This window comes from Lonchura striata, chromosome 14 (assembly GCF_050655825.1).
Source record: "Lonchura striata isolate lonStrDom1 chromosome 14, ASM5065582v1, whole genome shotgun sequence".
NCBI classification, from domain to species: domain Eukaryota; kingdom Metazoa; phylum Chordata; class Aves; order Passeriformes; family Estrildidae; genus Lonchura; species Lonchura striata.
In genome coordinates this window covers 11021096-11165274 of record NC_140716.1, presented here as the reverse complement: position 1 = coordinate 11165274, position 144179 = coordinate 11021096, and the positions used below count along the sequence as shown (strand labels likewise).

At 42.7% G+C, this 144179-nt stretch overlaps 1 protein-coding gene and 1 long non-coding RNA gene across 3 annotated transcripts; one reads left to right on the top strand and one right to left on the bottom strand.

The window, feature by feature from the left end:
* The first annotated feature begins 26630 nt into the window (after window positions 1–26630).
* Window positions 26631–110815, top strand: LOC146766085 (uncharacterized). The gene is made up of 3 exons (XM_085591739.1): window positions 26631–75038; window positions 87707–87813; window positions 102080–110815. The coding sequence occupies exon 1, from the start codon at window positions 38276–38278 to the stop codon at window positions 39392–39394; it is 1119 nt and encodes a 372-aa protein (XP_085447865.1). The 5' UTR covers window positions 26631–38275; the 3' UTR covers window positions 39395–75038; window positions 87707–87813; window positions 102080–110815.
* A 1584-nt stretch (window positions 110816–112399) lies between these two features.
* LOC146766084 (uncharacterized) lies at window positions 112400–138626 on the bottom strand. Of its 2 annotated transcripts, XR_014958418.1 has the most exons (3): window positions 133792–138543; window positions 131778–131974; window positions 112400–121195 (listed from the first exon to the last, which is right to left on the bottom strand). It is a non-coding gene; the product is annotated as an uncharacterized LOC146766084 (long non-coding RNA). The 2 variants fall into 2 exon arrangements; XR_014958417.1 differs by having other exon boundaries at window positions 131778–138626.
* Window positions 138627–144179: the final 5553 nt, after the last annotated feature.

Sequence of the window (144179 nt, the reverse complement as noted above, 5' to 3'; positions counted from 1 at the left end):
TAATTTCACAATACCAGCTTTCCTGGTTGTGGAGAAAACAGGAATTGAGTGCAGCTGGGGCAGTATCTGCCTCTCATGAAAGGAAGGTCCCTGTCACATATCTGCCACCAAATTGCACAGTGGGGAGCAGGAGGGGGAACTGATGCTGTTCTAGCTGGAAGAGAGGTCAGTGCCTGGCCTCTCTGCTGGTTCAAATTGAGAAGAGAGGCTCTACTAGATGTTTTTTTCCTCTCTGAGCCAGTCTAAGGTCCCACTTTCCTGAAAGCAAATTAGATACTTGTATTATCTAGGAAAAAAGCAGTGTGTTGGATGAGACCTGCTGACTGCACAGATAATCCAAAGGATCATCTTTACCTGAGACCAGTGGGTTCCTTCTCCAGTTCCTATCTGGCACCAGTGGGGAGAGCAGTGCCTGTTGCAGGGTTGAGAACCCTGGGGAGAGCAGGGGCAGGAGCCCAGAGCAAGCCTTGACTCCCTGGAACCAGCACTAAAGGGTGTCTGAACTGGGCCAGAAGGCAAGTGAGGATGTAGTGACCTGCCAACTGAATGAGCTTATCAACTTCTGGTTCTAGAATCAATGTGTGGCACTTGGCAAAATACAAGTACAAAGCAAAGCTGAAGTGAGACAGGTGATCCTGAGTCAGGATCTTGTTTTGGTTTAAAACTTTCTTTAATGCTGCTTTTACTTCTCCCTGTTTCAGATTTAGAAAAGGCAATGCCAGGGGTTGGGAAAACATGTTGATTCTTGAATTAATTTGATGCTGTTTAACAGGTTTGCCTAAGGAATAGGGAAATATTCTGTATTCACAGAACCCGAGTGAGAAGGAACCATGCAAAATGATGTAAAATCTTGTTCTGTTAGAGTCACAAACTTAGCCTGTTCATTTCAGCTGTGAATGTCTCCATTCAGTTTCTAAAATGACTCTGTTGTGTCATTATCATCTCTGCAGCATATAAATCATTTATCATGGATTTCTCTGTGGTCTGAATTTCTGTTGGACGCTGCACCTTGTACCCTACTTTTTCAATGCTGCTTAGAGGTATTTGTGCTAATTTGGACTTTTATCTTCCTCCTGCCACATTTATTCTTTCAGAACTTGTTTTGAACAGCTTTCCAGAAGGAGCCCTGCAGAGATGTGATCCTTTTGATATGTCTGTCTAATACTGACCATCTCTCCCCATATTCCACCTCCTATTGATGCCTCAGCTAAACCAAGAATGGATAATGGACACATAATTCATCAGAACTAAAGGATTGTAGGAAATAATGGGAAATAATAGTTTGCATTTGAAGTTCAAGAGAACTGCTCATTAGTTGAGTTATTCTTTGCAGGTCTTCTATTTTATTACAAATGGAATTGATTTTAACGTGTGGACATCTGGCTTAGGGACTGAGGTCTGCAGGCAGGAGTAACACCATCCATCAAGGTATGATGGGTGGTTGTTGTAATGTCCCTGCTCTTTCACTTAGCTTCAGGCATCAGGTTTGCACTAGAACAACTTTAACAAGGAGTTACCCAGCTGTTTTCATGGTTTATCCCCAAAATCACACCTCCACTCACACTGGCCAGTCTCACAGTGCTGCAGGATTTCTTCTGTGAAGCCTCTCACTGGGAAGTAGCTGAGTCCCAACCTCCAGGTCTGGGCCATACTGCAATGGTTGGAAAGTTCTGTAAAGGGAAATGACTGCTCCAGGCAAATAATGATTAAATGACAAAAATCTGGTCAGCTCAGCTCGTAGAAACTCTCTGCCCAGAAACTGCACGTTCCACTGAAAGATGAAATATTCATTGCTTTTGTGCTAGTGCCTTCCTCATACTCAGCTGCTCAGTAAAGTTTCTATTTTGGAATTTTTGCTCATACAATTGTGGGATTTTGGTTTTTGTAATAATGTCCAAAATTCTTTTAAGGACCTTGTGTTTCAGCTATGTCTAAGCAGAATAGGTCAGTCTAAGAGTCTGTCCCTTTAATTCCAGAAGACTTAGCTCAACAGATCCAAGTCTGACCAAAGCCTCTTGGAAAAGCAGAAGGCAATTTAAATGGGTCCTTTTCCTTGTGGCAGCACACCTCTTCCTCAGCATTGCCCACAGCTTCCATTCCTTAAAGACTTTCAACATGGCATCACACATTGCCTCCTGCTAAATTACTGCACAAGGCCCCCTTGCCTGCCTTCAGATCACCACCTTCAGTTTCTTTGCTGCACAGAGGTTTTTGCAGTCACAATTAGGGTAAGATATTATTGAGCAAACTATTTCTCATGGGCTTCCAGAATTCCTTTGAAATTATTTAGTTTGACCTGGCAGGTGTTTCAGGATTTGTAGGACTGCAAATTTACCAGCATGATTGCTTCTTGTTTGGGAATCTGGTAGTGGTGCTGCTGGCTGTTGTCACATAAATTTTTATCAGGTTAGTCAGTATTAAGTGGTAGCCATGCAGTCATCACTTCCTAGTGTTGTTGAGTCCTCTTAAAATCAGAATGAAGCCAAACCTTTTTTTTTTTTTTAATGTCTTTCCTGCCTTTATTTTTACTGCACAATCACAGCATGCATGAGGCCTAGGGGAGAAATGCAGAATTCCCTTTAGGCAGGGCTCAGTGAAGTGCCTGTCTGGTTTTGCAGTGCTGGGGGTGAAGTTCAGGTGATGTCTGATGCATTATGCCTCTCCAGCAGTAGGACTGCTCTCACGGGGGGATGAGGGTGGGAAAGCAGGGAATTATTTACTGCAATGATGATGCATTTCGATTTGGAGCCATTGCCATGCTATTATCTGGATGTCTTTGGGTAAATTTCAGGATTTGACATCCATCAAGCTGCCTGACAACACTAAGCCTGCGTTTGTGAAATGTCTCATAGGATAGAGGCATAAATCTGAGTTATCTACATAACAGGGATATTGAGTTATGCTGCACAGGAAAAGCCATAAGCATAGCTGCTCTGGAAAGCATTTCTGAGAAGAGAGACCTGAAATTCAGCTCATTAATAAAAACTGTGTTACTGTAATACATAGTTTTAGCAGAAGGAAAAGAATGATTTTAGGATTATCCCTCCAGGACACACATTTCTCCTAGGGACGTACAGTTCCTTGTGTAGAAGATAAACAAAACTTTAGCAGATCTCATCTGCTACTGAAATTCAAAGAGCTATAAGCATAAGTAAGCTTAGCTGAAACTGATCATTCTTGCCTTAGCTTGTTACCTGTGATAATTAGAAACAACCCAAAATGTCAAGTTTATTAGACCTGATTGTTTGTCATGTTACTACAGCAATTCTTCTGTATATCACTTCTATACAGTGATGCCATCTGGAAACTGATGGCATCTCACCAGCATAAAATGGATCTGACAAGAGGGAATCAAGACTATCACTGTGTCTTTTTTTGAGTTCTGTTGCTGTTGTGACTTGAATAAAACATTTGTTGGCATTTGATGCAAAATACCCAAGATTCTGTACTGGAACATAAAGCTCACATTTTCAGTAATTATACTGAGATGTTCTTTCCATTCATCAGAGAAAGCATGTATAACTCTGGAGAAAACTGGTTCCAGTAGATAAAAGTACACTTGAGGCACTCATCAGGGTGATTCAAGCCATTCTGTCTTTAGGACTTTCTAGCTTTTTGTTAAAAATCTTGGAGTGGACCGAAGTAAATCATGATATGAAAGGGTACTGGGTTGCAGCCTGTTCTATTAAAAAACCTGACCAAGTTTAAAACATTGGTGTTCTGGATGTGTAATTGATTTATTTTTATTTAAAACTTGTGATGTGTTACTTTGCTTTTCACATAACATGAGAATGATTTAATGGAGCGGAAAATGCTGTGATCATACATTGATGAGGCTGCTGGCCAGTGTTGTTAGAGCACTCATAGATTGTTACCTCTTTGAAAACAAAGCACAATTGGCAGCTCAGCCCCTACTGATCCCTGCTGTATCACCTAGTCTGACTGTAGAATGTTATTTGGCTCCCAAATTCTAAGTACATTAACATCTAGAGCTGTTAACCCTCTGGTTTTCTGGGGAGGATTAGAGATAGGCACTGCAGTGTGCCCTGGACACACGTTTAACTGCACGTGGATCAAAGATCAAGTGAGGGGATTAAGAACGGGGTACCATGGGGTGCCCACAGCAATAATCATTTTTTTTTTCTAAAGAAACCTATGGATAGCTGAGATAAAGGGCTAATCCATTTACTGGTTATGCTAAACAAGCAGGAAACAGTGTGAAAACCAGTTAGTTTAATACATTGGAAAATGGGAAAAAAGCCAAGGCTTTGTAAATGGAAAGAGAAAAGCCTTGTCAGTGAATAATGCTTTCTTTTCTTGCTAAAAGAACAAATGCAACTTTGCCAGGGTTTTTGCTCACAGGTATCCAGGAACTCAACAATTTTTAAGAATATTATCCTAAAAATAACACTAATTACTGCAGAAGATATAGAATATTTTCTAGAGGCATTGCTTCTTAATTCATCATAGCTAATCATTACCTGGTAGTTCAGACCAAGATTTTATACTCTGACTGGATGGTAGCTGCTCATCAGAGGGGGAAAATACTGTTTAAATTGGGCATGTTCAACAACACCATTGAGCTTTTGGAGGCTTGGCCTAAACTGGGCCCAGAATGAGGAAGGGGCAAACAGAGTTAAAATCCTGTGCTCATAACCATGCTCTGATGAGCAGAGGGATCCCTGCAAGCAGGGGAGCACTGTGGCCTCTGAGGCCACCCAGAACAGACAGGCACACCTGGTGCCCTGTGTCACCTGGCTTTATGCTCACTGACAAACCCAATCCTGACTAATCACCCAACAGAGCTGAGCCCGAGCAGTCTTTCTGCAGGGGCTGTGGGAGTAGCCACAGCAAAATTCCTTTCCATTTCTTAAAGAAACTCAGTATAATAATTCTTTCTATTCTCTCCTAATTTCTCCTCTGTTTTCTCTTTCACTTAGAGCTTTCCTTACTGAGACAGTCTGTGATCGAAGACAAGGGGGTGAGAGAAACTTGCAGGCCTAGAAAACATCTAAAATCACTCATGATCAGTAGCTGTGATGTACTGCATGGAGTTTCAGGAATTATAGGTTCTAGATAATATGCTGGGAACTTCTTTTTGCTATTTCAATAATAAAATGATTGTGACTTAAAGGCATCACTTTCTTCATGCACAAAGAAATGTTGACATGTAGCCAGGTCAGCATGAAATGTGTGTTTAGTGCCTTGATGGCAATAAATAACTTTATTTCCAAGCAGGAAAGGGTTGTTGTATTTGTGTTGTTTTGGGGAATTTTGAAATTTGTTTGGATTGTTTGTATGTTTTGTTGATTGATTTAGGGTTTTTTTAATAGGAAGTTTAGGTTGATTGCTCTATGAAGCAATTTTAATTGAAAGTTAAATAAACCAACTATATGTAATTAGGGGTACTAAGGGGAGCGGCATTTGAATACTTTTGTTAAGTACATTGAATATGAAATAGTGCCTCAAGTTTTGCCTTTATATCCTTCATTTCACACATAAAGAGTCGTGGAACTTGCAGAAAAGTAGATACTTTTGTGGATTGACAAGATACTTTTATGAGAATAAGAACAGGGGAGAACCACTCACAAAAACAATCAAACATGCAAATCCAGTAAAGCTGTCCCAGCAGAAATGCCCATGTATCACTTAAAGTGCTGTAAGAGACTGTGTAAAAAAAAGAAACTGTGAGTTTAATATATGCAAACCTCAAGTTTTAACCTTCTTTCATTAAGTTACGATTTGTGGATGGACTGCAGCTGCTTTGCTGGAGAGGACAGTTGTCACTGGTATGAACACACAGCTCAGATTAGCTCATCTCCCAGAGGTGCAAAATGGCTGAAATTATGCACAAAAATAACACAGCAAACGCAGCTTTAAACAAGGGTGTCAGTGTTTACAACCAATGCATGAGCAAGTTGGATTGTAAAAAAACCCCTTAATTAAAGCCATCTTTGATGTTTGTGTTTATAGGTCATTAGTTTGCTGTATGTTGTGCAGATGTACTCAGCTGTTTGGCAAAAAGATCTCACTTGCATAATATGAGCTATGATTTTTCCTTGCAACTGCTTTAACTTGTAAGTTTTGGCTTCTGAAGCTGGTTGCTGGTTTTTCAACTTAAGGCTATTTTCCAGGCTTAACTTCCATTTTTTATGAAGTCAGCCTCTCTAAGTAGAACTACTTAAGGCAAGTTGAGAAAACTACTTCCATCATCTCTGTTTTTTGGCTGAACTCCAGATAAGTAGCCTTTCAACATGAGTGAAGGCTGGATGGAAGCATAAAATCATTCATAAAGAGAATACTTGTCACTGTCAGGAGAAGGACAAGAATGAGTTGTGCTTGCTAATGAGAAGGAAAAAGTGAAATTTTAAAAATACATTTATTGAAATTTAAATCTTTGGTACTGCCCATGGGATAGACTTGTGTGCCTGGCATGGCATCATTTTTGTGTTTCAGATCAGGCAGAAGAAAACCCATGCCTTAACATAATGACAGGCTGTGAGGACAGTAGGGATTGTGTAGGGATGAGAGGAGTTCAAAGGGAAGAACTAAATGTTCTTTTGCTTTGAGCTTGACCTGGCACCATTACTTTTGCTTCCTAATGGAGGAAAATCAAGCAGCTTATCAAAAATCAATCAACATTTGAAAGGCAGAATGGGAAAAGGAGCCTGGACTCTGGCTATGAATTCCTTATAACAACTTGGCACCATCAGAACCAGAGGCTGCAGGATGACACTGAGATTAGCAGAGCTGATAATCAGTGCTCCTGCCAATGCTGTTGAGTCCTGCATTGTTTTTTTCAAATATAGAACGTATAAAACAGCCATTGGTGTCCACAGGATTTAACAATAAAAGTGAAGAACACAGCTATGAGAATAAAAAGCAGAAACTTGTATTAGAGTGGAAGAGTCTGATGCTGTGGGAAATAAATATTTCTGGTTAAAGGGGTGAATGCAATGAGTGATACTTAACAGGAAGATCCATAAGGAAGCAATATTTAAATGTCAGCATGATAATAACTGTGTAAAATCATGATACATGACAATTGATGTAATGTTTTAAATAAGATAAAAGAAAAAAATGCTTTGACGTGTAGCTATTATTTGAAGTACTTTTAAAGTGATCATATTATGATCCATCAAAGGAAGATCAGTCAAAAGGAGCATGGTAAAAGTTATATTTGAAATATACTTCTGGATTATTCAGCACAGTGATTCATGCTGTATTATGCTGTGCTTGAAGCATGGCTGGGGAATCTGTGACTAATATACCAAATGGACTCAGTCTGGGGAGATAAATAACTCTAGGGATGAAGTGAGTGTTCAGGTAGTGAACTTGCCATGGCTCTGGGAGAGATCTTGGAGCTGTGTGCTGTCAGCTGAGCTCAGGGCAGTGCTGGTGCATGGCTCAACTACCCTTTGGATCCTGTTTGCCCATTAAAATACATCTGTGTGTTGAGCCATGGAGAAATGGCCAGTCTGGGGATGGGGGATGTTTCTCTCTGTGTTCAGGAGTGTATTTGGCCAGAAAGCAGGGTGGCATATGCAATATACTGTTGAAAACAGTATGGAAGCAGTTAAGACTTTTTTAGTGGTGGAATCCTGTGATTTTAGTGGGATTCTGTAATTACAGCAGAGATGGAATTGTTTCAGGCTGTTTGGATGCTACTTTATATGCCAATGAACTGTAAAAATGTGAACTGGGGAAGAGGTAGTTTAGTTTGTGCTTATGTGTGCTTTAGTCTGTGTTCTGCATGCTCAAAAAGCAGGGATTTGAGTTACTGAGCCTCTCATCTTTTATCCTGTGGGTATACAAGGAAAAGTTGAGTCTATTTTCCTGGTTTTGCAGGCATTTGTGAGAGAAGAGGAAAGTGGCTGTTCAGTTCATCAACGACCTCCTCAAATTAACAGGAATTGATAGGCACATACTGCATATGACTCTGAAATTCTCTCAAATGATGTTTGTTTGTGCACACAGGGGATTTCCAGCTTTATAAGCAGATACCAACCTTGTATGTGTAACATATCTCTTTAATGGAAAAAATATGTAAATGTGCTTTTTTCTAAATCCTTGTTGTTAGTTTCTAATATGAGCAGGGCTTCTCTGGGGAAAACTGAACAACTGCAATCCTTATAAGAACTTTGCTGATTTGGCTTTAAGCCGGGGCTCAGTGCACTTAAGGAGTGCTGGGAACTGTTGCCTGGCAAAGATACTATTGCAGGCTTAGTGGTGTTACCTGGTCTCAGGTGAGTGTGGAGCATTTCTTGGCTAAGGCCATGCAAATCTTCAACGTGCTTCTGGTACATTTTGGCAATATCTGTGTCTTAGCTCTCTAGAAATCTTTATTTTAAGCTTCCCAATGTAAAGGTTAAGAAAATCTCACTGTTTCCTCAAAACCTCACAGAGATCCAGACCAAGAAGTCAGTTATGTCTGTAGTCCATAGTGATTAGGGGGTCCTTTAGCCTTTACCCCAGTTTGACTGTCAGATTTGCCTGAATTCCAGAGGGATTTGGATGAGGCTGTAAAAAGAGGACTATCTGTGTACTAGAACTTTTGGGGTTACAAACCTGATAAGGACCAAAAATGACCACAGCAGGTGCCTGGTGGAGCTCCCTTCAGCCTTGTCTGCAGAGGCACTAAGGGCAGAGGGTCCAGTGCAAGGCACACAAAGCTGTTCCAAAGTGGAGCAGCAAAATACAATTCTGTGGGTTTGGCACTCTGCGCCAGCTGCCCTACTTTTGCTAATCCAATAGCAAAACCCAAAATCTGGATTCTCATGTCAAATTGTGATATCCTTCTGCTGTGCTGTGTCCAGAAAAAGAAAGCCAACCAGCTGGGGAGCAGCTCTGTGCCTTTCTCTGGGGTGGGGCTGCTCTTTCTGGGACTGAACTGAGGGGTGGCACCTCCATGGCTCTGCCTTCCCCTGGCCTGTGGCTTCCAGATGTGCCCAGCAAAGCTGGTGGGACAGAAGGGGCTCTGTCAGTGCCTCTGCTGCCCCCAAAATCTGCTGTGTGGGACTGAATAGGAGGTGCTGGGAAATGGGAGTGTCTGACTCTGCTGACTGGACAGAATCCAAAATTTTGCATTTCATGGTCAAATAGGAGAACAGAGAGATTCCCACTTCTAAGAGTGGTCTGAGCTCTAAATATTGTACCTGTAGTGGGTTTTAGACATTTCAATGCTAATGCAAATTAGCACTGGGTCTTGCTTTTCATTACTATTGCATCCTAGTAGGGCTGGGCAAAACCTGTGCTCTGGTATCATCCAGCACTGGGTTTTGAAGCTGGGTTATGTAACTGTGGCACACTTTCTCTTTTTCCAGTCTTTCTGATAATAAAACACAAGTAGGAACCAAAATCACCTGCTGTGGTGGAGAAAGCAGACCGCACAAGTCTGCAGAAAAGGGGGGAAGAGTTATTGAGTGGGAGAAAAGCTCAACAACATCTCTGTCCTTTGTGAGAGCTTGGAGAGCTCCCTTGTCAGTTTAAATCTCTCTCTGCTGGTGAGGATCAGTTACATTCCTGATGGACAGTCCCCGGGATATTCCAAGGGTTTGCAATTCCAGCTTTGGGACCAGGGGCCATCTTTGTTCTGTCTGTCCTCATCGACTGTGGAGCATCTTGTTTGCCAGCTGTTCCTATAACCTCATCAGTGGCTGCAGTCTTGGGCCCTGCTTAATTGGCTTCTATTTAGAGAAAAATCTGCATAACTCAGAAAGTTCCATTAAAGCAAGAGAGCCTCAGCACATATTGCTGTGCTGAAAAGTGATAGACACTGGAACAGTGTCAGCTGCTTTGCTGAGCTACAACTTTAACACAACCATTTCTGCATTTCTCCATTTCTGTATTCCACCCTTACTGGCAGGGTTAAAGTGAGAGGTGGAAGGAGAGAGGAGAAACAGCTCAGCTCTCAAATGTTACCAGCTCTTTTCCTAAACTACTCTTATTCATTAAAAGCTAATGATGTTCCACTAATAAAATCTGATCCTTGCTTACATAAATTTATTCTGACACAACCTTTAATAAACTGGAAGGAGAAAGTGCCAAAAAAACCTCAGTTGTGCACATCTCTTGTGTACAATACTGATACACTTTGACACCTGCACATTTTAGTTTCCATCAAAGATCACTTTAAACTGGGAGGGAAAAGGGGTTTAGCATAAAGTCAGCAAATTCACTTTAGGTTTGGGTGTGGGTTTTGGGGTTATTTTTGCAGCAGAAGTTCCACTTAATTTAAGAAACCTTTAAAGAAAAGCAAGCCAAAACACCAAAAAGTTATGTCATGTGCTTCAGACTCATGTGCCTGACAAAGTAAAAGCAGCAGACAATTGAGGAAAGACTTTTCTGCAGAGAAAAAGCATGAGGGCTTTGCCATATTCCCACCTGACCCCAGAATTGTCACAGTGGTTTGTCCTTAGTTGGGAACTGCTGGTATTCTGTAAGGTGTTGTTGATCTTAATTGATAAAGCTTTGTGAGATAATTCTGAAAAATGTATTAGGGCAGTTTATCTTAACTTGTCTCTCTGAGGGAAGAAATTAATTTTGGAAAGAAATTGAGACAATAGGAGACTCCATATACGTGAAATACTATCTAATCATAATTTTTAAAAACTGCAAAGCTCTGATTCATAATTTTAACAGGATTACAGCCTTTAAGAGGTCAAGAAAAAGTCCTGATCCTGGGAGAGTTTCTAGAAGTCTTGGCATCACAAAGCACTGTACTGATCAGCAGGAAGAACAGCTAAGACTACCCCTCTCAAGACCAGGCCAAGTTCTATATCCATACTCACTTTAAGCCTTCAGAGCTTTTTTTGTTTTTTCCCCTCAGTGCTGCTGGTTAATCAGAAGTGAAACACCTAATTGATAAACAAGATTTTTCTTAAGCAAAATAAATGTCATGTTCAGGAAAGAAGTTGGATTTAATTTTCCTCTCAGGTTACCCAGGAAGATATCAAGGGCGAATTTATTTTGTCAGCTCTCTGTGTACTTACCTCTGAAAGAGATGAGAGAAATCTCTTGTGGGATGAACTATTTTACTGTTGCTTCTCAGATTGTATCTCTAATCCCAAAGTATTTAACTCCACATCTTGTAGTCTCTGTTACACATTTAAAGCAGGAACTTATGATAAAAAGAAGAGTTACTGGGGTCAAAGACAGGCCTATAGATTTTTTTCCACTTCCAGCAACTGGAGAGAGCAAACAGAAATTTCTTTTTCTGAACACAATCTACTTTGAGCTTCTCCTCCAGCATTGCCATCTCGTCTGATGTCTGTGTCCTGGAGCCTCCTTGCTGCCCCAGGAGGAGCTGCGAATTTCCAATTTCCCTCCTCAGGCCTCCCTAGGGCACTTTGGAGAATTCTGCTTCTCTCTGTGCCATAAATCTCTGCAGCTCCCAAAGCAATAGGATTGGGCAGTAGCTGCTGGCCTGGCATTGCCTTTCCCTGCAGGCCTGTGACAGAATATTGTTTTTCGGGGGTGGAAGTGGCAGTGGAAATGTCCCGGTGTCCTGTTGGGGTGACAGCCCTGTGGGTCACAGCCTTGCTGAGGGCACCTTGGGGAGCAGCTCTGCCCATCCTGCCCCAGCACCACCTCTGCTGCCTGAAATCAGCTTCAATCACACTTAAAATACAGCAACCCCCAGCTCTGGGTGTGTTTTCACCTTTGATATATCACAATTCATGATGCTCCAAATCCTGCCTTGGTTTGCGCAGCGCAGCTCCACAGAGACTCCAAATGCTGCCTTGTCAAACTAACTGGGGCTTGTGAAGGAGAGGCACTCTGAATTTAGAGTGCTGCTTCTCTCTGATAGAGTCTGAGAGGTGGAGACTGCTCCATGCTTCCCTGCCCCATGACCTGATGGAGTCAGCAACTCCCTGTACATCCTGATGAAAAGCTTTTGAGATGGGTGTTCAGTCCTGCTCCTGACACTCACCCTGGTTTCTTCAGCAAACCATTAAGTTGACGACCTCAGCCATCTCTCTGTTTTTAATGGGCTGTTAGGTTCAGCAGGTTTGAAGTCTATAAGAAGAGTGATTTACCATTTTTACCTTATCATTTAGAAAGTTTGTCTTTTCAGCATGGTCTGGATTGGGTTTACTATTAGTTTCTCAGCCTGAACTCCTGCTTTATTTCTCCCCAGTAAAAAAAAAAAAAAAAAAAAAAAGTGAGTTTGAGGGAGTGGGAATCTTGACTTCTTAATATTTGATTTTCTGCATTGATGAAAAATTCCTAGTGCTCTTTTGGGAATAGGAGGCTTGCAAAAGTGGAACGCAAACCTAGTGATGCTTCAGAGCTTCCATGTATGCACCCAGCTTCTAAAGTGCTGGACCTAATTTGGGGGAATGGAATTCTCTAGCTAATATTGCAACTTGATCTTTCCGTCACTTTTGTTTCATGTCTCATTTTACATATTACAACCCTGCATATTGAAGGAGGTGGATTGCTCTTTCCTTTGTCAGTTTAGCTATGAGATCAATATTGGTGCCTTTCATGTTTAAACACTTAATGATTTCCTGTTTCTCTCTGGCTGCTTCAAGAAAAGACCATACAATTTTTAGTAAAGTATGCTTTTTGAATAAAACTAATACATCACATAGCTGCTTTATTTTTTGCTAACATAAGTAAGAACACATTCTAGTTTTCTTCAGCATCTAAGAAATATTGCAATTAACTTATCCTAAGATGTTGAACAGTGCTTTTTTGGAGTATGACCTGGGGATCACACTGTATAGCTGAGAATTTAGCATACAGAGCCATTCAGATATGCTTTGAAAGCCTCTCCGTGACAGAAGAACCTGACCCTGAGGATTGGCTTATGGTCAGCCTTTGTGGCCTATCACTGCACACAGACCCAGCAATAACTGCAAATGCAAATGTAAAAACTGCTCAGTTGCCTTACACAGAACTGGAGAAATGTGGCAGCTCTGATGTTTTTTCTGTAAGTCCCTTCAAACACACATCAATGCTGATCTGTGCAGGCTGTTTGATTTCCTCCTAGTGCACAGCAGTGGCATCAGTGGCTGCACACTGTGGTTGATCTTGCAAACATGACAGACAGCAAAAAAATTTTGCTCTTTGTCCTGTTATGAAACAAACAGCAGCAACCCAACCCTGTGACCCTCTGGGATCACCAGCCCATTGCTCAGTGGGTATGACCTTGTGTTTGCATTACATGGGTCCTTCTTGATACCTTCTAACTGGCTGTTTGCAGTGAAGATGCAAAAATAGACAACACAATTGTGCCCATTTACCCTGGCTTCACACACAGCCTAGAAAGTGGTTGCTGATTGATTAACCTCTCAAGGTTATTCATCTGCATCTGAAGTATCTTACAGGTGTTTGAGAAAGAAATATAAGCTTTCCCCAAAAATAGATATAGATAGATATATCCCCATATATGTAATATATTTTTTTTTCAGCAGAAAACATATATGATACACACTTGAAACTACTGCAGAAGGATGAAACTAAAATGAATGGTATTGTTTAAAAGTCTCACTAAAATACATGCTGCTCTTAATTTTCTGAAAGAATAAGATTTAAAGCAAGTTAGTGGAAGGCCTCACTTTTGAAAAGTTTATATGATTTGTGATCTGTGTTTATGCACATGCTCTTTCTGTTGTTTATGGACTACTTTCATTTCACATGGAGCAGGCTAAAATGCTTGCAGGGCCTGTGGCATCATCTCAATTGGTTCTCTGCTTCAGCAAATTGAATTCTTACCTCGTCTCTGACACTTTGAGATAAATATATCTGCAGAGCTTCATCAAGTGGTTTCATCCTTCATAAGCAGCAAAAGTCTAGCTAATTTCAGCCTTGCCACCACTTGCTGCTTGAATCCAGTGCAAGGCAACTGGAACTCAACTCTTGTTGCATTCTGGGAGAAAATGAGATGTAAAAAGAACTATGAACATGACAAATCTTCTGGTAGAATGGAGGATGTGAGCTTGCTACTTAAAGTATGTCATAATCCTATCTTGAGGAACTCTTATCAAGATCCTATGAGGGGGGAATTGATCAGAAAGCCAATAATCTGAGTATTATATTACATTAGAGTAACAGTGAAGCCATTGCTCTGTGATAACTGCTCCATTAGTGCCATGGCAGTAGCAAATAAGCTGCTGAAGTCATGACTGCAGCTGGATTTTGAAGAATTACTGACATGCTTTGTAAGCCATATCTAAGTAATGGAGTGCAATTGTCTCATTGAAGCATGACTTTTTAACAGCCCAGCCACCCTGAGCTTGGCACGTCGAGTGTGTGCTAAAGATAAGTTGGTAAATAATCACAGAGTAATACATGGCACAAGCAAATGTATTTAGAAATGGCAAAGAATAGAGAGTAGAAAGGATAATGTCTGGTATTTGTACAGACAGGCATTTCAAAGCCCCTTTATCACTCAGGAAAAAATTTTGCTGCTGATAGACTTGCTTACAAGTCAATAAAGTAATACTGAATACCAGCAGTAAAACAGGTGCAAGTAAATCCTCTTCAGGAGAGTAGAGTTTGAATTCTACATGTCCTCAGGAGCCTGTGAACCTCTGATTCCCACCAGTCTTCAATGGAGCAAAGACTGCCCTGCACACTCACAAAGACCTTCCCTTTGCTCAGCTGTGGCATCCCTCAGGAGCCCAGAACCTCTCACATTTATCCCTTGGCAGGGTTAATCTGCCTTTCATAGGTGGTCAAAGAGGAAGTACATTTTAAAAATTATTTTCTTCCTAATTTGATATAACTTGTTGACTTAGAAATGAACCTCTCTTTTCCAGGTCTGCTACAAGTATGAGAAGGGAAGAAAAAAATTATTCAACTTTCAATTTTTAAATTATCAAAGACTTTTCTAGTTTTAAGAAACCTGAGACTATACTCTTGAGCACATGCCTCATGAATCCTCCCTGTCTATCCAGAGCCCTTCTCAAAGCTATTTGTTAGCAGGAACCTGTTGCTATTGGACACTAAATGAGTACACAGAAGCTAGGTAAGTTCAAAAGAGAAAATGACACTGTTTTATTCAAACATCTGGTATTTATAGAATTCCAAATTTTATATTTTGTATGGATTAGAGGATGGAATTACCACCTCTCCAACCACACTGGTGCAAAGATCAATCAATCATCTCTCTCCACCTACATAGAAATATGTAAACTATTGTATTTATACATGAAATTGTGTGGGACCTCTGGCTCTCAAATATGTAGACATTATCAGAAGACTAAAGTTTTATGAGAACTTTAAAACTTTCAAAAGAACTATAAAAGTAAACTTAACACTTTAAAAAATCAGGGCAACAGGAACCTCATTCATCCTTCTATTTGAAGCACAATATTCCTTTTCACTTGGTTAAATGAGGATTTTAAAGAGCTGCTGAGGGAAATACAGCTTGATTTAATCTGATGCTTAATGAGGGACACAATACTAAAATTAACAGCATCTCTGCCACAGGACTTTTGACTCCATTCTTGCTGCCATCAGTCCAAGTCCTTCTTCTATTAATAATAGAGTGAAAAGCAGCAATGATGGCAGGAGTCAAGGTGCTGTTTAATAAGTCATCTGGCTGCAGAGCCGAAATTCAGGCTTCAGTGTCCTCTGAGTTTATGAAGCACAGAAAGTCTGAGTGAATAGAGCCCTAAGTCTTTACATGTTAAACACATTAAATGTTTCCAGTTAATTTCATCTGACATCAATCAAAGCTTCACTAAAATTACTCTTGGGGAAGGTGGTGGGGAGGGAGAGGAAGTGCAATACTTCTTAGTTGGCTTTCAGTCCTTTACATGAAGTAAAAAGACTGAGCACTGTTGGGAAGAAGGAAGGACCTGTGTCAAGAGCAATTCCCTCTGAAGGCTCTTACCTATTCTGCTTTCATTGGAAACGAGTAGGAGAGGAGGAAATAGTGAGGGTTTGACTAGACTGCAATAAAGGAATTTTAAAGACTACACACAGTTCCTTTTCCACAGATGCCATGGTTTCAGCCCAATCCCAGGCAGCCCCTCAATCACTCCCTCACTAGTGGGACCAGGGAGAGAATGGGAAGGGAAAAAGATGGAGAACTCCTGGGTTGGGATAAAGGCAGTTTCATAGGGAACAAAAAAGCCATGTGGAAAAGCAAAGTAAAACAAGGAATTACCAGTTCCCATCAGCAGGCTGGTTTTCAGCACCTCAGGAGAGCAGGGCCCCATAGCTGGAACAATTACTTGGGAAGGAAGACAAAATCCATCACTCCAAACATCCCTCACTTCCTCCTTCTTCCCTCCACTTTCCATACTGAGCACAGTGCCATGTGGTCTGGAATATCCCTTGGGTCAGTCTGGGGTCCCCTGTCCCAGCTGAGTCCCCTCCCAGCCTCCCAGGCACCCCCAGTCTCCTCACCAGCGTGCCCATACAAAAAGCAGAAGAGGCTTTGGCTCTGTGTGAGCCCTACTCAGTAACAATGAAAACATCCCTCTATTACCAACCCTGTGTTCAGCACAATTCCAAAACCTGGACCAGCCACTGGGAACAAAATTAACTCTATCCCAGCTGAAACCAACACAATGCTAACAAGTTCACTCACCTGGAAAATAATTGGAGCAAAGTACTCTGAGTTGCCAGGAGCTGCCCAGTTATGAATTAGGCAGTGCTTGCAGAAATTCTTATTTGGTGACTTATCCACACTCAAGAGGAAAAAATGAAAGGAGAAGAAAGAATACTTTAGTGCTTATAAGGAGGAAGAAAGCTGTAAATTACTGTTTGATAGTCTGTTCTGTGGAGCAATGAAACAGCCATACATTCAGGTGATATTAAAATCTATTTGAACTATACCATAAAATGGGATGGTAGGTGTGTAAAAGGCTTTTGTTATGAAGCTAACACTAAAGGGAGTGATGGAAGTCAGCTGCTTAATGAAACTGAGGAAGCTTTCATGAGTTACACCAGCATCCCTGTCTGATCACCTACACCCCACAGAGAATTTACCCATGATTTCCACTTAGTCTGTGGAGACACAAGGCTCTTCTCTGGTCACAGCTTTGAGTATTCTAATGAATTTCTCAATTCTCTGACACTACTGGCTGAAAGGTTCCTTGGCATGGGAAAGCCTGCAGTGGTGTCAGCAGAGCCAGCCACCTTGTGGCTCATGGCACGGTTCCCTCTCCATTCTTTTCCCACACAGAGGCAGTCAGTCTGTCCCTGTGCTGTTCCATCTGCCTTAGCTCCCTCCACTTTCAAATCTTTGTCCCTTAAGAGGAGGGGCTTGCCCAAGGCTGGGATAGAATGCCTGGAGAAGAAAGTTCATGCACGTGGCACCAGAGGCAGAAAAGGAGAGGAGGACCTGCTCTTTGCCTCATCAGGTGCCTCTTGTTCTCTTCCACAGCCTCCACAGCCACATCTCTGCACTGCATTCTTCTCTGCAGGTGCTCCTTCCCACCTGACTGTGCCTAAATTTGCTGTTTGCTGCCCTCACTGTGGCTGGCAGCCATTGTGTCTTGGTGTTGCCCATAGATAATTTTAAAGTGTTAACTGAGGCATATAATTCCATTATGACTATTCCTGCATTCCCTCTGTTTTTTTACTCCTCAAATTAAAATTGCTTAACAACTTTAATCAAACTCAACCAAGCTCTTGACTGAAGCAGGAAATGCTGAGAACATCTCATTGCATTTCGATTTAGGACATTTTAATGGGAAGTAGGAGGTACAGATGCTATTGAAGGGCACGAATAAGCCCTGAGAGACTTGGCAGAACACTAACATGAGAAGGAAAGAGTTGAATGCACAATTCTATAATCCACATCTTGCCAAAAGCAATGGCTGCATGCCACGGACCTTCATATGCAGCCAAACTCTATCAGCTGCACTAACTGCTGTGACTAATCCTATTTACTGTCATAACTGACCCTAAAAAAAACCTAAAAAAGGTGGAGCTTCAAATTACATCTAAATCTTGACCTGTATCTTGCCTTTCAAATGTAGCTGTGTAGCTGAGTGATGAAGTTTTTGCAAGATGTACTGGATAATTGTTTTGAGAGGGAATTCTAGAGAAAACATCAGCTCACTTATCAGTGCTGAGAAAAGTGCATTCCTCTGCAGAAACAGGTAACATATAAGCAGAAACAACTAAAATCTGCTAAGGATCTGTGAAGACTAAGCAAAACTAACCACTTTGTGACAAAATTGCTGATACTTGTAAACCAAAGTCACCTGAGTCAGCTCATAAATATTTCAGAAGCAGGAAACTCAGGCAGTTAAACTGGGGATATAATGGTAGGCATATTTAAATCAAGGAAACAAATCCAATCAGATTACTCAGCTCTAAGCCCCAAAGTATCCATGTTTTCTATAGGAATTAAACAGTCTTGAGCAGCAATTAATGGCCATAGGGATGATTATGTGGTGTTGTTGGTTTTTTTTTTAATCTTATAAATCCTTAGGAAGGGAGAATATCTGGTCTTGCATTGTCCAGGTGGTGGTTGAAAGCTATGAGGAGATTTAGGCTGCCTATAAAAAAGTTTGATGTGCCTTTAGAATATAGAGCTTGTCATGGTTTTGTTTGAGATAGAGTTACTTTTTCTCCCTAGCAGACAGTAGAGTGCTGTGTGATGCTAAGGCTTCTAGAAACTCTCAAAGGATCAGGACTCTGAGTTGTTAAATCTTGTGCTCCTGTTAAAATTTGGAAGTTTTATCTTCTTTTTTTGTTGTTGTTTTAAATTATCATTTGATATCATTTCATATATATGCAGTTTCATATTATTGTCTACATTCAGTTCTGGAATGGAATTTGAAGATCCTCAAAGTCAGGAGAAAGCATCTGATGGAGGAAGCACCTTGGTGGTGTTGATGTTGGGACAGTCAGAGAGTCCATCAGCAGAATTAAAAGCCAAACAGCAGAATTAAAGCCAAAGGGCTGGAGGAAAGGTAAAACCCCCTGGCTGTGGCTGACACAGATGAGCTGCAGCAGCTCTGCAGGACTGGAGCTCCCCCTGATCACCCTCTTGTCCGTGCCTTGGTTCAAGCTGTTCTCAAAGTGGGCACAGGAATCCAAGGCACTGGGTTGCTTTGATTTACAACAGAAGTTTTTTTATTTACAAGAGAAAAGAAGTCTTTAAATTGTGGGCAGATATCACAGATTGGGTAATGCCTTAAAATGCCAGAAGTTAAATCTTGTCTCTTCACAGCAGAAACAAAACAGCAATCCTTTGTTTGAGCCCTTATCTCCAGATCACATTTACAGCACAGTGTTCTGGTTTGAAAGCAAAAGCAGTGAGATACTCCAAGTCAGAAATAAAATTTATTGGGAAAAGGGAAAAAAGACAAAAATAAATGCAATGATACAAAGGAAGAACCCTGACAAAGTCAGAATACAAGCTGACACCCCTCTGGCCAGCGTGCTGCTAGCAGTCCCAATTGGAGCGGCTGCAGTCCTCTTGGGATGGCAGATGTGGGTGCTGTGTCTGCTCAGAAACCTGTGGGAAGGCTGCCTTTGTCTAGAAATCCCCGGATTTATCCAGGTGGGAATGCCTGGCTCCTCCCCCTGGGCGGAGCATCTCACAATGGGCTGATGTTATCCTGAGTCAGAGGTGTGTTCTCAGTCACCCGTTGAACAGAACTGGCTCTGGAGAGTTTATCTCTGAGCCATGGGGGAGACATTGATGGGCCATTAACAGGAGATAAGGAAAACTGCCAGAGGCAGCTGCTACTGGGATGGTGATAGGAAACATCTTGGGCTTCAATCTTGGACACACAGGAAGCTCAGGTGGCAAGAAAGGGAGAATTTGCTCTTGTTTCAATAAGGATTGTGAATTTTCAGGGGTGCAGAGGTGCACCAGCCTGACCATCCTGATGGCTCTTTAATGTCCTGCCAGCTTTCAGTCTCCCCTCCCCAGTACATGTCTTGATAAATGAATGTATTCTCATTGCTCAGATTCATAATGTGTTTGTTTTGTATACTGGGCCATAGTCCTTGTGTGCTGGTCTGCTGTTCTGGCTCATCTCATTTAAATTGCATTCCCGCTCAGCTTATTCAAAGGGAAAATGAACTCTGACAACTGGCATATCTTCTTCATTATTTTGATTGGCATAAATCTAAAATTTATGGTCTGAATGTTAGCAAAACTATTTGACTTGGAAACTATCTTACCTTATTATCCTTTTAACAGCAAATAAGCATTCTAAGTGAAAATTTTAATAATTGCCTTTATTTCCTCTTTAGTACTAGCCTTTTTCTCTGTTCAAAATTGAGCTAAATAATGTTTGCGCAGCCTGTGAGTGAAATTTATAAGACATTTTTGTGTTTACCAATTTCTCTCTAAATAGAATTCAGAAAACATGCAAACAGACAGGGTTTCTGATTAATAAACGGGGTATGCATTTGAAAATGAAATCATAGGGGGAAAAGATTGGTAATGTAGGACTAGAAAAAGAGATGAAGAGAGCTGCTTTTGAGGAAGTGGGAGTTTTTTTAAGTATTCTAGAAAGTTGGGTGGAAGAAGGGAAGGCATTTTTATCACCTTCCTTTGTATTTGTTCCTTAGATTTGTGTTTGGCCCTGGTGGTTTTGAAGAAGCACCAGGAACTGAGTCCATTTGCTGTACAACTGTGTGCACTAAAACTTTAAATCAGAGTTAAAGCTGTGATGCCTTTGTTCTGTACCAAAATTTCTCCTCATAACAGCTAAAGACATCTAGTTGCACAAAACAAGAACAGCTTCCACTAAGAATATTTTGCTTTTGTTTTAAAGATGTTTCTTAAAGAAACTGGAAACTTAATGAGATAGAAAAATTATTCATGTATTATTTAAAATCACTGCCATCATAACAGTTCACAATACCCATCTGTTCTGCAGTATGCAAGTTTTACTCTGAATGCAAGTAATACAAGCTGCTCTGGCACATTCATTAACCAGTACAGCAAAGAAAATTAAGACATTTTCCAGAAATTACCCCTAAAAAAGCAAGAAGAAAACAAAACTTACATCAGGAAAATAATAAAAAAATAATCCTATCAATATCCAAGCATTATACTGGCACCATTTTTTATTAATTTATACATCTAAAAGATCATTCATACATGGAAAAAGCTACACATTTTCATTCTTATTTTCCAACAGACCAATGAAATGACATTATAAATTACTGGTTTTCTCTCAAGGAGAAATGATTAATAATCCTGTGGTAGTGGTGGAAGTATACAGGGAAGATCAGGGTCTTTAATTGGTAGCAACCTGTTATTAAATATGTAGATAATTTTAATTGGTGCACTATAAAATTTACATTTAGAAAGGAATAATTTATAGCCTGTCTATGCTTTACATATTGATATTCCTTGAAGTTTGTAATGGGATTATTTGAAGGAACCACTACAAGGACACATTTCGTTCCTTAATTTGGTAGTTCACTGGCTTTTGCACATTCATAAAGCAATGCAGCTGCTGATGAATCCTGACTTAAGATGTTTCATACAGATTTAGAGCTCTATATAGACTAGAATAAACACATTTTAAGATTCCTGCAGCACAAAACCATCTATTTTAAACAGATCTTGAGGTTGTGCAGAGGGTCTTCTTGCTTCTCCACTGCATGTTCAGTCTCAGGTAGATGTGGCATCCAGCTGTTTCTGTGGTGAAGAAAATAATCAGCCTTACATAACAAACTCTCTAAATTCACAGTCTCTTCTTACTGAGAAAGAAATGAGGAGCTAAAGTTTGTTCAGAAGATAAAAGCTTCTGCAGACATTTGTTTACAGGCCTTTTGGCTGGATCTGAATCTTTTATTGGAGACTGCATCATCATATTCCTGCCATCCCTCAAGCCTCCTGAGACTGAGCACCAAGTCAGGGAAGGGAGAGACAGAGGCAGGAGCAATTTACTGCCTGCAGTGCCAGGAGAGCTTGGAAATACTTGGTGTGGTGGCAAAGGGAGAGCAGGAAGAGACCAAAAACTTCCCTGACTTTGCATTTAAACGGGACACAGTTACCAAGGGATGGGGAATGGGTTTCTGAGCAGCTGCAGAACCCTTCTGGGGTTTCTGACATCTGGATGCAATTGTAGCTTTGTGCATCTGGACAGAGAGAAATAAGAAGTGTTTGTTCAGGGCAGAGCTGGAGGTGCCTGGACAAACCAGGCTGCAGGTGCACACTAAGGTGATTTCTTTTTGTGATTCTGCTGGGTGACAACTGAACACTGAGTTAGATAAATAGCAAATAAAGCTTGTTTCTAGTTCCTATGCCCTCTATGTCTCATAGTTAAAATATTATTCACATTAATCTGAGAAGTTTCCCTACAGAAATATGAGATGACTAATTCCTGCTTAAATTTGCATTCCTGGGAATTTTGAATAAAATCCATGAAATTTCACAAATTTGTTGAAAGTCAGTGCAGTCAAATTTTAAATTGAGATTGTGTTCTGCAATTCTGTGATTCTACCCTCTGTCCAAAGGGAAGGGCAGGGACTGAGCTTTCCAGGCTAAATAATTGTAATGGAGGGTTTAGAAGTGGACAGCAGCTTCCCTGGGATTTGTACATAGAAACCCACCATTGAACCACACTAGCTTCAGGCATAGGCTGTACAGTAGCCAGACTAGAGGATTCAAGGGTCCTGAACTCAAGGGGTTAATTCATATCTAGAAATTTTGGTGTCCTGCCTGGTGAGTCACTGCTGAGGTAAAGCCTTAGGCAGGGCATTCACTTTTGTTTAAAAGTAGCTCCTGAAAAAGCCTCTACTGTGCTACTGGACCCTGCCGATAGAAAAAAGAGCTGGTTGTTTTCTTTCTTAAATTACTTTTGTTTTTATTTTTGTGTTTGTAACAGTGGTATCAGCCAAGCATTAAATTATAACCAGTGAACCTTGGTAAAAATTCAAGGGACCATGTTCTGCTAAAATTTTTAGGTTTATTAAAGAAATATCTCTTCCTTTATACATAGATTTTAAAAAACCTTTAGGGCACTGAAGTTGCAATAAAATGATACATATAATTTTCTTTCAAAATTGTCATTGGGTATTTCTAGCTGGGCACCTTGCTGAAAATCTCCCACTGTGTTGTATGGACCCTGCCCTTGGCTCAGAGATTGTTTCACATCTGGGCATGGTGGCAGCAGATGTGAATTCAAAGACTGATGGAATATGAATGAATGTGTGAAGAACCCTTGAAAGTATCTGGTATTGATGAATTACAGCAGCAGAAGCAATATGGTTCTGGTTTTGATGCACGAGGTTATGCAGATCTTGCTTTTTAATTTATACCAAACACACTGAGAGCAGGACAGGTGTACTCCCAGGGGAAAATTTATCTGCACATGCTGTATTTGTGAATCAAAAATATTGTATTTGGGGAGGTGGACAGACGAGGGGTTTGCAGTCTGGTTTAACTGTGCCAGGGAGCAATGGGAGGGAAGGAGATTTCTCTGCTCCTTCCTCAATGAGCATGGTTCCCCCACTGCAGTGCCACAAATTCCCATGATGGCAGTGTTCCAGATGATCTTTAATGGTGTGAAGGGATGGCAAAGGGGCAGTGGTACCAGCCTGGCTTCCACCCTGTCTGGTAGCTCAGAGCACAACTTCCACCAATATTATAAATTGTTGCCTCCCACAGGAATAACTTCCCTCATCCCCATGTCTCAGTGTCTCTTTTTGCTGCCACCCAGCACAGAGATGCCATGGGGAAAGGGAGGTGTGGGGCCAGCTGCCTGGTGCTGTGTCTGGCTGCAGTGAGAAAACCTGCTCAGCTCAGACAGCTTGCAGCAAATTAGGATCAAAGTGTTTTAGTGACTTAGTGGCACATAATTAACAGGCAATAAGTGAACAAATTATTCAGTATTAGTAGTACAAGAGGTGACATTTTGTCTGTGGTTTAATAAATGTGAATTTGTCAACACCTTACTGTAAGTAAGCCTGCAGAGCTCCAGCTCCCCTTGCATGGTGCCTGCACAGCAGACATGGGGTTCACAAGCACCCCCTCTCCTGCAGACATGGTAATGCCTTAGGATTTACCTTTTATATTTTTCAAAGCCTGTACTGCTTTAGGGTATAACTCTAAACTCCATATAGAATGTTGGTTACTGTCTTCACATTTTGGTAAGAGAAAACCATTCCTCTCTAGGCCTGAAAGTCAAGGACACCTCACTGTTTTAGGCCCCAAAAAGGTGAAACAAATTGAACTGGGGAGGAGAAGGAAACTGGAAGGATTTACTTCATTACCTGAAGCTGCAATTGGAGGATTAACCCCTGATATGTAAATGGACCAAATCTATATCTGTCTGGAAAACTCATGACCCTTGTCCATCTTGGGTGTAGCCCCTCTCAGAGGCTTCTGACTGCCCAAGGTGTATCTGTTGAAGGCCTTTAACAAATACCCCTTTTTATTCTCTTAATCTTGGCTAGCCTCTGTTCTAGGCAGCCACTCCAAGGCATCAATGTCCTGTGGAAGCTGCAGAGGCTGTGCTGCTCCCTCCATTTGATCACAGTGAGAAGGCACGCCACAAGTTCACATGCTAAGCCCTAAGATGAGGATCCCTAACACCAACACAATTCATTGATTCAGCATCCAATTTAAGCAGTGAGCCTTAATTCTTTCAGCACATGCTGTGTGACACAAATTGTCATTTGCTAACAAAGCACATTTTCCTATGTCTTAATTTGCTAGGATTAATATAGCAAAGTTCAGCTTTGTGCAAGGCCTTAGCAAGACAAATTTTTCATTAATTTTAGCCAACCATAAAATTATACTGAGTAATTTCATATGCAGCAATGATTTAAATTAAGGAGATAACCTATTCACTGATGCAGACGGAACTGATCTCAGAATTAAAAGGTCAAAGCCTCAACTGGTATAAATTAGTGTAGTTCTTTAGGAAACCACGTAGTAGAAGTCAACAGGGCTGTGCTGTGTGCCAGACAAGCCCATGGCATGAGGATTTCTCTTCCCCCTGTCTGGGGAACCAGGCTCAGCTGGTGGTTGGTGTCAGGGGTTCCTGCCAGGGACAGGCTGGAATGACAGCAGGAACCCTGGAGGGATGGGTGGAAGGATCCAGGTCACAACATAGTGAACATGAGCCTACCAATACCATATTGGTCTGATAAAAGCTGGCAAACAGCCACTGCCCCTCCTTCAAGTGTTCTGGGTGTTTCCTGGAGAGAGGTGATGTTGGTCCTTATCCTACTTCAAATCACCAGAGGAGATTTGCTGTGTGCCTCAGTGGGCCAGACCCTGTCACATCCCTGTTGGGATGGCAGCTGGTCCCACAAACAGCTGTATTAAACACTTTAACAATACTCAGGGGTTCAAACAAGCAAATAAGGGTCAGCCTAACCAAGCTGACACCTGCTCATCCCATGGGTCAGGCATCACTTGATGTCCTACAGGTGGGTGTCAGTTGTAGCTCTGCACCCACAGAAGGACAGATCTTGATCCCAACACCCAGCTTTTGAGCCACGTTTGGGTGAATATTAATTAGACATTTAAATATAGAACCCATCTTTTCAGGAGTTTGTACAACAGAGGAAAATTCCCTCCCCCACAGATTTTTGCCTGTTTTCTGTGAAACAATTAAAAAAAAGAGCCTTGTTGCCTTGAGAGTGCAAAAGCCCTTCTCCTGTCCCAGGGTCAGCCAAGCTCTGCTGGGCTGGCTGCTCCTGGCCTTGGCACTGTAAGCAAGGCCAGGAGCTCTGGGAGCCTCTGAGCCTGGGGAAAGTTGATTTTTTCATTGCTTTGGGGGAATTTGGATTAGGCCTACATCCTGTCACTGAAAATTGATTCAATAACCTGTTTATTTGTGGGACTTTATTCTCCTTTGCTATTTTACAGGATTGGCAAGGATATTTTATCAGAGAAGAGCTTGAATTTGAGCCCATCTCTCCAATTGGATTGTTGGGACAGAGTGGTTCCATTAAGTGCACAGAGAGCAAAGAGCAGGGTGCACTGGGACTGTCAGGGCAGCACAAGTTTGAGGGGGGAGCAGGTTGGGTCTGGGACACATCCTTCACTGTTCAGATTTTTTGAGTTGGCTATCCGCTCAGGGCCACAAGCCCCTGGACAGGAACACTGGCCCTTTTCCCTGTGAAACAAAAGTCACCACCCCAGGTGATGTCGCAGTCCAGAGCATCCCTCTAGCTGTCCTGGATGACTCGAGACACTGGCAGAGAACCCAGGAACCTTGGCAGCAAGTCAGAAACACCTGTGGCTTCGATTTTAGCCCATGGGAGAGGCTGCCAACCTTATATGAGGAATTACAAGACAAAAGGGTTTGAGTAGTGTAATAGAGGAATTGACACAGGGTGGAAAAGTAGAATTTTGAGATTTTTTTTGAATGTAATTCAGGGGACAAGATGGAGGGATTTGGGCTTGTCCTAACCTTCTTCTTGTTCTCCTTGTCCTCCATGCCTCGGTGTGATGGTGACACATTTCTATTGGTCTAGGATAGGGACACACTGTCCAGTGTAGATTTTAGGTATTGGTATGGGAACTGTAAACATGGTACATGTAATTTTAGGTATATAATGTGAGAGATGCCCAGGGCTGGAAGGAGACTGCCATGGCTTTGGCAGGTCAGAGAGAAACTATTATAGATAAGAAAAAATAAACAACCTTGAAAACTTGGCTTCATGCGTTACAGACTTTTTTTCAGCAGCCAGGCTAGGGAAAAAAGGACTTTCACACTGTTGGGGTCTTGCCAGGTGACCCCAACAAGGTTCCTGATGTCAGTTTGTGGGGCTCCCTTGGGACAGTCAGGGCAGCACAAGTTTGTGGTGGTGGCAGGTTGGGTCTGGGACACAACCCTCGCCGTTTGAATTTTTCACAGTCAGCTGCTCACTGTGGGCCACAGGGCCCTGGCCACGAATGGCAGCCCTTTTCCTTGTGAAACAAAACTTGCCACACCAAGTTCCTGATGTCAGTATGCTTGGGACTGTCAGGGCAGCACACGTTTGAGGTGGGGGCAGCTGGAGTCTGGGACACATCCTTTGCTGTTTGGATTTTTTGCAGTTAGCTATCCACTCAGGGGCACAGAGCCCTGAGCACAAACACCGGCCCTTTTCCCTGGGAAAGAAAAATCACCACCCCGGGTTCCTGATGTCAGTTTGCAGGGTGGGCTTGGGACTGTCAGGGCAGCACAGGTTTGAGGTGGTGGCAGGTTGGATCTGGGACACATGCGTTGCTGTTTGGAATTTCAGGAGGCAGATTCCCACTCAGGGCCACAGGCCCCTGAGCACAAACACCGGCTCTTTTCCCTCTAAACCAAACCTGCCACGCCAGGTTCCTGATGGCAGTTTGCAGGCTGTGCTTGTGAACCTTTCTGAAATTACTGCTGAGACATTAATGTTTCTGTAATTACACCAGAATATCTTGTAAACCCAAATATTAATTAAGAGTACTGAACCATTTTGGTACAGTCTTCAGTAGCATTGAGGAGAAATCCTGTAAAGATGAAACAATGTATAAGCACTGGAAAAATAATCAGCATTAGTCATAGTACATGAAGTAATTATTAAAGGGTATTGATTTTTGGCTCAGTATTTATGTCATGGCTATGAAAGCTTTGCTAGGTGAGATCATGTAATATAACAATAATAAGTTTATTTTATGTCAGGTATTTAGCAGTGTCAGAAATACATGCTATGTGTTAAGGTATATTTCTATGTTCTGTGACTCTGCTTCTTTGGGCTGTTCCATGCAGGCACTGAGGCTGAGAGGACAGCTAGTCTGTTAATTCCATAAAATTCAAGTATTTATACTTATAAAATAGCAACAATGGTGTCTTTTCTAAGTACTAGAGGTATTTTTTCTCCTTTTATATTTTGTCCCCCCTTTTTTTTTTTTTTTTTTTTTCTTATGCTGGAGGGAACTAGGGAAACTATAGCTGCTGGGTTAGATCTCTAAACATTCCTGCTGGATAACACTCCAAAGGCCTCTTGTGCCCTCTTGACAGGATAAGTCACCAGGAAAGCCACAGGAATGTTCACCTCCTGTCTCAGGGGAGTTGAGATGGGAGCACTCCTTCAGCTGACACTATTGATTGGCTTTTGCCTTTGTGCAGCAGGATTTGTGTGTGCTCCCCTGTGCACAGCGTTTGTGGAGTGAAGCTCCAGGAGCTGATGCCAGGAAGGGCAGCTCCAGCTGCTCCAGGACCACTCCAGGAGGACTCAAACCCCTCTTTGTTCTAACACTAGGATTGGAACAGGCGTTATCCCTTTTCTTAAGTATTTCTTAAGTGACTTAGTGAGTGAGAATAATTAGCAATCCTTCCATCTGCATTTTATTACATATGTCCTTACTATGGAACTAAAGTAAGAGAAAGAGCGAGTTCACCATATTACATTGGCAAGGTTTAAAATAATGTTCTCATATGAAACACTTTTTCTTTTTTGCATGTTTTCAACATCCTCTAAATTTTCTAAATTTATATTTTGTATTTAGAGATTTGTACCTTCATGCTGTATCTTCCCTCATTTGCAACAAACCCACAAATTTAAAGGGAGAAAATCCAGTGTAAATACTAAAAATGTTCCAGCATGGCTGAAACAAATGAAATCACAGCTTGCCCTGAAAATTATCAGCAGGAGAAATAACCAGTGAAATATATATTCTTTTACTGGTACTAAAGTTTTTGTTAAGACAGAGAAATAAGCAGACTATAACATTTTGTGTGTATTTTAAAAGCATAATCATACTTCAAAATGAGAATAACTATGTCTGAATTCACATCAAATAGGTAATTAACCTTATGCCACAAACTATTTCAAATCTCCCTGTCCTTGAGAATTTACTGATGGCATATAAACTATTCACATCTTTTCTGAATAATTTATCCTGTCCTTCCATTATGTCAAATGAACTTATAATCTTGGATAATGAAGCATTCCTGAGTGAAAGTTAATACAGAGCAGCACCTCCTACTGAGTACAAGTCTGTGAAAACACTTTTTTCCCCCTACAGAACTTTATAAATTCTTTAAATGTACTTATCCCAGCAATTCTAGGATCAGAGAGCCTGGGTTTGTGCAGGATTTGCTGAAATAAAACAAGGTAATTCCATTTATTTCAAAACAGCAAATCCTGTTTTTTCACCAGTGTTAAGTCAGAGAATTGAGTCCAGAATATTTAACTCTGCCAGAGACATGAGGACCCTAGCTTTATTTAGCTGCATATTCTATCCCAATATTACCCTTCATGTCATGACATTTAATTAAGAAAGGTCATTTTTGTCTTCTTCAGAGGACTTGTAAATATTAGACTATGTTTCCCTTATGTGTAGGTTCTTCTGCACAAAGGGATTAACATCAGTCCAGTTAAGGTCACTTTAGCTAATTTTGTGTTGAAGAAAAATGATCAGAGCAAGCTGCCTAAAATTAAATTGTCACTTGCAAGTTTGACTTTGTGCCTGTGCTTGATGACCTGTGAGTGTTTAAACATTTATGTTGTTCTAGGACACAAAAATATGTGGTCAATAACTTCCATGTGATTATAAGCCACAAGATAAGCAGCCCACTTCTGTTATTTGCCTGTTACTGTTTGTAGCAGTTCAATAAAGTTATAGGAACGAAAATGCTACTGACTGTACATTAGATCTTTTAAGATTAGAACAGGAGGTAGGCACAGGTATTTTCTGTTAATTGTGCCAGTAGGAATGAATTCTTCCTGGGGCTGCTGACAGGCTCTCTATGCCCTGAAAGCAGATCTCTTCCTTCTTCTGTCTCTCATGAATAGAAGTGCCCTTCAGCATTTTGTTTGTTTGCTTGACTGCAGCAGTTTACCCTTTATGTTCTATTTGTCTTCACCCTTAATCTCATTAGGTGTTCAGTGTTCTCATCTTTCAAATAATGAAGGTGTTTGGTCCTTTTTTGCATTTGTCACTTGCAGTGTGGCCTCAGGTTTGCTGTGCTGGAGCACATCCTGTGGGTGAGGCACAGAGATGCTGATGGGAGCTTGGTCTGTGTCTTTATCCCTGAGGGAATAGCAGGAAATGTATGATGCTGTGACAGGCAGGAAGTTTGCCAGTGCCTTTCACTATCCCTTTCTGGAGCCTTTGAGTTTTGCATCAGTGTCTCTGTAAAAAGGCAATTTTTGAGAGGAGAAATGTAATGAGATACTGCAAAGGGAGCAGGGATTTGGTGTCTGGCTCCGAGAGGCACCTCCCTCAGTGGGAAATGGTGTCAAAGTTGTAAATCTTTCCCAGGAAGACAGAAAAGGAAAAAATTTGAAACACTATTGGCTAAATAATGTTATATTTAAAGTCTACATTTTAGGAGAAAGTTGCCAGCAATGGGAAAGTTGCTATCCATTCCCAGGTTTTCCCCACCTTGCATAATAGGATTGAATTGGCTCTACTGACTGAACACACACAACAGCACACACCAAAGGCTGTTCTTTGCTTTTCCCTCAGCAGTACCCACGTTTTGACTCTCCTGAGACAAGAAAAGGGTTCAGGTACAATCCTCATGGCACAATAAAGAACCACAGACTTTTTTAGACACCCCTTCCCTGTTTCTTTTAATTTCTCTTTAAGAACTAAGGACCAACTAACAGGTTTATAAGTGCACCTTCTGAAGCTCCAGGTCTCTAATTCTGCAATCTTTTCACTTTTCCCCTGCCCATCCTGGAATCCCTGACACACTACACTAATTGCAAAATTGCAAAAATAATAGAAATTTTTAACATGACTGAAAAATAATAAGGACAACTAGAAAACTCCATTCCTAAAAGCTGAAAGAAAGGCTTGCAAGTCAGGAAAGGGAAAGGACTGATGTCCTACAAGAATGTGTCTCTTAAGTGACCAACACTCCAGTACCCTGGTTACAGCTTCCATTGTGAAGGCTGCTGGGATGAAGGTCCCAGGATGTGATTTAGAAACAAATGTTGGGCCAAATAAAATCTTCTTAATAAAGGTCACATTTGGATTTCTGGATAACTTAACGAGATTATTTTCTTTTCCCCTCTCCTGAAGTTATCTTCAATGATGACTCTAAATGGAAGGAAATTGCTGGCTGTTTCATGATTCTCAAGCACATTGGTATTATGATGACATTTTAGGAATGCAAACTGCTTGATGGATGGATGAAAAGATGAAAAAAGTAAGAGCCTTTCTTCAAGAAAAGAGTCTCTAGCAAGTTTACATTTTGGTAACGTTTGTGGCTAGAAGTGCTTTGAATGTATCATTAGGACTTCTCATATGTTTCCAAACCGCTCCATTTATTTCACATAAAAATGGACCCGTGACTTTTTTTCTTCTGGGCAAGTCTTAGTCCTCCACCAAAAGGGTTTTGCTGTAAGCTGAAGATACCCTAGGCCATGAGTGTGCTCTGCTATTTTCCATGAAATTTAAGATTGCAGTCAGCTGTCAGACTTCTGTTTCCTATTTTACCAGAAGACATAATTTCATCCTGGGAGCTGACTTAAAAGTGGAATTTCAGCAAGACTAGACAACTTGAATTTGAGGACATATGCTTTCCCTTTTGAAAAGGTCACTCTGTGCCTAGAACACAATCTCTCATTTCTGCTCTTGCTCCTTTGCAGCTTTGGAAAGTGAAATATTCCACAAAAATTTTGGAAATATCTAGAGCAAGGAGATATCTGTGACTAAGTTTTGATAATTTTACCCTTACTGTGGTCTTCCTGGAGAAGTTTCCTACTTATTTATCCATTTGCTTCTTAAAATTTCAGAGCAGAGGACCCTTTCATTTACTATTTACACACATCATGACAAAGCCCAGGTTCTTAAAGTGCCTTAAAATCAGCAAGCCAAGTAGACCAAGCCTGACTCAGAGGTTCAGTCATTTTACTCTGGAGAAAACAAGTCAGCTATTTTCATTATCTATTGATATGCTGCTGTAATATTTTTTTTTTCTAAATGGTGAGAAACAATAAAAATTTTAAGTGAACCTCTGGATCTGTGGATCATAAATGAAGGTGATAGAATGAATGATCAGATTTTAGCTTTACTCCTGTTTTCCTTCATTCCTAGAGTATGTACCCATAGATGAAACTGATGGGGATATTTCTTTTTCTTAGATTTGAAGAATTAAAGGATTTCTGAAAAGATACCTTGCAGCCTGTTAGAGCTCCCTGCTGTGGGAAGATCCCTGCCTTTCCCCAACTCTTCTCAGAGACCCCAAGGATGGCCAAATTATAGAGCTCTGTCTTACAGAGCTGGCCTCAGGCACAGCCCCAAAATGCCTCCAGAGGGGAAGGTTCAGGGCATTTAGTGCTACCAGGGTCACTGTTTTGCCCTTAGAGAAAAACACCAATAAATAAAACTTGTCATTCTTCCATGATCAAAGTGGCCAGGCTGGTGATATGCAATAAAAATAACTGAAGAAATCAAAGGCAGTATTTCAAAGTAATTTTTTATGAAGGCAAGAGATCAAGTGATCCAATTTTCTAGCCACTTCAATAAATATAGGGTGGTGATTAGCAAATAAAACTGGGTAATTGTAGTTTTCTGCTCAACTCAGTGTAATTTGCTAAAATATCTATGTCAATCAAAATTATATTTAGATTGACACTGTAGGATATGTAAAACCCATTTATTCTGAATAAATATTTAAAGAGATTATATAAGCAGCAATGTCCGAAGCTGAGGGATTTTCCCTGAAAAGATGAAGATTAGTTATTGATAATAGCCTAACATAAAGCTACTTATCTGGTTTTCTAGAATAATCCAAGGATTAGTAATTATAGCCCTAGATTTTTGAAATGGGAAAATTTCTCCCTCCCATCCCAAATATTCAGTTCTGGATTTTGTTGTCTTCACATGTCCAGTGGCATTAGAAATATTCACTCAGACAGTGGGATAAACATGGATTTCTGGGATGATAGCTGGAAGGTGTGCAGGACAGGCTGTGCATCTTCAGTAATGGGCTCTTGAACTCAGTGCTAACAGCTCAGGATTCTCAATACTAACAGAATCCTGTCATTCACAAAGTGAATAACTGTAGGCAATGGGATAAAAATGGTTTTAATCTGGCTGGGCTTTCTCTAGGAGTTTACACAAAACCAGGATTTGAACAAAACCTGCAGATTTCAAAAGCAATTCATTGGCAAAGCAAGTGATTTTGTTTTGAAATGTTATTTTCTATTTATATACCAACCTTGTTTCTCAAAAGGGTAAATGGAAAGACACTACTGCTATCAATGCAAATCCAAAATTTTAAACTTGGAAAGAAAGTTAATGCAACAAAAAATCTTCCATCATTCCATTTGCCCAAAACACTTGAGAATTATCAGTACTGGAATTTTGTTATTTTAATATTGCAACTAAAGCAAAAAAACCTGAATCCAGATTACTTCTTACTTGCTCTAAAATATTGTCTCTTTCAAAGCCAAGGATGATATCCTCTAGGAGCCTTCTGTCAAAAGCAGAAGTTTCCTGCTCTCAATCATTTCCTAGCCTTGCAGCTTGTAATGCTTGAAGTGAATTTGTCTAGAGTTATTAATTTTCTCCAAGTCTTTTAGAAGGAGAACCTTCAAAAATATATGCATGTAAATGTATCATTTAACTAAGAAGCATCATGCACGCAAAATTTGGTCTTGAGTAAATGATATCAGATAAGTCACTTTAATCACTGACTTGGATGCTTTTTAGTTCCTGTCAAGTCTTTCTGTCAAAATTTCAAGACTTAGTAACAAGCAAAGAAAATGTATATTCCATCACAAAATTGGTGATGGCCTGATCTCTCCAGTTTGCTCTTTCTCATGCAGGGCACTGTTATTCCTCAATGTTCCACATCCACATGCTGTACTACTCATGGGCACACTATTTTTTGGTGCCATTTGTATAGAAATAACAACTGAAGGCTTTTTAGTGTTCTGGCGAGACTGTATACCGAATTTCCAAGAATTTTGAATTGCTGCAAATTCTGACTGCTCAATTCCTTTTAAAATTGATGTCCTGTGTTCCTTGTCTGTGTTTGCATTCAGAACCTGCACCTGAAGCTATTTCACAACTGTTCGTAGAAGTTCATATAATTTCTCCTGCCTTTTCTAGCACCAATGGAGCCTGCTCTAACAGTAGTGGTCAGATTTCAGTTCTTCAAGCTGAAATTTCTCTCCCCTAGAAGCTCAAAATTCTATCAAAGTTCTCAAAATTCCCATTCTCCTTCAAGAAGTTCCTTAGGGTATAATTTTTTTTTTAACTTTCTGAGTAGAAGACACATCAGTAAAAACATTTTAACTGCTTTTTAAGCAATATGTTAATTGACCCAGCTCCCTTTGATGGTTTACACTTGTCTTAACAAGCACAGAAAAACATCTGGTGAGAAAAAAAAAACAAATTAACTAACTCAAACAGTATTGGTGTAATACTTTTCATTTGCAACCAGATGAAACATAACCTTTTATACTTAAACATTATATTTCTTTTACCACCTTTCATTTCATAGCATTTTTGCATATGGAGAGGAATATGCCTGGTTTTATTTGTTTTTACAACTGTGTTGTATGGGCTTTTCCGGTGTTTTGTGGATCACAGATGGGGAAACATTGGACTAGAAACTGTGCAACTATCCCACTAACCCTCACCTACATGCAATTGTATATAAAATCTTAAAACTCCTTCACATTTTATGGGCTCTTGGAATTCTATTTTTCCACTGAAAGTTGAAAATCCATACAATTTTTAGTGCCATTCCGTTTTGTTATTCCCAAAAGACTTTAGCTTAAAATCAAACAGATGCTTTGATTTCTTTTTTCTCTTTTTGCACTAGATGACAACTTATTAGCACAATAAACTTCCTCTTTATGTGACTGTTCTGAGCTTTCTTTTGTTACCCCAAATGGACTCATTGCATTTAGATAATACACTTATTTACAACCCCACTCAAACCATCTGCTCCTTTTAATGCACTTTTTTTCTAAAACTTTGAGATGAACTGTTGCTGTTGAATGAAAAGGTTGATGGTTGTAAAAATTAAGAGGACTGGGAGAGAAGGCTCCTCTGGGGTGGATCACTCCCACCCCATCTTCTCAGCCTTAGATGAAGACATCAGGCAATGTTATCCCTGAGGAACTTGGCTCCTGGAGAGGAAAACATTCACTATTAACAAACAGCCACTATTGCTTGAGACCAGTGGTCCAACAGGTTTTCAGCCTGCCTGTAGTCTGGCCAGCCAGCCTGCTTGTCCCTGTTTGAGTACTGGGGGGCTTTGGGACACCTTGTGTGTAGCCTTGCTAAGGAGAAAGAAAATCACATGCACTGATCTCTTCAGAGTGGGCTGCTTCACAACAGTTGGCCATGGTTAACAAGAACAGTTTCCTCTTGGTAAATCCATGCTGTTCTTCCTCATTGTCTCGTCCTTCATATATTTGGCTTCTGTGAGGATGTGCTGCACAGTTTTGTCAAGGAAGTGAGGTTAAACTGCCCCACCAGTAGTTCCCTCTGCCTTTTATTGAAGATGGCTCGCCACAGCTTTTCAAATGTGAACGTTACCTGAATCAAAGATATCTGTGGTCTTACATGCTGCCTGTCCAGTCCCAGGGATCATCCATGTCCTGTAAACCCCTAGCCCTTGATCCTTGCCAACCATGGGCAGTGCTCTCTGCCCCAGACCTAGCCCGTGATCGAGCAGGGCTCCATGTTCATGTGTCATTCTCTAAGTGCTACTGATGAATGCCACGGTTGCAAAGAAGTGCTGGGATTGAACAGCTGGGAGGACACAGATGGAGTAAGAAATAGTAAATGGCTGACAGCCATATCAACAGACAAAGGATATGTGTTATTTATTTTGGGTTGTTGATGTTGAAGACAAAGCAAATTTAAGTATTTGGGAATGAAGCAGATGGGATGGACGTGGCTTCCAGAAGCATGGGAAGAGGACAACATTTCACCAAATGCATATGTCAAGTCATATGCCAGCAGAGATAACAAAAATAGATATTTACATTTGCAGTGATTGTGTAGCAGCTTTCTGCGAGGCGGAAAACAAAGCTTTTCTGTCAGCCATTGGTGAATGAACGTGCTCTTCCTGGAACAAGCTGTGCTTTGAAAGTGCATATCTGGTGCTGGAAGTAAACTAATGGAGCTAATGAGAGCAATTACAAGCTTCACACTATTGTAATTCATGTCTTTCTGGAATCCATAGGCTGCAGATGTGAAAGACATGAAGCTGTAGGCAGCAGAGGCTGAACTGCAGAGATTTCCAGGCTTTGGAGCAGGTGTGCTCCAGCCCCTCCACAGCATCTCACAGCCCCTCACTTCCACCTTCCCTTCCTCTCACCAACTCTTTCCATGCACACCATGAGATCTTCCTCACAATTCAATAAACCATGGGATGTGTGCCTTGGCTAAGCTGCCAGGGTCTGTGACTGCAATAAAAACATGCAAATTGCCCCTGAAATTGAGCAGGTTTCAATAAGAATAAGCACTCTACATTTCTCTAGATCACCTGTACCAGCTTCTCCCCACTTGGAGATTACACATCACATGAAGATCTCACAGCATTCAATGTCAGCAATTCATCTGGTGAGAGGGAAAAAGAAGCCTGTTCCTTTTAAATTAAATTATCAGTGAATATTTGCTCTAAGATTTAGTGATTTGAGTTATATATGAAAGCTTTAATAGCCCGAGGTGAAAAATAGAAAGAAATTAGCTGGTTTACTGAATATGATGATAGGAGAGAAGCATATAATTAGATTGAATAGACATAAAACCACCTCTTTAAAACCTGCTCATTATTGTTTTAATACTTGGAATGTGCATTTGACATGGTGGTTGTGTGCAGCTACTGCTAAATTATTGCTACAGCGAGGCTGTCGTTCAGGTCCTTGGCTTTTGTACTTTCCCCTTTTCCTGAGGAATTCTCTTTTTATCTTTAAATACCTTTTTCCTTAACAAAAAAAAAAAACAAACAAACAAAAAAAAACCAAACCAAAACAAAAAAAAAAAAAAAAACCAGAAGCAAAGGGAAATTGAATAAATATTGTGTGTTAGTCATACAGGAATATCATATAATTCACCAAATTGCCTTTTCTCCTATAATTGTATGATTTTTTTATGGAAAGGCAAAAGCATGTTGAGGGATTGCTACAGGCTAATAAGAGGAGGATGTAGAAGAATTTTTTGAAATGCTGTAAAACTTTTCAGTTGTGACCAGCAGAAATTTAGAAGGTTATTAATGAGACTTCATACTGAGCTGCACATTTTCTACTTAAGCTAAATGTAGAACTTGTCAGAGAAATTAATTTTCCTGTCTATTTGTATTCATCACAATTATATATACCATGTTTTAAGTTTTTGCTATACAAAGTGGTGTATTTTCCTCTAGCTATATTATCTATGACTACAGTACAAGAAAAAGAATGGATTTTCTCTCTAATATTTTTATGAAGTACAGTCAAACAGATGCTGTTGGATTTGTAATCAAATATATTGTGCTGCAGTGCCAGAGTGGCAGTCAGAAAAGTACTTTTGAGTAAGTTATGAAAAATTAAGTAATTTCTCTAATATTTCAGGAATAAGAATGTGTTTTTTTCCTCAAAAGTTGTCGAAACTTCAAAATCCTTTTTTCTCTTTCTTTCTTTCTTTCTTTCTTTCTTTCTTTCTTTCTTTCTTTCTTTCTTTCTTTCTTTCTTTCTTTCTTTCTTTCTTTCTTTCTTTCTTTCTTTCTTTCTTTCTTTCTTTCTTTCTTTCTTTCTTTCTTTCTTTCTTTCCTTCTTTTCTTTCTTTCTTTCTTTCTTTCTTTCTTTCTTTCTTTCTTTCTTTCTTTCTTTCTTTCTCTTTCTTTCTTTCTTTCTTTCTTTCTTCCTTTCTTTCTTTCTTTCTTCCTTTCTTTCTTCCTTCCTTTCTTCCTTTCTTCCTTTCTTCCTTTCTTCCTTTCTTCCTTTCTTTCTTTTTTTTGGTTTTTTGTTTTGTTTTTCCATTTCAGGCAGGCTAATGGGTGTTTTTCCAATTTTGTAAACAGTCACTTTGAATTTGTTAACATGATAGTCTTCAAGTAATTTAAATTACTTCACTGAAAACAGATCCTAATGTTTTGAGATCCAATTGCACAGCAGTCTGCAGTTAATAAAGCACAGCAGTCTGCAGCGTGAACCTCCTAGGATCACATCCATCTTTTCCTTTCTCTGTAAGGAGTCACAGCTATACCTCATTTGGGAAGAACACTGGGGTCCATCTTTCCAAGACAAACATGTCAGTCTAAAAGGGATGCATGGAAAGCTCGTGTGCTATTCAAACCAGCACATCTCTAAAGACAATAAAGTGTCTAAAACTCCTGCATTATTACTGACGTACCAAAAAGCCTTCTCTTTCCAGGCGGGGCGCTCAATCATTTAAACTTTTACTCCGAAATTATCAGCAGCACTGGAATGGTGCAGCTGGCTCTAAATGGAGGCAGGTTGCCCGTGGCAATGTCAGGGGGATGGCATCAGGCTGAGGGTGCTGGCAGTAATCCGTGCTGACAGCTTTCCCCATTGCTGCCTCTGCCCGGCGCTCCCGGCGGGCTGGGAACCGAGCGGGTCCGCCAGGAGCGGAGTGGAGCAGAGCAGAGCGCGGGTCAGGCTGGGCACAGCCCTGCCCTGGCACCTCTGCCCTGCCCTGGCACCTCTGCCCTGCCCTGGCACCTCTGCCCTGCCCTGGTACCACAGCCCTGCCCTGGCCCCACAGCCCTGTCCCGGTACCACAGCCCTGCCCTGGTACCACAGCCCTGTCCGGGTACCACAGCCCTGCCCTGGTACCACAGCCCTGTCCTGGCCCCACAGCCCTGTCCTGTCCTGGTACCACAGCCCTGCCCTGGTACCACAGCCCTGTCCTGGCACCACAGCCCTGTCCTGTCCTGGTACCACAGCCCTGCCCTGTGACCTCTGCCCTGCCCTGGTACCACAGCCCTGTCCCGGTACCACAGCCCTGTCCTGGTACCACAGCCCTGTCCTGGCACCACAGCCCTGTCCTGGTACCACAGCCCTGTCCTGTCCTGGTACCACAGCCCTGCCCTGGTACCACAGCGCTGTGCTTGCACCACAGCCCTGTCCTGGTACCACAGCCCTGCCCTGGCACCACAGCCCTGCCCTGGCACCACAGCCCTGTCCTGGTACCACAGCCCTGCCCTGTGACCTCTGCCCTGCCCTGGTACCACAGCGCTGTGCTTGCACCACAGCCCTGTCCTGTCCTGGTACCACAGCCCTGCCCTGGCACCACAGCCCTGCCCTGGCACCTCTGCCCTGTCCCGGTACCACAACCCTGTCCCAGTACCACAGCCCTGTCCTGGTACCACAGCCCTGCCCTGGCACCTCTGCCCTTCCCTATCACCTCTGCCCTTCCCTGGCACCTCTGCCCTGCCCTGGCACCTCTGCCCTGTCCTGGCAGCACAGCCCTGCCCACATCCCAGAAACAAGGCCTCCCAAAAGAGCATGTTCTTGCTCATGGGATGGAAGTAACCAAGAGAGGCTGCTGTACAGATATTCTCAGTTCAGCCAGAGAGAAAAGGAGAGATTTCTGCCAGGCTAAGCCTGGGAGAAAGAGAGGAATGTAAACAATTATTATCTCTCTTCCTGTTCATATTGTTTGTAGATAATGTTCTGCCACCGTGTTCTATTCATAGGGCACCAATGGTGTGAAAGGTTTTCACTTTAAGACCAATCATATTTCACCTTAGCAATCCTGGTTATAAAAGAGGAACGCTGCTTGTTAATAAAGTTTCGTTCTTTGCCTTCTGAACCTGGAGTCATTTTCATTCCCATCCCTGCCTCAACAGTGACGCTGTTGTTTGTAGCCCAGGAATGTGCTGAATTCTGACGATCCAAGCGCTTTCCCTCTAAGCCGCTTTCACAACTTGGTGAATCGTTAGAAGGATGAACAGCAGAAGTAGCAAAATTTATCAGGTACCTTTAGAAACATGGGATAATCTATAACAATTCTCCTTTTCAATGAGTCACTGTGCTTTGGGTGGGCACCATTCCCATCCGTGGTTCTCAAAAGATGCAGCACTGATTTAAGTGTATTGACTAAAGATAAACCACTGGTCTACATCTCACTCAAATGTGATTTTCTCCCTGATTACTGAGGTTTTTTATCTTTTTCCATGTAAATCTCAAATACTTTATTGCCAGTGTTTATCTGCTTTGATATCCTGAATGTTAAAGTAATGGATTTCTAGGCTTCATCACATTAATCGATAGCAAAATGGCACATTTGACTTCCTCATATTCAATTTCCACTTGGTATTAACAACTGTAGTAAATGTAGTGGTAAATATTAGATTCTGCATAAATATTTTGAGAATGGGGTGCTTGTGGCAATTTGAAGAGAAGATTGTAGAATGAAATAATAAAGCAATAATATTTAAATAAGGCATAGCAAAATTGGCTCTTTCTTGTTTACATCTTACCAGTCAAATGAAGCAAAACCATCTGACTTATGTTTTGGGGGCTTGTTTGTTTTTAAATAAAAAAGTAGTAAAAATGGTAGACTAAGTACTAATTTAGACTAAGTGCTAAAGAAAGCTTTAAAATTTGAAAGAAATATCTCTTTCTTAAAGGAACTTATAGTGCAATTTATCAGGTTTGAGAAACTGTCCTCCGGCTTTTCAGATGATAGGCCTATTACTGTTATTGTAAACACTGTTGCAAAGTCACAAGAGTTCTAACAATAAAAGGAGAGCCTAGATCAGTAGAGAGAAACTTTCATGGAATGCTGTCATCATGTCTTCATGCTGGACATTAACAATCAAATCTGGACAGATGCCATGAAATGAAGAAGTATTTTAGTGCCCTGTGAGATGGGATGGCACAGAGGAGATGGTGTCCCTTTGTTGCACAGAACAGAATCTCACAAGGAATCTGTACTCTTTGTGTCATATTTTCAGAAGTGCATTTCTGTGCCCTTTTCAGCTGGAATTGAGGCACAATCAAATTTCGGGTTTATAATTAGAAATTGATTTTTTGGATTTGTGTTACTTAGAGCTCTGGTTGGTGCATGCCTTATGATTGGCAGCCTTAGCCAAGGAGACAGGATTGAAAAGGTCACCAAGTTATCCATCCTTTAACTCATGGGGATAAATCCCAGCATTGAAGGAGAGAAGTAGATGGGCTGGAGAAGCTTATCTCAGAGTTTGCTGTGCTGTGCTTCCTGTCTAGGGATGCTGATAAGTTATAAATCACATGCTGCAGAGTGGCTCTTCAGGTGACGTGAAGGTTATCTGTCCCAGCGCTGGGGCATGTCTGCCAGAGCTTCCAAAAAGTCCCAGAATGTGGAGGTGATCTTTGTACTGCAAACTGAGGCAGTGATGTCCAGCACAGCTCACTGAAATCTCCTTGACAGCCTTTTGTCCTGGGGTAACAAGCTCTTCCCAGGGGTTGGAGATCACCCTCATGTGCTGCTGGTGAGGCTCTGACACAAACCTCTGGCTGAGCACTTGCTCAGCATGAGAAACAATTGTGAAACAGGAACACAGAGCAGGTGTATGGTCACATCTGTGCACCCAGCACAGTGCTGGAGGTGGTCAGCAGCCATGGGACTTCTTGTATCCACCAGAAGCCCTTCTTGTATCCACCAGAAGTCCTGCTACTCCCATCACGTCAGGACTTTGCCCTTCACCACCTTCTGGGACACTCAGAGAACTTTTTGTTTGTTCTTGGGCTCTCTCTTGGCTTGGACAGTAGACTCCACTTCCAGGTCCAGGAATTCTGGTTCTCTGCTGCTGCAGCAGCGTTTTCTCTGCTCCCAAAAAAGTGGAATTGGAGCTGTGGTGGTTTATGTAGTCTGGATGAATGCTTATCTCTGTGAGATATATTCTGGAGGAACAGTGAAACAGCATGTATGTTTTTGAATGGTATTGAATAAAATTAATTACAGCTAAGAATGTTCTGCCAGTTATGAGAAGGGATGGTCTTGGATCCCTAGGACAGACGTAAGAGCATTTATTTGGCAAGTACAAGCAGCTGTATAAAAAAAGGAGAAGGGTCAGAAGGGGAAGAAACGCTGCTGTAAAAGATGAATATTTTATTTGTTTTACCTAAATTGTACTTAGCCAAAAGCCCAGACAACACAGTATAAAAGAGAGAAGCACATCTCAAAATAAAAGGCTTCCAGTTCACTAGAACTTCATTTATTATGGGCTTGAGAAGCAACTGAAATAGGAAAGTGCTGAATGGGCCTGCTAGGAAGCATAAAGGAAAGTCTTCTTTTGCTTACTGAATCCATTTTGGTTGCCATCCTCCTCCATCACGTTTATCCTCTTGAGAGCCTAGGCCAGGAGACTCCTTCCCTAGCACAGTGCTCTCCAGGCATAGCTGCAACACAGATAAGACCCAAATCCAGCTGTTTCTTCTCAGAGGAGTGAATGCTCCTGGAGGAAAACAGCAGAGAGGGGGAGCTGAGGCCAGGCATGGCTGAGGCTCACAGGGACAGGGGGCTCTGGTAATAGCCAGTGGCTTCAGACTTTGCTCACTGACTTTAAAGATGGCTTTTCTTCTGGTGTTTCCTGAGCTATCTGAGCCTCCTTCCACAATAATAATTTACAGATAATGTAAACATTAACAGATGGAGTGAACAGTGCTTGTTCATCCAAGCATTTTTTCATGTCTTCTCCTGTCAAGCCATCTTTTCCTAATTCTCACGGTATCAGCTTGTATTTTATGGTGTTAATATCAGAGAGAAATGTAGGATTATGAGCACTGAAGTATAGTTAAGTAATAATAGTTATAAGTTGAAAAGAGAAAATCTGAAACTGCATCCATTGGTCTCATCGAAGTCATAGCTTTTTATTGGAAACTAAACAACAGTTAAAATACAGATCAACAGAAAGGTAAAGGTTAAAAATATTTCTGATTTCCATTTTAATGTCTCTTTCCAGTTCACTAATATGCCTTTGCAGGAGGAAAATGCCTGCAATGTTTATTTATTTACATGTGTATAGCTAAAAGGCATTTGCAATGTGTTGAGTCATGGCCAGGCAGAGCAGCACCTACACTTGTGTCCTGAACCTAGCCCTGCCTTTGAGATAAAAGACTTTCACCCTTCTGATTCTCAGGAGGAAAAGAAATCCCAGGTATATAAAGCAAAGCAGGTGGTGATGTTTTACTCTCCTGATCTGACTTGAAAGAGATGTTATTCAACTGAGCTGTGGCCAGAAGGTCTGTTCTGCTGACCCCAGCTGGTTTTGGACCAGGCCCACTCAGCAGGTTGATAATACACCCATGGCTGAAAAATATAATGATTTACAGGTCTGTAAGTGTTCAAGTGATTTCAGGATCAGAGCAGTTAGTGCTTACCACGCAGTGAGTGACTAAATGTGTCATAAAGCTGGCTGGCTGGTTGCATGGGGATCTGTGGAATCCCACAGCTCCTCCTTGGGGTGCAGGGCAGTGCTGGTGGCCCCAACAGCTCTTCAGGGAGCCTTGGGAAGGACCAGCATTTCTGGAGAACTTGGCTGAATGTCTGCTTGGAAACACAATGCTCCAACCATTTTACTAAGAGCCAGAATTCAAAATAAAATTCTTTTAATAGATCTTGTTGGAGGATACATTTACATTCAGCAATGTTTCGTGTAGATCCATAAATAGTCCACATGCAGAAACAACACAGGAATGTATTTACAGTTCTCTCTTTACTCAGCTTTCCCATCCTCCCTCTTCCTGACCTTTCTTTTCAGAGGATTTGGCAGATTAACCTCATCAAGTAAACTCAATGTGCATTGAGGCTTTGTGGGCTCAGAATGGCTGTTCCTTTTCCAGCTTCATCTGCCCATCCAGTATGATGTCATTGCCTCTCCCATTGCCATTATAAATTCTATGTCACTTTATATTGTGTTCTCCTTCATGCAATCATCTCTTCCTACATCCTCCTTTCTCGAATTAGCTAGGTACAATGGTGTGTGTGTATGTAATATGAAAAATAATTGATTTAAACTATTTATAATAAATGTTATGGACCATTAGTCAGCAATTAAACATGTGGAACATAAAGATTCAGTTTTTTCATGAAGTCAGAATTATCAGGTGACAAGAGGAGCTACCCAGGGTCAGACAGGTGCTGTGGTGGGGGAGATCTACAAGGAGTCAATGTCAGCCTCAGCAGGGACAGCACTGGAAGAAAGGGAGCAGGGCTTGTAGGAGGTCAGAGACAGATGAGGTGGCAAGGACCTGGATGAGAGCCAGCTGGAAATGTGGAAAACTGGAGTCTGAGTTTGACATTGGTGTGAGAATTACCAGGGAAGGGAAGGGGTGATGAGTCTGAAAATGCAGATCATCCATGGAATAGAGAGGCAGTTCTGGCAGGGAGGATGACAAAAGGCTAATGAGGACAAGCTACAAAAGTGAATTAAAAATTTTGTTCAGGTAAAGTTCAAAGTTGTCAAACCTGCTCCTGTATATACTGACTCTTTCCCAGGAAAATGTGGGAACAGAGGATGGCACGTTGCAAGAGATGTGATGTGGCACTGGCACGGGCTGCTGGTGCAGGAGTGAGCTGGGATAATGCAAACCTTCCCGGCATTTATGGGAAGTTCTAAATAATAACTGTGGAAATACAGAGCAAAAACTCTTCTTGCACCTTGCCAAAAAACAGCACAGGGTGGTTATGAGCAGAGTCTGCAGAGGTGGCTGTGCCTCTGTGTGGCTTGAGAAACCAGAGGAATCTGTTTTTTATCCACTCCTACCCAGACGTGAAGTGGAAGCTGCAGCAAGGTTTGTCTAAGGGCTATAACCTCTCAGCATCTCTGCTCACCTCTTCTGATGGTGAGAAACACTTGAATTTGAACCAAATCAGTTTTTTGACAGAGGATGGGAGAAACCATTTGAATAAAGAAAATATTCTTGTGGCAGCCCTTCCCTTGAAGTAGCACCAAACATTAGCTCTCTGGACTTCTTCTGCTTCTGCCATCCCTCACCCTTTCCACAGGTTTGAAACTAAATTTTTCTCCCAGATATAATCCATATAATCCTACTATGTGAGCTCAAATAAGAATTAAATTAGCAGCAGAGTATTGTAAGTGGAAAATTGGCTTGTAGAATTCTACACAGAGACTGAGAACTGCTCACTTTGGGGTCAGTAGCAGGTTTATTACATGACAGCACAGCAGGGTCAGGGATATTAATTGCAAGGAGCTTTCAGCTTCCTCAATGAGTCTGCTTTTTCACGTTGTCTTAAATTGAGAAAATCATGGAACACTACTCAGTATTTACCTTTCAGCTTCATTGAATAAAAATTGGAATGCTTGAAATAAAAACTTTCATATTATAAGTAAGGGTCTGTATATTCTTTCTTTCAAAAGCACAAAAAAGTCTTAAAAGAACTCTGTAATAATACAATAGTACTACAGCTAGGAATTGAAAGATGCAAGCTTCCAATCAGCTCATCTGCTCCCTTATGGCAAACAGCATAAATAGTTTGGAGATCTCAAATGTACTTTTATCACTTGCAGGGTAGGAAATAATTCTGCAAAAGTTATCAAAGGAAATTATACTTCTGTAAATGGAGCTCTTGTATCACTCTAAGCATGCTGTGTCTAATGTGCTTGGATGTCTTTGCCATAAGCATGTACACAATTCCTGGTCTATTTAGGAACTTGATTTTTTTTAGGCTGCTGTTTCTATAGCTGAAGATAACATTCAACTTCACATCTGAGATCCGTGGTACGTGATACTACAAGAAATGCTGATTTAAGGGAAATAGTATTATTAGAAGTAAATAACTATTTAAAAACAATAATTATAATTCTATTATAAAGTAGCATGAATCAGCTCTTCATTGTGATGATTTTTCTCCTTGAGGGGTAGCTGAGACTGGCTGTTTGTGCAGGTTGTACCAGTTACAATAACCAGTTTGTAGTGCAAGCGTAGGTGGCAAAGCAATTTCTACTGAGAGCACAGAAACACCAACCCCTTAAACTGGCACTTTGCATTAAGGGCAGCTCTGTGTGAGGGGTGAGGCAGCAGGAACCTGTTCTGTACAAACAATAGCACAGCCAAAGGTCTGCAGAGCAGTGATAAAACCCTGTCCTGTCAATGCAAGGACTCAGCACAGGGCTGTGGTACAGCACACAGAGGAGAGGATGAAAGATTACAGCTGTGGCTGCGACCCTCGATGGCGCAGCATTAAACTAAAGTGGAGTATTAACTCTGGGCTCTGAGGTCCCTTAGGCTTCACAGGGCTTAGGGAACCTCTGGCCTCCCTGCCCAGCTGTATCCCATCCGCTGAAAAACAATAGATTCAAAATAATCTATCATTGTCTAGAAGATTTAATTTCCAAAAGTTAAGGAACAGAGATGCTCCTGAAAGTTCATTCTGCGTGCATCTTAAATTCATGGATTTTCAGAGTCAGGCTGAGAGGTTCCTGTGACATTTAAAGTGGCTATAATTCAAAATGTTTGTAGTGCCAACCCTCAGGAGTCAAAACATTCAGCATGTCTAACTCACACCTGCAGAGAACATTTTCAAGTGCCTACCTCTGATCGCTTACCATTCCCACTGGCTTGTTAGATTTGATGTTACTCTTTGTTGTCATATCAGTTTTGCTCCCTCATCTCCCTGCCTTTGTGGAGCTCAGATGTGCACGTGGCAGAAACGGCCTCTGCTTTGATTCCAAACTGAATCTATGGCAATACAGCACATTTCAGTCAGGAGCAGGAGAGTGGAAAGAGAAAAGAGAAAAAGAGAAAGCTGAGATTGTTAGGAGGAAGTGGGCGACCTGGATTAGAGCTGGTTATAAAAAGCAGCTCTGTGTGGGCTGGATGTGACTCTGCAGCAGATTAATACACTGCAGGTTCCTCTGCAGGTGGCTGGAGGAGTTTGTGTGGCTGATGGGGCCTCCCAGCTCCCACCTTGCTGGGTTTTCCAGGTGCTATTGTCCCTGTCAGATGGACTGGATTTAAATCCAGAGCGATCTCTCTGACACAAGTGCCTTCCATCAACACCTGGCCCTTGGGGAGCTGGCACCCCACACTGCACCCACACTTCCCTCTTGCAGGTCTCTAGTCAGGCTGACCTCGATTGCTTTTGCAGCATTACTTCTTTTCTTAAGTAAGTTTTTCTGCTGAATGGAATGTCAGCAGATAACATCAGTGCTATTCCATAATTTAATAGTTCCAAATATGGGTTGGAGCCTGACTCAACATCCTCTTTCAGTAGACAGCTTGATATTTTGATAATATTTATCAAAATATAACCCCCTACACTGGGGACTAGCAAGTACAAGAAACTTGACTCCAGATACATAAATATCTTACAGCCCTTCCCACCTTGTTTTTGGCAGGTGTCAGAGGTAACTCTGTTGTATTCCTTTCTTTGGCCCAAAGGAAGGGGGGCTGTGCTCCTCACCCCTCTCTGCAGCCCCTCTTTTTCTCTCTCAGGGAGCCCCTGCTTGTCCACAGCTGCTGATTTACTACATCCATTCAGCCACCTGAATTTCAAGTGCTTTTCCTTGATGCTGGTATTATCTTAGCTTCTGGAGGGATAATGGCAGTGGGTGAGGCAACTTGTCTTCTTCAGACAATTTTTTTTTTATATATCCTTCTGAAAGGAGCCACACAGCAGAAAGATAAGCAAAGAAGATCTTCTAATATTCCTGGATTATGGGTAGTCAAGAAAGAAAACTTAGAGAATACACCCAGGAAGAAGGATGTCTTCCAAAATCCCTGTTTTTCAGACCAGGCTGTTTTGAGGATGAAATTAAAAGCAAGAGATGCAATTTTTCAGAGCCGTGAGAAAACTTTAAAAGAACCAGTTTCTCCAAAGCCACAGTGATCCCTTTTCACTGGAATTTGTCCCTTCAGCAGTATAAATGGGTAGTCTTGGTTGGATATGTTGTCAGCCCTAGAGAATAGGTACAATGAGAATAGGTACTTTGAGAAAAAAAAGGTAATAAAAAATTAAAGGCTGGTTTTAAATAATGTTTTACCTGTGGGTCTCACACACATGCACCTAAAGAAGGAAGATTTTCCCAGCCTTTGTATTTGGCCTCCACATTTCAGCCCAGGGACAGCCTGGCTGAAGACCTCACACTCTTCGCTATAACTCTGAATGTCACATGGATTATTAGATCACCTGCCAAAAGTAACAATAATGCTGTCAATAATGGTCAGAGGATTCTTATAAAAATTCCTGCCAATGCCTTGAGAAATCCAGTAGTAAACACACTGCACTGAAACCTAACAGGACCTAAACATTTTTCAGTCATAAGAACACACTTAGTGACAAAACACAGGTTCCAGTGGAAGCTTTTGCCCGTGAAGCTCCTGGTTTCCATGGAGCCTGAGCACTGGGTGTGGGACACAGAGGGAGCAGGACCTCAGGTTGTGCTCACAGGCTTCACTCAGCAAAGGGACCTGGTGCCTGTGGGTGCCTTTGGGGCTGCCCCTGTCCCAGGGCACTCTTCTCCCCTGCACCCTGTGTGATACAGGAAAAGCTTTGCCTGAGGAAGCTGTGGTTCCATGAAAAGTGGGAATGTTATTCGTATTTTCTACATCAACAAGGAACTAAATGGAGTTTGCTACACACCAGCCACACAGATTTATGGTGAGCAAGTGCTGACACAGAACATGTACCTCTAAGAAAGTGAATTGTAAGCTGCTAATCCCTCCCTGTCTCTTCTTTTGCATGAGACAGACTACATTTCTTACAAGATGCAGTTTAACCTGAAACTTGACCTGTCTTCCTAAGAAATTAGTTCAATCAATAATTGCTCTCTGCTTAGGGACCAAGGGAAAACAGTGGAACTTGCAAAGCTGCTTTGAAATTCATTTCCAGTGAGGTGAAAGCTCATCTTAAAAATTGAAATTTCTCTCTGATTACTGCCGCAGGTAGATTAAAAATCTCTCCTGGTAAGATTGTAACAACTTGTCACAGCAAAGAGCTTAATGATATTATTTTTTCCTAGCAATACTAGTGATTATGATAAAACTCCAGCACTTTAATCATTAAGATATGCACTATAAGAGTTAATTGAGATTAGAATTATGTCTATGTTCAGAGCAGCTCCCTCTGAAATGACCTTGGCCCTTGTCCCTGGTGCACGACAATACAAATTTGTTCTCATTTCAATCTTTAAATAGACACAAGGCTAATGTAATTTGAGGATTTGTTCTGATACAGGCCTTCAATTTGTGGCAGAAATGGTAAGATAAGCAGGTTTTGCAGAAGTGAGTGGTTGACCACAGCTTGTGTGGCCGTGCAGGTCTGCAGGAAGCAGTGTTGGTGCCCTGCTGGAGCTGGTGGGCTGAGCTGCAGTGTCCCCTTGGGGTAGGAAAGGTGCAGGCATGGAATTTGTCTCAGTGACAAATAAGTGATTAAGATCCTTTGCTGTCATTCAAATCCTCAAAGTAGCATTAAAATGAATATTCTTACCATGGATTAACCACATGAAATCCACTTTAGGCAATAGCAGGATGCTGTGCTGCCAAGATGATTCCTGTCACTTAACTTGTGTTTCCTCTCTCCTTCAAAGTCCCTCTTTGTGTTGTTAATGCAGCCTAAAAGGTGTCTGCATATCCATGTAAGTGAAGTTGCTCATACAGGGCATAAATGTCAAGAAATCTGTGCTCCCAGTAAATTATCTCAGCCATTACAGGATTTGCTTCGATGACAGACTTCATGTGAATGGAAGATGATATATTTATGTTTCAATATATCTGAGCACTTCTTAAAGAGGAAGTTGTGAAGCATGCCAGATTATTTGCCAAGGGACTACAAATGTCACAGGCTGCAATTATGTGAGCTCAGAGAAGGAAAAATGCACCAGTGCTGTCAGCTTAGCCAAACCCCATGTTCCCAGCTCTGTGCCACACACTTCACTTGGAAACTGGAAACACTTGTACCAACAAAAAAATATCCAAATGATCAAACAAGCTGATAAACAGGAGGTGTCCTCAATGCCTTCTCCAAGACATGGACTAACAATTTCCCTGGTGAACACTGGATCAAATACTCATTTTGATTTTGCTCTAGAGCCACATTGTGAACCAGATCACTCCTCTGTATAATCCATTGATTCAAAAAGTGAAAGAGCTGAGCACAGCTCTTTCTTGTCTGGAAACAGCTGCTCAGCATTGGCAGAACCCATCCCACATTTGCCTGGCAAAGGCCAGGGTGTTTTCTCTTGAACCCTTCTTGCTTCTGGCAACTGGCACATGGGAAATGAGAAAAAGCCATAAATCTCCCATGTGCTCTGGTCTCCTACCCATAGCTCACACAGACAAGCAGTGTTTAGTGTTTTAATCACAGATACCCTTCACTTGTGGCACAGTCGCCTTTGGAGAAGAGTTAATCTTTGGAAGTTGGGAGGATTTGATGCCAAAAGTTAACAGGCTGCTTGGAAAGCTCTCACCAGTTCTGTGCTTGTAGCTTGAGGCAGCATTCCTGAGACACAATAATCCTCTACACTAAAAACCTTTCTCTCCCAGAAGGTGCCACAGTAGCTGCTACAAACTTTAGATAAAACTAAAGATAATTTGTAAAAGAGCGTAAATTACTGTGTTTTGCAGGACCAATTAATAGATAACAACTAGTTAATAGATAATTCTTTCTAACTCATGAAGTAAAAAAATATAAAGAGTTTTATGTCTATACATTCTTATCTCTGTCTGGGGTGTCCTAAATGTGCATCTTTCAAGTCCATAAATATCTTAGAATCACTAGAGAGAAAACAGTGTGTTGATGGATTTTCTTTTGACTCTTTAATGAAGCTAATAGACTCGTAAAAAGCATTTGGTAAGGTGGGAGAGGGAGGGAGGGAGAGGGATTTTTAAAAAGCTTTTTGAAATCTACAGTCTTCAGTGTTTTTCCCTGGGGTGCTCGGAGATTTCCTCTGTTCAGAATCACACTGTGGAAAGGGCATCAACAAAACAGAGAGCATCAGTAAACAGATGAAAACCAGTGCACAAAGTAATGTCAGTGCAACTTGTGAGTGTTCCCCAGACTCCAGTTCATGTCTATAATATTGCAGAGATTTCAAAGGTTTCCATTAGTTTCTAGTGGCTTCACATGCAGCATTAAGAAAAATTAAGAAAAAACCAACAGAACAAGCAAACAAGAAACCTCCCACACAAAACAAAAAACTTCAGCTTCTTCTCTGTTTTAGACTGTGCTGGGTTGTGGCAGCACCATTATTACAGGAGGAGACAAAAGCAGAGGCTCAAGGGCTGCTGCCCTCGCCCTTCTGTACCAGCCCTGGGGCTGAAGCTGCCACCTGTGTGACATGGACGTGTCTGTGGGAGCAGAGCAAGCAGGGGGAAAAGAAAAGAAGAAAAATAAAAGTTAAAAAAGAAATAAGCCAAAGAAGCCCTCCAGGGATCCTAGAAGCCCTCCAGGGATCCCATCTGCCCACTTGACACTTCCCAGGGTTTAGAACCAGGAAAAAGAGAGGCAGCACAAGCAAACCCTGGAGCTGAAGGCAGGGGTGGCTGGCAGGAGTCAGCACAGGAATGGGATGGGATAATGGGATGGGATAGGATGGGATGGGATAATTGGATGGGGTGGTGGGATGGGATAATGGGATAATGGGATGGGATGGGGTGGGACAGGATGAGACAGGAGAGGATGGGATGGAAGGCATGGGCTGGGCTGCACAAGGTTCTGTTATGCAGGGCTGGGCTGGGTTTGGCCCTTGGCTCCCTCGCTGCAGCTCCATTTGTGCGTGTGCTCGGTTGGGTCGCTGATGTTCAATTTCCAGCACCAACACATCAAATCTGTTTTGGAAACAACCTCATTTGTTCAATTACCGTAATAGCAGTTAAAACACGCTATGAGTGTGGCAGGAATGGTGATGAATGAGGCAGAGAATGACTCCCCTCTCCATGTTAGCAATTCAGATTTGACTCAAACAGTCTAAGAGGTGAATGTGTTTTTTCTGCCTCTCATCCTTCTCGTTCTTTCCATCCTCCCCTGTTTTCATTAAGCATAATCTGTGTAGCTGTACTGCAGATCACTTTGCTGCTGGATGTGTTGTTCCTGCACGGTTATTTGGTTTACTCTCTGTGTGTCAGTGTATTCTGTTGCACAGCTTGGTGTGCTGGAGTTGTACAAGTTATCAGTCTTTCACACCTCTCTGTTATTTTTTTGGTACAGTTGAAATCTACTAAATTAATATTCCCTTTCTTGCTTTGTTCTTTCTTCCCTTTATTTTTTTTTTTTTTTAAGAAGCAAAGAAATGAAAATAGCACCGGTGAAATCTTTATTTTAGTGTTTCAGTTATTCATGACTGATTTCTGCTCCAAACATCCCAGCAACTGACTTTCATTTATTATCTGAGTGACTGTGGATTTGCATAACATACCTAAAACAATATTCATCTCCAAGCACCTCATGCCTTGCCTTTCCTGATTTCCTGTTGTTTGATCCCTGAATTGCAGTTATGCCAGAGAAGTGGAACCAAGCAGATGAATGGTACTTAATGTCTTGTGTGGCCATTTCTCAGATGTTTTCAAATTAGTAATTTTTAAGGGCTGAAGCAAACACTCATGAATGGTAAAATTACTCTTCTGAATTGGACTCCAATTCAGGATAAGAAATCGGAGTTCTCAGAGGAGAGAAGCCTTCCAGTAAACAATGTTTGGGTTTGTCAGAGGTATCTTGGCAAAACCTGGACATCCCTTGTTCCCCCAGAGGAAGCCTGAGCGTGTTTGTTCATGTGGCCATTGCAGAGGCACAATCTCCTCTGGGGCAGCCAGCACTGCTCTGCCTTGCCCTGCCCAGAGTCCATGGGGAAGGAATGTGGCTGCTGCAATCCCACAGCCGTGCCCAGGGCACTGCCAAAGGGCTCCCAGAGCACCTGGGCAGAGCTGGGGCTGGGCTGGGCTGGGCTGTGTGAGCAGGGCTGGGTTACAGCAGGACTGACAGACAAAGCTCACTGCTCTGCCCTGCAGGGTTGCAGCAGGACTGACAGACAAAGCTTTCTACCCTGCACTGTCCTGCTGGGTTGCAGAAGGACTGACAGACAAAGCTCTCTGCCCTGCTGGGTGCAGAAGGACTGACAGACAAAGCTCTCTGCCCTGCTCCTCTCTGCAGCCAGCCCAGCACAGAGGTGCCCGGCTGCCCCAGCCCAGAGCAGTGCCAAGGACTCCGAGTACTGGCGAGGAGCTGTGGCCTCCATCCAAGGCTCTGGCTTGTTGGCCACATCCAACAGATTCGGAGCTTCTGAGACTGGTGTGTTTTCTGTCCTCTTTTTCGTTTCACCAGTATGCTGAAAGTTAAAACTCCCAGCAGTGGGTCTCGTTTAGATCTCGTTTGTGACCTGAACGGTCCATTGCTGTCTCTGCCACAGGCTGTCAGCTCTGAATTGCACAATGCCAGGCACACGCAGGGCAGATTTATTTCCCCCTCTCTCTTTCTGTTTGCCAGCAGTGTGATAGAGCCACCAGGGGCTCTTCTCTGTTAATTTTGGGAGGTAAACAAGGGCTTCCTGCTAAGTTTTCAGAACAATATATGACAGCCATTTCTCTGATGTCTTCTAGGCTTACATGCTTGCCTGTGTCTGGAGTGAGAAAATGTCCTGATGGGTCCCAGCACTGACCAAGATTTCTCTCCTGAGAAATTAGACTGCTGCTAATTACCTGTGCAGGGAGGGAGGCCTGGTCTGTTTCTGGGATGCAGCCAAACCTGAGTTAAAGTCATAACAAGGGAAAATACTCCATGGTGTAAACGTTGTTGGCATGCATAACCTCTAGCACTTAATTTAAAAAATCAGAAGGTTTGAAAACTGTAAGGATATGCTAGAGAAGAGACAAAATTCCCCTTCAAAGGTTCCTGAGAAAAGAGCTCCTGTTTTTCAGTCAGGCCTCCACATGCCTTTGCTATAGATTATGCAGGAGGTGTGTGCATAGGATGTAGCTTTGAACCCTTATTTACAGATGGTAAAGTAGTAACTTAATCAAATCCTCCACTGTTGTCCCTGCATAACATACAAAATTAAGAAATCTTTTGGGTTGAAAGTGACACCCCTGTGCATTCATTTTACCAGGGCTGTGAGCAGCTCTTGTAGCAGGTTATGTAAACTTCTCTCCATCAAGTAAAGATGTAATTTGCAAAGAATCCAATAGCTGTTTCTAGGCATGTTTAGAACCACATTTCTAAAGATTATTTCATATAATGACCCTTAAAAATCAATTTACATTGAAATAGGTTGAAATTAAATTTCTGTTCTTGTGTTATGAGCAGCTTTCAATTCCACTGTGAATGATGTCAGCTGTCATTTGACATTTCAGTGTAAGATCTGACTTATTGTAACCTCTTCCTCTATTCTAATGGAAGACAGTTTATTGTAACCTACTGCTGATTACAATATTTTTATTTCAGCCATTTGATCTTGAGGTATTGAAGCAGATTTCTAAGCATGAATTCAACTTATTCAAAGTCTGCACACTTGTGACAATAAAAATAGCAGGCACCTTGGCCTTTGGAGTGGGTTCCCTAAATTATAAATATTTTCCTACCTTGGTATGCAGACTGCTTCTCCATTGGGACTATGGACAGTGCTGAACACCTAAAATTCTAATCCACTGCAAGTTGATTTATTTTCTCCAAAAATTGTACAAAAGATGCCTCTATATATTGCAATTGTTTTGACCAAATAAGCCAAAATCCACTAATGCAAACAGATTTAACTGAGAATAAAGGCACAAATCTGGGATACCACAAAGTTCCTCAATTGTTTATATTTAAAATCTTGCTCCATACAGACAGACTATGGCGTAGAAAATTGTACTATAAGTAATTCATTAATGTTTCTTATTTAAAATGTGCTCTTTATAAATGTCTTTAGATGTGCCTTTTAAAAAGCAAGGCTTGCTCTCAAACCAGCATTGTTCTGAAAGTGCTGTGACACTTCAGACAATAAGTTTCATACATGTTGGGAGACATACCAGTAGCTCATCACTTTGAATTTCGGTGCAGGTTATTAGTCATAACTAATCCCACATTTCATAAAATTGTTTCCTGATTCCTTTTCAACATTGAACAATTTAATTAAGTCTAAACAGTGGATCTTTTGTGATTCTTTATAAACGAGCATAAGAGGAAATAAAAAGGTGTTTTGGCAACAATGTCTTAGAAGAAAATTTATCTAGAGAAGAAAAATTTATTTGATAACCATCTATTGCAAAATTATTATAGAATTGCATAAAATGTCTGCTGTACTCTCGAAATGTCATTGTCAAAAGAGAATTCCATTTAATCTTACTGGAGGGCACTTACCACTTATTTGATCTGAATTCTTTGATATTTTTATTCTAAGTACTTTATGATTCATAATGTCATTTTTTAGTCCACATACAGCAGCCTCCAGAAGCAGAGATGGCTGAAGAATGGCAATTTTAATTTGAGACATCTTTTGTAGATGTTTCTTTTTCTACTTCCATACCACCTTCCACTCACACTTTCAAACATATTTTTGGGCAGGATTCAGTCAAAGCACCCATTTTGCAGCTCAAGAGGGTCAGACATTTTATTCAGTCTCCTTTTTTTTTTTTTAAATTCCTTAGTCTGTCCCCAGAAACTTTTCCATCAAAATCTTTGAATCAATACCCTCACTTTAAACAGGCTGATTTAGCAAACCAGCTTATTTACTTGGGGAAAAAAAGAAAAAAACACTTCCAACTAGTGCAGATCTGAAGATGTTGCAGCCAACAATGCTGCAAAATACCGAGATCTTGACATTGATTAAAATAATTTAGAAGAAAGCAGGTTTTGTACAGACTGATAAATACTGGTACTACTTGAACATTATTCAAATCAGTGTGAGACTGAGCTGTGGCTCTTGGAGCCAAACACTGCTAGTTTCAGTAGATGTACTGAAGCAAGGGCATTGTTTTCCATAGGTTTCTACAAATATTTCTTGGTCTGATACAAAGTTCAAGGTAGAAAAACTCAGTAAACTTGAATGTGATATCCGGAAGATAGTCTGGAAAATTTTATTCATCTTGCTGAAGAGTGGAAACAAATGGGATAAAGAAATAGCTGCTCCACAGTTTAAGTTATTTTAGCTGTTGCCTTTTTCTGTATGCATTGTGGAAAGTCATTAAAATCCAGTGATTTATAGTTTTATGTAGCCAATGTTGCTTGCTTAAGAACTAAAACAATTAAAACCCAGCTTCTGAATCTCTTTTGAAGAGATTGTACCTGGCAGGTTCATTTCTGTTTACTTGCTACTCCAATCTAGAAATAAATTAGAACTATTTCAGCTGAAAAAAGCCTTAATCTATTTTTCCAAATGACTGGCTTGAAAACAAACACATCAGGGGTTCTTTGTGCTAACTTGTACATGCCCTGTGCTGTGCAGGGACTGCCAGACCCTTCACCACAGGGAGCACAGGGTAATGGGGCTTTTCTGCTTCCCCAGAAATAACAGGGAGGGAAGAAAGGCCCAGAAAAATCAGTGAAGCAGCCAGAAATGTGGCACAGACACGGAATTGCAGGCAAATGGTCTGAGCCACACAGTGGTGTCATGCAAAATTTGCTGCCCAGCTGGGAAAGGTGAGGCTGGGACAGGCACTGAGAGCTCCTGGGAGCAGGGCAAGAGCAGCTGGAAAGTTTCTCTGTGAAGGGCAGAGCCAGGCCCACCTAATCCTGCTGGACATTGTGCTTTTGAAAGTCTCATCTGCCAGATTCAAAGGAAAGCCAAAGCCTCATCTACATATTAAAAATTGTTTAACACTTGGTCCAAGAGCTGGAGGCAGGACACTGCTGTTCTGTGTTTATGTGCCTGGTCTTGCCATGCCCAGTGTGGGCACAGATTGAATGAAAAGAAGCAAAGCCCTTACTGGAGAGGGGATTTGGTATCTGCAGCAATCCCTCATGGCCCATTGCATCCTCTATCACTGTGCTGGGAAGGGAGGTTATTCTAATATTGCTGCTAGTAGTGTTGAGATTAAAATATTGGATGGGGAGTGAAAAATTTGGAGTTCATTTTCTGGCTCTGTCAAAAAGCAGTCTAGAGGAGTTAGTTAAATCATTTAATCTCTGCGTCTCACATCCTTATCATCTGACAATTTGTATCTCATAGGGCTGTTATGAAGTGCAGTACATTAATGTGAGTCATTTCCATTCTGCAATGATGGTTTCCATGTACTTGGGGAGATTGAGGCTTTCTATTTGCATGAAAGCAGATATTTGCTCATGAAGTGTTAGTCACAAAGCAGCAGTAAGGCAAAAATGCCTGTCATCCACCAAGCTGTGACTAATGTTGTTTCCACATCTGTATCTACAGCAATTCAGGTGGAAATGATTTTCCATTTAAAATGCATTGATTTTTATTTGTTGCAATGAGCTCAGGCAGACAGACCCTTTGATGCCAGAGCAAGGACTCAGACAGACAGGTCTGTCTGGGCATGTTTGTTCAGCTCAAGTGGGAATTAAATCAGAAAACCCCCAAAATATTATCTAAATGTGACCATGAGGGGAGAGAAAAAGTGCATTTGAATCTCTAAAGATGCTTTTCAATGGCTGTATTCTAAGGTTCTGAGAAGCTTGTTTTGATGGTGGCTCTTCTTGAATATGGTAGCTGAACTTGTTCTTTGTTTGAAAATTCTGTCCTGAAGTCCTTGATATCAGAAATATGCTGAATATTTGGCAGTAGCTTGTAAAAACATTTTGTAAGAGAGTTCACAGAATAAAAAACAAATGTATTCTTGTGAATTGAGCAACCTTGAAATCCCTTGCTCCTGGGAGAAAAGCTTATTCCATGGCTCCTTTGGCTGTCCCTGTGGGCTGAGTTGCAGCCACAGCCAGGAGCCCTGGCTCTGCTGGGGTGTGTGGCTCCACAGCTGCCTGCAGAGGTTGCTGATGGCATTCTGCAGCATCAGCCCCAGTTCACCCCAAGCCCTGCAGCATCCTCAGACCCAACAGCAGCCCTGTGAGTCACTGTGCTTCTGGCAGTGGCCCTGCACCCAAAAATCCATCTGTAATCGAGACAACACAATACCTGACAGTGATATGTGAGTAGAAACAGGTGCAGTTTATTTTGAAAAGCAAAGAGCAGACTGAGAAGGAACTGTTTAGTGGAGGTTAATACCATGCTGCAAAGAACATTAATAAAGGAAAATAAGAAACAGGCTATGCAGCAATTTCTGACCAAAATAGAATAACCTCCAAAACAAATATTCTTCTCTTATTTTGTTCTCAAGCTTACAGCTCCTGTAGTGTAATAATTACTTTGATGATTTCTGAAGGGGATTCTGTTTTTCTCTGAAAATGTTTACAGCCCCATCAGATCTAATTATTCCTGGCTTTTTCTTCAGCAGTTTTTCAAAGAGATTGAGTACAACAGCATTTATCTTTTCAAGAGAGGGAGAAAGGAGATAAAAATTGTGAGGTAGCTATCCTCCTGGAATATGGGCTTTTACATTTCCAGATAAATTAATATATTTAACTAGGCCATAATGAGTAATAAGTAAAACCTTCTATTTCATTGCTTTGAAATAGATCATGCTGGCCTCTATCATTTATTATTTATTTTAATGAGTCTTAATTGCCATAACAATTCTTATTTTAGTAGATACTGAGATGATTAAGAAGAAAACTTTCCCAGAGCCATGATGACAGTATTTGTAGAGCACTGATGGCCCTGCCATGACCAGCATTCACTCCAACACCAAGTTATGGCTGCAGCTGTGCTGGACCTTCAGCCTCTGCCAAACCAACACTCAGGCTGCCTTCCCTGCAGGGCCAGGAGAGCCAGTGCAGAGATAACCCTTCCCTAACACTACTCCAAAGCTTTTCTGCACCTGGGACACTGCCTTTGAGAGCCCTGTTTAGTGAGGGGAGTGGCAACTAAACTGTGGAGTCACATCCAGCTGGGATAAATCATACTTGGCTCAGCAGCACGTACAGACGGCATCAACCTGAGACCATGGGAAACAGGATACTGGAAAAGGGACACCTGGCCAGGTCATGGGAGTCAATATCTTCATAGAACTATCCTGTATGTGGTCAGGTTTTTGGTTCTTGCTCTCAGGTGGCTCAGTGCCTCTCACATGTAAGGTCTCGTTCCGAGTTCACGTTCATGGTTGGACCCTTGCCCTCAGAAGACCCCTATACCTTGTGGTGTTCACCACACCCCAGGGTCTTTGGATCTTGTCCCTTAGCTGTGCAGTTTCCATGTTTGTTGTTTTGTTGTTAAAGTTTATTTTTCAGGCAAGACCATCATTCCTGTCCCTTATTTTGCCAGCTCCCCCATTCAAGCCAAACAAGGGGTCACAGTGAGCAAAGCCTGAGATACTGAGTGACCTTGGCAGCCTCTCTGCTGGCCACTCTCACCCCCAGGGAATGGCAGGGAGAGCCTCACTGTGTGCAGGAGTGCCATCAGTTGCATCCTAAGTGAAGAAGCTGCAGCTCCTTAGTGTGACCAGCAGCTTTGGTGTTGCTCTGGCAGGATTTGTGCCATGGTGTGGGAGGCATGCTCTGAGCCGTGGTGAGGCTCTGAGCCCCTCTTGAGCACCTTTGCAGAGCACCAGGGACACAAAGCCTCGCCAAGAAGTGGTGAGCAGCACCTGGTATGTGACAAATCTCATTTCCCTCAGCCCTGGGGACAGCCCAAGTGCTTGTCCCCTTCCCTGACCCCAGGGAGCAGCAGGAGGATGCAGTGTGTCTGGACCAGCAAAAAAGGTTAGGTTAGACCTCAATTAAAAATTCTTCCCTGAAGCAGTGATTGGGCAATGGAATTGTGCCAGGGAGGGGTGGAGGCCCTGGATGTGTTAATCAGAGACTGGACAGGGCACTCGGGTTTAGGTGATGAGGTGTTAGTCACAGGTTGGACTTGATGATCTCAAAAGGTCTTTTGCAATCTCGTTCATTCTGTGATTCAGTGGAAATGCAGATTTTTGTTCAACAGAGCCACAGGCAGGGCAAGGAGACACGCTGGCAACGTAGGAGCAGAGTGATGGCATCAACATGTCCCAAGCAGCCCTGGGACTCCCAGGCTGGAGCCTGCTGATCCTGCAGGGGCAGTGAGCCAGCAGCTGCTCCCCCTGCCAGAATGTTCCAGCCTGGATCTGCCTGCTGGCTGCATCCCTTGGGATCAGCTGCTGCCACATGGACCTGGGAGGAACTTCTTTGCAAGGAAAAATAGCAACAAAACCTCATTTTTATGTGCTTATTTTTATGGGCTGTTAATATATGTTTGGTATGAAAGGCCAAAAGGATTCACTGTATCACACAATTGTTTTCTTTCAGGTATACATAAATTCTTAGTTATGAGTTTTGGTGTGAACAAAATTGATTTTATTTTTTAGAATAAAAAATTAGAGAAATTACTGTAAAATTCTAAGGGGTTTTGTGGATGTTTTCCTGAGAGTTTTTAAATTGTAACAATTAGTAAGAAAATTATGACTGGTGGGGAAATCTATGGCCAGGAAGAGAGTTAGCCACCCTTAAAATGACTTATTTCAGCACCATAAATATCCTTTCTAGGATTACAGGTATTTGTGTCATTGCACAGTAACATTTGTATTGTAGCTATGTATTATTATTTATTTACTATCATTATTTTCCTACTATCAATATTTGTCTACTGTTAAATTAATTTGGCAGCGTTAAAGCAGACAGAAAACAACTAATAACTGCTATTTATAAAAATATGTAATCAGCAGTGCAATAATTCCCTGCTAAGTTAGTTCACTCAAATATATTAGATTTTCACTGTTAAAAAATAAGTCTCCATGACCAAAAGAAAGGTAAGACTTGTACTCATATCAATTTACCACTAGTTTTACTTCATCAAAGCTGAAATACGAAAGCTGAAAAGAAAATCCTGAAATGCATTTTCATTGCATTGTCTTTTCTAAGGAAGACAACATTGTTTTCTGTTACCATTTTTTCTCTCATGATAGGTAAAGAAAATATTTGCTAAAATATGTCATTGCTCTTCTAATTGCCCTCATGATTGTAATTTCTGTATTCTTACTATGTCCAGACCTGGATCCTCTGGTATTTCATTAATCTAATCACAGAAGTCATATGCTAACAGTTCAGGACTCTACTCTCACAACTTCTATCTTGTTCCTTGTCCTTGTTCAAAAATAAATCTGAAATGAACAGAATTACAGTTTTGCTGTTCCCTGGAACCTGCTGTGGCCAGGTGGAGCTGCACCCAGGGCTGCTGGAAACTCCCTCAGGCATCAAACCCTGGTTCAGACTGTGGCCTGAATTTCTCAGCAATTATTTAAAATACTTTTGCTAACTCTGAAGCCAATGCTTCTTTAAAGAAAGCTCCATAAGATATAATATTAATATTGAGGTGTTTTTCCTCTCTGAGCAGTACCTTGCTGTGCTCAGCAAAGCTCCTGCTAATGGCCATGGATGTGCTTGTGGAGGTTTCCTCATCTGATTTCCTCCTTCTTTGGCTCTGGGGTTTGTTGGAACTCACAATGTCCCTCACACATTTTTGGAGGTTCCAGGTCCAGGTCAGAAGCATTTGAGACCCTGGCAGGCAGCTGGAAACAGCTGTGATTTTGGGTTTGAACCATGGAATGATTTACCAACCTTGCAGGAAGAACAAGAAGTCACAAAAGTTTAGATATTAGAGTAGAAGTAGTCACAAAGTAGAGGGAAGAATTTTTGAGTGCTGTACAGGGGGGTTTTGGTTTTGTACATGGGGGTCAGAGGTTTTAAGATGGAGGGATCTGGGCCTGCCCTGTCCTCCCTCTTTCTCCTTCCTTACCTCCATGTTCTTGGTGATGTTGGCACTCACAGATTGGTTTAGAGTAGAAAAGCACCATTTAATATAGGTAATAGGCATTGGGGAAAAACTGTAACCATGGAACATGTAATGTCCCATATAAAAGAGAGCAGCAGCCCTGGCGGGGAGAGAAGAAGCAGTCGGGGTCAGAGAGGATGTCAGGGTGTCAGGTTTTCGATAACTTGCAATAAACTGCCTTGAGACCGAACAGCAGAGACTGCTGAGCCTTTCTTTGGAAGCTCGGGGTGGAGGAGAGACTTTCCCACCACAGGGAGCCCCTGAGCCAGGCCGGGTTCCGTCAGGGGCTGTTCAGAGGCCCGGCAGCCCTGGGAGCCTGGAGCAGGTCCCAGCCTGTGCCCGGGGGGACACGGGGCTGGCCTGGGCTGACACCGGCTCTGACACCCACCCCAGCCAGAGTCTGCTCCTTGCTCAGCCTCAGCTCTGAGCTGCCCAGCTCCAAATCCCCCTGAAATCCTCCAGGAGAGCAGCACACAGGGCTACCACTGCCAGCTGAACTCTTAGAGGGAGCCACGTGAGCTGGTCCTGGACTCTTGTGCTGTGGGAACCTTATACCCATATCTGCCAGGGAAATAATACTTCAAACACACAGAAATGCATCCAGCTATTTCAGCACAGGGAAAATATTGATATTTCTAAGAACATTACACAGCACTTTATTTAATCCAAGGGAAAATTTTCTAGAAACTTGGGTAAACAATCCTTGGCAAAAGTTGTGTACTGTAGCTGGGAGCTGGGCAAGCTGACCTAATAGATCTTTTCCATTTCTCACCTCTAAAACCCCGTGCAGCCTTTTTTTGTGTGTGTGTCAGGGATCAGTGGAGCATATCTGTGTGTGCTGGAAAAGAGATTGGCTATAACCATCTTGCACTTGCTTTGACATGTGCTTTGTCTTCTTATAAAAAACGAACTTTAAAAATTCATACTTAATGAGGCCTCAGATTCTTATAAGCAGTTTAATCAGGCTGTGCCACTACGAGGCACGTGGTTAAACACAGTCTCTTCTAAGCAAGGGCATGACTTCCTACTTTTAAAGCATGATATCTTTTGCTTTTGGGCTTCTGAGTCTTGACTTATGTTTAATCTTTCAATTAAATTCCCTTCAGATGTGAATTTTGTCAATGCTCATTTCTCCCACACAAAAATCTGGTTACATTATGTGATGTTTTCTTCAGATCTCTCTTCGGCATGGCATTTCCCACCCCCTTTTTTATTTTTTCCTTCTCTCTGCTGGAAGGAAAAATTGTTTTTAACTGTGCCTGAGGCTTTGTCTTTGTCCTTCACTCATCCCCAGGACAGCAAATCCCCTCTGCAGGGGTCCCCCCAAGCCCCTCTGCTGCCCTGGGAGGTCCCAGCTCAGCAGGGACAGCGAGGAGCAGGCGCTCACAGCCAGGTCTGGCACCCCTGGGTGCCCAGGGCTCTGATCAGGTACAAGTCAGACAATGAGGAGGGAATAAAACACAGAAGAAACAAGTGAGGAAATGAATGCACCTGTTGAATGAATGAGTTCTCAAACAAGCTCAGTGAGTTCTCTCACACATCCCTGGGTCGTTCCTCAGCCCCTGGATCCCATCCCAGGTGTGCAGGGCCTTGGGCATGCCCAGGGCTGAGCACGGTGGTGCTGTGCCTCCATCCCTCCCGAGGCTGGAGCAGCCCTGGCAGCTTTGGACTCGACTGTTTTCTGTATTTCATTTTGGGTAAGAGCCCCTTTTGGCAGGTTTAACCAGCTGCTTTTAAGGAGCTCCTAGTTCAGAAGTGTTCTGTGAATTTCTGCAGCTTTCAGCAGCCATAAACAGAACAGTTGTCCCTTCTTGAACACAGCTGTACTTTTTTCAGAGCTGGGTTTTGATGCCCACTTTTATTTGTCCTTTGAGCTTTGTTGCTGAGTAGTCACTTGCAGTTGGAGAACATCAAAGGATGAGTGGTTTTACAGGTCACATTTAAATATAAATAGCTTTGAAGTTTATACTTTATTGGAAGAAAATGCTTGGTTGGTTGTTGTTTCATCACATCTTAATTACAGAAACTGACTCTGACCACTAAAGAAATTTCTAACAAAAGTTATGTGGTCTTTGCTTCAAGGGGAGTCATACACAGAGTGGGCATCCAGGGGACAAGGACTAATATAAGGACCCAGGAGATTGATGACTTCTCCTTTTTCAACTTATTCTAGCAGGAAAATGCTCAAACATCTCTTTTTATACCTACACATTCAGTGTCTCATCAGAATCTTGAGGGATCTGGTCCATTTTAAGTTAAAATAGATCCCTTTAAACTACTCTTTGAGCAGGCAGGATTTCTGCTCATGTGCTGCTATGGGAATTTCCCAAATTAATGATCTGGGCAAACTTCAGAGTAGGTTTGCAGTGTGAATGCAGAGCCTATCTGTTAACTGACCTCACTCCAGAGACCTGGAAAGATAAAAGTTTTATTATCTCTCCCTGATGGACTCCCAAGAGACTTTCTCTAAGTCTTGCTTCCACAACACATTCAGGTATGAGCCTTGACCTAAAAAATAAAAACCTATCTTGAAGTCACAGGGGAATGCACCAGCAAGAACTGGCACATTTCAACCCTAATTGTTCCATTTCCAAGCAGGATGAATATAAGCAAATTCTGCTTTCAGCAGGCTGCTATTGAGGGGGACCACCCTGCACAGAATAATTCATCCAAATTAGCCACTGCATCTGGTTTCAGTCACACAGCTCTCCATCACTGTTTTACAGATTAAAAGATCTCATCTAAGATTTAACACATTGATTCAATTACTTCAACTTGTGCTTCAAACACCATCAAAGTGTTGATTCTTTTCCCTTAATTCTTTTGAAAGACTAATTCAGACTGTCTCATTAACTAGAGAAGACTGCAAATTTGGATAATGTGTTTAAGTGGAGAAGCTTGATCCATCTTGATTAAAAGATTTTTTGTAGCTAATGCTTAACCTCTTAAGTTCATAAACTGAGCTGCAGTTAATGAGTGTGTTTCATTCTCAAATTTAAGCATCCTCCCACTTCTTTTTGCCCCAAAATCAAAAGGAGACATTTTGTGAGCTGAGAAATGCAACGTTTATGCTAATTCAATATCATAATTATTTCACAGTCACTGAAATACCTATGTGCAAACAGTTACATAAATGCCATGAATAAATACACCAGCATACTGTTTGCTTTGCTGAGTAAATCCGTTCATTAGAAAGATAAATTATTATATTGCCTAATTAGACATCATCCAGGAAGGACATTTTCATGAAGAGCCAGATGGGCAAAAACTGTCCTGGATCACTTGTTCTGAAAAAGCACTGCAGGAAAAACTGATTAGCAAACATTTCTGATGCATTTCCTTGTATTTGGAACAGGCAGGGATGTGGAAAAAAACAAACTTAGTGCAAGACTTTGAGGCATGGAAGGGGGCCCTTCTGGCTTCCTATATAACCAGCATAAATTGAAGAATATATTCATTAAAACCAGATAGTTTTGGGGCCTGTATTCTAGGTCATAAACATGAGGTCAAACAGCTTCTAAACATAATCTCTGGTGTTAGGAAAGCTAGAAATTGTTCTTGACTACAACAAAAAGGGATTACTATGTACAGCGGACTGCATCTAATAGGATGAATTTTGTGGAGTTCTTTTTACACCAAAATACTTGTTTACTGTAAAACAGCAGTTTACTGTAAAATAGGCATCTGGCTGTACTGATCACAGGAGAGGTGGGCAGTAAAACTGGGTGAAAAAGTTTTCAAGTAATGTTTGTTCAAAATTTTGCATGTGCAGGAGATGTTTGCAAATTCAAGAAACTCATCTTCTGACAGGAGGAAAATGAAAGTGGGCCGTGGGCCAAAAGCTTGCAGAGACTAACTCCCAGCAGCACAGGGCAGGGCAGCAGAAGCCAGAATTTTCTCCTCCCTGGAAATCCCAGAAGGGTTTTGAACACACCACTCACATTGCTGACCCAGGCACCAGGAGAAGGAACCCTCTGCTCCTCCAACTTTGCCAAGTCAGCAGAGGAAAGACCCACAGCTGCCAAGGGATTTGCTCTGACCTGGCAGGGCCCTCTGAAAGCCTTTTTCTCTGCTGCAGCCCTGGTATAGCAGCAGTGGAAATGTCAGGTTTCTGTGGCCTTAAACTGCTGAATGTCCCTGTGTGTGATTGTGTGTTTGGCACAGCAGCTCTGTCCTCGTGTGTTTGGGAGGCACAAAGCACCTCCAGAGGAAGCTGACCCAGTGTTCATACACTGAAAATGATGTGGCTGCCACTGGAGCAGCTGTCATAATGTCTTTTTGTAATAGGAAAGATGTGACCAATGAAGCAAGCAGTATGTTGCTTGTTCACAAATAATATCCATGCTCTGGCATGGAAGCTTTGGTCCAGAAATTTTATATCTCAACAGTTAATGCCTGAAAGAAAACAATATCCCTTCAATGTGAGTCCCTGGGAAATGAAACTCTGTGAGAAAACTTGTACTTAGAGAGTTTTGTTTGATCCTCAGTGTGTATAATTAAGTTTGAATACTTCATTTTCAGGCTACATTTAAGTTACCTCAAAAGTCATTTACACTTTGCAAGTCATTTCATCCCAGAGAAGAGGCTTAAATGTGAGTTCTGTTTTCTTTTCCTTAACTTCAGGAAGTGGAGGTTCAAACAATTTATATGTGTCTGTAATTTAAATAAAAGGGAGGTGACACCTGCCTGCTCATCTGGAAACAGAGACTTGGGGGTCAGCAGCTTGCATAGCCAGGATGTCAGGCTCTCCCAGGGTCACTTCCCTGGCAATCCCTGTTCTGGCCTTTGGGTGGTCCTCCCTTTGTTCCCAGCATCTTGTCCAGCTCTCCAAAAATAGAGTATCCCCAAACTGTAGCTGGTGGAAGTCAACAGAGCATCAGTGCTTTCCACTGAACCTGAGAGCAGTCTGTGGCTGTGGGATGCTGGAATGGCACTGCCAGAGCCATTCAGAGCAGCATGGCTGTGTCCTGCCCGTGAGGGGGGTCACACAGGCATGGTGACAGCACAGGGTGACATCCCCAGGACAGCACAACTTTGCTCCTTGGCTGTTCTGCCACGGGAAAAGAAGCTGGTGTTCATGCAGGAAATAAATCAAAAGCTTCAGCAGCAGCAAGGTCTCTCTGCGCCAGGCAGATGAAAAATTCCTCCCTGCCCTGCTTCTTGTGCTGCATCTCAGTGGGGTGAAGTGACAGTGCAAAGATGTACGAGACAGAGAGCTGCTGCTCTGGTCCCCAGCCACCCCATCTCATCCAGGGCTTTCTTTGACAAAGTAGGTTACTAGATTTGTGTATAATGAGGGCAGGGACTGTGGTGCTGCTGCTCTCCCAGTGCTTAGGTCTGGCCCAGTGGTGTGTCTGCCCTGCTGTGGTACCGGAGCTCCCAGGGGCCACTCACCGAGCAAGGGCAGCCCTGACTGCCCCTGCCCCTCCACACTGCAGAGCACGGGCCAGGGGCTTCATGCCAGGGAATCTCTGCTCATCTAGACCTGAAATCTGAATCCTAGAGCCTTGGGATGGTTTGGGTTGGAGGGGACCCTAAAGATCATCTCATTCCATCCCCTTCCACTATCCCAGGCTGCTTCAAGCCTCATCCAATCTGGCCATGGACACTTCCAGGGATGGGGCAGGCACAGCTTCTCTAGGCACCTTGTGCCAGGGCCTCACCACCCTCACAGTTAAGAATTTCCTCTCAAAATCCAGCCTAAACCTGCCCTACCCTATATATGTTTGTGTGTCCTGATGTGAAATCATAAATACGTACACATGCATTAAAAATGTACCTACCCCAGTAACATCACTAGAGAGGTGATACTTTCACATTTTAATCTAAGTTTTTTGGTTATTATGATATAGAACATCCCCCATGGGTCTATGGAGAATTTTACATTTTCATGGCAAAATTGTCTCTCCAGCAAATTGTTTCCTGTCTAAAAGATAGGTCAAACAGATTTAGAATGAAAACAGTGGAAATCTGAGTCCGGGACTTGCCCAAAGATTTGCTCTGATTTCCAGACTCCAATGTGAAGATGCTGTTCATTGGATCTCATTGCTGGAAGCCCCAGCACTGGCAGCACAGGGCTGGAAAGCAGAGACAGCTCTGCACAGCTCCTGCCATGACCCCAGGGCACTGCACAGCCCCCAGCGCAGGCTGCTGCTTCAGGGGACATATCTGAAGGCAAACCTGTCAGCAGAGCATCTCCCTTCTCCTTTTCATCTTATTTTTAGTTCTTCATTTTAGCAGCATTAGTAGCTCCTATTCCTGTTTATTGCCTCGTGCTTGCTTTGAGGAGAGAGTTGCACCCCATCTCTGCAGTGCCAGGCTGGGGAAAGCAGCTTTCCACCACTGCCCCTCAGATGTGGCACCTCTCATGGTGGAGCACTTTCAGAGCAAGGCTGGGCACTGCAGCAGGAGGGTGAAGTGTGGAGGGTGGTGGCAGGGCATTCTGGGCACTCTGCTGTAGGGCTCAAACTTGGCTTGCAAAGATTTGGAGGGTGCTCTAAAGCCATTTTCCAAAACTAATACCTAGAAAGGGATTACAAGGCTGTGTATGCTTCTGGCATGCAATGGTTTTGTAGTGGTTTCCAGTCACAGAAAGCCAGTTTTGTCCCCTGAAATGCCACTTTTAACTATGGAGCTGGGGGAAAATGATTTGTCTAGTGACTCTGACAAACCTCATCACTGCTGGGTTCTGCCTGCCTGTGTACTTCATATACACTGCTGGGCTTGATCTAGATGGAAAACCTCCAGTTGTGTTGTTCACACAGACACGTTAAGCCAGGAGCAGTTATTTCCCCACCAATATGCTACAAATATCTTTAAATATGTTTTCTGAATCTGCAGGGTGAGCATCCTGGAGATTTGACTTTTCCTACTGCTAGGGGCATCCACTTTGCACAATGACTCTGCTGAAACAATCCTGGGGCTCTCTCTGGACCTTGTGCAGCACACATTCAGCAGGTATTTGCATCCCCAAGTCAGCAGTGGGATGTAGATAGCATCACCATGAAGAAAGGGGACAGAATCTGATTTTGTGCTGAGCAGTCATCCTGAATTTGGAAGGTGTTCAGAGACAGGTCTGAATGTGTGATGAATTGCTTGAACAGGACTCTCTGCAACTCTCTTGGAGGAACAGGATTAGTACTTGGCCAAAATGCATGTGAAACTGGCTTTTCTTTAATTTTCCACATTCTTCTGTTTGCTTTGTGCTGTCTACATACCAAATTTGTACTCATTCTGTAGGTTTGTGAGCTACTTGAGTGGAGTTTAGAAAAATGTGAAGGGCTTAATTATATCCTCATTCGATTTGGTGGGAGTTTTGCCATTGATTTAAGTGGGAACAGAGCTGTGAAAAAGGATTTGCATGCATTGATTAAGTGTGCTGCAAGGGAAGGTCAAATGGGTGAACTTGGAGAAGAAGGAAAGTTCAATGTCCTAACAATCATGTCATTCTCATCCCTTTGAGATTAGATTTCTCCTTTAAATAAATGTATCATATAAATAGGGTTTGTTTTGGATCTACAAATTTTGATGAGGATTTTTGGCTTCAAGGGTGTGTGATTAGTTTTGAATCCATAAATATAAATGAGAGTTTTTGGCTTAATTGTGGGAATTCTTTGGCTTTGCATTTCAGTGGTGGTTTCCTTTTCATCTGGCAACATAATCCCTGACCTTGTTTTACAATAGTAACACTTTAAAAATATATCTGTAAATATCCACATGGCTGAAGGTAAAGGTCTGGAGTAAGTCACCGAGGGCTGTGTGATTCCTGCTGTGAAGGATGCAGTGAGAGAGCAGATTAGAGTCCTTAGGCACAGAGCAGGAAACCAGAGCTGCCAAGCTCACAGAGCTTAGTGTGGCACATGGGCCAAGTGGTTTGCCAGCAATCCTGACCCAGCATTCCCCAGCTCACTCTGCCATCCCAGGAATGAGAAATTTCTGGTCATTTTGTCTTCCTGTCACTTCTGCCATGTCCTGTGACCACTGAGAGGCAATCCCAGATTTTCTTCCACTGAGAAACCGGGGAATGGGGGAATGTGGGATGTTTTAAGATTCCCTTATCATCTTCTCAGAGGGCAAGCTTCAGTGGCTGATGTGTGGACTTCAGGAAGGAATGGGGTGGTGGATCAAAGGGGTGAATCCATAGGGTGACTTCTGGCATGCAGGTAGTGCCACCCACACTGGCTGTGTGCCAGGAGCCATCCTGCAGCATTCCCTGGCACTAAGCCATGGTTCTTAACTTTGAAACAGCTGGGTGGGAGATGGCTGGGTCTGCAAACAGTGAAACTTGACTTCTCCAAGTCCTTTTGCAACAATTAGCTCAAACAAGCCAAGGTCAGAGAGCACCAGTGGCTGGAGAGGAAGGGATGGGTTGATGACACCAGAGAGAAGCAGTGAAGCTCCTGAAGCAGAGGAACCCTCTTCTTTCACAGCACACCTGAGCCAGGCAGCAGAGAGCTGCTGCTCTTAAACAGGCACACATAAACTGATTTAAATGTGTTCACAACCTACTTATTTGTGCATGAATATTCTGGGAATCCTGAAACACTGCCAGCTCATTGTCAAGCTTTTGGGAGACACGTGCACTGCTGGAGATAACCTGCTGTGCTGTCTGACTTCTTCTTCCAATGGATCAGGCATACAGTGTTTATTCTTCAGTGATCTCTCTTGGCAAGTTCAGCTTTGTTTGGTCTGGCTTTTCTTCTAGCCTTGTCAGTAGTCCTCCCCAAATGGTCTAACAGCTACATCTACATTCCCAAATATCTCAATTTCCTGCCTTTTCTGAATTCCATATATTGATACTTGTATTAATAAAGCACGAGGAAAATCTTAGGCTTTAATCAGCAGTCTCTGAACTTGAGAAAGGTTCTGCCCCAAACCACAGTATAAATGAAATTAAATTGATAAAGCTGATTACAAATCCAGACAGTCAGAATGAATAACAGCTATGCCAACTTGTAAAAAAACATTGTTTTCCTTCTCATCAACTTTCATTATATTTTATTATAAACATAAAGTCAAAAACACATCTATACCTACTCAAATAGGGCCAAATCCTTATTTGCCATTCCTGGCTACATCCTAGTTTGTAGCTTAGAGAACCTGAGCACTTCCTTTAAAACCTTGATGACAATAACCTTGATTTTTTTTCCTGCCCCCATTGTGGCCTCAAATGTGCTAATGCAGCTTTGGGCAGGAGAGGATTTCAGAGGAGTCAGACAGCTTTCACTAAGTTCTCTGGGAACAGGATTAGGCCATCAAGTGGAGAAAACTTGGGTTACATGTTAATTTGAAGGGTAACTCTTGCTTTAATTGGCAGCTGGATCTTCACTTCTGAGCAGCTGAGGATGCAGTGACAAGGATAAATAGCACCACAGGACCTGGCTACAATTTCTGACTGGCTGGATTTCATGTGAGCTCAAAATCCTGTCCACGTTTATGGAAAAAAGCAGTTGAAAAGAGGGTATTGCCATTGTCATTGTATGGACAAATGAATGGCCCTGTGGGGACAGGCTTCTGACAGCTTTATTTATAACCCTTCTCCAAACAGAGCCCGAGTCCTCCACAGCTGAGTGTCAGGTAACATCAACGACACGAGTTATGCTGAGTCTTTCGTGGCAGATCGAATCCAATAAGAAACACGTTAGAATGTGAACCTACAATTTTCATACTCTGTTTAAACCCTGATGATGTTCTCTTCTGGGATTTTCTGGGTGACTTGTAATCTTCAGTGCAGTAATCTGCAGCAGCAGAAGTTGCACATGAGCCACTGTTCTTTTAAACTGATTCCTCACATTGCCTGCAGCTCCGTGGCAATCGCTCACTGCGGGTAATTAAATTGTCCTGGACAGAGCTGGAGAAGGATGCATGGCAAATGGAAAGAAGAGAAAAATTAGAGCAAGAGGTTCACTGATCATAGCTGATGCTAAAATATCTTTTTTTAATGGAACAATTTATTTCCTGGTTTATAGCGGCAGCTGAATTAATCAGCTGCCTGTGGCTGCCTTTGCATACAGATTCCCTGGGACGGGCAGGGTGCAGCCCAGGGCAGGGTGCAGGCAGGGTGACCCCACTTGCTCTGCCTCTGACAATCCAGCACCAGCTCTCTTTAAAGTCTCTGTTCCATTTTATTTGCATTTTCTGCCTTATCACTTCTCTTTCCATCTCTGGTGATCTTCTTATTTTTATCACTTAACCTTCCTCCCAAAACTGCCAACTTTTCTCCTGCAATAACCTGGCAGAGTTCAAGGTCAGGAACTTGCCACTCAACATGAAAAGAGATGCAAAAACTGTTTTAGCAACAGTCTCCACCCATAGAAGTGCTGCAGCAGGCTGCTGTTCTTTAGCGACTTAAACACCCATTTCAGAATGAATTAAGGGGCTTTTCCAAGGTGAGGAAAAGAGCAGAACTGGAAGGTTAAATAACTGAGTGGTTTAGTAGCAACACACAAGACATAGTAGGAGTTTCTCATTTTGCATCCCAGTTCCTTGATGACAATATGTATAAAACCATCTTTGGAACAGGTTTGGAATCAAATAAATATTCAGCTGGAGAAACAAATTAGGAACAGACAGTTCCAAACTTAACCAGGCATGCAAAGTCCTCTGTTGATCTAGAAATTAGAGATCTCCATAGTCAGCTGAGCATTTTCCAAAGAGTATCTAAATGTTTCCCAAGGTTAATTTGAGAGTAGAAATGATCTATAAATCATTAGGATGAGTAGATAAATCAGACAAAAATGGTGGGATTTTTAAACTACTACTCAGGATATTGATAGCTGAATGCCAGATAAAATTGTAGAAACAATTGTTTTTAAAGGCATTTGTACTCTGAAGGAAATTTAGAATGGAAAGTTGCTGTGTTTGGGTTTTTTTTGTTTGGGGAAAGGGGTTTGAGTGTTTCTGGGTCCTTTTTAATGAGCTTGTTGAATCAATTTGTATATGTATCCTAGCACCAGCCTTGCCAAAAGCCTGAGTTGAACACCAGGAGTCTGTGAAACAATTTTACAGAATACATTGGGCTTTTGGTCAAATCCAGGATATGGGTTCATCCATGTTTTCATGGCTTTAATTCGAGTCACTTTCACAGCTGATAATACTGAGATTATAAGATGCACTTGTGGAAGAAGCATCAGTCCTGGCCTTCCCCACACAGCTGGTTCCAGGTGAAATGGCTGGATTTTGCCATGGAAATTTACCTTTCTTTTGTGTATTCTCTGCTTCTTTCAAATACACATTTGAAGGATTTTCCTGCTCCAGAATATGCTGTCTCTAGTCTAGAAGATCTTTATTTTAAGTGCAATAGTCAGAATGATTTTTTTTTTTTTTAAACCTGAAATACCCAATGGCTGTTTCAATTAGTTCTCTGTAAGCATTTCCCCAGGTGGGGTGGGGATTTGTAGGGTGTGCATAGCACTGATTGCCATTCATGTAGGAAAATCAGTCCAGATTTCCTTAATCTGAGACCCAGCTGGCAGAGCTCAGGTAGGGCTGACAGCCTGGGAGTTACAGTCCTGCATGGATTTTGCACTCTCCCTGCAGCACCTGATCATCTACCTAAGCTAGTTCATTTGTAATTGGAGAGGGTTTTCACTTCTTGGTAATTTCTTTACAAAATTTTCTACAGACTTATCTGTACACAAATTCTCATTTACACAAAGGAGATCTTTGAGTTTATCACAGTGTTCCTGTTCTTTGTATTTACTCACAAATTACTGTAAATCCATTCACACCACAGTAATGGCATGGTGGAGATTTATGTTTTAACTGTAACAGCATTTCACCAATTGACTGAAGTGTTTCTTGTCATGAATATTTTAATGAGTGCTATAGACTTTATATCTGGTGAAAGAATATAATTTTCAGATGTCTGCTCTTGCCAGATGACATAGCAGAAGAGAGGCACAAAGTGTTCAGATGAACAAATGTCTAATGGACTGATCAGAAAATTACACTGTAGCTGCCTCGTTTCATGTTTCTTTGCTGCCAGACATTTGCTAAACTGATTAACTGATTGACAGGTAACACTTCACTGCATTTGTAGGTTTCTTTGAACAAAGATCGGGGAAATAAAATAATGAAGAGAAATGTATTCATTACTAGCAAAAGATCTGAAGGAACAGTTTGCATGTTCCTCAAGAGCTGTGTTTCCCAAGGAAAAGGGCAAAGGTAGTGGGAATGAAATTATCTGAATATCCTTTGTCACTTCTCCTATTTGAATTGTCAAAATGGAGGAAATCACTCAGAACTAACCCCTGGCTTGAGTTGTAAGAAAAAGTCTTCAGAGAATGCGGGCAGAGAAGTACCAAGGGTCGGGTAGATACCCCCCTGGGCACGGAGGACACAGGGAGGGATCCTGAGGGACAAGGCTGTTTTCCAAGGGCAATGTTTCTAGAGAGGCACGACACAAACCTGATCTGAACTATCACTTTAGGTCAGCAGACATAAGCTGGACCACAATTTTTTTTGCATGTCCCTATAAACAATGTCCATGAGGACTTCACAGAGGGGTTGTGGGATATTAGGAATAGATGTTTGCAAAGAACTTGGGAAGGTTTTCTCCCATTTGTTGGTGTTCTGGTTAAGAGTCTCTTGCAAGTAGCAAGAACACAGGTAGCCTCTAACCAGAGTTTTCTTTCCTCTTGGTTCCTGATAAGGGAATTCCTTCTCCTTCAGGGTTGTAGTGGAGGAAAAAAGTAAAAGTGAGTGGGAAGATGGATATCTATCACTGTAGTGTTACCTTCTGAGTCACAGTTCTTTTAAGAAAAGAGATCCTGGAGAGGAGAATAATTAGTTTTAACTGAATGGTTGATATTGATAGCAAGAGAAAAACTAGCTCCTGTCAGCAAGCAGAATACCTGCCCACTGCCAGGGAGGAAAGGAGAGCAGCAATCATGTCCATGAACCTAATTACCTAATTGTCACATGATTCTAACTGTGGGTCAGGTTTGGGTGTTGCAGTTTCAAACTGGTGGATCAAGGTGTGGAAGGCTCCATGTGTCACTCTCAGCCCTCTGATACGAGCACAGCCCATTGATGCCCATCTTCTCTCCAGTGGCTGACTGTTCACTTCTGAACATTTGTTTTTAGCCATGCCAATAGGAAATATTTTCAGGGCTTACAAAGAGGTTGGATTTTAAAATATCGAAGTAGGATGAAAAAAAAAAGTAAAAGGAAATTAAAAAGGACTGATTTGCACATGAATGTATTTTTTATCAGTTTTCAGGCTTATTGGATGACGGCATAAAAGATTAAAAATATCCTTACCCACTGAGTGAGAAATGTATGTTATTAATGCAGATAAACTTAATTGAAGCTAGATGTCAGGCAGTTAAAATATATTTCTATAGAGGTTTTTCCACTCTTGTTGAGAAGCTGAAATTCATCGTGCTTGGACTTGGTGTTTCTAAAGCTGGAGAGGAAGGGAAAAGTGACCCAACAAGCTCCTGCTCACTAGAAAGAGGGGAAGCACCACAGGTATGGCTTGGATGGAGGTTGTCTGGGTGCCTGGGCTGATTTCTTGCTGTCTCAGAGTCTTCTGTGATCTGTCTCCATGTCTGAGTGGGAATGTAAGGTGCTCCAATGACAGACAGGTGGGAGCTAGAAAAAGATTAAGTATGACTAGATATTCAGGTTTTAAACTTCATTGTAAAAAAGGCAGTGGTTTAATGTTAGGTATAGAAGGAAAAGCAGATTAAGCAGAGTTTAAATTTTCTCTTTACCCAATCCCTTTGATCAGACCAGCTGGATTTCAGGGAAATATCTTCAAATTTTCAGCCAAAATGTCTTCAAATTTTTAAAGCCAGCCAGTGTTTTAGCTAAGAGATAGACAGGACAGAGAGTATCCATCTGGCTTCCACTGTGTTGATAGAAATCAGACCATTGAGCTGGATTCCCCTCCCTCAGAGTATCTGTAAAAGTCAGTGTTGACTGCCTTTCTCCTCCTTTGTGTGCTGCATTCAGGTCAGGATCAGGCTCCCAGGAGTTTGTTTTAATTAACAGGAACCTGAATAGGCATATTTAGGTCTGAAACCTGACAGCCAAATATTCATTAAACAAGTATTTATCCTAAATGGGTGGGCTTCCTTACGCAACAGTAAAAAAAAAAGTTAAACTGTATTAACCCAAACAGAAAATTGTCCTCTCTCCTCCACAGGTGCATTGGGGCTCTCTGTTGTGCCTTCATTACCTGGTTGCTTGAGCTGTTGGGGTTTTTCTCCAGACCTTCATTAGATGTTAAGCACAGGGCTTCATTTTACCCATCTAGACATAACTGCAGCACACCAGCTCCCATATGGGCAGGGCTGAGAACAGATTTCTGCTTCATGGCTGACACCATTAAGTGCTGAAAACTCTCCCACATTTGTTTATTCACAGCATCACAAGATACTGTGTCCTGTGAACGAGCCTGTTTGGGCTACAGTCTCCTCCTTGGAAACAGGACTTGTGAAGGCATGGAGAAAGCTGGAGGAACTGGAAATAAATTAAACATACAAGGTCTCCTGGGCTCGTGTGAGCCAGCAGCTTCCCATCTCTCAGCTTTGGGGCTGCAATATTGAGGGTAGGGGAGAGACTAAGCCCTTGCTAGAGGTGCCCCAGAGTGCTGGGAATTTTGACAGCTCTCCCCTGGTGTTTAGCAGAGCTGGGTGGTGTTTTTTGGGCTTGTGTGTGCCCATGTTGGGGGCTGTGCTGCCCCATGGGTCAGGCATCACTGGCAAGGGAGGAAAAATTCAATTGCACAGCCAATTGCACTGTGGGATCTTTGAGTTCTGGTTTCCAACATTTAGAATGTTAATTTTGAAATGATTCAATTATTTCTTTCCTAGTGTTCCAGGTGTTTAATTTTTGTTAAAATTAGTATTGTGGGAGGTTCCAAGGCAGCACTGGGCTGAGCACATCAGGGCCAAAGCACAGGTAAGTCTGTGCCTGTGCTCTGACCCTCCAATCACCATCTCTCTGGCCCTCCAAGTAAAACCAAGTTCTGGAAGAAACACTACAGAAAATGCCAATACTGAAATCCTACAGAAATTTCAAGCAGTAACAAAACCAGAGGAGATCCAAGTCGGTCATGATCCCATAAGTATCTTGGGCAAACAGGCACTGCCCATATATTTGTGTCATAACCACCTTTGAGTTTATTTAATTTACTCAGCTCAGAATTGAAGTTGCACCAAAACTTCCACACATAAGCCCCTGTGAGATCAGGACACTGATGAGTCAGGAATAGGAAACTGAACAATGGAGTGTGGATTAAAAAACAACCATGAAAACCATGTGTTTCAGCACTCGAGTGCTAGCAACTGCTACTTTTATTTTTGCATGAAAAATGTTTCTCTGAATTGCAACAGTTGAAGCAATCAACAGCTCCAGCACTAAAAATCAGGCAGCTAAACCAGAAAATTGGGTGCAATTTGTAATCTGCACAATGTGCAGTCTTCTGCCAGAATACATTCTCCAGAGAACATTTATTTGGGTCACATCCCCCAACCTGGGATTCCTCAGGAAGAGTCAGCAGGTTTTATCCAAGATAAAAAAAAAACCATTTCTGCATTCAGGCAGAGAGGTGCTGCAGAGGCATCAGCAAGGCCCTGTCAATCTTCACTTACAATGAAGTGTTGAAAGACAAAAGATAGACTGTGGAGGGTTCCAGGAGAGAGACACTGAGACAGCTGCACCCTCACCACACTGACAGAGCCCTCTGCACGTCTAAAAGGGGTTGTTCATTCTGGGAAAAAAGGGCTTTTATCTGCTAACAGTGTTTCTAATCACTTTTCTGTCCCCTCTGTGGTGTTGCATTGACTCCTCGCCAGCAGCTGAAGCACCTGGGCCCTGCCCACCTGCACACTGCACCCCTGCCAGCCTGGGACAAGATTTTAGGTGGCCACTTGCAGCAGTTGTACAGCAGAGCTGAAAATAATGAGAAACAGAGCCCCCCATTTTGCCATTAGAAACCTGGCAAGCATGAATTTATTGAATCATACCCCACATTTTTGTTCAAATACAGCTGCACCTCCATAGTGAGCACATCTCCTGTGGTGCAGAAGACAAAGAGCACAGGTTAGAGTCATCTCTCAACAAATGGGGGCAGTGTATTTGAGGAAAGAATTAAACCAGGCTGTATCTTCCAAGGCAAGGCAGCTGATTGCTGAGTGGATCCTGTTTAATGTTAGGTATAAAAGAAACCTGTTGTGCTGCTGCTCAGGGAGAGTGAGGCACAGCAGCATGACCCAGGTCTGGTGGGCTGAGAGTGCACCTGAGAAGCAACACAAATATCTTTTGATGATTAAATCAGTGTTTAATCATAAGCCACATAACAACCAAAAGCTAAAGCAAAAAATCCCCAAACAAATACACCCAGCAACAAAACAACTAAACCACCCTCCAAAACAAAACCAAAAAAACCCATTTTTATATTGAACTGGAAAGGTAACTATTTGCTGTGATCCAAACCAGAGTGATCTAAAAGCTTTGTAGACAATCTAAGCCACTCTGTGGGCAGATGCCGACTATTTTCTTCCCATTTGGCTTCCAACACTGCACTTCATGTCTCATAGTACCATGCATTTGTTAAATCATACCCCACATTTTTGTTCAAATTCACAGCTGCACCTCCATAGTGAGCACATCTGCAGGGACCTCTCCCAGCCCAGCAGCCATCCTTCTCCTTCATTTCTAAACCTCTCTCTGCTTTGGCCCCATCACTGAGCCCAGCTTTAGCAACAGATTCTCTGCTTCATGATGTGTGTGTGATCCCCCTGGCCCCCTGGCAGCCCTGCACCACCCCATTAGCTTGCAGTTGCTGCTCTTTCCTCTCGCACACAAAGCTGAATTCACAATTTCTGCTGCTGATATAGAGAAATGCTGCTGTGCACCTGCTCTGTACTCCAGTGAAGCCACCTCAGTAAAGAAATGAGTGTTTCACAATTGTTTTAATGAGTAGTGTAAGGTTAGCCTGGCAGGTTACAACAGGTAGTAATTGTCTGCTGTTACATGGTGATAACAACGTAGTGTTATTATGGTAATAGCACCACAACATTATCTTAATATGCTGAGGTCAAATAAGGTCTGTATTACCTTATTTTAGAGGTAATTTATTCCTCTGAATTGCACCATGAGGCAATGCCATGGGGATTTTGCAGCTCAGACAGTCCTGAGAGAAGTTTGTGAGTGCTCACATGTGATGAATATTTTCAATAGCTGAAAGAACACCTGAACTCCTTGGCATGTGCATTAATTGATTCCTAGGAAAAAGAGTCTAATGGTTTAAGAAATCCATGCACTTTTCTTTTACTCCTGTGAGGCCAAAGGGAGAGTGGGAGCCCACTGCAGAGAAGGGAGAAAAAATGCCCCCAAGAAATTGGACTCTGATAATTTTGTTTTCAGTCCTGGTCACATAATGCATCCTTAATTTGAGATGTCACAACTGTCCTCCAAGTTTCTGTTGAGAATGCCCTCCCCTCCTGCAGTGGGGGTGGAAGGGACCATCTCCTGCAGCAGAAACGCCTGTGGTACAGCTCTCCAGAACCAGGCTCCAATTAGCTGCACATAAGCTAAAGAAACAAAGCTTTACAATATGTGCCAACACGGTGGCTACTAATTGCATGTGACAGTGGACTAATTGTGTTGTGCCTTTAAGCAAGTGCAGTACTTGAATGGAGATGGTGACTCCAGCTTTGCCCTCGACACAGGCTGGGGAGTGGATAATGCAGCTGGGGAAATCTGTCTGCTCTGGGGGGCATCAGGCTGCTGGTTCCTTCTGAGCCTGGACCATCCAGGAGCACCTGGACTACCCAGGAGCACTTGGACCATCCAGGAGCACTTGGAACATCCAGGAGCACTTGGAACATCCAGGAGGATCTGGACCATCCAGGAGCACCTGGCCAGCCCAGCTCAGCTGCAATAGCCCCACCTGGCCAAAGCACATAAAATCTTTGTATTGTTATTCCTAGATTTTACTGCAGTCAATACTAAAGTAAGATTTTAGTTTCTTTACTTAATACAAAGTGTTTTTTCGGGTGTTTGTGTTTTTGGGTTTTTTTTTTGTTGTTTGTTTGTGGGGTTTTTTTTTTGTTTTGTTTTGTTTTTGTTTTTTTTTTGTTTTTTGCCATGGACATTCTCCAAAGAAGGACTTAGATAGGTACTGACAAATAAACCCAGGGAAATGAGCTGTCCTGCCATTCTTCCCACCACAGGAGCTCTCTGGTCTGACTGATGGCCTGGCAGGGGCTGCTGATAAATCCTGCTCCCCAGTTGAGCCCCAGGTGACATAAATGAGTCCTGGGCCTATTATGAATGACCCCAGTGCATGGAAAGAGGGATGGTCAGCTGAGGGAAACAGGGATTTAAGAGAGGGTTTGCAGGTGGCAGACTTTGTCACTCCTGGCAGCACTTCTGCAGCTGGCCTTGCCCTGCAACAAGGGAGCCTAGTGCAGGAGATTTTTTAGGGATTTTGGAAAAAAATCATCAAACCAAGTCAAAAAAACCCATGGATCACACCACGATCACTCTACAGGCACAGAGGATTGCAGACATCTGGGAGCTCAGAAGGAGTGTTGCAATTGAACACCAGCCCATCAAGCTGGTGAGCAGAGATAGCATCAAAATTCAGGATTTGTGATATTTCAGAGAATGATTGCAAAACAAAAGCATATGTATAAAACCTAATAAGCTATGTGCCAACGCAATGTCAAAGCGAGCATGCAATATTAATGATATTTTAAAATGTTCATATACGTTCAATTTTGATACAAGTGGTAAATCATGTAATAAAATAAAGCAGAATATTTTACCTGCTAGGTTTGAAATGCAGTTGGAAAGGAATTTACTAGAGTGTAGCCTTTAGTAATAAATGGTAGAAGGAAGTACATCACTCATAAGCATTCCTTTGTGAATAGTGGAGTGCTTTCATTTATGAAAAGGTTACTGTGGTCAAAATGATCCATTCTGCACAGCAGGACACAAGCACTGCTCTGGAGGATTTCAGTCTTTCTGGAAAAAAAGAATCACATTATAGTGTGGGAAACTACCCTCAATCTGACAGAGAGGTCACCTCTGTGGGTATTTTCTTAGAAAAAAAATATTTTCTACTTATCATAGTTACTTGACTGTTTCTCAGATTGCAAAGTTCCCTGATCCTTAACAAAATTAGCTATATGTTTTTTTATCATTCCCACGTCCTAAAATTATATCCCAAGGATTTTTTTCTAGTTTTGTAAAGTTGATTCCAAATTATTAAAGACTTTTTTTCCCTCATTTCTTTAAAAAATATTATTGTTGGAGTATGCCAATGCACTTGATGATTTTTACTTTCTGCTCCATTGCAATGTATTCATTGAGCAATTGCTGCAGCAATGTTACAATGAAGGTATAAAAATGTATGGTTTTCATCTAAAAAGATGATGCATAAATCATATTATTGAATAATTTTTGATAGAAAATAAGTTCACATGAGGTAAATAAATTATGTATTATAATTCAATATAAAAAAGTGTAACGTAATGAAAATTGTCATGACATTGCAGCTGAAGGCTGACTCTGGCACGGAAGCAAAGCAGAGTGGCTGTAAGGATGCACAGTGAATTGTTTGGCGGTGAGGGCTCTCCAGCTGAGGTCAGGCCTCTCTTGTGCCAGGTGCTCCAGCTCAGAGCATCCGTCCCAGCATGGCTGGCAGGGGCACAGGAAGGAAAACCTGACAAGAGGCAGCAGAGCCAGCGAGGAGCTGGGGCTGCAGGGTGAGGCTGATGCAACAGCCCAGGCTTCTGCATCCTTCTCCATTTTCTATTTGTTAATTTATGTCTAAACAACCTTTTTCTCTTGAATTTGGCGGAATAAGCATGGCTCCTCTCCCTGTGACAGCTGCTCTTATCAGCGATGGCTCCCCAGCACAGCTCAGATAAGAAGCCCAGGGGCCTCCAGGCTCCCCTGTCCTTCAGCCAGAGCTCCTCCTGCTCCACAGCCCTGCAGGTGTGTGGGAAGCAACTCCACAAATGCCTTTTTGCATAGAAATGAGAAGCTATTTTAAAATTAGATTACTATCATAAAAAGCATTGCTGCTGCTTCTCATCTGTTCTACCTTTCCACTTACATTCTTTTTATTGCTGCTAAGCTTCTTACCATGCCAACGTCTTTTAGGTTCGTGATTAAAAGTATTTTAGAATATCCAAGCTGTACTGAGTGATAGCAAGTTGAAAATAATAAACTATAATTTGAAAAATGAAAAGCAGCTAATGCATTATTTAGAAAAACAAGTTGCTTGCTGAAAAAAAAAATATTTGTTTTTCTTTATAGCAGAGTCTGGTATTTTGCTGGTTTATTATCTGATATATTTTACCTCTACATGGCACATTTTACCTCTATAAACATAGATTTTTTTTTTAACCCAGCAATTTAAAGCATCCAGAAATGGGCCTTTCACTTAGAAGAACATGAAATTGAAGTAAGAATAATACCTGCTGATGTAGCTGTCTGGTACCAAATCACTCAGCCTGGACAGACTCTGAAGCATTTTGCATTTAGGCAATTTTTTTTGCTTTTCTTAAAAGAAAAAAGGCCTTACCCTGACAAGGCTTGGCCGTTTTGGGAGAATGCAGGTACCCTGCTGCACTCATTCCAGCTGGGAGGATAAGGCTGCATTTAAGGCCCATCACTTCCCAACCTCACTGCTGGTGTTTGTACCATCTCCAAATAAACCCAGGGATGAAGTCAGGAGGAGCTGGTCAAACGTCTCAATGGTTGCACAGAAACTTGTTGAAGTTGCAATAATGTAAAATAAGTAGGAAGTTCAAATTAAGGTAACGATTCTTTGGGTTTTATTTATTTATTTACCTAAATATATTTAAATGCCCTTCTTCTTTCATAGCCATGCAAAACAGAGCTGGGGAGTGAAATGGCACTACCCAGGAGTTTCACTGCCAGCACCTCTGTGACTGCTTTGCTTGATGCCTTGGAGTGGCTGGTTAGAACAGAGGCTAGCCAAGATTAAGAGAATAAAAGTGGGTATTTATTAAAGGCCTTCAACAGTCAGAAGCCCTTGGGCAGTCAGAAGCCTCCAAGAGGGGCAACACCCAAGGGTCATGGATGAACAAGGGTCATGAGTTTTTCAGACAGATATAAATTTGGTCTATTTGCATATCAGAGGTTGATTGTCCAATTATAGCTTCAGGTAATGAAGTCATATTCCCCCAGTTTGCTTCTCCTCCTGAATTCACTTTTGTTTATACTTTTTGGGGCCTGAGGACGAGGCTGTCCTTGGTTCTCAGTCCTGGAAGGATTGTTTTGTCTGACCAAAATGTGAAGAAATCTTTCTAAGACTTTATATGGAGCCCAGAGTTATACACTAATGCAGTACAGGATCGGAAAAATAGAAATACTAAAACTTAAGGCATCAGTATGGGATGCAATCCTTGGGAAAGAAAGAGGGATGAACCCCATCCTCCAAGGGCCACAGGCAGCACAGGCCTGTGCTGTCAGTCAGGATGCCTCAGGCTGTCCCTGAGCCACACAGGGATCCAGCTCTGCAAAGGGGATCCAGGGATCCAGTGCTCCGAGGGGGATCCAGGGATCCAGCTCTCTGAGGGGGATCCAGCTCTGCAAAGAGGATCAAGGAGTACAGCTCTGCAAAGAGGATCCAGGAGTACAGCTCTCCAGAGGGGATCCAGGGATCCAGTGCTCTGAGTGGGATCAGAGATTCAGCTCTCCAAATGAGATCCAGGGATCCAGCTCTCCAAAGGGGATGCAGTCCTCCAAAGGGGATCCAGGGATGCAGCTCTCCAAAGGAGATCCAGTTCTCCAAAGGGAATCCAGTTCTCCAAAAGGGACCCAGGGATGCAGCTCTCCGAGGCACCCACGGGGTGTCCCACAGCCTCTGGGAGAAGTGCCAGCCCCAGCTCGAGCCTTCAGTCCTTTGGTGCGTGTTCTCCAAGAAGATTAATGCAAAAAGCAGGTGCAGCTGCCAGTGATAAATAGTACAATGTGTTCAGATACAAACCTCAATCTCCATTACACTATTTTTAAGAGGTCTATTAGCAATGTAAGCACTCGTGGAAATAGTCTTACATTTTTAGTGTATCCCTGAATAGATCCCAGTGACTTGGTGCTGACACATGTCTTTTCACCCAATCATGAAATTTAGTGCAGGATTTTTTTTAGTCTTAAATTAAATTAAGCTCATCTGTTTCAGGGCACTTTTCTTTTATGACGTTACTTCATTTAAATCCAGATCCCCAAAAAGGGAATTTTTAATTTATTATTAGAAACTCAAAAGGAAGCTCTTAAGAAGATCCTCAGTGTTAAAATTGTAGTCTTGGTGTTCTGCAGAGAGAATTGATAATCAGGCTACAGCACAGCAAGTAACAAATACCCACTGCATTTCATTTCAATTAAACATGTCATTTCAATTAATTACTCAGAAAAAAATCTATCTCGTTTCTTTCCACACTGCAGATTATTTCCCTCCAAAACATTGGCTTTGTTGAAATCATGGACATCCATTTGGAAATTCTTCATTAGCTAGCACAGCCTGCACAAACCTGAGCCAAAAAATACAATATCATATAAAAAAAAACTTCCGTGGCTGGGCTTAGATGTTGCAGCTACTGTTGAATTTGTATTGAATTCAGAGGGAATAAAAATAGGTATTTTCCCTCATTGGGCACTTATGGTGAAAGTGCACATTTAAATTGCAAGGCATACTCTCCCGTGCTTGTAGATGATATTTATCCTCTTAGCACTGCACAGTAACTTTGAAGGCTGCTTGGTGGAAGGCAGATGTGCACCTCCAGCTCCTTCCCTGGAGATACAAACAGGTCCCTCAGCTATTGCCAAGCAGGACAGGTTGCTAAAATACTTGATGCATTTACACCTCCTCCAGGATTCAGTTATTTCCTGTAATTGAAACTGCATCTGAAATTATTTGGATGACACATAACAGTCAGAAAAGCAGTGCTAGATGCAAAGAAGAGAATGTAATGCTAACGTGAGATGAGTCTGGCTTTGGGTCTTGTAATAATATATATCATTAGCTATCCTAACTGACATAAATGAGAGAATAAAAATGCTATTTCCCTGTAATAGTTGAAAGAGGAGAAAATACCATGCTTTTCAGGTGCTTCTGTACCTTAAGGCAAAACAGCTTTTTAATGCTTTTCCTTGGATTTGATACTAGTTTTTTCCCCATTACACGGCTTAATAAAAACAAGGTTCATGTGCCACTGAGCAGCATGGTTCCAAAATGCTTTTATGTCAAATAAATTAATAGCTTTTTAGGTTGCCATCATCTGCCTTCATAAGCTGTGTCTTCCATGAAAATTTCCTGAGCTGGGCAAGTACATGAAAAACAGAGGTTCAGTTCCAGCTTAGAAAAGACTTGGGGAAACTGGGAGCTGAACTTAATTCCCAAGCTGCTGTGGTAGAATAAAAACAATAAGTGAGCAGACAGTCTCAAAAAGGCTGTGGATCCACACAGGGGATGGGCAGGGCCAGTCAGAATTGTGTAAAAGGGACCCACATGGCTGGGAAAATCAGTGGCCAGGAAGAAACAAAGGGCATTTCTCAGTGACACTAACATAAGGCTACAAGAGAAGGTTAGGTACTTTTCTGCATTTGGTTTTCAGTAGCAGTCTCCAGATGTCTCCTAATAGAGGGCAAACTAAAGTAATTAATTATACAGATACAAATGGGTAGAGGAATGAATAGTAGAGGAACTGGTCCAGTTAGTGATTAGAACAGTACAAAATGTTTTGATATAAAACAGTCAATTTAATTCTGGATTCCATCTAAACAAAACAGATATTTCAATTTATTCAATTTCATTTTATTTTTGTTTTTGGGTTGGGTTTTTTTGGTTGGTTTTGGTGGGGTTTTTGATAGACCATTTCTCATTCTGAATATCCCAGTTCAGAGGAACTCAAGCCATTTTGCAGAGCTATATCAAATCATTGAGACCTCCATATTTCTGAAACACATTTTAGAAACACATGTCTTAATAAGGTTTTTGGTTCTGGATTTTAAGACTTGGAACAACCAAAGTGGTATAACTGAAACAAATGGTTTCCACAAAGTATTCTGTGGTGAGACCAGATTTTATGATCCTGAAGATTTCATTAGAATGGGAGCTCCAAATTGTGTCCAGTTCTGCAGTTCCAATCATGTGCTTGCTGTTCAATATTTGTATTCAATTCCACACTGCATTTATGACTCCATTTGTTTCTGGTTTTAATCTCTTCCAAACCTTTTATAGTCCTTTAAAATACTTCCTTGGCTATTTCATTCCTCTCATGGTTCCTGAGTTTCACCATGGTTGCTCTGGTGAGATGGCAATGGCACAGGATGAAAGGGCAGTGAAATCCAGCTCCTCCTTGCAGGAGCAGAAGATTCCAGCATGTTCCAATTTCCCTGCTCTTGGCAGGGAAGAGCCACTGAAATGAAAATACCAGACCTAAGTCAGTGGCAAGCCGTGGGCTGACCACAGTAACTGGTGGTGGGTGCAAGTGAGGAATCACATCTCTGTGGGTCAATAAATGTCATTAAGGGTCTTTTGTTCTTATTTATGTGACAGTTAAATGTATGATCCCCCTGAGTGTGTGGGAACAGGATCAATGATGAACTTCAATCCACACAATCACTTCTTATGTGAGACATAACCTTGGCTATTAGCTCCCAGATCAATCAATAACCTATTATCTCATGAGCTAAGAAATAAATACTGCCTTTGGCCACTATTAATTAGCACAGCCAGGGAGGTATAGACCAGAAGATGTGTGGTGTTGTTGTTCCTGATCATTTGAACCACAGAATGAAGCTGATCTGAGAGGATTTGGTTTAGATGTTTTGTTAGTGGGTGGATTTTTTTCACTAGTTGGTTTGTGGGTTTTTGAGAAGACAAAATTATCTTTTTCTAATATGATCATTACTTCTTTTAAAAAGAGCAAGGTTTTGACAATGCAGAATTGGTTATTTTCCTTGACTTGAAGCAATGAGGTCTCTGATTGTAAATGTAATGTACTGCATACATTAACTCTATCCCAGCCAAAAGCAGGACACCTCTCCAAACAAGCACAAGGAAAACATGAACAGAAGAGCAATAATTAATAAAAAGACAACTCACTGTTAGTAAAAGGAAATTCCTGGTAATCAATGGAAGACAATATGTTCTATTGCTATTCTAGTTTTCATATCAATAAAATCAGAGAGCAGTCATGTTGATAAATATCCCCATTTGTTGCCACTGGCCCTCAAGTCATTCAACTTCCCCACAATGTGAACTTCTTGACCACTGCTCTGTATTTTACTGTTGTGAATTCATCGTGTATTAAATGACAAATAAAAAACCAGCAGGATGTGATCTGATGCAAACAAAGTCAAAAAAGTTGGCTAGTTCACCTTTGCTTGTAATGTTTACCAAAACTGGTGCCCACTCCTGGATAATTAAATAAGTTGAAGATACAGCATTTGTGTATGTGCTGGACATTTACAGATCTTTGTCAATGGTTAGCAAAAGCCTTAAGCTGTACAGCTTCTGGTTGCTTTTTTAAACATTTTCTCTTCAACATGACTTATGGGGCAGTTTTTGCAAGATGAAGCCAGGAGAAAACACATTACTTACAGAAATCAGGAGCAATTCTTTGAACAAAATCTGCCCATCTGTGGCAAACCCGAGAGCAGCCTGCCCTGCTCTGATCCCAGGCTGGCAGGGCTGGGGCTGGACAGGGCTCCTTGCCAGGCTGTGCCAGCAGGGCACGCACTGGGGCTTGCCACACTTGCCACTTTGAGGTGGTTCATCAAAACTGGTGCTTCTGAGCTCCTTGTCATGGCTGTTCAGTTTAACTCCTTTTTGGTGTCAGCTACAGATTTAAGAACATCTGGGGACACATTTGAATCTTGGCACTACTTTCTCTGAACTTAGCTTTTAGGTTTCATAAGCAGTACTAAATTCTTTATATGTAAATTCTTTCTATTTCTTTATGCTCTATATCAAGGGCAAATGTGAAGTGATTTTATTCTTTTTTAATCTATTGAGTCAAGGTACAATTACTGCAAACTTTGCACTGCTATGTGCACCAGCTAATAAAGATTAAGTTTATTACAGCACTGTGACTTTTCTAAATGAAAGCACTCCCTCCTGCTCATGAAGGTCAATCTTTTTTCAGGATCATGGTGGGAAGGGAAGAGCACAGATGGGGCTGACCCACACTGAGTCACCAGGACATCTGTTCCTGCCTGGTCTGGGCACACAATTTCCACAGTGCCAGAAAAGGTAGGGAGCTCTGGCTGACACTGTTTACACACAAGTTTTGTGTAGGCACTGGGAAATAGGTATCAATTTACCTAAATATTGGCAGTTCCACTAATGACAATATTTGGGCTTAGGAGTGAAATAAATTCCATGAGGTGCCAGAGTTGAACATGGTCTGTGCTCTACAGACCCACACTGGTCAATGAGCAGCCCTGGACATGGAGGCTTGGTGGGTTCCAGCCTGTGTAAATATCACTCCTTTGCTACTATCAGCTGCTTTGAGCCTCTGAGCCTTATCCTTTTGAAAAATCCAGCTTGGGTTTTCCAGTGTTTGTATTCTGGGAAATTAGATTATCTAAAACAAAATATAGTTTTAATTTAAAGGAGGAAGAGCTAGCCTGATGTAACTGGCAGCAGTGAATTCAGTAGAGCCAGAGCTGCTGCGGTGTCATCCTTGATATTTTCTCTTTCTTCTTAATCCTTTTATTCTGTTTACCAGACTTGTGGCAAATGATGTCTGTTGTTTTGTTGTCAAAAAGTTTCCTCAAAAAAGCTGGTAGCATGAAAGCAATTCAAATAGTGACTGCAGACTTTTGAGCTGCCTGTTCATTCAGGGAGGGTTGGAGCTACAAAACATTTTCTTTGACATATGTTTTTCTGCTGTATATTCACCTGTGGGGCTTGCTCTCCGAGACAGAAAAGTCAAATTTTTGACATTTATCCACAAAGTGTAAGGAAAATGTATCTATGTATTTACAGTTACACATTCACAGTGATAAACCAGCTGTGCCAACCAGCAAAGAAGTCAAATTCAATCTGATATGTGCAATCTGCATGATGTGGAAATCCTTTGTGAGTATCCCTGGCCTTGAATTCAGTTCATCCTGAGCCTTTCCATATTTCTTCCATTAGCCCCATAATTCCCACAGTCAAAGCTGGCCCAGGCAGGAGCCCAGAGTAACCTGGACATGCCTAGTTGAGTTTTCCAAACCTATTTGTGTGGAAGGCACAAGGCTGCTGTGTAGAAGCCCTGCTTCATCAGTCTGTGCCGTGTCCAAGAGCTGCATGGACAGAGGCTCAGGAGGAAGCAGGAGCAGCTCTGGGGAGCCCAGCATGGACAGAGGCTCAGGAGGAAGCAGGAGCAGATCTGGGGAGCCCAGCACAGAGCCTGGCTGCCCATGGAACAGGGAGATCCCTGCAGGTTTGTGAAAGCAGTGTGACCCCCCCTGTATGGGGAATAACGTGCTCTGACTCCAGGTTGCAGAAGGTTGAATAAATTGCTTTCATTAAGCTAAATTAATACTAGTATAGCATTAATACTATACTATACTAGAACTATATCATACTAAAAAGATACTGAAGAAAAACCCATGACTGTCTCCATACCGTCATGGTCATGAGACAGCTCTGACCCAAGTGGCCAATCAACCCACACAACCATCACCAGTGTCCAATTAGCAAATCACTGCTTGGTAAACAATCTCCATAACACATTCCACATGTGCCAAACAACAGGCGCAGCCAACAGAGATAAGAATTGTTTTCTCTTTCTCTGAGCTTTCTCAAGGTGTCTCACAACTTCCCAGGAACAATCCTGGGAGAGAGAATCATGTCTCTCTGTTCAGAGAATGTGAATACCATACAGGTCAGTGCAGCATTTTCCCTAGAGAGGAACCAACTGCTGGGAAAAAAAACCAGACAGGGATTTGATTTGGCAGGCAGTGGGATGTGGCTGCATCTCCTGAGCCACCACGCTCTCTGAAAAGAGGCCGTCGGTGCTGATGATAAGGTTTACCACAGCTGTGGTTTTTCTGTTCCTTTCTTTTATGCATTGGGTTTATACCTCCATATTTTGCATATCTCACTTCTCAGATCCCCAAAGATCTATTTCCCACAGCAATGCTATTAATATTTAATAGCAAACAATCACATTCTTGTCTGTTGAAGTCAGAAAGTTCCTTCACGCTCTTTTAGGGACTGCTGAGCACTAATTGACTTTTATGTAACACCAGTTAAATGCTCCTGCTTCCATTGTGGGGGGGAGCTGATGCACAGAGAATAACAGTGCGAACTTCTGGCCAGAGATAAGCAAGGTGAACTCCCACTCAGTGGAAAGTGTTGTGCGATGTACAGTAACATTTCAGTTGGAAGCCCTCAAACAGTAAATTACATGGCACTCATATATCTTCAACAAAATGTACTTTTCAGTACCCAGGAATTTCACAGTGGATACATAAATTTAAGCAACCTTTAAATTCCTTCTTCCTGTATTCATGTGGGTGTGAAAAGTCAGAATGGGAATTTCTTTTGCAATCATGTCAAGTGAGGAAGGGAAGTTGATACATATTTATATGCATACACATGCATAAACACCGTTTAGCTGTTTCAATTTGCACTTCAGTAAAAAATTCTCTGACTATGAAAATTCTGTTTTCGGTACCTAAGAATGAAATCTGTCTTAGGAAATCAGCAACCTGTAGGAAATCTACCATTTATCTCAGAAGGCTCCTCAGTGCCATTATAGACCTGATCTCTTAATGACCCTTTTTGTCTAAGCACCAAACCCCTCACTCAGAACCATTACTGCTGGTAAAGTAGCTGATGAGTTTTTTGATGCCTTCAGCACAATTCCTTCTCACTTAACACCCCATTTCTTTTATCATCCTAATAAAAAAGATGCAGGATTTCCACTGAGTGCTGCAAAGCCCTCAGTGCTTCTTTTCTGCCCATTGCTGGATCTGTATCTGTGGTCCAATTCCGGGCATTGATCAATCACAACACTGTAATTGTCTTTTCTGGTGCTGTTCAGCATCACTTCCTTCTTATTTAGCAAAGAAGGAAAGCCCCAGGGTGTGCAGATCCTCACTCAGGTGGAAGAACATCAGGCACATGGGCCCTGAAGACTGGGACACCTGGGGATGCTCCTCTTGAGATGTTCCCTGAGAGCCACAATCCTGAATGCAAATGTCCTCAGGCAAGTTCTGGAATACCTTCTGCCCCTGAGGATGCACAGACCTTAGACAAGGGATGAATTTAAAGTTTGAACTGACTTTGCTTGAGGTCAAAAAAGTGAAAAGAGTGAGTGAAAGAGTGTTGTTTTTATTGTGAATCACAGGTGCTACATGTCTGGTGATTAAACACAAAGAGCTGGAGCTGGTAATTTATGAATATATATTTGACCCTTCTGCTGCTGAAACCCAAACGTTTCATGTGACTCAATTGCACAAAGTGGTTCTGATGACCTGAGGGACACCAGTTGGATAAAAACAAAGGAGCAGCACATAATCTGTATTACCCAGATGTGAGTCAGACAACACTGAGGCACGCAGCTCATGGGCCTAAGGAACAACAGACAAGGTCAGGTATTACCTGGTGCCTGCTAGGGACAGGAAAATCACACAAGAATCCTTCTCATCTGTCTGTACCATGGAGCTCTCAAGCAGGTTGCAAAGTGGGAGGCAGCTGCTGGAGGACTCACATCATAATACTTAAATGTCAGAACAGTTTGAAATTATAAATGACATTTTATATCTCTAAAGGTGTTGCTCCCAGTATTCTGGGAGTGCTACACTGGCAGCTAAAGGATTGACCACGTGGGCTGAAAGTTAAAAACACTTGGGTTCAAGACAGTATGGTTGCATTACATCCATTTTGTACCATGAAAAGACATCTCAGCCAGCCATCTCTGCACCTCTGCAACACCAGTTTCACCAGCCTGAAAGCTGTTCTGAATCAAATCAGCTGCAAGAAGGAATTTAAATTGAAGGAAATATGATTGAGAGCTGAAAACTGTTAAGAGACATTTTATTTGGTGTCCAAAAACCCCAAAATTCACAGTAAGGATGAAAAAGTGTGTAACTTCAACAAAGGCAAGCTGAGATCATAGAGGAAGTTAGAAAAAAAGCAGCAGTGAAGCTGTAACAGATGGAAAGCAGGCGACTGTGAAAATTGTTAGTATATATTAGCAGCTAGGAGCTATCTATGAGATGAGAGAGGCTAAATGACACTAGCAGGAAGTTTTGAGCAGCTGAGCTGCAGGAACTGATAAAAATGACAGATATGCTGGGTTGTTATTGCATGAAGTGGGGAGAGGTGTCAGTGGTGATGCAGTGAACGATGAAGCCGAGCTGGCAAGAGAAGCTTCAGGTCCTGCCCCTCATCCCAGGCTGGTTCCTGGGCTTTACCTGACAGCTCCTTATGTGAGGTGGATGAACAGTGTCCCCAGCCCCAGGGCACTTCTCCCTGAAGGATGCACTGGCTGCTAAGCCACCCACATGGGCCTCTTCAAAAATCTGCCCAGGGAATCTCTTGCCCTTTGGGTCCATGACTTCCTCTCCATGCCCTGTGAATCTTCACTTGCTTTGGTCCATAGCAGCAAAGCATTGATGTGATGAACAATTCCCAGCTTCCAGAGAGCCAGGCTTGGGAGGTTTGGGGTGAAGCTGGGGGAGGAAGAGGAGCTGTGAAGGAGCTGTGCTGCTTCCCATGCCTCTGTACCAGCTGAATCACAAAGGATGGGTGCTGATGCCATCTCCCCCTCCTGCAGCTATGCTTTAAAATAAAGCAGTAACAAAGCTGCTGCTGGATCCTGGGCATGATTTGAGCTGGGATTAGGTTGCAGCCAGTTGATGTGCAAGGATGGCAACATGAGAGAAAAGGGAGAGCTGGGGGCTGAGGGGAGAGGCTCTGTCATGTCCAGCTCCTGGGGTGTCAGTCTGGAGCAGTCAGCTCAGGCTTGGCTGGAGTCAGTCACATTTACTGTCACTGTTAATGTGACCAGTGTATCAAGGTTGCATGACTATAATGCCTGCTGGTGGCTTTAGCAAGTAAGATAAGTCTCATTTTGACTACACACAGATATCTGTGTGCATATACATATATATGTGTATGTGGGAGTGGCTGTAGGAAAGCATGAACATACAAAGAGGACAAGCATATATATGTATATACACCCACAGTCATTACAGGCTCTTTATTCGTCAGTAAAGAAAGCACACACAGAGATTGAGAACTCAAGTAAACTAAGTCTTTAGGCAACAACAGAGGAAACAGAATCTGGAAGGAAACCCACAAAATAATGAAACATCCATTACAGAGCCATGGAAGCCAGGTCAATTCATTAAATACATATGGCTGGCACTAACCCAGCAGTGCAGCCATAGGCAGAGGAGAGGCATGGCTGGTTTATGTGGAGACAATAAACACAGAGACACAGCTAACACAATAAACACAGAAAGCCACTGTCCAAGAGGCACCCCAGTCCTGTCAGCAGTGCCAGGCTTAGTGACATTTTCTGTTTTAAGCATTCAGGGAATCTCACAAAAGAGAGCCTAATTAGATGAGAGTGCAAACCCTCCAGATAATAAACAAGGTAAAGATATAAATCTGGTCCTGCTGTCCTACTCTGCTGGCAGAGCTCTCATTGGGAAATGTTTTTCTTCCAGTCTAAATTGGTCTAAGTGGAGCTGCATTGCTAAAGGATTACCATGGAGAAGAAGCTATTTCCAAACTGACAAGAAAGTGGAATCAGTTCAACAGAGAACTGACTCAATTTCTGCCTTAACTCCAAGATCCTTCTTGGAGGCCTGGCTGCCCAAGGGTGCAACACCTCGCTCTGCTGCTCTGAGGTCACAGCTGTGATGCTCAATCATCCTATCATAGCACAGCTACATTCAGACTCCTAAGACAGGTTTAACTCATTAATGTAATGTTTATTTTCTGGGTGTTTAACAGTGGTCTTCACTACAGCCATCCTTAGGGCATCCTTGGGTTCTGTGGAAGTCGCTGGCTCTCCTCCCTTGCTGGATACCTTTGGCAGTACCAGGGGCTGCTATTTACTGCTCTTCATTCAGAAGACCTGCCCATGCAAATAGTGCATAAAATGATAAAAGATTCAGTAAGCTTTCAGAAAGAGAACATTATTCATCTGCTCAGGAACATCTGGACATTTCAGAAGTCCTCCTAAATTTATGGAGTCTACTCAACAAACCTAAGTTTTTACTCAGGGGTAAATAAGCCATTCTAGGGGCTTTGCCAGGCATCTTCTCTCCCTCTCCTGTCTCTGCATACAATGAATAATGCATCTTTCCAGCGCACAAGCCAGCAGCATTAGCCCCTTGTTTCCTTTAGGATATTTTTAGGAGCTGCTGCTCCCTGCTCCCAGTGCCAGAGGGGCTGAAGGCAGGACACAGGCCCAGCATCCCAGCTCCCCTCTGCACTGGGGAAGGGCTCCAGCCCCCCAGGCAGGAGCCCTGGGCTGCCCAAAATAGCCCAGCTGTGCTGCTTGCCCAGGAGCTGCTGCTCGAGGTCAGCCATGGAAACAGTGCTGCAGCCCCAAATGTAGGACGCTGGCCGGGGAGGAAGTTTTTCTTATTTAAGACTACTGTTGTCAAGAGAGAAACTGAAATCACAGCTCATCTGAGAAGAGGTCAAGAGCTGAGCCAAACCTCCTGGAACAAGCTGAGCTTGGAAATATATGCCAGGATCTCAAGCAACCCTATAAACATTTCCTAACAGGAAAAGTTGGGGGAGAGAAAGAAAAAGAAGAAAAAAAAAGAAAGAAAGAAAGAAAGAAAGAAAGAAAGAAAGAAAGAAAGAAAGAAAGAAAGAGAGAAAAAGAAAAAGAAAAAGAAAAAAGATAATTTGAATCCCTTTTTAAGTATTTTCTCCAAGAATTCCCAAAAACTTTAGACAGTCAACACTTCTCACAGCTCAGAACTGCCCTAATTCAATAAACACAGGCCCTTGCCCTTCTGGCTTTCCCAATGCAGGATCTCCCTGCTCACCTCAGATCCCTTCCAGATTTAACACTAATACACAAGGGATACCTTGCATTTGTCTCTTCTACTGAGCAGTGCTTTTATGAAAGTACTTCTCAGATTGTCTTCACTTTTTACAATATTTTTTCCTTCAGCTCTATTCTTCATAATTTTTTTTTTTTATTGCAGGAAAACAAATAGCAAACCCATTAGTGTTTTAAGAAGCACTCAGAATTGCCTTCAGTTTATCATTGGTAGGATTAGAGTTTCTTTAAAGCCTGCTGCTTCTGAAAAGCTTTATGCATTGTACAAGTGACCCAAGCATTACTCTGTACTCTTAGAAAAGCAGTCCCTGGGAAAATTACAGCAACTGGGATTTGGCAAAGAAGAAATTTTGTCATTATTTATGTCGCAATATTGAGACACAGTATAAAGACACATTAATGTATTTCTTCATGAATTGTTATTTGCAATGAGAGAAAAAACCACAGAGAGTCTTCTCCTGTCATATTGCCTTTGCTTTGCTGTGAATACCATCTAAACCCACATAGTGATTAACAGACTGCATGGGTTTAACTGGTAATTATACATATTATTTGCATAGCACACTTCATCCCATGTTTATTGTTCTTGCCTTCAATATTTACTTCCAGTAGAGACAGTAGGTAATTAGTTTCATAAAACTTGTGTCTGAGCAGATTCAATTAGAATGGATCAAGAAATACCGAATTCAGCTTTGAGTTGAAGCGTTTTTAAATCAAAAATGCTGTGTCTTTTAAGAGCCAGTCAGTCCTCATGAAGGGCTAACACACTTTGCTGAGCTCTGCTTGCTCATGGCTTCAGCTCTGGTTCCTGCCCGTCACGAGCGATGCCCTCTCAGCAGTGTGAGGCTCTGCAAGCCTGGCACAGAGATCAGGGCTGAACATCCTACCCGTGCTGTTATTAGTCTGTGCCCTTCTCTGTGCACTTACAGAGGGGATTTGCTTTCCAAGTCCTAGACTAGATCTAGAGTAGAACATGATTTTTCTGAAATGCAGTGAGTGTTTGTTCGGTCCCATCTTTGAGCACGAGGACACTGGTGAGGCTGCAGGGATGTCTGCCTCCACTTAGGGCTGCTGGCAGTGGGGCATCAGTAGGTTTGGTGCATTCCTTTGCTGCAGCACAAGTGATCTCATGTGTTAGAGCAGCAGGTTTTGAGAGGTCACCGGGGTTCCAGGCTCAGGAACCCTTGCAGGCAGCAGCACTTGCAGCCAGCTCAACTCTGCTGGCAGGCACAGGCTGGCATGGGCTGCCTCACTGCTGCCTGGTACTGCTGCCATGCCCACCCTGGGGTCTCCTTCACACCAGATCCCTCAGCCTCATGTGTTTTACTGTTCTGATAAGCTGAGAGTTATACCGGGGGGCAGCAGACCTCCTTTGAATGAAACTCTGTCATTTTTACAAAGAGAAGGGGGATTCTCATGCTTCCAAAAGGAATGGGCATGTCTGCTCCCTTACCTGCTCCTGACAGTAGATAAAAAGACAGATAGATGATATTCAACAGTTCTTTGCCACTTGGGACCATAAGCATTTCCCTTTGGGAAGTTAGGATGTGTTTCAGCAGCTGTGAAGATGGATAACAGTTCTCTGGGGAGAGCAGCTTTCAGGCATTCCCTGGCTGTTAATAAACAGCTGTTCCCAAATGTCTCCCACAGCCTTACTGATGCTCAGGCAGCCCTTGCTGCAGATTCAGGTGAAATCACCTTTAATGGGCTGGCACTGCAGTATCTCAGTGTCACTGGCACTTTTGGATCATAATGCTTTACATCAATCCAACATTTTCCTGGTCTTCCCCCAGCAAACACTTTTATGAGAAGATTTTTTCACTGCATGGGCTCAAAACAGCTCAAATTCTTCCATTGCAGTGCAAGTATCTTCTTTAGAAACACTCTGGTTTATTTTCAGGGTACATGGGTGGTGGGGGAGAGGAACAGACTAATGTTCTATTGCCTGTACAAGACTCCTCTGTTTTCCTGCCTGATTTGGTTTGGTTTTGTCTCATTGGTATTTTGTTTTGTTGAAAAGTGTTCTTCTCAGAGGAGGGGAGATGTGGGTGCACTGGTGCACCTGTGTTTCACTTGTAGAAACCAGCAGATGTTTTGAATCCCAGAAGGAAGGCAGCATGGCAAATTCACACTGGAAAACATTCTTGCTGAGCAACAGCTAGAAAAAATTGAGTAGTATTCAGACTTGCAGCTAAAGAAAGTTTTCTAATCTCATTGTCCTTTTAGGCAGGTTTATATAATATCAGACCAGACTACAGCAAAGTTATAATAAGTTTAAAAAAGAAAAAAAAATAGAGGGAAAGAATTAAGTGGATTCTCAGAGATGCCATGCCTGAGTAGGTTATAAACTTTCAGAAGTTGTGTTTCTCCATTACAGCCAATGGAAAGATGTCATCAAAAGCAAAGGAAGTAGATCCCTGCAACAAGCAAGCCTGTTTCAGAAGATAAGGATAAGCTTATTTCATAAACATTTGCCCTAGGAAGGCTGCAGCAGAGTGAAGTCCTGAAATGATAAGGGGCCACTGATTTTATACACGTCTGTCATCAAAATTGAAAATAGTTTATAGGTCTTCCTGTTCAAAAAAGAATCCAATGCTTACATATACAAGGGTTATCAGGCTTTATTGAAAAATCTTCCTGTACCCAAGAGGATTTATTTTCCTTCTCATTATAACACCAACACAAAAGATACCTTGACAGTGAACGTCCTGAGAAATTACTTTCAGAAGTAAAGAAAAAGGCCCTTCTAGAGTTTGCTAGGAGCAGAACAAAGTTGCTGCACAGAAGGGGTGTGGGAAGAGAGCCTCAGGGGCCAGGGGAGCAGCTTCCTTCAGCGGGAGGAGAAGGCAGGCAGGGCAAAATAAAAATGCACATAGGACTTGTTTAACCTCCAGCCTCTCCATGTGTGATTTACAATGAGCCCAGTCCTCCCCAGAGAGGAGTGGCAGGCTGTGAGCCCCGCTGCTGCCCTTGTGCCGTGCCAGGGCAGGCTGTGAGCCCCGCTGCCGCCCTTGTGCCGTGCCAGGGCAGGCTGTGAGCCCCACTGCCGCCCTTGTGCCGTGCCAGGGCAGGCTGTGCTGGCTCAGGGGCTGCTGGCAGAGCTGGCCCAGGGCTGCTGCCCTGCCTGCAGCCCCTGGAGCACAGCAGGGCCGGGCTGCAGGTCATGGCTCATTGTCCTGCCCATCCTGCCCCTCATCCCGGCAGGCAGCACCCTGCTTGGGGCCACCCTGCTGTCACCCTGTCCATCCCCACAGCCATGGCCACGCTGTCCTTGCCGGGCACCACGGCCCCTCAGGATGTTCCCCCCGGGAACGTCTTTGTGCCAGTGCAATTAAAAACAATCACTGTGACCCTTGTGCCAGTGCAATTAAAAACAATCACTGTGCCCCAAAGCCCTGAACGGGCAATTGCCAGTCCTAAATGGGCACCGCCAGACGTGGTGGTGGCAGCTCCACCTCGCTTTGGGGTTTTGCTCCCTGATCCAGCAGCGCTGCTGCCAGCAGGACACTGGGCAGGACCTAAATCCCGAGTGTGTCTGAGGAACAGGGGTTGCAGGGATTGTCCCTGGCACAGCTGGGCTGGCAGGCCCTGCCCTGGCATCCCTGTGCTCCAGAGCTGCTCCACTGGGAGCAAAGCTCTCGGAGCTCTTGCAGAATGCTCTAGGTGCAGCTCTAGAGCTCAATCTTTATATTTTTTTAACCTCATATAGATTCAGGTCTCTGTACATTCCATGGAATAGAACACAGGAAGTGACTTGTTATTTTTAAGAATTTTTTCTTTTGAAATGTCTACGACTCCTTATTTTTGTCTCTGGGGATTTTGGATGTTTGCAAACTTGAAAGTAATATGATTAAATGTTGAGATGAGTGCATGCACAGTGATGGTTTTTCTTTTTTTTTTTTAATTAGAAGAAAAATCTCTCATAAGCTGTAGGTGCTCCGTGGCCTGCCCTCATTGTTCTAGCAGTTCTAGCCCTCCTTGCACTCTGCTGACCTCTTAGATATTAGAAATATCATAGATATTATGAGGGATAAAAGCTTATGGAGAAAGGAAATATTGTGATTACCTGTTTTTAAAATGGTATTTCTGTGATTGTTTAATGAATAAAATCTTCCAGTTCATCTTCTCTACAGCAGTAGTTCCTTCTGTCAGTCCCCATTATTCTCCAATAAACACCATATCTGAAGGTTAGCCCTCAGAAGCTCAGATTTCTCTTGTGCCTCTTGGCAGGAGGAAGGTAGAGAGGACAAGTGTTTTGTGTCTGGATGGGTCACTACCCTTCATTTATTTAAGCTATTTACCATCTAACATTTTACATGACTTTTTTGGCATGCCACAACAAAGATTTTCAGTGATCAAGAAAAACCAAGCTGGGGGAGAATGTTAATACTACTCTGCCCTTGATAGGATGGTGACTGGCAGCATATAAATACCCCTGACAGGATGACAGAAATCAGTCTTCTATATTTACCAGGAGCCCTGGGCCAACATGCACAGTGGTGGGAACCCATCTGCTCTGTTCAGTCATTTTATCAACACGCTACTACCTAACAGCTGAGGCTTTTGTAATGCATGTTTTTAGCTTGGTGTGTGCAGGGAGCAGGAGTTTCTTTAACAGCACTGTGACAAAATCAAAATAAATCATAAAGGTGAATTGTAAATTGAAAGGTCTGTTGATTCATCTGATGAATCATATAAAGGAACAAATTAATTTTGACATTACTTGACCACTTAGATTTTCTACTACGAGCCTGACATCATTAGCTCTGTGTTAATGAGTCCTTGCAGTGCACACAGCAAAGGCTGGCAGGGAGAGGGGCAGGGGGCTTGGGCAGCTCCTGATGTGGGGGCTCAGGCTTCTCCCTGGGGCGTGGAGAGGGTTTTGGTCAGCTCTGGGGACAGCTCCAGGGGACACCATGCAGACCCATCGTCTCTGGATCGAGTTCCTCTGGATGCACACTGCCTAGAGGGGGTGGCAGAGGCCAGATGATCTGCCATGCCTGACGTTTCTACTCACAGCATTTTAGATTGGGTTTATAATTTTAATTTCTATTTACTGTAAGTTAATGAACATTAAACTGCTGAGCACCTGCCTTTCCCAGCCTTTTGGCTTTATTTCCTGTGATACAGTTTAATTTTTGTTTAGGATTTGGATATTTGCTCACATAAACATTTCTCTCCCACTTTTAGAAATGTGACTTTTTTATCTCACAGTCAAAATCAACCACTGGAGCACTGGAGAAAATGTCTGGGATTATTTTCTCCTGATTCAGGAAAGGTCTGAATCCTCATAAAATTATTTTATACCTAAGTTTGAAATACAGGTCATGTGCCAGAGTTTATTTCTGTCAAAAACTTTACTGAAAGGCAGTGCCAGTGTGTGCCTGATGAGAAAATGCAGACTTCTCTTTAGTTTTCAGACCAAACCTCTCAGACACTTCTGCCTATCAACATCTCAGTGCAGAGAGGCCCTACATACTTCACTTCAAGCAGATGTCTACATTCACTGGTGTCTATTGAAGAATTTAAGTTTCCTTTCATGAACACAGCAGGGCATTATTAAACAAAAATATTTATTTCCCTCAAGGCACCCATATTTTACAGTGTGTGTAGCTGTGTGAAAGCCTGGAAGTTTTTCTCTGCAGGCAGAGCACCAGGATGGACCAACAGCAGAAATGAGTCTTTTGTCCTTGCCATAAGGGCAGTGGAATCTCTCCATCCAAATGTTTTGTATTAAATCCAAATACAGGAGGCATAAACAGGTTGTAAAAAGGCAGCTGCTCTAAAAGCCCGATAGCAAAGATAGTCTGTGAAATATATTGGTGTGAATTCATAATGTCTGAGCAGTCTCAGCTGAATTAAAGACTGAAAAGAGGACCAGAGCAGCAAAATATAATTTCAGAATTCGAGTTAGCCAAATGAGGTAATTCAAGGTTTAAGTGGTACTTTATGTTCTTAACATTTTCCACAGCACCTTTTGAAAACACCAAAGTGAAATAATCACTGTTGCAGAACCACAGATTTCTCTCAGGGAAAGTATTTAATTCAGTGCAAAATGCAAGTCTTTCTGAGTATGTGTGTAAAGCTGGGGCTTTTTCTCTCCCTTTGTAAGACTGCAAAATAAAGTGTTGCTGGATGAGTCTGCAAGCAACAGAAATGGTTTTATTTTTTTGGGTTTTTTTTTTAATTACCAATAGTACTATATTTTAAAATGAAAAATGTATGAACATGTATTGTCTTAAATTAATGTTCACTTTAAAATTCAAAACCCCAAAGAACAACATTGGCAAAAAGATGTTATCACTGCTGCCTATTTGTATACTTTCTGGAAATTAGTTTACTGGAATTAGCTGGGTTTGAGTTTGACAGAATTAGCTGGAATATACTTTGACTTCTATAAAAAAGCCCACAGAAATTATGCAACAACAATTAATTTTTAGTTCAATTGTCCAATATAACTGAAGCCTGTGATGGCAAAAGAGGGTGGGAGTACTCAGGGGGTAGAAAAAGAATCTAAATAACTAGTTTTCCAAGCTATCTCTGCTAAATTCATGCACCAAACCCAGAGAATTGTGGTATGGTTTTACATCAACTGTTAACTCATCACAGCCGTCCTGTTCCAGGGTAAGTGATTTTAATTAGCTGACACAAACTTTTCCCCCAATTCATCACACTCAGGTTCCACATGCCCTCAGCTTTCACTGGGTTTCTTAAAGATGAGGATGATTATCACTGATGAGAGGTTCCATTTATCTCTCAGGCTGGCCCCTTTCAAGCACCAGCAGCAGGGCCCTGCACACAGTGTACGTGTGAAAACACCAGCCTGGAGTGCAGGGACATCACTGGAGCCTGGTTAAAGGCAGACCTTGGCAATTTTGTTCTTGCTAAAACTTCTCCTAAATGTAAAAATGTCTGTTAAACACAAGGCAAGAGATATCTTGGAAAAAGCCCTGTGAGCATGAAGGCAGTTTGCTGTGTGTTAGGTGAGCCCCAGGTGTGTGGAGCATCAAGGGAGGGGTGCCCTGGAGCTGCACTGGAGCTGGAATTTGAGCTGCACTGGAGCTGCACTGGAGCTGCACTGGAGCTGGAATTTGAGCTGCACTGGAGCTGCACTGGAGTGGCATTGGAGCTGGCAGGCAGGGCTGCTGGGGCACTGATCCCCACCCCCATTCCCAGGGAAAGCAGAAGAGCTGGTGGGAGCAGCAACACTCGGGGCAGCAGCATTCTGTCAGTAACTGATAGGGCCAAGCAGCTGCAAGATCCTCTGAGCACTTCAGAGAGGATCCTTAACCTTGTAATTTTTTATTTTTATCTTTTTCAGGAGGCTCAGCATTATTGCCTTCATGGTCACTGCTGAGCACTACATAAATCCATATCCACCTGTGATTAATGGCTCTTTAGTACTAAAGAAAGGGGTTAGCTAAAACTTTTAGTCACTGTCAAGCTTGATAATTTTCCTGCTTTCTTTTCCTGTCTCCTGTGAAGCTTCTTTATGGCAAAACCTAATGAAAGCTGCCACTACATACTGGATGGACTTGGAATGAACTTCAGATGGTACATCTCATACCTATTGACCAGCCTTTCCATGTAGCTTTTGAAAACCAAGTGTCACAGGCCTGTGAATAATTTAAAAACATGAGAAATCATGGCCTGCCTGTTTCTGTTAATTGACCGGGTGTGAAAAAATATAGTACAGGAATAGAAATTCAATAGTGGCCTAATGGCACAAACAGTGAAGGTCATCTTCTTCCTCTGACTGCACTAACTTGGTTCCTGGCTCACACAGCTTTTGACATCTCCTTCAGCTAGATCTTCACTCGCTGCTGTGTGGGAATCGCCTCAGGATGGAGTTTAGGTTTCATAAAGCATGAAAATACAAGAAATTGTAGCGAGTCCTGGGGCTGAGTTTTCACAGAGTGGCTGATCCCCCATCCCTGGAGGTCAGCAAGGAGCAGCTCCAGACACAGCCTCGGGCCCAGCCCTGCCATTCCAGGCTGGAGAGAACCCTGCGAGCCGGGGGCCACCCTGCCAGGGCCAGCCGGGCACTGGGCAGCCGCCACCGCGGATCCTCAAACCGGCCGGGCAGGATTTACCCATGGGTTTATCCTGCCTGACTCCAGACTCCCTTGTGGCTGGCCAGGCTCAGCCTGGGCCCTGAGCAGGGAGGGCTGTGTGCAGTGAGCAGCTCAGAGCAGCGCTCTGCCGCGGTGCCCGGCCGCGTGCGCAGCGCCAGGACGGCGCCGACGGGGCTCCTGCCTTGGAACCTGGAGTCCCTCATCCTCCCTCAGCTGCTCAGAGCCATGGGATGGGGCTGTTAGTCCCTTCTCCTTTCCCTTGCCATCCAAAGCCGTGCTCAGGGAAGCCAAGGATGCTGCAGCACAATTATTTAATTTGGAGCTTGGCCAGGCCGAGCCCAGTCATGGGAAACTTCTCATTGTCTCTAACAATTAACTGGTGATCAGTTCTCAAGGGAAGGCAGAGTACAAAGGTTGCTGCTTTTTAGCCGTTTTGTTGTGAAATTTCTGGTTCCAGATTTAATTCTCGCAATTTCCACCATTGACCTTGCACTTGTTTTCAGGGAGGGAGCCAGAAAACCATGACTCTGTTATATGTCACACATTGAATTTCGTCTTCTCTAAATAATTCCTTTTTGATGAAATGGCAAAGCCAGAATGTTTGCAAAGTCTTGTGAAGCTTCTAGGGGTTTTGGGGTTTTTTTTAAACTATAGATAAAGCCATGATTTCTATCACTGAGAAAATATTTGCTGAAACCCAAATTTGTGACCTCAAGTTTCCCAAACCTCACACAATTCTTCACTTTCCAAAGCCTGTCTGATTGACTGGAAGTGGAAATCCATTCTTCTAAAACTTTGTAATGACTCTAATTGCATTTTAATATTTCATATGCTTTAAAATTGCAGAGAAAGTATTGACATCAATGCTGAGCCATCCTTCACAATACATGAGCTGCCCTACAAGAGTATTTGTGTGGCGACAATGAGAGCTGTAATTACCCATGATCCAAGATGGACAGTAGTGACATGTTTTATTCAAAAGACATGAATCATTATTGCCTTTGCAACAGCCTAGAGAGAATGAGAATATTTATTAACTGTACAAGACTAATGACTGCTCTCACAGGCTTTCATTGGTGCCAGCTCAGGTCAAATCTGTGTATGGACTGTAAGGAGACACAGCTAGTCATAAATACAGAGAAAGCTACAATAAAGCCTGGAACAGTGTATCAATAAACCATGCACAATTTAAATTTAGCCTCGTTGTCTTGGAGCTCCCTAACAATGTTTGCTGAGGAATGTTGGTGTGTGTGTTCATATAGATGCTGAATGCAAATGCCCTGAGCACTTTCTGCAGTCAGATATCACCCTTCACATGTCCCCAAAAAGTTAACACAGGTGTGACTTCCTGGCTTTAAGCAGCACTGTGCTGAGGGTTGGTGTTTTCTGGCTGCACAAGCTGGGTGAAGAGGTTGTTTCCATTCCCTGCCTGAAGAATGCAGGGGCTGGTGCCCGGGGTAGAACAAGGGGAAGTTTGCAATGAAGAGGCTGCAGGTGGGTGGACAAATGCAGATCTGCTCTGAAAACCTGAGATCTTTTAATAAAGACCACTTTGTGAGATTGAAAGGCAGTATTTTTCTTGTATGACTGAGATGCAAGATGTGCACTGACACCCATGGGACTGTTTGCATGATGCTGGAGTGCACCTGGGACTGGCAGCTCTCCTCATGCTGCCAGGGACAGAAACACCCTGGTGTTAAATCCCAGAGCTCTTCAAGCACTGTGACCTTCTTTTCTTGGAAACTTCATTGCATTAAGGTGGTACCAGTAAAACTGTAATTTCAAAGACACTGAAAGTGGCTTGGATGAAAGTTAAGAGAATATATTTAAGCTGTGCTTTGTGATTTCTAGTAGAGCTCTTAGAACAAGACAATGCTGAAGTACATGCAGCAGTCAAATACCACACAACTGCTCATTAAAAGGAGAATTAGCTCCATCCCAGCCAAAACTGGGACAGTGTGTCTAGGAGGAGTGTGTTCCAGGGCATCCAATGGCACTGATGTGGGACTGGTCAGGGATGGCAGAAGAGAACATCCCCCAGATGCTGCAAGTTGGGTCAGCCTGGCATTGCCCTCCACAGCTTCAACCACAACTACTGACAAGGATGGCACGTGGGCATTGGGGCAACCAATCTCCTTCCAGACCTTTTTATGTGTAATTCCAGGGCCTTAGTGCCAAATCCATTAATTGTATGGTTTTGTATGACTGTGCTTGTAGCAAGAAAAAAAAGGCAACCTTCATCATGTAAGTGGTCTGGGGGCTGCAAGGGACCCCTGGATGAGCAGCTGGAGTCCATGTTGTCCATCCGTGCCATGCCATGCCATGATCCCATCCCATGATTCCATCCCATCCTATTATCCCATTCAATCCCATTATGCCATGCCATGCCATGCCATGCCATGCCATGATCCCATCCCATTAACCCATCTCGTCCCATCACATTTTCCTATGCCATTATCCCATCCCATCCTATCCCATTATCCCATCCCATCCTATCCCATTATCCCATGCCATTATCCCATCCCATCCCATGCCATTATCCCATCCCATCCCATCCCATCCCATCCCATCCCATCCCATCCCATCCCATCCCATCCCATCCCATCCCATGCCACGGGAGCTGTGCACTGCTCTGGTTCCCTGATGAGCCCTTTAGTGCCCGCTGCGCTCCTGCCCGGCGCTCACAGGCTCCAAAGGCATCCCCGGCTCCAAAGCCCCTCGCTGCCAGCCCGTCCCTCTGTGCCCCCCAGCTGGTGGCCTTTGTCCCTCCTGCTCCCTCGGGTGACACCGTGCCTTGTGCCGGCTCCCCAGCCTGACTGACCCTTCCATCTCCCCGTGCTTCTTCTGGCTTGGAAACCCTTCTTGGAGCATGGAGAGGAGCCAGAACGGCTCCTGGCTCTGGGGGAATAACATAGCACAGCTCCTGCATTGCTCAGCTCTTCTTCTTTTGGGTGCTTCGGGGATCAGAGGCATCTGATGGTTAAGGGTTTTTTATGGAGATAATTTCTTTGACTGAATGTGTGAGGAACTTCACTGAGGAAAAAAAATGGTTTTAAAGGCAAACAAACAAATAAACCTTCTGATATAAACTGGAAATTCAGATCAGCCTAATATTTCTGTTGAAAGAATTTTCTACTAGTAGTTGCTGTTTTATTTTTCCTAGTTTTCCTCTGGAATTTGCAGTAGAAAAAAGCCCTACAAAGTGAAAAGCATTGAAATGAAAGATTCTGCATGTAACATACTCAGAATATTCAGGTTTTAGTGCAGAATCTGCCTTTTCAAAGCACTGTAATTTTATTTTCAAATTAATTTAATTTCTTATGTCTGACAAATTCGTATTATTTATTTACCTGTCAGTAATGATATGCTACAAACTCATTCTGGATTTTGGTAAAGAAATACATCAAAAGACCACACTGATGTTTGCAAGTAAGAAAAAAAATCTTGTTTAAAGAATATTTTTGAAATAAATTTTGAAGTGAGAGTGTCTAAGTTTGAAATGCAAAGTCAGGTTGAATGACTAACTCCATCCAACATTTTCACAGCACAGCTTTCTTCCTTTCAGCAGAGGGAACAGGCACCACAGCTGACATGAGAGAGAAGTAGAAAATTCTCCAAAGAATAACATTTTAATTCATCTTGAAATAAACATTGAGGGTCTGTGACTGACTCCTGTAAAGGTAGTAAAAAAAAATACCATACAGAAGATGAACAGAAGCAGTAAAAGCCATCTATTGCAATGCATCATGATGCTGTTACATTGCTATCTGCCAACCAGCAAGTAAAAATTCCTCCTATGACAAAATTGTAAATGCCACAATAACACCATATTTTCTGCTTTGTTTCTTGGAGGGAAAAAAATGTAAACTTGGGAATAATATGAAAAAAAATTGTATAATCTGGGGATTTGTGTAAAACTCTGGGAGAGGAGCTGGGAGCTGCTCCATTTCTCTGGGGTCAGACTTAATGATTATTTGGCTGATCAGGGTAGTTTTAATCTGTAGATTTTTTTTCACAAAAAAATTATTCTGATGTACTGATCACTCACCTGTTGGATCTAATGCTTCGTGATTGCCTGCAGCACTGTGGGTGCTCCATTTTGCTAAAAAACACATTCCTTATCAGTCCTGTTTGTTAAGAAGATTTACATATCCTGACAGAAGAACTGAAAAATTGTAAGGAAAACAAGATTTTTGTACCTCAGTTATCACCAGCTCCTGTAGCTATGGCAGGTGGAAAATGCTGAAACATCAGCTCGTGGCTGTGTCTTGCTTAGTAACCACTTCTGACATGGTGTGTCAGAACCTAAGTGTCTTTGGAAGCCAGTTCTGAGTTTAATTGACACAAACACAAAACAGAAAAGTTCAGACACGAGGGGACGGCAGGGGTGGTGGGAGCCCTGCATGGGCTGCAAGCACATCATGTCTGTGCTGAGGAGCAAGAACAGCACTCAGGAGCAGGTCATTGCCATATGTCCCCTCCGAGGCACAGCTCTGGGCATGCACAGCCTCCACCTCTCTCAAAATCAGAGGCAGAAAAGCTTCAATGGCATTTTAACCAGTCTGCATGTGTGGTTTGTGCAAACCCCTCCCAGGGAGCAGGGGAAGCCAGGATCCCGCTCTGACTCAGCCCTGCTCGCTCTCTGCCTTCCCTGCTGTTTCCATCTGCCTCTGCTGGAAGCACCCTGCACCCAGACAGCTTCTCATTGCATAACATATTCCCCCAGGAAGTTTGACAACATCCCTTGGCTTCTAAGAGCAGCACCTTCTCTGCATTCCTCACACAAAGTGGATGGTAGGTGATTCAGCGAGCTCCACTGGTGCTCCCTGCACACCAAACCCCCATGGCCAAAAACACTGCTGGAGCCCTGCACACCAAACCCCCTGCCCAAAAACACTGCTGGAGCCCTGCACACCAAACCCCTGCCCAAACACTGCTAGAGCCCTGCACACCAAACCCCCATGGCCAAAAACACTGCTAGAGCCCTGCACACCAAACCCCCTGCCCAAAAACACTGCTGGGCCCTGCACACCAAACCCCCATGGCCAAAAACACTGCTAGAGCCCTGCACACCAAACCCCCATGGCCAAAAACACTGCTGGGACCCTGCACACCAAACCCCCATGGCCAAAAACACTGCTAGAGCCCTGCACACCAAACCCCTGTCCAAACCCTGCTAGAGCCCTGCACACCAAACCCCCATGGCCAAAAACACTGCTCAGCCAGCCCAGCTCCTGCCAGGCTGTCGTGGTTTGACACGGAAAGATAATTTTTCCCGGAAGGAAGAGGTCAATTTAGATATTGACCAATTAAAAGTAGACACGCCTTTGAGAACACAGAAGGGTTGAAAGCAGAATTCCCAGGGGAACTCACTCTCTTTGGTTCCGGTCAGCGTGCAGTGCAGACCTTCCCCCCCCAGCCACGAGCTGGGTGGGGGAGGGGAAGCCCCTATGGCTTGATGGAGGTAACTCCGAAGAATGAAGGGACTAGAACCGGGCTGGCCCCTGCAGATGGAAGGGTGGAAGAAATCTGGGATGTCTCCATTTCCCCCTCCAGAGTTCCTCTCCCGAGAGGGAGAGAGAAAGCCGCGAGGAAAGAGGAGCGGGGGGAGCTGCTGCAAGGTGCCCAGTTGTGTGAGAGTTGCTGAATGTCCGGGCATCGAGCCATCCTGGGAGTTCGGACTTTTAACCCTTTCCTTGAGAAATGAAAACTTTGTGAATTTTCCTTTCCCCTCCTCGGTTTGAAAGAGAAGAAGAGGGACACCTTAGACCCTGGGATGGGATGTTGGAAAGAGAAATTCTACATGAGAGGGGGACAAGGAGTGGCTTTTAGCTGAACTTTTCCATGTTAACCACAACCTGAAACAAATCTTCTCCTTCAAGAGGGACTGTGTCTTGGGAGGATGCCAGTGAGTCGAGAGACCTGCTTCAGCTGAGAAAAAGACAAAAGTGGAGTGAACAGAGAAAAGGTTAGGGGGTTTGTGGTAGCGCCCCCTTGCCCTGGAAAGGAAAAGAGAAGAGAAGAAGATCTCTGTTCTTGAGCCCTCGGCCCCAGGGGAAAATGGGGGGGACTGTGGTCCCAAACAATGAAAAACTAAACTGTTGTTTTCTCCCCTCTTGGCAGGGCATCCTTGAAAAGAAAAATCCTAAAAGCAGTAACCATCCATGCATTAGTAGTGAGAGCACTGTGCATAAAAAGGAGAAGGGTCACCATGGCAAACTTTTTCTCCGGGCGGTGCCATGTGTGACATGGAAACACAGGATGTAGAGCTGTGTTTCTTGGGGGGTCTGTGGCACAAGAGAGACTCTGTTCCCTCGATGGACTGGATATCGGTTGTTTAGAGGGTAAAAACCTGATTGGAGTCCAGATTGTGTCTCACTGTGGTTTGTTAGAGTTGGGTGGTGGGGGGAGGAATGTTTTGCAAGGTTTTCATTTGAATCTTTGTGTAGTTTTTTTTCCCTTCTTTAGTTTTCTCTTTTCTTTTGTAGTAGTAGTTTAATAAAGTTTTTTTCCTGTTATCAAGTTTAGGCCTGCTTTGCTCTATTCTAGATTCCACTTCACAGCATTCAAAGTAGAGATCACATTTTCATAGAAGCACTGGCATTGTGCCAGTGTCAAACCATGACATTTGGTTCCCTGACCGGGAAAAAATAAGATAAGATCAAATAAGATAAGATAAGATGGTGATAAGGTGAATGCTGTGAAATGGGATCAGGAAAAATAAGAGCAAAGCATGTGTTGGATTTTGAAATGAACTGGGGTGGAGATTTAGTGTAAATTGCTGTTTTATGTAAAATGTGTTGAATGTAATTTTGATAATAATTTTTTTCCTTTTGTAGTCTGTGTTCTCAGAGGCGAAGGGTGGAATGTCGTGGTTTGACACGGAAAGATAATTTTTCCCGGAAGGAAGAGGTCAATTTAGATATTGACCAATTAAAAGTAGACACGCCTCTGAGAACACAGAAGGGTTGAAAGCAGAATTCCCAGGGGAACTCACTCTCTTTGGTTCCGGTCAGCGTGCAGTGCAGACCTTCCCCCCCCAGCCACGAGCTGGGTGGGGGAGGGGAAGCCCCCATGGCCTGATGGAGGTAACTCCGAAGAATGAAGGGACTAGAACCGGGCTGGCCCCTGCAGATGGAAGGGTGGAAGAAATCTGGGATGTCTCCATTTCCCCCCCCAGAGTTCCTCTCCCGAGAGGGAGAGAGAAAGCCGCGAGGAAAGAGGAGCGGGGGGAGCTGCTGCAAGGTGCCCAGTTGTGTGAGAGTTGCTGAATGTCCGGGCATCGAGCCATCCTGGGAGTTCGGACTTTTAACCCTTTCCTTGAGAAATGAAAACTTTGTGAATTTTCCTTTCCCCTCCTCGGTTTGAAAGAGAAGAAGAGGGACACCTTAGACCCTGGGATGGGATGTTGGAAAGAGAAATTCTACATGAGAGGGGGACAAGGAGTGGCTTTTAGCTGAACTTTTCCATGTTAACCACAACCTGAAACAAATCTTCTCCTTCAAGAGGGACTGTGTCTTGGGAGGATGCCAGTGAGTCGAGAGACCTGCTTCAGCTGAGAAAAAGACAAAAGTGGAGTGAACAGAGAAAAGGTTAGGGGGTTTGTGGTAGCGCCCCCTTGCCCTGGAAAGGAAAAGAGAAGAGAAGAAGATCTCTGTTCTTGAGCCCTCGGCCCCAGGGGAAAATGGGGGGGACTGTGGTCCCAAACAATAAAAAACTAAACTGTTGTTTTCTCCCCTCTTGGCAGGGCATCCTTGAAAAGAAAAATCCTAAAAGCAGTAACCATCCATGCATTAGTAGTGAGAGCACTGTGCATAAAAAGGAGAAGGGTCACCATGGCAAACTTTTTCTCCGGGCGGTGCCATGTGTGACATGGAAACACAGGATGTAGAGCTGTGTTTCTTGGGGGGTCTGTGGCACAAGAGAAACTCTGTTCCCTCGATGGACTGGATATCGGTTGTTTAGAGGGTAAAAACCTGATTGGAGTCCAGATTGTGTCTCACTGTGGTTTGTTAGAGTTGGGTGGTGGGGGGAGGAATGTTTTGCAAGGTTTTCATTTGAATCTTTGTGTAGTTTTTTTTCCCTTCTTTAGTTTTCTCTTTTCTTTTGTAGTAGTAGTTTAATAAAGTTTTTTTCCTATTATCAAGTTTAAGCCTGCTTTACTCTATTCTAGATTCCACTTCACAGCATTCAAAGTAGAAATCACATTTTCATAGAAGCACTGGCATTGTGCCAGTGTCAAACCATGACACAGGCCTTGCTGGGAACAGAGCTGAAGCTCCCTGGGGAGGGCTGAACACCTACCGGAATAGGGATGCTGAAGCTATCAGGAGGAAAGGGGGATGAGTGTAATCTTCTGCTTTCTTTAAGAGAGAATATTGGCTTAAAATTTATATTTTGTTTCAGCTGACCATACATGTTTCTAAAACAGTTTGAGACCTGCCTAATATTCACCTTCAACGTGAACAGAATATTTTGGTCCACTTTCACAGTACCTACAGATTCACAGAATCAAGAGCATCCACTCCAAGCACCAACCCAGCTCCACCACAGTCACCCCTAAATGCAGGTGCCACATCCAGAGGCCTCCTGAGCACATCCAGAGACAGGGACCTCACCCCCTCCCTCAGCAACTTATTCCAATGCCTGACTACTCTTCCAGTGAAAGGTTTTTTCCCTCATATCTAATCAGAACCTCTCCTGGTGCAACTTAAGGCCATTTCCTCTCATCCTTTCACCTGGAACAAGGCAGAAGGGATGGACTCACACCTGACCACAACCTTTTTTCAGGTAGTTCTATAGAGTAATGAGGTTCCTCCTGAGCCTTCTCATCTCCTAAGTAAAAAAAAAAAAAAAAAAAAAAAAAAAAAAAAAAAAAAAAAATCCAGTTAAGTTCTTTTTAACCATCTTCTTAACATTTAGGTAAATGTCAAGGTATTTTATGCTCAATAATTTGAAGAATTGAAATTATCCACTTTGAAAATACATAAATGGAACTCTTAAGACAATTCCAAAAGTATGCTTGACTGTTATTTCTGATCACTGAATTCTGCCTTACCTGGAAATCTAGTTCAGTTCCCTTTTCCCACCTGTTCCCCTTTTTCCTTTAGGAAAAGAAATTAGAGTCCTGAAATTCATCAACACATATTAATCGCCCTGCTTCTGTACATCTAATTCATTTCTAAAGATGATTTTTTCTATTTCCACAGATGATTTTATTTTTTTCTCATAGTTTTACCTAAAACCCAAAATACTGAGGAGAAAGCATTTAGAGGACCTTTCGGTACTCCTGCCCTGCTGGCCCCTGAGCTGCTCCCCTGGTAAAGCTCCCTGGGCTGTGCTTTCCCGGGGCACAGCCTGATTGTGGATGTGCCCTGCCCAGCCCCTGGCAATGCTGTGCCATGCTGCTGTCACTGCATGTCCCAGTTTAGGGCCAGGGAGTGCTCAGTGGGGCAGGGGTTCTGGGGTTGGGTGGGTTCCCAGCCATCCTCTCACTGCTCTGGGAGCTCTGAGTCTGGTCCCGTACTTCCAGCCCTGGTGGGACCGGGGCCAGCCAGGAGAGGGGACCCCGAGGGGATGCTGTGCACGGGGTGGGTATGGCACCCTTGCCACTGGCAGTGGCTGATGCTCCCGTGCCTGTCTGAGAGGGACGAGGGCTCTGTCAGCTCCCTCCCTATTGTAAACGCAGGCGAACCCAGTGGGAAGGAATGATGATGTCTGACTCAATTCAGAAGGTTGAATTATTTCTTTATTATAACTATGCTAAAATACATTAACATGCTATATAAAAGGAGGATACTAAAACTACACACTACTTTCTCTGACTCTAACTCCCCACAACTCGTTACCCGCTCTTGAGAGTCCAGCCCCAGGTGGGTTGGATTGGCCATCAGGCTCAAACAATCCTCACCAGAATCCAACCAAGCAATCACCCCAGGTAAACAATTCTCCAAACACACTCCACATAGGAAAAACAAGGAGCAGAAATAGAAATTGTTTTCTCTTTCATTTCTCTCTGTGCACCTCTATGAAAAATCCTGAGAGGGAGAGAAATGTGCTTGCCACACCTCCCCATGGCCTGGCCTTTCTCCTCACCCCCCTCACATTCCCAGCTGAGGAGCATAGCCCCGTGTCTCAGAAAATAAATGGACTCCTTGGAATGCTGGAGAGGAGCCTCTTCCTGCAGCCCAAAAGAGGGGAAGAGCAGAGCTGTGGCCACGTCCACCCCGTGTGGCACACCTGCAGCTGTGGCACAGCTGGGAGGGGACTGCTGCTCTGGGATCCCACAGCCCCCTGCCAGTGCCTCCCCAGGCTCAGGGGCACTGGCCCAGCCACCAGGGCTTCTTGGCAGGGCATTCCACTCCAGGCTCCTTCCTGAAAATGTCTTCATTGCAACTTCTGACTTGTTTTTTAAAGAAAAAAAAAAAAAAAAAAAAAAAAATTAAAATCCAGGATCTGTCGTATTCATAACCACTTGCAAATAAAAAGCACTGTGGAAACACAACCCAAGCAGAACAGAGATTTATTTTCAAGCATGTGAGCAGTTTAAGGTCATTTACTTAAAATTACATTCAAGAAACAACAGTGATGCTTCTGCATTACTCTCTCCTTTTAATGCCATTCTGCATCTAATCCGTCTTCCTGTTCAATAGAAATAGCTTACTCCCACGTCTGAGGAGAGGATTGGGCTGGAGCCTGCATCTCAAACACCCTCCTGTCACCAGCAAGGAATGCCATTTTTAGATGTGCCATTCCAAAGAAAGGTCAGTCACTATTCTAAACAATAGAAGGAGAAAATAGTCAGCCCACTTTACCCTTTCTCCAGCTTTTAAAAGGAATAAAAACAAACAAACAAACAAAGCAGTCACCAGTGCTAAGGTAATTTCCAGTATTTTAATATAGTTCCACAGAATCAACAGACTCTGGCAGTAAGTTTTTTCCCTCAAGATGTGATCATATATTTCTGACAACGGCACAGCAGTGCCGTGAAAGGACATCAGATAAGAAATGCAGCTGATTGAAATCTGCATTTCAAATTCCACACAACATTTTTCAGGAGAAAAAGAAATCTTTCTTCAGAAAATAAATATAATAAAACCCCCAACAACAGTGTGTCAACACAAAGCAAATGCTCAGCTTTGACTTTATCTGGATTCATCCAGGAGGTTGTGGGGAAGTGTCCTTCAGGGTCTGGTAATTGGAAAAGACAAGCCCTCAGAAGCTGTAGTCCCAAGGTTGGAGCAGTATTTTCATTTCTTCCTCTCTGGGAAGCCCAGGGAGAGCAGCCCTTCAGCCCAGCCAGAGAAGGTAGGTGGCCCAAGGGCTTCCATGGGTGCTGGTGGGAATTCACAGGGAAAAATCACCAGCAATTTTTGCTTCAAGGTGCCCAAGGTTTCCAGGCAGCTGCAGCTGAGCTCAGGAATTGGCCAGGGGAAGATCTCCAGCAACTCCACAGCCACTTCTTGTTCCCCTTCACTGAAACTTTCCTAGTCAAGCTTTCAAAATAACTTACTTTTTGTTTGAGATCTTAGTTTTTTTTTTTTTTTTTTTGACTTTCTGCCAGCCTCCCCTAAGCTTTTGGCGCAGATGATGGTGAAATTACCCAGCATTTACCTCCTTGCAGAAGGGGCACAATGTGGTTCCATGGCCACTGGCAAGGAAAAGTCAGTCTGAATTAGCAGCAGCAGAGGTTTTGAGTGGCAGAGTGAGAGGAAGATGTGGTGGAAATGCTCTGTCATTGTGGTTTGGGCTGAGAGTGTACAGACCCAAGTCTTGCCAGACACACAACAGAGCTCTTTATTCAATATATAAAATATTTCATAAGAATAAAAAGAATACAAAAAGGGAACCCATCACAGCTATATCCATAGTGGTATTTAACACTTTGTGTATACTCCAAAAGAAACTTAATAAACCTGAAGAACAAAAATAAAAGTTCAATTTTGAGTAATAATTGGAAGTTATTCTGCAGATTTAGGGTCATAAAAATGGGAAAAATAAAAAGTACAGACTGCTCTGCCTGAAGTTTTGTATAGGCTGATTTTAGTTTTGCATTATGTAATCAAATAAACACATCACAACATTATCACTTGGGGCTTAAAATGCAGTGAATGTCCCTGGAGCTCCTTTGATGCCACCTGCCACGGAGGAAACATCTCCCTTGTGGCTCCAGGCTCCGGGCCAGGTGAGGTAAACTAGCACTAAAAAATTCCTTTCTGGTGTGATGGTATGGATCTATAAATATATAACCCAGCTTGATTTGCTGTGAATGCTCCTGGACACAGTGGCTGAGGACACCTCTATGGCAAACATCAGCTCTGCTGGGCACTGAGCAACCTTCACAGGGACCTCACCTCATCACTTCAGTGATCCAGTGCTTGTTAATTAGGTGCTTTTTCCCCTTCAGTTCTTATACAGAGACCAGCCAGTAGAGATGTAGCTTCTTCATGTGTGCTGTTCAAACAAATTACTCCTGAAGATGGAAACAGGACTGTTGCAGGGAATTTTTGAGTATTTGGGAGGATATTTAAATTCTGGTCAAGATTGGGTTCTTAAATATTTATCCTCCTTTTTTCTACAGCATGTTCTGGCTATTGTCTTTATCCTCTCCCCTATACTTTTTTCAAAAATATTTTGGTTTTCTCTTTTTTTTCCCCCCAACTTATTCAGGCACAAATAGCCACTCAAGGTATTAAATACCTCAGCATGCAGAGAGCTGTGATACTGGCTCTATATGCAATACTGGTATATTCAGTACAAATAAAATTAGAGTTTCAGCTATCATATATGTATAGTTTTGTAAATAAAGAGTGTTAAGTGAAAAAGAATTAGACAGGACCCACTTCTGTTTAAAACTGCCTTTATTCTGGTCTCCAGGTCAGCAAGTCACCCTGCAGTGTGTAGGGGTGACACCGCCCGCTCTGTCCCAGGAGCATCTCACCTGCCAGAGCTGAGCACTCTGGCACTGCCTTGGTGACAAATTACAGCAGAATTTAGCTCTGGATAGACTCCACAAAGCAAATTTATTCAAACCATTTCATATTGAAAAGCCTGATTACCATTTACCATATGATGCCTTTCTATCACTTCAGCAGTATCAAAAGGCTTTATTGTAGATGAGATCAAATAAATATAGCAAAACCATGAAAAAAGAACAGAGTCATAACCTGACTGATAGCAAGCTCCTACAGACTACTGCCACCAGCTGAGAGTATGTGCCAATATTTTTATGAGCCATCATTACCAAACATAACTGAAGCAGGCTGGAAGAAAACAGCAACCTCGAAGTGGTGTTTAAGAAAGCCCTGGGAAAGGAAGGGAACAGAAGAGGAGAGCTGCTGAGCTGAATCAGCATGTGGGCTGTAGCTGGAACAAAAGGATTCTTCAGTTCATGCCAAAAATACTCCTCAGCCCTGCTGCTTTTTTAAGCTTAACATTCATAGGTGACTTTTCCTGCTTCTGAGGAGTCTTGTGGGAAGCAGCAGCGGCTCAGGTATGGGTGGCTGTGAGAGCCCTCACTCTCTGCTCACTTCCAGGGCTTCCTTGGGAGAGGAGCTGGCTGCTCAGGGAGCAGGGCAAGGGGGCCCTCTGAGCCTCTGGCATGTCCCAGGACCACTTCTAGGCTCTTCTCCATGTGACTTCTTCCTTCTGAATATGGGCCAGCCCTTTCACTTTGCCTTCTCAGCTGGCAGGACCTCAAAGACAGCTCAGCAAAGATCAGCATCTGCTGAAGATCCCAGCTGCAGAGGTATCTGCCATCTCGGTGGGGTATGAACACAGTCTTTAGGAGACTCATTGCAAAGAATTAAATATGATTAAAATTACCAAAAACCCCACAAGTGACCAAAAGATTATTCTCCTTGGTGCTCAATTAGCCTGAAGAACTCATTATTGTAGGGAGCCACAATAGAGTGGCTCCCTACTCAAAAAGAGTCCAGAAATATTAAAAGCTTCAGAAAAGATCAGCTATATGTATCACCAAAAAAGGGGAAAATAAATCATCATACTGAAGAAATGCAAAGAATCTTCTTAAGTTTCAGGTTTAAATGAACATTTAACCTACATCAGCAGGATGGCTGATGGCAGAGCTCACACCCAAACTGTGCTGCTGCCTCTGCATGTTCTGTAGGGCAGCTCGGAGGGAATTCCCTGCTATTGGCAAACCAAGGACCAAACAAGCAAAATGCAGAAATTCTACATGTAAGGCTGATTATTTTAAGGTGTGGATAGGAAAATGTGCTTGTCTGGGTCCTCTGGGATTTCCTGGGAATGCCTCTGGGGAGAAGCATCCTGCTCCTGCATAACCTGCCATGTGTGTTTGTGTTTACTTTAGCTCTGGGAACAGGCCTCACTTGTAAAGCTGGGGCTAAGCTTGCATTCTGCAGCACTTCAAAGAGCATCACCAAAAACAATCTTTTAGAACCTGAACATGTTTGTTATCTTGCTAATCCTAAAGCAAAGAGATCTAAGGAGGCAGCAAGATGAACAATGCAAAAAAAAATTACAGCGCATACACTTGCAAAAACCAAGGTGTCCTTTTATTCTTCAGCTAGAAATCCAATTTTTGCATCTAAGCAATTTAATAATAATAAAACAATATTTTTAGCCTCAAAATGTATTTGCTTTTAGGAAATGAAACTAGCTTTTTAGTTAAATAACACTGTTCCCTAGGAACAAGCTCAATCTTTGGTGTTGAAATCACATTTACATGAAGCATTTCCTCATTTAGGAGCATTTAATTACTTCAGGAGTATGAAGTATAAAAATTAATATATCCATATAGAAAAGTTGAGAGAAAATAATGTCCTTTACTTCGTGGCTTTGCTGATTATGGGTCAGTAATGAATTAGATTGGGCTTTAATTCTTCCCCAGCGTGAAAGGGATTCAATCAGTTACACCATGAGCTGATATTATTAATGCAATCATGGCCTAAAAGGAACCAGCCCTAAAGGGAGATGCCAAAATGAATTCTTCATGTAGTAACAAAGGAAGCCAGAAGACTCCTTCACAGCGAGTCACGTCTGTGCTGAGTACAAGCCTGACGTTTCATAAGCCTCCAAATAATTCTGCTGTGAATTTCCCATTTCTATTTGTACATCCAGCTCTTGCCAAAGGCTCCACAGGCATTCAGAGCATCACTAAAGGAAGGTATTAGATTCAGTATGACACAGAGTTAGAAACTTCAATGGGAAAATTATCAAATAGTGAATTATTTCATACTATAGCCACCACTCAGCCATTTAGGTACTTTTCCATCTTAATTAAAAGGCAAAAAATTGCAAAAGGCTTCAAGGAAACATTTAAGTTTTCATAATCAAAGCATAAAATTAATCTATGGAACAAATTACTGCATTGCAAACTAATGATCTTTTCAGAAGAAAACAGTGAAAGGCTCTGAAAAAAACCAACAGGTTTTCTGTCTCTCTGTCCCTACAAAAATGTTGGATTTTTGAGCCCAGTCCCACTAGGGATGTGCAAGAGGGCAGCACATCCCCAGCCACAGCAGTTCTCAGGCTGGCACACATCCTGGCAGCCTCCCCTTCTCCCACTGCAGCACTTTCCAAGCTGAATCAGTGCCCAGGGGCTGCAGTGAGGTGACTGCAGCAGTGACAGGCAGCTGTGCAGAGGACGTGCCCATCCTCCTGTCCCTGGCACACTGGGGCCCCAGGAAGCCCTGGGAATGGCAGGGACTCATTAACCCACTTGTACCACCCCAGGCTTTGAAACTGCAGGATCCTGATTTATGGATAAGGTGGTTGGGTCAGGACAGAGGTTTTTAAAGTGTACTTCTTGTCAATTATTTCCTCATTCTGCCGAGTTCTGTTGAGCTGGACTCAAAGCATTAGTAGAGCAGGATTTTCATCATCAAAAGATAGGAAAATTCATATCAATAAAACTGATCAATATGAGTGAGAAGGTTTTATTGCATGATAATAAAGCAATAGCAATGGTCAAGGTGTATAAACATTTTCCAGGCATTCCTTTAGGATGCCATGCACAGACTGTGAGCAGCTGCTCCATAATGATCTCCTGAGCCCACGGCAGCATTTCAGAATGAGGAAGACATTTGCTGTTTATCTGTATTAATATTATGAAAAGGGTTATGACTGGACTACAAAATGAATGAATTGGTTATAATCAAGGTGCCAGAGCCTTTGGGAGCAATGGTCAGGCTTCTGCTGACCTTCACTGAAAAGAATCCAGGTTTTGAGACACCACTGGGTGATCTGCAGAGAGCAGGCTAAATATGTGTGCAAAGGGATTACAAAGTATTTGTGTTTCATTTTAAAATGTGCAGAAAATCACATTAATGCAGAGTCAGCTAAATGCATACGTGCCATCTGACTGTTCAAAAATCAAGGTCAGCTTACATTTAAGAGATTTTTTTATAAGCTTCATTCAAGCACACATTTCTCCACTGTGCAAAGGTTACGGTTCTTTTGCTGGTTCCTTTCCTTGTTGATTCAAGATTTGAAACATATCCAAGGGTACTTTTTCCCATTCGTGACTTAAGTCTTGCTCATACACAAAACTTGAAGACATAATTTTAAAAAAATCTTTATTAGCTATATTTATTAGCTACATTTATGTATCAGCTAAACTTCATGTTTTGAACAGAGTCTGACCTGTTTCCTCTCAAAGCCATGGAAAGCTTTTCTCTTGGGCTTCCAGCAATCCCAGACACTTATCACTTTCTTTGCAGTACTGATTTTTCTATGATAAGATAGACCCCCATTTGGTACAGCTAAATGTGATAGATATCTGTTAAGTACTTCTTTGAGATAAAATATTATTTCTTTTTGCTCTTTAATTTATAAAATGTAAAATAGCAAAGCTCCTAACTTGCCTTACCTGCTGAGCCACTGAAAGAGATGAGAGCATAAATATCTATGACATCCACATTATTACCAAATACATTCATTAACAGCAGTGCTATCACAGTGAATACCAAGTGAATTGACAATGACAGGGCAATAAATTAAAGTGTTTATACCTTTTTTTCAGCTTACAAATAGCAGTTATTCCTGACCTTTGATGTAAGTCTTAATGATCACTGGTAAATCAAATATGACAGTGTTAGAATTCAGTGCCACAGCTGAGACCTTTTCACCCTGGAGATGCAATATCTTCTAAGAATATTTTTGTGGATTATGGTAATTACCATCCATACCTCATGAAAGAAATTAGCTCGCTTCCATCAAAAACTGCCCAGTTTGCTCTTGTGGACTCTGATAATGACTTACATGATGTAAGCTGTCTGTAAAGTCACCACTGCCTGCTGGTTCCTGGGCAGCTCCAGCAAGGAGCTGCCACCAAACATCTCTGGGCTCTTGGGTTCTCAGACAGGTTCCAGTGGGCTGAAGATCCCTGAAGGAGAGGTTTTGAGACAAAAGAGGGATCAGTTTCCAGTTTTTATGCATTTTGTGCATTTAGCCTTGTAGAAGAGAAATTGTGCATACCAGTCAGGTTGCAGGCTTCATGCTTTCATTTTGTTAGTTGAACTTACTGTCTTGCTCTGGTCAGTAAGAAATTATTTTTCCAAAGGAGCAGAACTCAGACTTTCTCTGATAGAAAATCCTGAAACAGAGGTGCTAACCCCTATTTAAAAGCTCTGGTATCCTGAAGATAGGCTTTCTTCCCTTCATTAGCTGCTTTGAAAGAAGCCCCTAGACACTGCAAAAAGCAGAGTTTGGGCTGATGAAAGTTGCCAGTTTTTGGACAAAAACAACAAGCAACAAATCTTGGCTAACAACAATCATGAGACCAACAGTGAAATATGTAGGGAGGCATTTCAGGTCAATGGGAGGGGAGAAATTGGCTCTTTTATTTCATGTTGGGCCAAGGCAATGGTTCTATACCAAATATATGGGTGCAAAAACATCCCCACACTGTTGCACTTATTCCTGTATAAGAACAAAAAGCACCTCTGTTTTCAGAGAAGAGACTTTTTACAGCTTCACAGGATCACTTTGGGTTCAGTTCATGCTTTATGTACAGTTTTTGTCCAGTTTTACCTCTCTCCCTAGGTAGCTGGCTGGGCCCAAGAAATAAAATGATATGTGAGTGATCATCCAAACTGTGTTTTAATTCCTGCCCTGGGAGATTGTAGATCTAAGCAGTTGGCGATCTGCAGAATTCTCCTGCAAATATTTAACAGTGTTTGCCGAGGCCAGCTCCAGCTTCCCGGGGTGACTTTTTCTAATGCTTTTCTTTATCTCTCTCGCTTTCAGATAAAATACCAACTCATGAACTGCAATAATAGCCTTTCCCTCCAGATTTATTTTTCTTCCCCGGCTTTGATTCCAAAAAATAATTTCTGTCAGTCGATAGGAGATGTCTCAGAGGGAAGGAAGGTTCCGTGGCAGCCGGGGACCCGCTGCTGATCCCGGCCGGATGATGGCACAGTTGCTCAGCTCCAGGCTGCTGCCTGCGAGGCATCGCTTACACATCAGCTGATAACGCTGATAGCATTGGAGCCCCTCTCCTTTACAGCAGAGGCTCTCATCCACAGCGGCCCAAAATACGCTAAAAAAAAAAAAAAAAAAAAAAGAAAAAAAAAAAAAAAGAAAAAAGGAAAAAAAAAAGGCAGGTGGGGGCGGGAAGGAATAAAGAAAAGGGGAGGGGGGAAAGGAGAGAGAAAATTAAAAAGTCCTTCAGTCCAATGTCGTTTCAGTAGAGCAAGGTCACGGTGGGGCCAGCCGCTGGCTGGAGCTGAGCCCAAGGGAGCAGAGGTCTCCGCAGGGCTGACTGCAGCAGCCAGGCTGCTCTGATCGCCGGGGATGCTCGCTAGAGGCACGGCCGTGCTGGGGACAGGGCCAGAGCCAGGGCAGCCCCAGCGCCTCCCCCGCCGCAGCCTTTATCCAGCCTCCATCCATCCTCCATCCATCCTCCATCCCGCCTTTATCCAGCCTCCATCCATCCTCCATCCATCCTCCATCCCGCCTTTATCCAGCCTCCATCCAACCTTTATCCAGCCTCCATCCCACCTTCATCCAGCCTCCATCCAGCTTTTATCCAGCCTCCATCCCGCCTTTATCCAGCCTCCATCCATCCTCCATCCTGCCTTTATCCATCCCCCATCCAGCCTTTCCCATCATCTATCCAGCTTTTATCCAGCCTCCATCCTGCCTTTATTCAGTCTCCATCCACCCTCCATCCAGCCTTTCCCAGCCTCCATCCAGCCTCCATGCAGCTCCATCCATCCTCCATCCAGCTTCTATCTCTTGAGCAGAGCCAGCTCCTCCTGCACCAGCACTGCCCCAGGCCCCGGGGGAGGATGCTTTTAAAATGCAGCAGTATTGAAATAACAGAAAATGTACTTTGTAAATAGCAGTGTGGGCACAAAAGATGGCACGTTTTTGAAAAGGATGTAATGTAAGGAACTGCAGGGGATCCTCCCTGTGGTGGTGAGGGCTGCTAGAGCTGGGTCCTGAGACAGGGACTGTAAACATCATTTGTGCACATTCTGCTCGCCAGCACTGAACATCTGTCTCTTGCTAGACTTTACTGCAACTTTGCCATTTTCTCCAATAGCTGATGCTTTGCATTGTTTTGAGTTTTGTTTAATTTCTCTGTTAAATGCAGAGCCTAGATGAAGAAGATTACAGAATTTCTAGTAATAATTTCCCTGACTTGCCTCTGCTTGAACAGAAGAGGCAGGTGCAGGCACTGAAATAAATTCCACTGAATTACCAGTGCAGTCCTCAGTCTGCACCATAATCCTTTAGGAACAAGGAGTATCCAAAAGCTTTTTTTTTGGGAATCTCCCAGAAGTATTCTTTAAGCTAACAGTCTTGCTTAGTTCTACTGAAAAAACACAAGGTTTGATGATAACACTTCTCCCTTATCATGTCCATTTCCAAAATACTGCAAATAAGTGATTTGGCAGAAACAATACCATAATATCAAGTGATACTTAGAAGCTGTAAAAGATTAAGGAAAGTTCTACAGAGCTCTTGTTATACATGCAGACCCAAACTGTGTTCAGGGCAAAAAGAAAAAAGCATGGAAAAGAACTGAAATAGGGACCAGACCTGCTAGCCACGATGCCTGACCTCAGGGGCACCACTGACACAACCCTTTCTCTTAAGAGAGAGCAGAAGTGATGGGAGTTATGCCACTGGGGCAGCCAGAGAGCTCCTGCAGTGTTGCTCCTGCAAATTGTTAATGCCTGCCCACTGCAGGAAGGGCAGAGTTAAAAACACTCCAGTGGGCTCCTGCAGAAGCCCCTGTGTGCAGGCAGCTCTGCCGTGCTCCGTGAGCAGCCCAGGCTGAGGCTGGGCTGTGCCAGTCCCCCTGCACGGGCACAGCCTGGCACCAGCTCCCTGCAGGCAGCTGAGCCAGGGCAGGGGCAGGAGAGGCTCTTCCAGCCCAGAGGCCTGGCTGAGGGTGCTCTGCTGCTCACCCCCCTTCTACTCAGGCAGCTCCCTGTTTAATCTGTGGCTCCAGGCACTTTCTAGATGAGTCTGTATGCTGAGCAACTGGAGACAAGGCAGACATTAAAGCAGGCTTAGGAGCAGTACACTAAGTCTAGCCATACTTTACATCCAGCCTAATGTGGCCAGGAGATGTGCCCTGTAGCTGTGCTCCATACAGAAGCCTTGGCTCTCCCTGGAGGGAGAACTGCATCAAAGATTTATGGAATCCAGTGCTAGTTTCAGGTGCCTTCAGGCATTGCCTGATGTCCAAGAAGGAGAAGATGAGGAAGGTGGAAGGACACTACCACCAGTGTTGAGCTGCAGCAGCATCATCCCTTTGCTGGCAATGGAGCTCACTCTTCTCCCAAGGTCTGGGCTGTCACTCACCAGTTTGTGTGCTACAACTTGCAGTCTGCTCTCTCCTGAGAGATGAGCTAATTTTTCTTGAGCAGGAAGCATCTTCTGCAGCATTTGAAAAGTCTCAGACAGGAGCTCAATGCCAAAAGAAAGATGACACTGGAGCAAACAGTGATTCCTGCAGCCAGAATCAATTGGGGTTTAGGGCAGCTGGCATTCCTGGGTCTGCACTGTAAAGCATCCCCTAAAGTCTGGGATCTGTATCCATAGAAAAGAACTAAATACAAAGATCTATCTGTGACCCCAGCTTCAGTTCTGAGGGAAGATACTGCCATGGGAATACACTGCTTGCTTGACTTGTGATTGAATCTGTACCCAGGCTGCGTGCTTGCCCTCCCAACTTCCACAGGTGCTGAAGAGAGACAAGGAGCAGATCCTCTTAAATCTTAATTTAGACTGATACGACCTCCCAGCCCCACCTCAACCCCCCCAGCTTCAGGCTGTGTTCCTGATTTTTTTTTTTTAACTTCCAGGTTGGGAACTCCCCTAGTATTCCCAATGCTGGTTTGCCAACATTGGAAATAAAATAAATCTTTTACTTTTCTTTTAAAACTCCAACAATATACAGTTGCAGCCGTGAATGTCTGAACTAATTTTACAGAATATATTTCCCAGTCAGAAATGAAATTGGCAGTGCAACCCCTCCACCCCCCAGAATTACTTGGCTAAAGTAGTAGCCAGATGAACAAGCAAAAAAATCACAAAAGGATTAAACCAAATATGCAACTCAAACAGAGGAGCAGCTGAAGCCTCCAGCATTTCAATACACAGCTGATTCAGCAAAACAGATACATATTCAAATGAAGGATGTCACTGAAAGGGAAAACCAGGCAGCCTAATCAATAAAGTATGCAGCCTGTCCTGGTACAGGGAAAGCAGCAGCCCAACAATCCACACAGAAAACTGAAATGGGGAGAAATTTTGCTTTTGCCAAGAACTTGAAGCCCCAGTGGCAGAAATGTCCAGGAAAGGCAAGCAGAATGGAGAGAGGAGAGATACCTCATAGAGATAGGCCACTGCTATCTTATTCCTCCATTATCCCTTCTTGGGTCTAATCCCTGCAGTGTGGAGTTAGAGGAGGCCAGAAAAAAAAGCAGCATTTTTTTTCCTCAATCACACAGTTGGAAGTGGGATATTGTTTAATTCAAGATTGCAAGTTTATAATTTTCACCTAGCTACAAGTTGTTTTATTGTACTGTGGGACTCAGATTCAGTCAAAGAAAGAAACTGAGAGTTTCTATCCAGGCAGATGCCTGGGAAAGAGCTGGAAAAGAATGTAAATAATTCTTTCTCTCTTGTTTTTCACATTGTTTATAGTTAAGTTCTATCACTGTGTGTCAAGCACTCTGCACCAATGCTATGGATTGTTTTCACTTCAGAACCAATAGATTTGGTCCTTGTGAAGCTCTGTATAAAAGAGCAGTATATTTTAAATAAATTGGAGTTTTAATATTACAGCCTTCTGGGTCAGAGTCTCTTCATTCCCATCCTGCCCCAACAGTGACATTGTACCACACAGATGTTTTATTCTCTGTGAACTATGCAGAAGTAGATTTGATTTAGAGAAATATTTTCACTTCACCAAATACTTTAAAAAATGACACGCCAACAAAGGCAGCAGAGAAATGGTCGAGGGAGAAATGGTCGAGAGACTCTTTAGGGCTACTCAGTGGCTACAAAGCTGGGGCTGTCTCAGTCACAGGGTCCTGTCCCCTGCACTTGCCTGGGTGTGGACACTGTGAGGAGAGGAGGGTTTGTCTGGGAGGTGCAATGTTTGTCTGTCCCTGTGTCCTTGAGCTCTGAACACAGACAGACACTGCTGCTCCATCCCCTTCCTGCCAGCAGAGAAATCTGCTCAGAGAAACCTTCTCACAAGAGCAAATCTTATTCACAGAAAAGTAAACAGGAAAAGGCTGGGAGAGCAGCTGATTAAAGGACATGCCAGTGCACATTAAAATATTTGCTAATTGCAAATCTCTTGTCCCACTGTGCTGCCAGCTCCCGCTCTGGCTCACGTGAATGTCAGATGGCTCCAGACTGATCCCATAACCTCATCCCCCAGCTGCCCGGGAGAGGAGGCAGCAGCAGCACCAACACCGATTCTGCCTCCTTGCTCTTCTTCCCTTCTCCAGTCCACATTCCATCGGGGTATTGGCTCAGCATAAAGCAGGTTACAGTGCTGAGTACGGCCTGAAAGCCTGAAGAGTGAAGTAATATTTAGATTTCATTGCAATGTTAGGGAAGAGCCATGTCAAAGGCCATGTAGAAGAATTCTCTGCTTTTCTAATCAACACAACGTTGCCATGAAGGAAGAGGCTGGACATCCCCCAGCAGCCTGTGAGAACAGGCAGATAAATCATCCCAAGCAAAGGTAAAAGCAAAGTTAATAACTTGAACACATCACAAGAGCTGCTTCCATAAGAAAATTGTCCACTCACATGAGTAAAATGTTTAGGTCTGGTTAAAAATCACAGTGTGGAAATAAACAAAAAAACTCTGGCTGCTCATGTTTGCATTTGGGTTACAGTGTTCAAAAGGATAAAAAATAATAATTCCGACCAGCTGATTGAAACTCTTTCCCTTACTGTTTCTGGGTTGGTCCTGGTTCAAGAACTGGAAATATGTTAAAGAAGAAAGGCTTATAAAAATAGAGAGAGGTAAAAAAGTTGGAAGCAAAACAGCAGAAAAACAAAATTGCCATTCCAATAATAAGGAACTTGCAATTATTGTTCAAATCAAGTCCTTATTTGGAATTGTATTTCTAATCCAATAAAGTATGTCATTTAAAGCACATAAATAACCCCCATTTTAAATGGATTTAAATTTCACTGCTTTGATGGGATGGTGTTATTATATCAGGGAAATGGTAGCACTAAATGACTGCTATCATTCAGCAGTTCACATTCATTTGACTCCAGAGTTTAATAGTCTGTGGTTTGCATAGTACTTATCTAACTACCCTCTTATTTTCTCTGTACTTCTAAATCTAGATGGGTGTTTACTTTCAGCAGGACAAGAATGTGGTTTCAAAAGAATTGATCAATATTAATGTTGCACAGTATTACATATTATATATATTTTGCATAAACTATATTAGAGAACCAGCTCGTACAGAATTAGTGCATGACAGTACATCTGCATCCACTCTGAATATGAGTTTACAAATCTTCTGCTGTTTTTAATCTTGAAGCTCTTAAAACTGCTCATTAAATATATTGTCTACACATTTTTTGCAACTGCGTTTTGTCAGTGTGTGTGAATTATGCATAAAGCCCACAGTGAGACAGATGCATAAAACTCCAGTTTATCTAGGTGGGCATAACTATTCAGCAAACTTTAATTAGTCACTAAATCAGTCTTTATGAGTTTGTTGACTGACTGATGTTTTTAAAATATTACTGTCTCTTCTTAAAATGTCTGCCTTTGTTATTTGTTATATTAACAAATATTGAATGCCATAATCTGGTGCTTAAGTACCCAGTATTGTAATTCAGCACTAATGACAATGCTGACATGACAGAACTATTAAACTGGATACAGTTGTCACATTTTCAGACAGCAAAATACTCGTCTGTGACACACAGCATATGGCACAAACCTGGGAAAATCATCAACAGAGTTAAGAATAAATAGAAACTGTGTTCCCTAAAAAATATAATCTGACATCCAAACACGGATAATCTTGAGACGTATTTGACAGTCCATGAATTCAGTCAACAGATTATAAAATCAGAGGCTGCAGCACTGCATTTCCAGAGAACAAATCACAGCAGAGCTCCTAATGCTGAACTCGTGTGTAAACACGCTGCTTTTTCTATATACTCTGTAAAAAGATCATTAAAACACTACAGCTAATTATGCTTCAAGCCTCTGCAGAGTCACGTGCTAATATGTTTATCCAATTTTCATTTTTTGCTGCCCATCTCATACTTCAGCAATTTTGATGCACAGCACTTAAAAATGCCAGTGTTTGCTGGAGGAATCCTGAAGCAGTGCAGGAGCTGTCGCTCTGCCTGTGCAGATAAATCACCTGGAGCTGCAGCACATCTCCCAGCCCCTCACCTGAGTCATCTACTCCAGTGATCCCACGGGGTTAGAAAGGTGCCCTGAGGTGACAGAACAACAGAACACAGTTGCACTCCTCTTAATTAGCGTTCAGGTCAAGGATGGGGTCCCAATACACCAAATACAAAATATCCGTGTGTTCCTCTCCTTGGGGAAGACCATGGCTGTCATCCAGCCTGCTGCTCCTCAAGGAGACAGAGAGCTCTTTCAGCTCTTCATTCAGACCCTTCTAAGGTGGCAGGATTTCTGGTTTCCTTATCTCAGAGTTCATCTTGACATTTAATTTCAAGGTCGCATACCAGCATGTTATCTGAAGTTTGATGGTATGATACACAGAATCAAAGCAAAGGATTTGCAAGATTTTAAAAGAAATCTGGTTATATATTTTCTTGCCAAGAAATATCAAAGGAACAATTACAGAACACCTGCTTGTCCCCGAGTCTCCCAAGGGTCTCCAAGAGCCTCTTTCCTGCTCTGCATGTCACCTTCAGCTGGCTCTGAGCAGGCCTGGCACACAGCAAACCCTGGGGGCTGGCAGCTCATGGGTGTCTGCACTGAGTGCAGTAACTCTGGTTCAGCCCCAGCTCTGGGCTCTCGGTCCAGCCTGGCCACACGCTGCCCTCCTGCCGTGTGCTGGGTCAGGGACACGGATTGCAGAGCTCCCCTCGGGAAAAGGGAGCACCTTCCCCTGCTGTTTGCTCCAGCAGCAGGCTGGGCAGCAGTGCAGCAGTGCAGCAGTGCAGCAGTGCAGCAGTGCAGCAGTGCAGCAGGGCAGCAGCGCAGCAGGGCAGCAGCGCAGCAGTGCAGCAGGGCAGCAGTGCAGCAGGGCAGCAGTGCAGCAGGGCAGCAGTGCAGCAGGGCAGCAGTGCGGCAGGGCAGCAGGGCAGCAGGGCAGCAGTGCAGCAGTGCAGCAGTGCAGGGCTCGCTCTCAGGCAGGAGGGCTGCACTGACACCTGGAGCATCCACGCTCCCACATTCTTCTGCTAACAGGGAATTCCACTCACACTCACCACAAAGCCTTTGCCACTGCTCATAAAGCACAAAGACATCTTAAAATGAGCGGATATCACTGTTCCACCAATTTAAAACCACTTTTGACTGTCAGAGGTATAAAGGAGTTTTAGGATAAATAAGAGTATGGTAGTAATCTGATCTCATATCCACAGGGGGGGCAATTCTCGTCTCATTTACATCAGTTTTATTTTCATATAACTCCATTAGTTTCAGTATTTATTTTTGCATGAGTGACAGCAGAATTATGCCCAGCATAATCACACATGAAGTGTAAAAATCCAAGTTGACTAATTTCTCAGTATTAGCTACGAATGCTAGAAGCCAAAATAGAATCTCAATGGAGTAGTCCTTCAGTCTGGTCTTACTCATTATTTCCTCTCCATATCCAAGCTGGATGTGCCTCAGAGTTACTGAAAGAAGTATGAGGATGGAGCCAAGAAAAAGTAGTTCAGACAACCTGGGTTCTACTGAGTTTTAGTGTTCAAATAAAAGTAGATTTGCAGAGACTTCTTGGGGATTTGTACATCCTCTGCAGAGTTCTGCCTTGTTCAAAAGGAGAAGGAATAATGGCAGCAAAGTCCAAGAGCAGCTTGGTAAGGCAAGGAACTGGAGACAGTTGTTTCAAGTGATGAATCTCTCATTCAGTATTTTGCCCATCTCTGGTTGCTGTTGGTTGACTTGAGGTTTTATAGCTCTATACACAAGGAAGAAAGTTCAGGAAAGGACAATACTTTGGAGAATTCCCCTCCAAGCTCTGTTACTGTCCTTGAAAGCAGGTGATGGAGCCAGAGGTGAGGAATAAAAGGTAGTGGCCACAGCTATATTTTGGGGTTTTTTTTGGGGAATAAGAGGGTGCCAGGAACTGCAATGCACCATCCGAGGCAAGTTCCTGATCCTTCTCAGCAGACCACACCAGGCCTAGTCTAAATCAGCACAGGCAGTAATTCTTCATGAGCTGTTCATTGATTATCTCCCTTACCTAAAGTTTCAGGGAGTAGGTAAATCTGGAGAAAGTTGACTTTACCACAGAAATAACCCTGCACTATTGACTTAAATAATAATATATTGCCATTAATGGAGTATTTTGCTTGTTTCACCCTTCAGTTTTTAGTGTAAAACCAATTAACCCCTCCCACATCCATTAGATGAAGGCTGAGCCAGGGCAGAAATCCTGCCCTTTACACTTCCCACAACCTACTTTTCTCTCTTTCACTTGCGACACTGCTGTTGTGCCCCTGCAGCTCTCCTGAGCTGGTACAGGTCTGAACTGTGCTGTCTTGTGAGCTACCCAGTGTTCATGTCGAACACAGATCATTGCTTTCAAAAGCCTTCCTGATAAATAATAGATAAAAGAGAGGAGCCATGGCGTAATTTCAGGTTTGAGAGCTTCACACACCGGATTTACAACTGTTACATTTTCAAGGGTGTCAGGAAGAAGAAGGGAATACAAAACAGAAATGGGGAAAAGAGGCAAGAAGAGTTGAAAAAGGAGAGAGATTGTGGCCAAGCAGAAGGCTTGGAATGGAAACTGTGGGAAGCCTTAAATTGCATTGGTACCCACTGCTGTCCTGCAAAGGCACAGGTGTTCTGCCATGAGTGCAGAATCCCAGTGGGATCATCCCCTAACAGGAAGGGCAGAACCCTCATCCCCTCCAGCTATCAGCACTCATCCCAGCTCCCATTTATATCTCTTCTGAGGGCAACTGCTGGGCATCTTGAAGGGTTACAAATCCCCCAGTGTCCCTCAAACCAGCCTATTGGAAACCAGTCCATTGGAATGTCAGTGATCATCTCATCCTGGGGACCCCCACCCTGGGGACCCCATCCTTTGGGTGACCCCCTCCTCCAAGTGACCTCCCTTCCAAGGATTCTCTCCTCCTGGGGACCCCATCTGCTGTGTGGCCACCTCTCTTGAGGACCCCCCTCTCCCAGGGATTCCATTCTCTGAGAGATCCCCCTCCAGGGACTCCCATCCTCCAGGTAATCCCTGCCTCCAGTGACCTCCCTTCCAAGGTTTTCTCCTCCTGAGGACCTCACCTTCTGGAAGCCCCCCCCTTCCAGGGACATCCCCTGTTTCTGCAGCCCCCATTGCCAGGGACACTTCCAATATCAGCCAAGCAGTGATGAGCTGCTCTCAGATGTCGTGGTGGATCTGCCCCAGAACTGCTGTGTAACACTCACTACTACAGTTGACAATTTGTCATCATTTTTTTATAACAAAACCCCAACTATTTCTCTAAAATTGGTGGTTTAAATAAATATTAATTTTTTCAATAACTCAATTGGGGGTTGAATGCAGAACATTGCATTTTTGGTTTTCATAATTTTTATTCCATTTTAATCATAACCAGAACATGTGAGGATTTATAAAATCAAATATAATGAAAATTAATACTAAAACCCATGTTTGACTGCAAACATGACCCCCCATAACTATTTTATAAATTTCTCAATTATTCAGAACAGATCTATTTTTAAAAATAACATAAATTGAAATTTGAAGAAATTAAAGAAAATTTTATCATCTGTGTTGTATTTCTCTCTCAGACTCAACATCTTTATAGAGCTATGGATGGTAGAAAGTATGTATTTGTTTCAGGAAGATTAGAAAAACACATCTGTGTTTTGTGAGTCTCAAATATCTTGGTATTTCATACTTTGGTTTGCCTCTTTTTTCCTGCAAATATCTTCTTTTTTTACTTTTTGAGAACAGTAACAAAAATAGAATTACTCTTTTTAAAAATATCTAGTTTTTGTAATGTTTTATTAATGTTTATCAACTCTGGTCTTGTCTTTCTGCCATCTGATGTGTCAAGATCACTCTGCATACCTCTGATGGCAGATATTCTTTTTGCCAAAACACTCTTGGGTTGGGTTACCAGCAAAGACAAGCCTTTGTGATACCTGTGAAAGATTCAGAATGGCAAATTTCATCAGTCTTTGAAACCAAATATATGCAAAGTGCTGCAATAGGCAGGGGAACAAAGACTCATTCCGTGTTCAGATAAAAGATTTCAATTTTTGCTTTTAGAAAACATTGCATGAAGTAACTAGGTCAGAGCTGTGCTAAACCCACACTTCATTTATCTGATATACGTGCTGCATAACAGTTCTGTTTAGTAGTTTAGATTTGACCTGAATTAAATATGAAGCTCAAAATATATGATAAAACAATAATAAGAGATCTGACTTACCACAAAGCTCCTGTGTTAAATATGTGACCGTCTTCTCCCTGTGAGGTTCAACACCACCCATGGTGCTCCTGGCCACAGCCCTGGCTCCTTCCCCCTGCTGCAGACACCTGGCAGGGCAGCCTGGGACAAACACACGGGGAAAAGTGCCTTCCTCCCTGCAGAGCTGCTGTGCCATAACACTGAAATCCAAAAGCCTCCTGAAAAGAAAGCAGCAAGCCTCAGTATTAGCTTTATTTCTGTAGGACTCACGTCTATTATTATCTCTCACAACGCCTGAGCAACATTTGTGCGAGGATCCCAAGGCATGGGCTCAGGAGTCTGGCAGCAGCCACAGAGCAGCTCCCAGCTCAGGTGTGCTGATGATTGCCAGCAGTGCTTGCCTGGAGTCACAGAAATAAAAGGAACCACATGGAGAGGTGTCATCCCCTTTGGGATCCCCTGCAGTCAGCAGTGCAGCACGTCCTGAGGATGGCCACCATGGAAGGGGTGTTCAGCCCCCAGGAGGCCCCTGAGCCCTCCATCACCCATTAATAAATTATATTTATTTAAATTTAACAAGCCCCTGTCACTGCAGTGACCCAGAGCCTGCTCTCCTCACAGAGGAGGAGCACTGAGACTTGTCATGTCCAAAGGAACCAAAGGACCTTTGGTGAAGAGCTATAGGCCTTTCTTTTGATCAGGGTACAAAAAGGGCCTCACAGGAAGTACACAGCTCTTACAAAAAATTCTTGAGGTAAATTCACACCACAGGTCAAAAGTAAATTATAGTTGGAACTCTCCTAGTGATGATAATTTCTGAATATATACTTGTACATATTCAACAACACCCACAAAAGCTGCAAATTCTTTCTTCTCTGCAGTACCATGAGATGCAGGCAATCCTGAGGTATCAGAAAAAATTAAAAACTGGGGAAAAATTTTTCTCTGAAGAGTGATTTGGAAAACATTTCGCAAGGTGTTCTCTAATACATGGAAGTGGCCTGAAAAAATGTGTCTAATAGTCAAATCCATTAAATAGAATAGCTCATATACAAGGAAGTTTCCTAAGTTTAGCAGCTGTAATTTAACTTTCCTGCACTTTGTATATGTTCATCTCCATGACCATCTCCTTACAAGGCAGTTCCTTCACAGCACCTCTCATCAGCTCTGCTCCAGGTGCCAGGCTGTAAGAGAATTTGCAAATCAACCTCAACAGACCTTTTGTGATTAACTGTGCAAGAGGAGGAGCTGGCTTTCAGCTGCCAAAGCAGACCTTCCATGACACCACATTTTTTACTTCCCTGCCTTCACAGGATATTTCAGAGATATGTAAATCAAGAGTAGGGTGGATGTGTGCACTGCCTGACTGCATTAACAAATCTCTGCAAAACCTTTGCCTGCTTACCACAAGCCTCCACGTTGTTCAAGCCAGGGCACCTGAGAGAAGCTGTGAGCAGAATCCACCAGGCTCCCTGTGTGCCACACTGCCCAAGAACCTTTGGCAATGGCAAAAGGAATAGGAAAGAAATTTTTCAAGGAAAAGCAAAGAAACCTACTCCTTGGCAAGCAGGAGTTGCTGCTCCAGTGCACCAGACCTGAACACAGGCATTGTGGACACAAATCTGCTTTATGTAAGAAGAAAACTGCAGTAGTGGCATTTTCTCTTTCAATACATCATGTCCAAAATGAGGAAATAAGTCAGGTTGCTAATCTACTTTTAAATGATATATGCTTATGTGTTATATAATGTATAAGCATTAAATATACTTTCTTTTCCCTTTTTGGGGGCAGCATACAGTTTTACTTGTGATTCAAACAAGTCTATAGTTTCTTCTCTAACACTTGAAGTAGGAAGCTGCAGTTGAGAGGAAGGGGAAAAGTGTTCTTCATATTCTGTGATGAGACATTTCTGAAGTAATCGATCTCCAGTGTGGTTTTCAGGGATTGCTTTCTTGCTTACAATTAGCTGAAGGCCTGCCAATTAATTCTCTGATTCCTAATTTAGCAGTCTCCCCAAGGAAGATTAATCAAATACCTGGGAACTGAAACTCAGCACTCTCCCAGGCAGTAAAACCTTGGGAGGCAGGAGAGGCAGAGGTTTGGTGGTACAGCTTTCCTGCCCTTTTCCAATAGCCCTCTTCAGGCTTCCTTCTCCCTCCGGAGCCTGCAGGGGCTCATTAGCTAATGACCTATTTTGGCATTCCCAGATGCTCCTTTATGGCTAAGGAGTTAATGTTTTTCACACCTAATTATCGAGCTGATTATTAGAAGTCAAACACTGGGATAATTTGTTCACAGATTGGTCCAGACTTGAAGTTTATTCTTTGCCAGCCCTGCAAAAGTACTTCCACATCTGGAAGTGTATCCATTTTTTTCAAGCTCTTTTAGCTGGTTGCATGAAAATTATTTGCTGCCTCTTCAAATCTGGCCTTAGTGGGTTTTTTACTCTGACAATTTAGGCTACATGCAGTGGTCAGTGTCAGATTTTGCCCACTGGTTCCTCACTCTCGCCCTAAGGTGGCTTCCTGCTCACTGCCTGCTATTCTGAGACCATCAGATGTTTCTCTATAGGTTAATAAAACCTGGACTGAAGGTGGCCCTTCTGAATATACCCCACAAAGCCCACGTATGGATTAAAGATTAATTTTGATGGATAAACAGATTATGACAGTAGCATTCAAGTTTGCTCTGTTGACACTTCATGATTTCTTCTTTCCAGTTCATAGTGACTATTCAAGTCAAGCTGGATAACCCATTGGGATGGTGCCTGGTATTAAAGTGTTTGTTCTTGATTGAATAAGCACCATCTTCATCAGATTAAATCCCTAGGGATCTACCTCAACAACTTTCTTAATTAAAGTTTCAGCAACAGAAACCAAGGAGCTGTAAGACTCATGGGTTGTTACCTTTTGGGTCAACCTGACTCTTAACCCACACCCTGAAAAAAAAAAAAAAACAAAAAGGAAAACATCCTCAGTAATTTAACTATTTTTCCTGCCAAAAAAAGGGAAAAAAAAAAGAATTTTTACATAATCATTAGTACAAAGGACCAACAGAAGAGATAGATGTAATGTCTCTCTGGAAACCCTACCATAAACATACATAAATTCCTTCAATAAATACAGGAGTGCTGGATTTAAACAGGTAAAATCATATGTTCAATATCTCTTTCTAGCTATAAATGCAATTCATTTTCTTATATAAGATCTATCTGAGGCACTATCCTAGAAAAATATGTCATTGTCAAATTAGCCCAATTCTGTACTGGGATCTAATATTCTTGTCCTTAAGATAGGTGTGATTTTCAACATGTGGGAGTACTCCAGAAATTCCTAAATCAGTGCCTGAGTGACAAAAATGATTAACACTTATAACATATATAGGATTTTTCAACAGAAAATACTAAATGGTTTTCATGGAGGAAATGTGCATAGTTAACTCCATCTTATGGATGGGGAAAAAAAGAGCTCTAGGCAAGTGCAGTGACATTTTAAAGGCTATCCCCACCCTACCAGTGCTACCAACAGATCCATTTCCTGTCCACTGCTCATTTTAGTCTCAGGGGATCTTTATTTCAATTCAGAAATGAATAAGAACAGTCATTGCCCAGTGATGCCAAAGATGCCAGCAAATCACAGAGAGGTGAGTGCTAAAGAAAAGTCAGTACAGACTTTCTCATAATATTTTTGCCAGGAAAGAACATCAGCTGTCTACTCCCCGGCCCTTAAATCTGATACTACTTGTTCCCAATTCCAGCTCCCAGGATATTTGATTAAAACACAGCTGGGACACTGCTACATTGCCTGAAGCACATCCATCCAACAGTCCAGCTCCCATTCCTCATTCCTTCATGGCAAAGGCAATTATTAACAATGGACATTGCACTTTTTCCTTTCTCTCTGCACAATCATTTAACTCCAGGCTGGCACCCTGCACACTCCCCAGGTGAGGGCTCTGTTGTAGGAGTTCCCTGCTCTGCTCGTGTGCCTTCACCACGGGGACAATGCCCAGGTATCCCAGAGGACCCCAGTGACAAATTCTCTCTTCTGAGATGTGACACAGTCGGGACCTTCTGTGCATCTCTGTGATCTGGGACTTGTGAGGATGTCTAAAAAAAATACCCTGCCCTGCCCTGCCCTTTGATTTCCATCTCTGGAGCTTCCAAGGGTTTCTCTGGCTCACACTCCGAGCCTAACTCTGTAGAAAACAGAATTCTGCTGGCCTTGCACCCAGTGCCATCACAAAACCTAAAGCTGAACAGTCAGTTGAAGTTAAAACTAGAACTTTTTCTGTAGAAGCCAGCTCCCTGCCTCTGCTCACATCCTGCTTTGTGCTGCAGTGACTGAGATTACTTTACAAGCACAAGTGAGATAATTTTCCAAAGCAGGGAAGAACAGACTAAAATAAAACAGAACAGGGCCTCCAGCTGGGAGCTTGTGCATATGAGGGAAAGAGATATGTGCAATAAAGTAACTATTTATCCATAATAAATATACTTTAAAAACATCAATTAGAGCTTGTCAGTACATGACTTCTGCATCAAATCCCTTTCAGGCAAATAATAATTATTAAAAATATGCTTACTGAGTTACTTTCCATTAAAAATGTTCTCACCTATTGAGCACTAAATTAACATACAATGAATTAACCATTTAAATAGCAATTACTTTATTTAGTCACATCTATTAGAAGCAGTTATTTATGGATTCTTGATTATAATAGATCCAAGAAACTCATAAAATTACAACATGTCCATGTGTGTGTCTATCATTACTCCTAAAGTAATTGCAATTACAGGAGGCCAGTCAGCAAAATGCAGAAGCTGGGCTGAGGCTCTCTGGAAGACCAACAGCTACAAGATCTTTCTTGACAGCACATGGCTGGCCTGGTTTGCTGGAGGAATGAGAACTGAGGGGCCAGCCACTGGGGTGCTGCTGAGGGATGAGTGAAATATTCTGGATCATGTAAAGAAAGAGCGTAAAGGGCAATGTTTTGGGGGAGCTGCCTGGAAAAACACAATGAAAGCTGTAGCAGGAGCTTTCACCATATGATGCCAGTGAGGACTCCTTTTGTGTCATTCCTGGAGCGTTGTGTCAGGCAGAAAAATCTTAGCAGCCCATGCAAGGCACTGTTTGATCTGCAGCAGAGATGACAGTGAAAATCCCCTTAGCTCAGAGTGGCTTCTTTTATCCCTTGTCCAAGTTTCTAAAGATGGTGATGATGCTCAGATGGCAAAAACAGATTATTTAAACAAGTGTAACATCCTTTTACCTGCACATGGGAAAACCCTGTTGTGTTTCCTGTCTGCCCATGTTCAGTGGGTGAAGCTGTAAAATCTGATCAGTCTAAAACACCCCCTGGAACTAATGCAAGGTAGAAAAGGGCCCAAGTGCCAAGCACCATATAAACAGTGAGCAAACAGATTTGCATCTAAGCATTTTGGTAAAGAGGAGGATTTGGAGATCTATAAAAATAATCAGGCCCATAACAAGCCACAGAGAAAATTAAATCAGTGAAATGAAATATCAAATGCTGGCAGCCCACAAAGAATTTGATGATTATAATAATAATAAGGACTCAGTGGATGAAAAGGAAGAGAGAAAATTGGTCCATTAAAAATAATGGTGAACAAAATGAGGACCATGTGATGGAGAAAAGGGCATGTTACACAATAATTTTAAATTATTATCTCCATGAAGAGAGGCCTTCTAAGGCAGTTATTTCTTCTATATCACTGAAAGATATTGTGCAAGCCTTGGAATATTCAACATCTCTAGAAAATAAGCCAGACTCTCAGCCAGGCTCTGAATTTGGCACATCTCCCTCACTCACTTTCAAAGAGGTAATTTGAAGGATCTGAGGAGCTGGATCAGTATATAACAATGCAGAATACGGACCATGTACTACAATACCCATTTATCCCCTGAATAAGAAGTTCATGGACATTTTCCCATCTGTGAGTAAGTATGGATTGAAGTATCAACTTGATTCCCATTATAAATGCACTGGAAATGGGTATAAATATGTATTACGTAAATTAGGAATAAGAACATTGTGTACATCCTAGCAGGGCCAATTAAAAAATCTGCAAGTCCAAAAACCTCCACCTTGTATGAAATTTATCCTAGCAAAGCACATGGAATGGAAAGCAAATGGAAATATTTGTCTGAGGAAGTACAGACCTTTGGAAATCAGTGTTTGGTTGAAGATTGAGGATGGGGTCAGGCTATCTTGCTTGACTAACACACACACACTTCCTTGGGATACCCTGGCTATCATTTCCCAATATTTGTGATAGTCCTCTTTTCATCACAGGCTTTTAACAGCTGCCTGACACACTGCCCTGGGAAGCAGCTTCAGCATCAGCCATGAGACCCTGGGAGCAGGGCAGGGCAGGAGGACTTACCTAAAAAAAGTGTACCAGCTCACTGCAGCTCTGTGCACACACAGTCTTTTTTAAATCAAGTGATAACAGAGGGCAGAAAACAATGATGCAGGAATGTCTTTTCAGCTTGATGAGGAATGTATACCACTTGACCTGATGCATTGTTTTTTTCAGCTCATCTACCACTTGGGATTTGCTTGGTGCTTCTGACAGCAAAGAAGGTAAATACAGGAGAGATTCTCGTTCCCCTGGTGACACACACACACACACACACACACACACACACAGTGAGCTCTCACCCAGTGTGCTGAGTGGATGCTGCTGAGGGCTCAGGATGGAGCTGAGCAGCTCAGGTTGTCACTGCCAGCTGCAGGAGGGAGGCAAAAGGCTACTCCCACTCCTGCATCCCTCTTGCTCCTGCTCCTTCTGTAACGCTGTGCTCCCACTGGCAGCTCTTGGAATGCAGATGATGGCAGGCACCGTGTCTGACACCTGCAACAGCGGTGCCAGGCGGGGAGCTGCCCTGGCTGCTCTGGCCTGGTGGGGATGTGCTGTGGGCACTCTTTGGGATGTGCTGTAGGCACTCTTTGGGATGTGCTGGTTGCTGGGCACTCTTTGGGATGTGCTGGTTGCTGGGCACTCTTTGGGATGTGCTGTGGGCACTCTTTGGGATGTGCTGGTTGCTGGGCACTCTTTGGGATGTGCTGTGGGCACTCCTGGGACGGGTGAGCAGCTCCATAGTGCTCACTGTCCATGCCAAGCCCCTCCGGCCGAGCGCTGGGCTCTGATCCACGCTTAGGAAGCTCTGACAGATCAAAGCTGTGAGTAGTGCTGATGCAGGTTGCAGGTTACTGAGGAACACTGGAAATCAGCACAAAGATGAAACATCTGCTTTGTTAGAGAGTGAGGGAGCTCTGTGCAAAACAGCTGTTTAATTATCCAGCACCATGTCATGTAACAGTTTACACACCGTACCCTTAATCCCAAATCGGCTCCAGAGGGGAGCTGATTTTAGACATGTCATGAATTGTCAGCTTTAACATTAAAATAAATTAATTTAAATATCCAAATAACACCCAAGTTTCTTTCCCACCTTCCAGGTAAGATACTCATCCTGAAAATTCCAAGACACAGCATTTTTTCTTGATTTAGTCAAGCCAAAACAAGGTCTTTGGGATGTAAACTTGAAGTGAATGCATTTATCAAAACTTAATTAAGGCTATAGCATTCAACTACCCTTTTCAAAGTTCGTAACAGCAATTGCTCTAGCCCTGGGTACAAGCTTCTGAACTGATGATCAGTCTTGATGAAGCCTAACTTTGGAATGCATTTATAGTTTTTTTTAAATAGTCTTTGGTACAGAGAAGTAGCAATAATTGATTAATGATCCAAAGAGTTTCCAAGAAGAGATAAATATGAAGAATCAAAACATTGTTATCATTTAAAAAAATATTTTCTTAACTTTCACTAACAATAAACAGGAATATAGGTCCATACATCAGTGTTTATGTGCCTGACATAAATGCAAAAATAGGTATTTTTCCAGTTCTGAAATTATGCATATAGCCAGTTAAGATCAGAAATTTACTGGACAGACTTGTGGCATCCAAACCAGCCAAAAGGGAATTCTGCATCTCTATTGCACATCCTGTCAATGCAGCCACACAGCTCAGGTCTGGTGCCTGGGAATGTGCCTTGGCACCATTTAATTTATTCATAGGAAAGCAATCTGAGTCCAAGAATGGTATCACACAGAACTCTGACTTCCCAGGCAACTCATAAACACTTAGAGGCCATTCATCCTGTACTTGACCCAAGGTAGGTAGAAAGTGGCCTGGGTGATAAATCATGCAGTAATTTGGGACACAGCTGCTTTTGGTTTCTGTGAGGTCGTAGCAGCTCCCTGAAATGAAGTCTTATCCAGGAGGCTGCAAAGCAGTGACCCTTAGGAAAACCTAATGGGTTTCAGCCTCTCCTTGCAGCCTTCCCAGCCTGCCCACACCAAGACACGTCAGATGCAGAACCAGGTTTACAAAAACAACGCAGGACATAGAGCACGGTGTTTACCATACTGCCCTAAAAATACCTGCCTGGCTTTGTTTGGTAGTGCAGGAATTTGCAGTTTCTACAAAATTATGGACTGTTTTTCCTTTCAGGATGCTGCTTTCTTTGTTGCCCAAATGTATTCACCCTCTAGACCTTACAGTCTTCTCATTTCAGCCCCTCTGTACTCTCTTTCCTGTCCCATCTTCCTCAGCAATTTTTCTTATTCCCCTGACTGTTATTTGTATCCCTCTTATCTAAATCCATGTGAAAATAGTGTGGAACCAATATGTTTGCCTAAAACTATTTGCTACAAATATACCAAAAGGATCATATTCCCTCTTCTGTCTCTTCCCTTGAGGAAATGTAGTCATTAATTTGATTTCCAACTTTCATTTTTTTTAAAGGGAACAAATGACAATTATTGTTTACTTTGAAGTGTGATCTTTAGCATGAATAATTCCCCAGATGAAACATCTGCTTTACAGATGAGTTGTGACAGCAGACAATATGCTTCCATATTTTGTATATTCACATTTGAGTGGCAAGAGTTGGGACTGAGGCTGACTTTCCAGCTTCACACTGCAGTCCCAAGGGCCCCAGATCACTTCTCAGGAGCGTTTCCTGGCCTTTTGGGGTATTTATTTAAGGTTGGCTGTTGCAGCATTTCTGAGAGAGAGAGGTCATGATTTATGTTTGGAATAAGGTTTGAGCTACCCAGTCAGACTAGGCCTGATAAGCGGCCTTGGTGGGGCCTCGAAATCTTTGATGCTGTGAGAATTCAGCTGTGGTGCAGTCAGAAATTATGTTAAGGTAACTACAAAGTAATGAGCTATCTGAGCATGCAGTGTGAAAAGTCTGAGCACCTTAAGGCAAAGGTAAACAATGTTAGTGTGCCAATGAGAGTGCCTTTGTCACCTGTGAACTCTGTAGAAGTGTATATACACTGTCATCTTCTCTCAAATGAATGGAGAACGTTGCATCAATCATATTGACTGGCTGTGTGTTCTGTCCAGCCAGCTCCCCCGATTTTCTGAGGCCCTGACACAGTATCTTTGTGCCTCAGGAGGTGCTTATCCCACATCAGCTACCAAATGTCACTTGGCCTTTGGGTGTTGTCCAGCCCCAGAATTACCTGTTCACCTGTCCAGGGCCCCTGGACATCAATGTTTTGTCTTTCTTGCACTTCCTATTCAGCACGTGGCACAGGTTTCTGCCTGTGCCCAGCAAAGCTTGGCTGGCAGCCCAACTCTCCAGCTTGTTAAAGACACTGTCTTCACAGCAGAATGGTTTTTAGCAACAGCTGGACCCGGGCCAAAGCTTGTCATCTAAATTCAAGTTCAAACTTCTCCAAACTTCCAGGCCTTTTACCATCCTTGGCTGACACTTTCTGAGCTAGCTGGTGGATTCAGATTGTTTTCATATCCTTATTAGTACACAATGCACTGCAAAATAAACATCAAACAGGAAAATATCAGGTGTGCTTAACTGGGAGCTGTTTATGCAAGTAAGGAAAGAACAATCTTTTTCCTCTGTATGTCAAATATGTTGAGAGGCAGTAAACAGAAGATTCAAGACACTTATCAAGAAAATTATTTCATGGAAAGGGATATGAAAGGAATAGTTTACCTGGAGGCAGAGCGGTCTCCATCAGTGGGGATCTCTGAAGACAGATGAGACAGACAGCTGTCAGGACTGGTACAGTTATCCTATTTGGATGAGGCCACAACTGGGTGGCCTCTCAAGCCTGGAATTCTCTGATTTTATCTTTCCTACCAGCTGCTTACTCTGTGCTGGCTCTGGAGGGAGAAGTTTGCACTGGAAGCATCTTCCTGCAAAGAAGCTCCACAACTCTCCTCCCTTTTGCTTTACCATAAATCCACTGCTGACCCTTGGAATCACAGAATCATGGAATATCTTGAGCTGGAAGGGCTCCACAAGGATCCTCAAAGTCCAGCTCCTGGCCCTGCACAGGACAGCTGCACTATCTCATGGCTGAACAGACAAGGAAGGTTTGTCCTCATCTAGTGCAGAAGTGAGATTTGACCTGTGGCACTTTGAGCAGCCTCCCAGCCCCAGGGCCATGCAACCTTCCCATTGCAGCCTGTCCCCTGAGAGGGGCCAGGCAGGGAAATACAGATTTCAGTCTGAGAGAGAGAGGATAGATGGCATCTATCACATGCTTTTTCCTTTTCATTCATACTCTTCTTCCAATTGCCAGCTCTGGCTGCTTTACTTAAGTACTGAGCTGAGCTTTGAACTCAGCAGTTCTTAAACCTTGATGCAGAGTGTCACAGCTGGGAGTTTATATTCCTTATAAATCCATTTTCCTTGAGATTTCCCAGCACTCCACATGTAACTGTCAGCAGCCACAGCACATCTCCAGCACAGTGCAGGGCAGGAGCCACTGAGCCCCACAGGCTTTGCTGAGAACAAGAGAAAACTCGAAAATCCTCAGCTTCCATGGAATGGGAATGGGAGCTGGCAATACAAGCTGCTTCACCAGAAAACCCAATATTTTAATGCCTTTGATATTTCTCCTGTCTGTTACTGAGAATTGACTTTTAACATCATATTAGTTATGAAATTAACAACATTTAAATATAGAAAGGAAATAAAATGAGAGTCATGCAATATACACATGGACAGCCTTACCTGGTATTAACAGAAAAGGAATTGCTATAGGAAATATTCCCTATTGCCCATAACAGAGTGCAAATCTTCCAAATTTGTTTGGCTACATTTAATCTCATTAGAGACTAGGAAGAAAATTTAAATCTTAGTGATTTGTAAAATGTTCTACCAACACAGACAATTGCAATGCTACTTGAAAGAAACAAGAGAAATTAGAAAGCTGTTGAACATACAGACAAGAAAATGTCTTATTTTTAATGCTCCCCATGATCCACAAAAGCACATTTTCAATCCAAATCTGCCACTGATGAGGTATTTCAGTATATTGAAATAGGATTGCTGGAAGGTATGTCATGGACATGAATGTTCTTTATTAAACTATGAAAACAATCCTCTCAGAAAACACAAGCAGCACAAGAAAAACACAAACCATGTTTATAACCTGACAGCAGAGCACTTTATGAGATTTATCTTTATGAGGTTTTGAAATTCAAACAGATAAACTGTTGGGCTGTCTGAATATTTGATGTTACAGGCAGATGCTTCAGGAAGAGATCTTCATCTTGTGTAGCTGGTGCAGCTCTACAGACTCTACACATTTATTTTCTAGCTGAGCTGTTTGCCTACACAGGATTTGAGATCTCAGAGGCTGGTAGAGAAGGTGACTAGCACTGTTCACATGCAAACACAATTATCTCCTATTGATTTCCCTAGAAACTGAATCAGAAACAACAGGCAACCATCTCTGTCCATACCATCATCTCCTTCTGAATCCATTGTGCAGGTTGTTATATTTGGTTAATCTTATTTTTCTTATTTATTTAGTCATTTGGTACACACTCAAAATGGAAATGAAATTACACTGAAAATATTTTGTGTCTTTAACTACTCACAAGGGGTTTTCACATGGTTAAAGTTAGCCCAAACTGCTCACTGGTGTTCACCCAGCAACAAAGACCTGATCCAAGGCTAAGGGAAATCACTGGAAATCTTCCTAATGCCTTTTCTATTGCATGGTTCATATCTGGCCGTGTAGGAACTACACTATCCTCTGTGTCTTATTGTATTCTGATGACAAGAGAAAGAAAAGGATAATCTCAGCTGATCAGGGCATGTTTGTATAAATATGCACATTTTGTATCCATATGTCCTTTTCAACCATATGTCCTTCATTTCTATCTGTAAAAGGAATTTAACTTTGTGTTTGCTATACATTTTGATAAAATCTAAGATGGAAAATTGCAGGGAATTAAATGTTCTTCAAGGACATTTGCAGTTTACAAGAAAAAGAGAAACTGCTCTTGAAACGTAACTGAACCCAAGGTTTTGAGAGTGCTATAGACACAATGAGCCAGAACAGC

Excerpts from the sequence above, each read along its gene's own strand:
- LOC146766085 (XM_085591739.1), top strand. The coding sequence starts at position 38,276 with ATGGAGGCAGGTTGCCCGTGGCAATGTCAGGGGGATGGCATCAGGCTG.